The 142,970-nt window shown below is 46.1% G+C and overlaps 2 protein-coding genes across 3 annotated transcripts; one reads left to right on the top strand and one right to left on the bottom strand.

Moving 5' to 3' along the window:
- Positions 1-24,171: 24,171 nt before the first annotated feature.
- LOC146195479 (uncharacterized) lies at positions 24,172-128,811 on the bottom strand. 2 transcript variants are annotated; one of them, XM_084596244.1, is made up of 13 exons: positions 128,577-128,811; positions 111,583-111,650; positions 109,083-109,160; positions 99,011-99,095; positions 96,111-96,181; positions 71,736-71,810; positions 65,769-65,856; positions 57,334-57,380; positions 50,059-50,136; positions 37,867-37,951; positions 32,792-32,853; positions 28,587-28,664; positions 24,172-24,313 (listed from the first exon to the last, which is right to left on the bottom strand). In XM_084596244.1, the coding sequence occupies exons 1-13, from the start codon at positions 128,635-128,637 to the stop codon at positions 24,173-24,175; spliced, it is 1,017 nt and encodes a 338-aa protein (XP_084452370.1). In that variant the 5' UTR covers positions 128,638-128,811; the 3' UTR covers position 24,172. The 2 variants fall into 2 exon arrangements, with proteins under 2 accessions (XP_084452370.1, XP_084452371.1); XM_084596245.1 differs by lacking the exon at positions 109,083-109,160.
- LOC146195480 (uncharacterized) lies at positions 85,010-86,305 on the top strand. The gene has a single exon (XM_084595964.1). It carries the CDS (start codon positions 85,010-85,012, stop codon positions 86,195-86,197), a length of 1,188 nt encoding a protein of 395 aa, XP_084452090.1. The 3' UTR covers positions 86,198-86,305.
- Positions 128,812-142,970: the final 14,159 nt, after the last annotated feature.

The following is a 142,970-nucleotide window of genomic DNA, read 5'->3' as shown; positions in this document are numbered from 1 at the left end:
AGTTGATAAAGAGAGAGATTTAGCTTGATGCAGACATACTGACTTAGACGTATACCAGTTTGCAGGATCCCTCCTGCGCAAACACATTTATAGGGGCGAGTGCAATCGCGGCTACTGCGCCTGCGTCGGAGAGATACCGGAAAATGGTATACGACTACGTCAGTACGTCTCCGACAAGCTGAATCGCTCTAAAATTTGAGAACATGTACATACAAACCGCACAGAAACGTAATGGGCCGATGATTTGCACAGGATGCAGCCCTTCTTTATTAGTGCTTCTGGGAAATAAAATTGTCTGAGTTTGTATAAAAGGCCACGTACCGGCCTCTACACGAAAAAAGATCTTGAAGAGACGCAGCTATAGTGGAATGAAGAGAAGCAGCTGTAGGGAAGTGAGGATAAAATAAATGCAGTGTAAAGGTTGAGGGTCGCCGGAGAAGGGGTAGGCAGCGAACGCGTTGGTTAGATGGCATCCTCGAGGCACTGCAGATGAAGTTATGTGATGTTAGGAAGATAGTGAGAGACCGGAAAGCGTGGCGTGACATGGTCCATAGGGTCACGAAGAGTCGGACACCACTGAAAGAACTAAACTGAACTGAAACTAAAAGTTTTTATTAGAACCTCCATCAGTACCACGTGCTTTTGAAAGAGCTAACTTGTCATTCTGTAATTCCATCTCCAGCAGAGGAAAAGCGCCGCCTGTATATTTATTTTTTTAAAGCAATAACATTCTGAGGAAGATGTCGAGAGATGTGAAACGTTCGATAATATCGATATTGTTTGTATCGAGAGTACAAATAAACCAAGTCGTTACTAACGAACAAACAAATACAATTTTTTATTAGCACTTGTCATTAAGATCATATTATTAGCATCATCATCAGAAGCAGCAGCTGGCTTATTGCAGCAACTACACCCAAGGTCTTTCTCATATCCCTCCAATTAACCCGGTCTTCTTTCAGCTGCCAACACCTAATCTCTGTAAACTTCATAATCTCATGTACCCCACTGGCATTCTGCTGCCCCGGCTGCTCCATTAACCTGCTCTTCAAAATTCAATCTGCTGCTCTAAGCAACGATCGATTACCTACCGTTTCTACTGTAAGTCTAGTTTTATGTGCATTACTTCTGGATATTTTCCAGAATATCAGTAACTTGCACGTCTTCCCTAAGATATTCGCGCTATTCTTCTGCCCTAAATTAAGAGCTATCATTTTGTGTCGCCTAGCCCTCCGCGTTCTCGGAAGTCTATGTTGAAACCTTTAAGTCAGCCTCCACCTTTCTGACCCGCAGGTAACACTAAAATACAGCGCTTACATACTCTGCTCTTGAGAGACACTGGTAAACTGCAATTCAAGACCTGATCCTACCTACTGAAGGTGCTGCAGCCCAATCTGATTCTTCGAGTTAGTTGTGTATACTTGTGTAAGACTGGGTGTGACAGCATGTCGTAAATAAACACGTTCGCTTATCCTTTCAAGCACTGAACCACTAAAGCACTAATTTTAAATTGCTGCCCCTTTCTGAGGCTGCTGAAATTCTCTCGTTTTCAACACAATAATGATAATAAGAGGAACGTTTCATATGTTGTCAAGAGCTGGTTGGCTGTTGCTGAAAGATTATGCCACGACGGGAGAAGAAAGTTCTCTGGTTGCGTCGATAAGTTGCGTGGTGGCATAATGTGGTCCTGTAATGCTTAGTCAGGTAGACGCGATGCCGCAGCTTGTTAGAATAATGATACGTATAAGTTACCACAGATTTCTCGGCTGTACAGCCGGTGCGCCGCCATTCCTCACAATGTGTTTTCCAACACTATGGACGAACTTGCCGAATACGGTTGCAGGAAAGACACAGAGAGAGAAGCTTACAGGGAGAAGAACAACGCTCTGCACGCGGCACGCGGTGAGTTGGTATATTGTAGCGTTTAAAGTCCTAAACCGACTCAGACTATGAAAGAAGCAGCAGTGGAGGGCTCCAAAAATTTTAGCTAACTGAGTTTTTTTAAAAATGCACTGACAACTCACCCCTTCTCTTGCCCTTATGCACTATACTCGGACCAGTCTTCGTAGCCTCAGTCAGCATCGCATGCAGGTGGCCACACCAGACCCACCTTTTACGAGAAGAACCCACCTCACCCGAAGTCAAGAAGTCTTTTTGAATAAGCTCATCGCCCATGCGGCTTACACGCCACGTATTATGGCCCGCTGGCGTCAGTATAAGGAGAAAATGATTACGTGCCCCAACTGTACGACTCTAACCTGCGGCGGCATATCTCATTTACTTTGGGAATGCCCTGCTTTTTCTACTGGACGCCCCGAGATCGAACCCTACCGCCTGAACTACCGTTCCCTTCTAGAAACTGATGCAAACACACAGATGATATTTGCCAAGTATGGCTCGCTTAGTGGCCTGGTTAGAGCAATGTGATTCGTGTGACGACCTAAACAATGAAGATTCTGTCTACTCCCCTTTATCCCCATCCATGGCCATGAGCCTTCCAATTCAATAAAGGACATTCAATCAATCAATCGCACAGCACACGAGCGTCTACCTTTCCACCTCCATCGAAAGGCGGGTGCGGCGGCCGGTATTCGAGCTAGCATTCTTAGACACAGTAGTAGTGCACCCTACTCGCTGCTCCTCCGCAGTTGGGGACACGCAGCGAGTTGTAGAAGACTACTCCTACGATTAGTGTGAAGATATTATACTAGATTATACGTTGATTATACGTGTATAAAAGGAGGAATGCGCAAGTGTACTCCTGTCGCGAGTTTTGCAATATTTGCGTTTATTCATGGAAACTTCATAAGCGCCTGGAGACGTTCTTCATAATCTTTTCTACATGGGCGATGCACAATTGCAGTGGTATTTTGTGCAGCAAAATGTTCTCGAACCTTCTGGGCATTTCCACACGGTGCTTCTCAGCCGGCATTTTCATCATCGGGGCAGTTTGTTTTCAACGTCGATCATCCCCGGCAGCGTATCTGCTCTGTTCTCATGCGTCACCTTTACGGGTATATGATGTGTTTCTAGGGCAAAAGAGAATACGAGACCATCCTTCGGGCTCAGTCAGTGGTGCCGCAGTTACGCTCAGCCATCTGCAGCTTAAGATCACCTGTTTTTCAAAGAGTAGAAAACGATATCAGATATTTACGATTTCAAAGTGAGATTTTAGGAGGACACCTCGCCCACTCATGTGGCGTGTCGCGGAGAAAGAGTAAAAAAAATGAAATTATAAAATGGTGAAATAAGCATGAAGTACATAAGCACGAAGCATAAGCATGAAGTGAAATAAGTACCTCAAACCTGAAAGAGCAGCGGTAAGAGAGCTGTAAAAGAGGGAAAGATGTCGCCTACCGTAATTAAGGAATACAATACTTGATGCACTCAAGTGAAATAGAATATCTTTCACGTACAGCACGCCGCAAACCTCCATGTGGAGTTCGAACACCATTGCAAATATACCGTCGCATTTGAAATATAAAATCGCTTTGATTGCAAGTGGATCTTCTACGAAACAACAGCCCTCATCTTCACACGACCAGCGACGGCGATCGCGTACACGAACAACCTTATCAAGTTATTCTGATCATTTTATTTTGCTGGTTTATTGGGTTTAACAACGCAAAAGGACTCAAGCAATGAGGAAGTTGTAGTGAAAGGCTGCGCAGTAATTTCAACCACCTGGGATTTTTTAAAGTGTTCGCACAGCGAACAGTTACACGCGCAAAGTGGCAGAGCACAATTACACGCGCGTCTTCCTTTGCCCCTCCGCCGAAACGCTGCCGCCGAGGCCAGTATTTTATCCAGAGTCCTTGTGTTCGGCTGTCGCTCTCCATAACCACTTAACCATTGCGGAGAGCTATGTTATTTTGTTTTGTGCTTATTGCGCACTCTAATTTCAAACTGCCGACCTTCATAAAAAGCAATCACTTTTCAAAGCTGGTAATAGAATGTTAACGACCAAAAGAAAGTGGTGCATCGCTACCGGTCTAATCATCTAACCCTTGAAATGTGCACATGGGCTAACTAGTTCAGAAGTTAGCAATTTGTCCTCGACATTATTCGTCTTCGGAGCCTAAATGTCGCTGTTGATCTCAAACGTCTAAACGACCCTTAGACAGCGACCTTGAAACAGCTGGATCATCAAGTGCAGAAGTTCATTTTTGACGACCGCGACCGATTTGAGATTACGGTCTTCATTAATATCAGTAAGACCGAGCTTCACGGTCGGCCTCACTAACCCTATCAATGCAGGCTCTAAGCGGAAAGTGGCGGCGCTGCAGTAGCGAACTATAAGTTCCTGCTTTCGTAAAAAAAACGTTTTAATATAGTTATTGGCGTGGGTCGCAAAATGGCGAGCACAAGAAAATATGATTCTTTTAGCCACTGAGATGCTGTTTCTTAGATGTGTAATTTGTTTCTCGTGGGCGGAAGAGCAGAGATTCAAAGGAAATTCAGGAGTCGAGTTTGGCGTGATCGTAACCTCGCGGAAAGTAGAGCCTGAACCAAACTGTTGTCAAGTAACAACTTGTGTCAATTCAATTGGCTGAAAACAAAAAATAAAAGCGAAAAGGTGCGGTGAAGAGCTCAAAGCACTGAAACCAAGACGTAGCTTCTCGTGTTTTTTGTGTGGTTTATTGAAAACTAATTTAAAAAAAAACAGGCCAAATTCATAAATAATAATGTCTATATGACTATCCTATTTTTAATCCTATAAAAATAATGCGGTCTCACTTAGCAGGCGCGAAAAAGTTCAGCACAGTTAACACAAATGCTGGTCCCCTATTGCTAGATATAGCACAGATTAAAAAACCGGACTGCGCGAAAATGGACATACAAGTAAAGAAGAAAACATGATTTGCCCAGATTAACAAGTTGTTAGCGTGCGCTCATCCTGTGTTCTTTTCTTGTCTCGTCAGTTTTTGCGCAGTTCGGTTTTTAAATAACACCTTGCCAACTAGACCTCATCGCAGTTTATTAAATAGTGCAGATAATCGTTAATACTGCTGCGTATACATATTTTAAATCGATTCTTGATAGAATTCGATGATATGGCGAAACGTAGGCGGCCTTATATGTGAACCACATTTGAGACGGCAAAACACATGTCCGGACGCTCCGCAAGTCCCTACCATTTCAACCTTCGCCACCAGAGAAGAGACGCAGTGCCGCTGTCATGCTGAAAGTTGAACTTGGGTTCCCGACTGTCAACTGCGGGAAATGTTTGCAGTCACTTTGTTACACAGGGATGCTATGGGCATAACGTACTTTCACTTTAATGAATATGAAGCGAAAGTACGTTATTCCCATAGCATCCTTGTATAATGAACTGACACTGCAAACACCACCCATGGCGGACCTTCCCCCCCCCCCCCCCGTGGAAATTACGACTATTACGACAAACAAGACTACTCGGCTTCGTCGTAAAGAAAAGCTACCATCTCGACCTCTGGTTGATGTACTTCCAGTTACCTGCATTGCTTATACGGATGCATCAATTATAGAAAATGGCGGTATAACAGCAGCTACAAGCCCAACACACATTGAACTAAAGGTACATAATGAATATGCTTCAGAACACCCGGACCCGGTTGTGATAGAATTCTGTACAATCCGCAATGCTATGGAGGCCCCAAATAAAATAGATTCCACAACAGAAGCCACCATCTATACAGACTCCTTAGCCGCCATAACACAACTGAAGAAAGTTGTGTAACCGAGGAAATCCATGCACTCAATAAAAAAAAACAAAGAAACGCATCCAGACACATTGGCCACAAGACGATGCGGAGAACGCTGAGCAGAGAAACGACAACTACCTCACACACGAAGTTCGAAACACTAATGCGCCCCCCACCAGGCTCCCTTTTGATGCCCGCTCCGCTGTTCCCATCTTAGCATCCTCTTAAAGGAAAAGTACACGTGTCCTCATTTTCCCGTGTACTTCCCTCTCCGTGATATCTTAACAAGATTGAAGGAGGTTTCCCTTAGAAGGATAAGAGCTGGGGCGGTGCTTACCCGTATGTAACATGCCGATGGGAATCTCAAGAAGACATCGGACCCACCTCATGCGCGAAGTGTTCTACACCAGCTGCAGAAGTGAATGTTCGCCACCTGCTGTAGACTTGTGTAGGGACAAGGGCATCAAGAACAGAGCGGGAGCCTTCTCCACTTCCTTACGGAAAATAATTTACATGAGTTTTTATATTATGCCCTACGGCAAACTTGCGTAATAGAAAAAAAAAAACGTTCGTGCTCCTGGCATCCATACGGACACTTCTACCACTGGACACCCTTCAGATGGAAATGCAATTACGCACCCTGAATAATGCGCTGAGTCCCTAAACTTAAACTTTGAAGTTTATCTCTTCCTTACCTCTAGTACACGCTGAATACAGAAAAATAAGTTCAAAGCTCTTAGCTTCAGAGCATCAAATAATTTCACGCACAAATAGTTATGCGCACATAATCGCACGCACGAATCTCTTTGTAGAACATACGCCTAGTGCGTAGGAGTGAAGATCAACAAGCGTCGGTAAGACAGGAATCTTTTGCAAGTCATTCTTCTAGGCTCCGACAAGGGTGTATTTTAATAGAAATAAGCTATAGGCAGTATGATTGGGAATTTATATAACACTTCAAATATGTTGCGTCAAGTCTGATATAGTAATGTACGGGTTCTCTTATCTATTCAGCTTATCATCCACTTGTCCTCCATTTTTTCAACCCATTTTACCGTTCGTCATTGATTTCACTTGTGGTAGTGCCGAACGATTGATCGAAATATTTAAACCTCTTAACTGAGAGAGAACGTGAACGGTCAGTGGTCGGCCCTCTGCAGAACTACGATGGATGCCGTAATCATCTTGATCAAGTCGATGAGCTTGCTCTGATCTGCGGGTCATTGCTGGACAGTGCTCCCCCTCCCCCCTGCTGAAACGATAATTGTAGTGTTTTTATGCTGGGTTTTTACCAATATGTTGCGGCCACAAGTGAGAGTGTTAGGTGGTAACCGCACCAGGGACATGTAGTAGGGTAATGATTAAGGAAAAGCGTTGTGAGGTTTCCTATGTTGGGGAGTGTCTTTGCGAAACTCTCAGCAACTTGGGTGCATTGAAATGTTGGCTTCCTGTCTTACTCGTCGGTAGAAAAATGATTTACATTTACGCAAGACCAGCCGCGGATGCAATTGAAAGAATAAATACAAGCTCAGTTTTGAATAACGGCGAACCTACAAGGCCAAACCACGACTACAACACGATTATAGAAAAAAAACTTCCGAGTTTATTTTTCTAGCTTACACACTTCAGTCGTCTCTCTGTGCTCCTCCGCTTGTGTCCTAGGGCAAATGATATGACAACAGCGTCTTTGTGGCAGATAATTACTGCGTGTTGACCGAAGCCATACACTGCGCTCTAGCGGCGTACACTATGTCGACCAACTAAATCGCAGTATAGCGCGCCGCTGAGGCATTTTATCAGCAGGAATTTCGTGTTTAATGTTTCCATTTTGGATATCTTGCTTTAAGTGGGCAGGCCAAGCTTCCATGACTAGAGTGCGACAAGGAAGTCGTACCTGAACGCAATGTATGGTGAAAAAATTGAGAGCTCTCGAGCGACTGTCGCTTACTCAGACGTTTCCTTTGAAATTGACGAAAGAATTGTTTTCCGCACCATTTTGTTGTTGAGAAACATTTATTCTTCCTTTAAAGGAACCTTTGACAATCTTACAGTGTTTTACCTTACGTTGAAATTTGAATTTGTTTTTTACTGCGCGCAGCATGGAATCGGTTACAAAACATGAATACAGAAGAGGTTTTTAACGTCAAGGACTGTGGACAGGACCTACCTCCTTAAGCTTTTTGGCAGCTTTCAGTGTAAGCTTTGTTGTGAATCCTTCAGAGGGGCAATTTAGCGTTAATATTTAGATGCATGCAACTGCTTGCGTTCCAGCAAAGCTATACATAAGAGCGTGATTTTAATTTACTAAATTTAACGTATAAAAATGTTATTGTGAGTTTCGGGTTTACGTTTTTGACATAAATAATGTCAAATGAATTACACACGCTCAACAAATATTGACGCCATATTCTGTGAGCAATACTGGCATCCGTGGCAACAATTGTTGCAGCTGCCTGCGTGAGGCGAATTGGTGACAAAGAAAGAGGAAGGTCGCGCTGAGTGCGCATGGGATCGGCCGCCGCCGCTTTTCCTTGCTCCAGCTCCTGCTTCTGCCGCTTGCGCCTGCACTGTCCTTGGACCATGTCATTCTAGACTGCCGTCTCTTGTCACAGAAAAAATGTGGAACATTCTGGTGGAGACGCGAGGTGAAGGGTGAATTGTTCGTACTTCGGGACAGCCTCCGTGAGGGCGCACTGTACCGTACCACCGGCAGGCGGAAGCAGCTGCTGTAGCTTGTCTCGGACAACTTCGCGGATGGTCTCGCACAGGTTCACGGCATCGAGGGATTCGACGGGAAAGCGGGCAGTTGAGAGATTCGAAACGCTATGAGCTCCAGCAAGGCGAAGATAATGGTCTGCCCGCGTAACCAAAACTTGCTAGATGTTCGTCACCCCTGTTACAAATTCTGCCCGTTTTATTCGGGTCCTTAATTTGTCCATCAAAAATGTCACGCTGGACACCAGCATGCGTGCGCGCACCTTCTTTTCTTCGGTGAGTCAGGGGTCGGCCCCGGCGCTAGGTCGCAAGATGTCTGGAATAAAATTTGTAACTGTATCATCAAGCTGCTGGACTCTAGTCTGTAGGAGATGTTCTGCTGACTGTCGCCAATACTGATTTAAAAAGCCTTCCGTAGCTCGTCTTTACAGAAGTCCCAGGCTTCAAGGGAGGCCTCATCGCTGCCATGCCAGTGACGAGCAGTACCGTCCTAGCAAAAATACACATTTTTTGGAAAGTGTCAGGCAATCCAGCCGTTGTAGAGGACCACACGTTCGTACAGCTCCAGCCAGTCATCTGTATCTTCGGAGACCTCCCATGTAACGTATCGCAGCCAATCGAAGAGTAATCGGTAGATAAAAGTATCAGCCTGCTAAAACTGCGTCTTGGTACTCTGGGTCATTTTAAATCATGGCGAAACGCTGTTGCTGAGGTTCGGCAATAGGCACAACTCAGGAGCGAACTTTTGTAGCCGCCGGCTGGCAAGTATCTTGGCCTCCTCGTCGAAACGGCGGCGGCTGAGACTTGGGAGCGGACTCAGAGCAGCGGGCTTTGAGGATTTGCGCAGCATTTAACCCCCCCCCCCCCCCCCCCCCCCCCCCCCCCCCCCCCGCCTCTTCAGCACAGAATGTCACGGGTTCTTTCAGGGACGCGATACAGCACTCCGGGATAGGGCAAAATGACAGGACTAGGGCGTTCAGACGCAAGCAGCAGAAACAGGAAATGGAGCCAGACAAAGCGGCGGTGGCCGATCGTCGTCTTCTTCTGCCTGAAATATATGGCAAACACCCACGAAGGGGGATTGGCCAGTATTCAGAGCAAACTGCCAAATGTCCTACACAAACTGAATTAGTGCTTTAAAGTAATTGCCAACTAAACAAAAACATAATATTTAGGATCACAAAATTGATTGAAAGGAAAAATGCGAAGCAAACATTTGGAAGCTTGTAAATTTGGAATACAATTAACAAGGGAATCTGTACGTAGCTGTAATGTAGTTATGTAAGTACTGACAAATTTGAGCCAATGCAAATCATTTCGCACTTGCACTGAAGGAGACTAGAAGAGGGACCGACAACGTAAATCCCAAGCGTGCAATTGGAGTTTCTAAATGCACCCTACTCTGATGTGAAAGCCTTTGACAAGCAAGGAAGTGATCAATATTTTCAATCTCACCGCAAGCCTCACAAAGGTTTGTGGGGCTATAATCCCGCATCTGCATAAATCAAGATTTAGGCGAAGAATCCTTCATCTCATGGGAGTCATTGTTACCTCACACTGCCGTGATTTACTTGGACGAACTTTCTATCAGTATATGAGATGCTGGTTATCGGCTGTAGATAGCAAGGGATCATTGCATGAAGCCGCTAGGTATTGATAACGCTGAAACCTGGACATTCCAAAAATTGTGATCTTAAGGATGGTACATGAAACAGATGTATCAAGAACTGATTTAGCCAGGAAATCTGCCGCTTCGTTCTGGGAGATACCGTTGTGACCGGGGACCAAGATGAAGCGTGTTTCTTTCACCCACCCCGGTATGAAATACTTTAGTGAGCAGCTCAAAAGAGCACTCCGTGCTGACTCCAGTGACAACAAAACAGAAAGAGAGTCTGATAGAAAAAGTATTTTTGATGGACTGCAGGGAAGTCTTAGTAGTGCTAGCCTAATTGCCATAACCTCTGCTAAATATATCGGTGTGTATTCCGGGACACGTACCGAAACCTCCAGGAAAGACTCTGAAAAAATTCCAATCGCTGCTGTATGTGCAGTCACAGACGCATCAGTGGCAATTACAGTGTGATCAGGGAACTTTTCAAGGTGATCACATAGGAGACTGGATATTGTACTTCAAGGTAAGTTCTTCACATTAGATGGAAATATAGAATAATAAATTATATCCACAAAAGATGTTGAGCAACCTATAGTACATATAAAACCGAGGTCCACATCAATGTTTGCTAAAATGCTCTGCGTGAAAACAACCTGGGGCAAGCAGACCCTTGGCCACTGGTGAGTGAGAAAGAGGGCAGGGTTTTACACAAAAATAGGTATAGCCACACCGAGAGTAGCCTCAAATGATCGCAAGAATGATATAACAGTTAGAAGGCGGAAACGGGAGTTAAGGTCCGGAATGCGGGCCTCCAAGTACAGAACATTGGTAGAGACTGACTGTGGAAGCCCTAGGCAGAGGCGCAGCGCCTGTCTCTCTAAAAGCAGCAAAGGATACAGCTTATATTTTGGACACCCAGGAAAAAGAATGCAGCAAAATTCCAAACTCGGTCTAACATAGGCTTTGTACATAAGTAGACGAGTATCTCGACGCATACCAAATTTCCTATTACTTATTCGTATGAGCCTACCAAGGGCACGCTCACCTTTCCGAAAATTAGACCTGATGAGAGGCCTCCAATCCATACTAGCATCATACGTAATGCCTAAATACCGCACAGATTCCAATTGAGGTATGACATCTGAGCGGTAGTTTAACGAAACATATGAGGGGGTTTTGTTTTTAAGAACTAGCACACTACTTTTGAGCACATTTTAAAACCAATTTAATTTTGTCCAACCAGACCTCAAGCGCATTTAGGTAAGCCTGTAGTGAACGATAGAGGTCATGAATATCGTTTGCAGAGGCGAAGAATGCTATGTCGTGTGCATATGCACATAAAGTGACTTCAGGATGAACCGGAATATCGAACATTAATATATTAAAAAGAAGTGGTGAGAGCCCAGAGCCCTGGCGCACCCCTCTTGTCTGTGCATAGGTATCTGAGATTATTGAGCCATCAGTGCAAAAGAATTATCGTCCTTTCAAAAATTCCCTGATCCATGCATAAATGTAGAACGGAGGGCGTAATAATGGCAGTTTGTTTAGTAGAATGAAATGTTCAATGTTGTCATAGGCCTTAGTAATATCGAGCGTCACTAACGCCGATACCTCCTTGTTGCACATTGAAAGGCGAATCCTGCTTTCTAAATCTACATGTGCAGACCATATTGAGCATCCGTTGCGGAAACCAATCTGGACAGAACTCAAAGCAATTACCTCTAAAATATGTTTTGAGAGGCGGTCATGCACAATTCTTTCTATTAATTTTACTTGATTCGAAGTCAAAGCTATCGGCAGAATGTTTTCAACATAAAACCCTTTATCAGGGTCTTTCAAGAGCAATATAATTTTCGCTACTTTCCAGACGTGCGGCAGCCATTCAGATTCTAATGATTCGTTGACAAGATCCAGGAGATCCTGAGTGAATTCATGTGCTAAAATTTTGAGCATATACCTGCCTTAACCCCGTCCCAACCTGGAGCCGAGTTTTTCATGGAAGAAATCCCAGATAGGAGTTCTGACCTATCAACCTCAACATAGTCTGAGCAGGAAATGGGAGCGTGCAAGAGAACTCTGCACTGCTCCTGGAAACTTAATGCTAGTCCTTGCGCAATTTGTTCCAACTTATCCTTTGCCTCCTGTGGGGACAACACTACTGAACGTAATGACTGAGAAAGGTGCGAGTTTCTATTTCGTTCCATGAAACGATACAAAGCCTTCCTGTGCTTAGGGTTCGACAAATAAGTATTTAAATTTTCGTTGTACTCGTCCTTTGCCTGCGCTATGGCTCTTTTGAATGACGCCGAACAAAATTTGTAGTTTATCCAGTTTACTGGGCTCCGGTTATAAGAAAGGCTTTTTCATGCTGCTTTCCTACGGCGGAAGGCTTTCTCACACGCATCATTCCACCATGGGGATGGCGACTTATTGTTTACTGCAGATCGCACAGTGAACTGGGAATCTACAGTAGCATTCGCAATTGAGGAAAATACCTTTTGCGCTTTGTCGGTCCTACATGAACAAAGGTTTGATGTGAGGGAGGTGCGTAGCGAAGCTGCATATTTGGCGTTGTTTACTGGTTTACGGTCAAAAGTACTATCTCTTGTTGGGATCATCAAGATGGTAAATGTTATTGGAAAGTGGTTACTAGATGTACCACTGTCTACTGTTGACCATCCTGCTATACCTATCCCACCTGCGGCTAGGGATAAATCGATGACAGATCGCGAATTTCCGCGTATGAAGATTATAGCCCGAGAATCGCAGCAGCGCACAGCATTATCCGACATCTACGTCCATAACAGCTGTCCACATGAGTCAGAGTAGTTACCCTAAAGAGTTCGGTGCGAGTTAAAATCGCCTGCAATAACGACCCTGTTAGAATTTGTATGTAATCTGTCAAAATAGTCTGTGATACGTACACCTATGGGGCAGTCGACGTTAGCGACTGTGAAAGGGCCACATTGCGGCAATGTGATATCTACTGCCAAAATCTCACACTCCGGATTCATTATTGTTTTGCTTATTTTTGCCCGGCGACATAATTTTGACGATATCAAAGTCAATAAGCCACTGCCCCTAACCGTTTAGACGATCGGCGCGGAAAACACGAAATTTCTTTAAGGTAAATGACTTTGCGGGGGAGAGCGAAGTTTCTTGCAAGAGCACTATGTCTGGCTTATGTCGGTCCGCCCCATGCAGGCATAAGAAAAAATTGTTGCCGCGGATGACAATATTGCTACGGGTCGTCTCATCGAAGATAAGGTAGACGAATTGTGCGTGCGAATGGCGCTTGCTGGGGGCCAGAATTATTGGCAGTGATCTGTGTTTTGACGATCAGGGCGCCCTGTGCTTGTGTCGTGTTAGGTGGAAGTGTACCAGGGTTCTACGTGGTGTCTACGCCTCCTACCACGTAACATCCTGGTGGAGATGCGAATTTTCCCATCTTCCGCGTCCTGGTTTATTGCACCATGGAGCTTCGCAGCGGTCTTTATACCGGTACTGCCACCATGACTCAACCCGGCGACTCCCGAAGCCCCATTGCCCCTATACTCATGACCGTGGCTCATCCCCGTGACCCCGACATCTTTTCCGGTGCCTCAGGTGATAACGTGGACAAAGAGACATCGGTCTACGATCGTGTCAGCACCCATATTAAGTGGGACCCTACTGTCTTTCCTGTCCCAATGTTTTTAACAGCTTGAAAGATGGCCTGTTCAAATTTATGAAGTGAAGCTGTTTTCATCAACCAAGCAATGCTTTCCTTACCAGCTGAACCAGTACAGACCCACTGAGTGTATTCTTAAAACGATTTCAGCAATTTGTGGAAACCTTTAACATCGTAATAAAAATAATGCGAAAGCATTTGTTGGCACATTAATATGTGAACACGATTTGTGTACGGAGCGCGTACTAGCGGACTGTCAAAAAAATAAAAAATCATATTGCTGCTACAGGGTTTCGAATCCACGCCAGAACGAACCGAGCAGCTGTCCTGGCCCTTTACTATAGCAGTGTTTATAAACATGGCGTTATTTGCACTGAAAATATCTATACTTAGGTGAACTATTAACGCAACTTCCTCATGTAACACTGCAACATACTGTCGCGCTGTGCAGTAAACGTCGTATTCATCAAGCTCCTACTACAACCTACTGTGGGGCTTTGTAGTGAACATCGTCGTCTTCACAAAGTTCCAATTATTCCATAAAATTATGTACATTGATTTAACCTAGGTAAATACGCTATACACATAAGCCACCGGATAGAGGTGCGGCCGATTGCCGCTAGCGTAGTGCAGGGCGAATCCGCTAGGTGACATGAGAGAATTCACAATGCGCTCGCAATAAAGCACCTAAGCGGACTTAGTGCACCTCGGAATTTTACAAAGGTAACATCTGTAGCCGAGAAGTTTCCGCAAGCAGCTCGTACGAGCCACGCTATTCTTGGTAAACTGGACAGCAACAGCAAATCTGTAATTATGTCGTTCGTCATTTCGAAACTACAAAAGGTCTCATTCTTTCCAGAGCTCCATTTCGAAATTTAGCATCGCTCTGCAGAGAAGCTAGAATGCTTCGCAAAAGAAGCTTCACGAGCAGGTTTACAACAATCGTGATAGAGTACGGGTGCAGTCAACAAAACAATAAGCTGCATCCTATGATTTGGCTGCCAAACCAGCACTTACATTTAAAAGCATTGTTTACATTTACGGCCAGTAATCGTTCTTTGATTCTATATGAACAATTTTTGAGCAATCAACATTTGCTGGATGAACAGTTGCTGATTGTTTTAACTCAGGAAGCAGAAATGTATTTCCGCAAAACGCCGTTATTTCGACGTCATGTTCTTTGCGCCAACGATAATAACCGACATCCAAAGCGTTTATGTTGCCCCGTTTTGGATAAACATTTTCGCCGGGTAATCGTATCTCTACTTTTCTCAGAAAAAGTCACTGGAAAAATTTTCGCGAATTAATTTCAACATTTAAACCTGTTCGGCAAAACCTAATGGCAGTAGCATTTGTAATGCTCACCTTGTGCAAGAGCTGCTGAATAAGTGAATGGAAGTAGCCACAATAATATCAACTCCAACATTACCGCTACTTTAGACGTGGCACCGCGAATGGTCACTATGATGGACTGGTAGTTTATAACTTCCTGTTGGCTTCTGATGTTTCACTCCTAGTCCGGCCTGCTTTTCTTCAGAACGTATTACACCACAACAGCTGCCGCTGAGAAGAAACTTGCGCTTTCGCACTGCTTTTATTGATCAGATTGCGACGTGATGAAACAATTTTTGCGAATCGAGTGTGATAGGAGAAACAGAAAACGAAATATGACAGGTTGATTTCTTGAAGTACGCTACCTTTCAAAACCCTCACAAGCGACGTCTCCTTTCAGCGCTATGACGAGGGGAAACGACATTTACTTTGAGCCTGAATTTCAGTGAAAAGCGCATCTTTCCGAGCGGACAAGCCTAAATGTTAGTAGAGCACAGGTGCAGCGCATGGGATGTTATCGCTCAGAATAGCGCATAAAGGAAGGGTAAAGCTGAAGTGCTGGAGAAAAACCGGTAAACAAGACATTGTTTATTCTTCGCTAGCGTCTTCTCTTCTTTAACCATTGCGGAGCTTCTGCGTAGTTTCATTACAGCAAATTCTGCAAAAAAATCTTACATCATATTGTCCCTGACTTCCAGCTTCTGGGTACTTCGTTTGTTACTCTTTTTAGCAGTAGAAAACTCATTATGTCGGAAAACGACTACTAAAAAATCGCGTTTAGTCCCGTCATATTTTCCTTATGGTCTTTCAACGTGATGTGCACTTCAGCAATGAATCAGTAAAATTAGTTTGAGTCAGTTGAAGCACAGGTGGTTGAGTACAAATCCCGGAGTTAAAAATCACTATTGCTGACGTCCACTGCCTAGTTCGTTGAAACAAAATGAATATAGGGGATACGTTGATAAATCATTTTTCTTATAATTAATACAGCTACAATAAAAAAAAAACTTTAAATAAAGATGTTTAAAATGTTGATTACACTAACATTAAATATTTATGAAAGAATAGTGACTGCTAGGAGGAAAATCAAAGTGTCAATTTTCAGCTACACAACGCTATATAAATGATGCCCCCTCTCGTCACATTCCTCCACTACATTTTCTGGCTAAGCCAGACTGGACACTCTTATGCGATATATTTTAGCAATGTGTAGAAGAAGTTTAACGTTTACAGCAATTTCTAGTGTCCAGAGAGGCAAGATGGGGCTAGTCATCACCTTGCGGTTCACAGCACAGCCATAAATACGTTTTCCTTCTAGACGCTGTGCCTACAATGATGCCATGCCATGTTACCTTCTTTGAGAGTGTATTATCGCTAGGTGTGTATGTTTCCGTTAAGGGCAATCAGGCATCCTTCATGTCGCAATGATTGCACGCGTTTTAGCGAACGCAGTAAATCATAATCCTGAGGCCATTGAGGTGGGTAGCACATGTAGCACTAGTCATGCATAAAAACTTTGTCACCTTTGACAGTAAACAAAACTGGAGAAGTTGCGTTCCACCACATCTGAGGCATTGCCCTTGGTGGGGATGACCAATAAACATTTTGGTGGAACGCTGCCTGCTCTCCTGCTGCGTCATGAATTTCAGCGTTCACGTGCTCACGCTGTGCGTTCGTATCGTGTCTTCGCAAGCCTATGACGGTGTCGCTTTTAAAGTAAAAGTACAAAACACACATGATTAAGCTATAGCTCTATAGCAAAACGTTAAGCAAATCTAGAAGCCTTTCTCGTGGTTCAAGCTTAAAGAAAGTAAAAGAAAATTGAGCGCTTGTGCTGTGTGTCGTCACCCTGTCTGTGGGTGGCTCTCTTTTCGCGTAAGACTTTTTTATATGTAATATGTGCGAACATGCCCAGAAATACGTTTTATGAAAAAAAAAAGTGATTTTCTACTTTACCACCATCATTGTGGTATCAGTTTGGGCCAGTGGTAGAAGGCAATAACGTACTTGTCAAGAGCGACTCCATGCCGCAATTTAGTCACATCGACTACAACGTATTCAGGCAACAGTCATGACTTTAGCAACCGTGAAGCATGTGTGCTTTTGTCTTCTTTCATGACTTCTTAGGTTTGCTTCTGGCTCAAATCTATAGTCCTGTTATTTCAAACTAATTAATTTGCATGGTAAAACAGAAATTACAGATATGTCACATGGACTTTTTTATAGAGTGTAAATAAATCAGCTTATTGGCTCAGAGTAATTTATTGCTTTTTTTTGCCGACCTACTATCCACCCACCTTACAAATGAGCAAGGTATTCCTTATGCCATTTCTTATACAAGGGACACAATCTATCGAACTTCAATCTATGCAATTAAAACCTCAATGATCCATTTACATTTAATGAGGAAACATCGAAAAAGACAATTTCAGGAATTACCACATACATTTACATAGAACATTTTCGTATCGTTTAGCCCAGGTTGGTCGCCGACCAGTGAAGTTATTTCGTATCCTTCATGTGCAAAACAAATTTTCAGACAAGTTCCTTCTGCTGCTGCAATAGTTCACTGAGTTAGAATGTGATTCGTGATCCAGGATAATATTGTCTTTATCCACTGTCCTTATTTGGACAATTGAAATAATCTATATAGTGCAGAATTCTTACTACGATCATCTATATGTGTATATTCACCGTCTGCCCTACGTAATAGTCTTCTCGAAGTAGGTTTGTACGCTTGCTGACATTTCTTTTAAAGCACAATAGCGAGTTTGTATTCAGAGCAGATGAGATTAAATAGTTAGCCCTTCTACTGTTACAGGCGACAAAGTCGTGCTTGCCGACCCGCCAGCTTACCGATCGCCGAGCGAAGGGCAGCTTCCAAGGAAAAGGGAAACCACACTTTAAGCATACTGCGGCTTCGGTTTGTGCGTCAAACAACTCGACGTGAGCGCTGCTTAAATGACCTGCAGAGGTGGGGCAATCCGTGCGCCAAGCGCTATGAGCGCGCTTAATACGAGGCAGTGGTGTCCTTCAAGACATTTCCAAGGAAAATGGCGAAGAAGTCTGGTGGCGGGAAAAAATGATTTATTGGTCGCGCGTTGAAATGGGCCCTAACTGCGCCTGGTATTTCGTTTATGAGTCAGTGACGCTGAACTGTGTCTAAAACTTAGTACTATAGATTTTCATGCTGTATATGCCTTCTATCAGTCATGGCAGAAGGAACAAGTGCGTAAAAAGAGCAACCACCTTTGGAAGGAGGGTTCGCGCCTCACGATAGTCATATAGCGATATGTGTATTTTAGCAATTATGTTCGGCGCTGGTTTTCTAGACCCTGATGCAGCATCGACCGGTTACATACTGTTAAAGAGACTGTATTTCTCGTATCCTCGAAAGAGAGAGAAAAAAAAAGCAATATTTCCAACTAAATTCTTACAATCCTGGAACCTAAGAATGCAAAATTCAGACACACCACCCATTTGGCCAAAAGTGCCCAGTTACTCTACTCCTCTTAGTCGCGTGCCTATGCGCTGCGCAAGACCATCACCAGTCGTCACGCACAGGTAAAGCCAAATATCTAGGTTAGGTTAAAAAAATTGGTGGTAGTGGCACGACGCAAATTGTAGCTTTGCCGCAGTATTATCCCTTCCTTTTTCCGCAGTTTTCTGCAGCTTCAGGTGTTATGAGAAAAGAAAAATAGAATATGCCGCTTCTGGAGACTTTCAAGCACTAGCCTATCGTAACCTGGTTTTTCATTACAATTTTCACTCATTGCGACACATTATATAATTTTGAGTAAACTAAATATTCTAGAAACAAATCGATAAAATCGCTGAACGGAAATTTACCCAAATAAGTGCCGTTAATTGCGGTTGCAAACCTAACTGGCTGTGGGGACTTCTGATTTCAAGCACCTTCTCTTACACCTCAGGGATTAAGGAAAGATTCTGAAGAAAATTGCACTAACTTCAATTGCAATGGGCCCTAACGCAGGGATCATTGAGGTTTTAATTGCATAGATTGAAGTTCACAAGATTGTCCGATATAAAAACTGTAGACATGAGAGACGGATTTCAATATGTGTGATCATAAACGCAGGTGTGTAACAATAATGAGCTATGGTTTATTATAGAAGCGCGCAGGAATGAGGCCCTTGAAAGCATATACTAAAATGGTGTCTCCTCAGTGCTCAGTGCTAAGGGGTTCCACTGCTGAGCTAAATTACACACAATCAAATCCTTGCAGGGCGCCAGGTTTTCCATGGATGCGAAGAGCAAGGTGCCGGCGTACTGTGCGACTTCAATGAGCGTCAGAAAACTTCACTTGGTTGAAATTTCCGGACCCCTTCAAGACGTGTTCCGTCATTACCCGAGTCGCATAGGAGGTTATAAACCCCGGAAAACAACCAACCAAACATAACAAATAGATTAGTGCACATACGCTTCCCTTTCGATCTTTGTCCGCCTGGTTTTGCATTACAACGAGTTTTCTAGCATCGCTCAGCTTTAATCCAGTCCACCACAGCAGAAAGAAAAGTGTATCAAAACATCACTCCAGCAGGGTGTCATTTGTCAGCTGCTCTTGGCATAACAAAGGGACGTTTAAGCCTGACCAAGATCTTATTTACTATTCAAGACATTCTTTACAAATCTGCTTTCAACTTGTTCCAAATGTCAACAAAATACTAGAAATGTGCAAAACCTGCCTTGAAATCATTTTTCAAAAACTTTCACTCCGGTAAACTACGATATTCGTCCAACAGCGTTCCTGTATAACTTTGTTTCCCGCAGATACTTTGTTGGGCGAGTTGGTAAACATTCACTGTTAACTTAAACTGCGCGAACAGGAAGACAAAGCACAAGATAAACGGAATCTATGGAGCAAGCGCTCGTCCCGTGGTTTCCTTTTATCTTGTCCTGTGTATTGCTGTTCGCGCTGTTTAAATTAACAATGTTTGTTTCCTGCGTTCCCATCTGATCTGCTAGTGGCCGTAGATGACTATTGGTCGTCTTTGTAACTCTGCCAGACAAGTAGCGGTAGTTCCAACAACGTAAACGAATAAACTTATCAACAAGGAAGTTTTTGCAAAACTAAATAGCAGTCCTTTGTAGCCGTATTGCTGCGCTTGAGTGGACGCTATAGCGTAATTGCTCCCTTGTTACAAAAGTAAGCATGCTATTTCGAGCCTGACCCTAAATATTAAACAGAAATCTAAGGAGGAAGTTTTTGCTATATCAATTAGATCCCTCTACAACTCTGGAAGGTTTGCTAATTTCTAACTTTAATCGCTTCGGTGGGTTCCATGCCAAAGGGAGGACTAAGCAACTAGTGTTTCACCTAAAAAGGGAGCGAAAAGTTAGGGTACCTAAATACAGTACACTTTGAGAAGGCGACATAATTAGTGAGGTCTGAGGTCCACTTGGCGTGCATCTCCTCTTCCGTCACTGCTTTCCGTCGCATCCGCTGAGCCTATAAACCCACCGATACATTGCGTTTAAAGACAAACTGCTCTGATTACCTTTTCACTTTTTAGGGATTGGCCAATAAAGTAGAAAAACTCGAGAGTGATTATGGCTTCATTGCAGCCTCATGGAACATTCGGAGCTTTGTGCTTGATGGTGCGCAGGTTTTTTCATTTGTTGTTCACCCGCCTGTGCACTTCAGAGCAGATTGCAACAAATTTTCGAGAGGCAGTGATGGCCACCGGTATGTTGTAGCTCCCTGCAACGTTTTTAAGCCCGTGGACATTTGGTGCAGATACGAAATTACAGCGACGCTGCGTTTTTCTGCGACTCAGGGTTTTGCTCTGTACCCACTTTAGCAACTTTCAACGTGCCTTCATGATTGCATACTTCGGATAATCTCTTGCTTCCAGCCTGCTCACCTGTGCACAGACGCTTTCATTCATTGAATGATGGCAGGATTTTGAGATGGCTGCTTTAATGCACAAAGCTACAATCGCGAGCTTTTTTTTTAACTTTCGAACGACCGGACGAGTAATGAAGTAATGCTTTTTTGGTCTTAGAGTAGTAGAACCAAAAAAATGACTGGGTGGCGAGTACAACAATATGTCTACAAACTGAAGCTTGCTGATCTTTGGAATCTCAACTGTAAAACTGAGACCTTGGCTAATTTCTTTAAACATCTTTAGAATATCTACGACGGTACGTTGCAAACTAGATTGAAAAGACAGCATGAGATAGTCGTCTGTATACCTACCGATTTAAAGATCTAACCCAGCTGACTTGTACTGTATAGCTTTGTCTATGTTAGAAAGAAAGATATTGGTGATGATAGGGGCAACAGAGGAACCAATGCACACGCCTCAAATATTTTCCCATTCCATCCTATGACAGTTGATGCAAAATAAAATGAAAGCATTTCCAGAAACGACTCAACTGGAATGCCACATCTAGACACAAAGAGAACCTCGTCATTGTCCATTGTAATACATTCCTGGACACTTTTCACTAGTTCAGCATGTGGCATCGAATAATATAGGTCCTCAAATGCCGCATTAAAATCGTGCACTGTCAAGGAATGCTCGTCCTCAGAAAACTCACCACAGACTCTAATTTGGAGATGAGGAATGCATCTTCAACTGTCCAAATTGTCAGGTGTTTCTGCAGGTAGACGGTGATGGCATGCCGCCAAGTGCCCCGCTCGGAAACGATGGTGCTGAAAGGAATGCCATCTTTGTGGGTCATCGTCGTGAAGAACACCGCCAACTGCAGACCCTCGGTCTTCTTCACACTACTCAACAGCGATTCAAGTTGTGGCGCTGCAACAAGTCAGCGGCTTCTTCTTTTGTCTTTTTACGTTTCAAGCTAACCTCCCTGAAGTCATTTTTGTTTTGCAATAGCAACTTTAACGTTTTTCGCGCATAGTTCCTCAGGCATTAGTACGAACCCTCCTTAGTTATCCGGGCACAGGATTCTCATCTCAGCATCAACCAAAAAGTGAACCAGCCTACTACTGCTCGCAAACCTTTTCTGTTTGTCATGAGTCCTTCCCTAGACTTCGACGCCCTCTTCAGTACATCTTGCCTTAATGTTCTTGCGTGAGAGGCGTAAAGTGGTCCTGCCAGATGTGTATCCGCAGAACAAGCCGCCGCTCGCGATGTGTCTGCGAAGCCCAGCGACGACTTAAGATTGCCCGAACAAAAGCGCTGGCCGCGGCAACAACTTTCCTCGGGGAGAACATATCGTCTTCTCCTTGTCCTTGCTGTAAAGCTTTAGCATGACCAGCACGACGAAATACTGCCAGTTTGACGAAGAAAATCCACGTTACACGCTGACGCTTGCAAAAAGTGGAACGCAGCGCTGAACCGGCATCGCTGTCGCACCCATTCAGTATGAAAATAGATTTGCTTTAAACAACGACCACCTACGCAGGGAATACTAAATGACCGAGAGGGGTCGATAAAAAGAAATTCAAATATGATGAAAATGTTAAAAACGTATACTGCAATCATTTATAGACGTAGGTATATGTTCTAGCTCTTTAGTATTATGTTGTTTTTATTTTTTAGCATTTTGATATCATACTCGCAGAGCCCTTTGCATCGTTCTTCAGCATCATCGATTTGATGCCGCTGGAAAAATGTTTTTGCACGCGTTTGTTCCTATAAAGCGACCTTATACATGCACATTGATTTTGCCAGGTATGTCACTGTACAGCGTTTCCGAAAGCATCCCATGCAGAAGTCAACGTCACCTGCAAAACAGCTTGCATTTTTGAAGAGAAACTTACGTGTGCAAAAGTCGATTTGATTTTGTCCCGCGATCATTGCGAAATAGCGCGTTAATCTGCTTTGTACGGCTTAAGCCATGAGGTAAAACAAAAATTTCCTACCGGGGTGGGGTAGTGATTAGGGCACTGGACTACTGTGCTCAAGGGTGCGGGATCGAATCCCGACCTCGGCGGCCGCTTTTCCATGGGGACGAAGCACTAGGCGCCCGTGTGCTGTGCGATGTCAATGCACGTTAAAGAACCCCAGGTGGTCGAATTTTCCGGAGTCTTCCAATATGGTGTGTCTTATATGGCTTGGGTCGCTTTGGGACGTTAAACTCCGCAAACCAAAGCATACATTTAGAAATGTGTTCAGCGTGCCGCATCCATGTGAGCTGCCTTTAGCCCACTTCCTCTTAGCACAAACGTCTGAAAGTACAGTCTTACCAGGCGCCGACATATCGACTCGACTACTAAGCCGAGGGGCGCCAAGTTTGATGAAGGCAGCGGTGGCCCCTTTTCGTAACAGGCGAAACGCAGGGCGCCCGTCTGCAGTTGGATCATTGCGCGTCAGTGAATCCCCAGTGCTCGAAATTATCCGGGTCATCCACTATAGCGTTCCTTATAGCCTAAGTAACTTTGTAATGCTAAACTCCATTGTTTTTGTTCCTTGCCATATAAACCTAAAACCAGCCGATGACACCTGCTCTCTTCTCATTCATTGAGGAATGATGTAATGAATTGCAAAGCAACACAAAAAGCTAAAATTAAAGCAAACATTCATAAAACTTCAGAAACCTACGTCGGATTTTCCGCCTGTCATAAAAAACAAATAAGGCTTTTACAAATTTTCGTGTTTTGTTTTCGGCTATCGCATCTCTAGTTCAAACTCAGTGGCGTCATAGGGGCTTTGAATTGAAAAACGATGTTACTTCAAGTAGAAGAGAAAAGTAGGAGAATAAATAGACAACACGAACTGCAGATATACGACAGACAACCAATACCAACTCCCCGAACGTTGTACTCAGGCGAAACAAAAGATTTTTCAACCACTCAAAGCTGTGAGCGCTAATAATGGTATACGGCATTTATCCTACGTATAACAGCGATCGAAAGGGTAGAGAATTTTCACGCCACAGTAGCAGCATGTGTCTAACCTTCGTGGGCGAACATTCGGCCGCCCTATTAATGCACGTTGAGAAATAGAGCTGGAGAAGGCGATCAGAAAGTATTTCCTTATTCTTCAACGGTGCCTGCAGATTTACTTACAGTTCTCGGTGGGAATTCGGTAATTAAAAAGGAATTGATAATTTTTAAAACGCCGTCTGTGGAGATAGTTCCACGGTGCTTGATTATATATCATTTCTGAGAGATTAACGGTTGCCTGAGGAAAAGAAATACGCCCAGAGTTACAATATAACACAGGTTTATTTGTGCTTGTATTTCGGTCTCGCTTTCACTGTGATAACATACGGATGATCAGAAACACACACGCCTTTCAGGCAGTGCCCTAGTCCGTAAGATTCAAGCGAGCTGAACCATCCGTGTTGTAGTAGTCTGTACTCGAACTGGAGGAAGAAAAGCAGGTTAGTGTCACAGGATATGTACTGCGTGAATGAAGTAGGAACATTCAACTATAAATATTAGATGCGGATTCAGGAATTGAAGGTATAATGAGAAATTATATATACCAAGAAAAGGGTGAGGCATGACAATATAAAAAATGTGCGCACTACTAGTAACATATACGAGCAGCTCTGCAACATAGATGGAAACGAAAGCTGAAGCTGCATGCAATGAGAGATCATTCCGGGTGCTTTCACGTGTTTTAAATCTGTTGATTTCGCTTCTCACGCAGACACCCCGCCGCGGCTGTGAAGAGGTTAAGGCGCTCGAATGCTGCGCCCGAGGATGAGGAATCGAATCCCGGCCGCGGCGGCGGCTCTTGGATGGAAGCGAGACGCAAGACACCCGTGTGCGCGCGATGCCAGTACGCAATATAAAAAAAAAACAGGTGGTCGAAATTTCCGCAGCCCTCTACTACAGCGTCCCTCATAGTGTGAGATGCTTTGAGAGGTTAAACTCCATGAACTAACCAAACTAACCAACTTATTCCAAACTTGACGCGTTTAACCGCGTACACACTCTACGCCCCTGCGTCCCAGCAAGCACACGTTTAGTGCGCAACCTGTTTACATTCGCATAAACGTATGCTACATGTATCCTTTACGGGCTGCACGCCTCGACCATAATCCTGTGAGTCATTTCATTCGCTCCTCAAATCACAGCGAGGCATCACTATGATCAGGGGCCAATAATGAATCATGAGTCATCAATAAAAGAAAGCAAAACAACTGCAAAAACGCAAGGCCAATCGAAACGCGCATTTCCGCCCAGGTCATATGATAGATTACTTCCGATGGGCATCAATAGTTCCACTAAGAATGACATCTTCTGTTACACTCGCAAGGCCTCAAAAGTGGACACAGCGCGGTACAAGGAACTTAGGACAAAATAGCTATTTTCTTTTCATTTCTGGCAAAGACGTTTTGTTAGATCTCAGTGATCCTGCGGTTATCTCTCCCACGCAACTCGCGGCATAATTATGTATAGTGCATAAAGGCATCCGACAGTCCTTTGTAAAGCGCTACGGCGATAAAGCATAAGCAATTTTTCACCGCCAGTGACCCATCTTTCTTCTTGCATGTCACGGCTATGCAGTTGTGTGCTTCGAATGCAATGTGTTTTCCTGACAGAATGTCGATTCATATTCTTCGTATTATCAGCACCATGTCAGGCGAAAGCGGAACTAAGTAAAGATAATTGGCAATGCGGAATGCGTATTGTGACTCTCTTACTGTATAATATGGCTGTTCAATTAAAATCTCTAAGTACTGCTCAGCGAGTTTGAAGTTACACTTTTTTGAATAGCATTGTCCTTCGCATAATATGCAAACATTAAATGAAATGCTAGGTAGGTATATTCCGTATGCTAAGACAAAAACGCAAAACTCGTCTCACGTTCTGATGTGAATTCCAGTGCTAAGTTCTCACATCACAAAATTCTCCAGAGAGTGGACAAGGCTCAGTTAGCTACGATCCACTAATCTACCTTGAGCTGTGGTTGATAGATTAATTGTAGTTCTGAATCAGTTAAATAGTATAGTGTTCTCTTCGACAGACGCCTCGCTCTGGTGGTGCAGGGGTTAGGACACTTGACTGATGTGCCGATGCGGGATCGAATCCCAGCCGCGGCGGCCGATTTTCGATGGAGGCGAGCACTAAGGCACCCACGTGCTGTGAGATATCAGTGTACGTTAAAAAAGGCCAGGTGGTGGAAACTTCTGGAGCCCTCTGATACGGCGTCGCTGAGAGCCCGAGTTGCTTTGGGCCATTAAACCCCACAAACGAAGCCAAATCGTCGACAGACGTGGCGAGTTTGTGCCCAGGCGCATTTTTGTTTTATAGCATGGTCAGCTGCAAGCCCCTAATGAGCGGAATAAAATAGAGATCATTTTATAGTACGCAGCTTGATCTGCCTACGACGTTTACCTATAATTGAACAGAATCGTTTTAAATTACAAGACTGCATTTTATTTTCATACCACTGCCAGTGATGGTATGTATTAGGACGTTACTAACGCATGTAAATAGCGCGCTGAATAATAAACGCTTTAATTGTTACTGTTAGGGGCTACATTTTTTCCAAGGATCATAACCCTGCGTATTAATTACACATATGAGGTTTTAGGTTTTTTAAAATAACATTCTCACCACTGGGTCACGCAAGCTAGAAGCCGAACCCGGACTACTTACGAGGCTGCCATCACACCAACGACGGCTCTGAACAACTGTGGGCGTCTAAAATGCTCAGTTCCCACTCGCCTTTCTCATCAGGGTGCTACAAAACAGGAAATACACCCGTACGATCATCGTTTGATCACCGTTGCGAGGTCTCCGGGTACTACCACAACTTACATCTAACCCACGTGCTGAATAAATTGTAAGAGATCTTTTGAAGGGGCTTGAAAGTAACCTGCCGGGAGTAAATGTCTAAGCGCTTTATTGGCCACCATGTCTTATCAGTTATTGTCACTCAATTCTGATTAGTAATACTGTGAGTAAAAGCCCAGCTGTTTCCAGCTTTATATTGGCGCCTGTGGGCTCGGACATCTCCAAAGAAATTGTGTTGCCTTGTTTAGGCAGTCATTTTGTTTACCAAGTTATGACCCTGTATAACGTGCTGTTTAAATTAAATTATTTTCGAAAAACGCTTGAACCCTCTTCTCTCCCGTGGCTTCATTGTTGTAATGCTGTTTATTTTTTATTGCTGCAAAATCACCTGTGGAAATCATATATTTATCTGGTATTTCGTGGCAAAATGGGCTGTGGGTGGCTTGGTAAGCAATAATTAATAAGCATAGCAAATCAAAAAAATGCTAGCGACATTTTTTGCTTGCTGATAAATTGCATATGAATATGGCACAAGCAAAACCTTGCTTCTATCACCAACGTTCGCTAATGGCTGGATATAGCACTTCACTACACTGCACAAAAATTATAACGGGTTTTTTTTTTTCTGTTTACTCATTTGTATCTTGAAAATTATGAGATACATCGATAGGGTTGGCTCAAGCAAACTTTAGATCAAAGCGGATGTAAGTGCACTTCAAGTTTTAACATTCGAGCGCAAGACTTGAGGATAACACCTTTAATCATGAGCCACTTAGCAAATATTAGAAAGTATCTTATACATGAGATAGCACATACCGCAGATGCGCATATATTCCATACAGAACTCGCGCAAAGATTTTAGAACACCGGAAGCGTACTCCATTATATTTTAGCAAACTTGGTAGGTCGTACAGCCTAAAGAATAACGATAAATGATCAAGTCATTTATTTTTATGCTAAATTGTTTATTACAACATATTCATGTTTATATTATTATGGGGCAATTTTGTATTGAAAATTGTAGTCATTCAACTTGAAAGGTAAAAACTTTCTTAGCTTCTATCATTCGTAATTGCGGTTCAAATTCTGGAAATTTAAAATCCACGAATTAAAGTACATTTTAATGGCATACTTTTGGTCTTTATGCATATCAAATATAGGCGGCGATTTTCTATTCTATGGTCTAGAAAAATAAAATAAGTCTAATAAGAGAACCGCCTTCAGCGATAAAATGTTTTTTAGAGTGCAATGCGAGAGAGCCAACTTGACGTGCTTCCAGAAATGTATCGTCAACGCTCGATATTTCTTGCAGCAATGCTGATTAAAGAAGTATTTAAGTACCGCACACTCAATGTCGAATACCTTCAACTTCGCATATACCTCTATCTCTTAAATAAAAGAAAGCAGGGGTTGACTACTTTTATGAATAATTATTTAAAGCTCTACAACATAGATAATACTCGCCTTGCCGAACAACCCAACTGGTATGACTCAGGTAATAGAATTCAAATTTGTAAACAACAAGGAAAACCACAAGGCGCAAAGCGGCGTGTTTGGATGCTATGTAAAGTTCTTCAGATGCCCTCACACTAACGTCGAGGTCTTTCTCCCTTACCCGACGGGGCACTTCAGAATAATTCGTTTCCGGCTGTGGATCCGAATGTGACAGGATGAAACATCGTGCTCGCGGCTGTCGCATTTCGATGGCATCGAAATACAATAACGTCCGAGCAATCTACGATTTCTGTAGCCTGCTGAGAACGTGGAGGGTGGGCGTTAAAAGCTATTTGCGAGCTTTACTGTTGCATGTGTTAAATTTGGTACATCTGCCTACTGGGAAGCCGGTTTCATTATTTTGTCATATGTAAAAATGATACCATTTCTTACCAAACACGCGGTTCCGTCCGGCCTGTTAACCATGGTCCCATTTTTGCACCTAACTTGGCAGCCAACTGCGACCGTTACCTGCGAGGTAAGAGCTGAGAGTTTCCGTGAAAAGCTTCCTTCAGCGGAAGGCTAACAAGCAGTTTTGCTGCGAAACATTATCGTGCTTGAGACATAGAGTGACTTAGTAGGATGGACAGTTGGGCGAGTGGCTACATTTGCATAGTGGGTCGTACAGCGCGAAGAAGCGCACAAGCGCTCGTCTGTTATGCTTCTCTTCTTGTGTGCTTTGTGTCTTCGCGCTGTACTACTCACATAGAGTGGCTGCTAACTATTGCCGCCTTTATATGGCGCATGTGGCCTTCATCACGTCTAGAAGTCGTCCACAATTCGTCAAGCTGTCCGTAATTGTGCAACACTGCGAAAAAAAATTATTAATAGGAGTTTTAAATTTACGTTCTTTGTAATTCAAGCTTAAGGTCTCAAGGTCATACTCAATGATCAGTCAAACTTGGCAGAAATGTTTAGAGCGAGCTTAATGATGAGTAAATTGGGCCTTCGTTTAGTGTAAATGTACAGGGAACCTAAGTAAGAAACAATACATTTAATCGTTAATATTAGACTTGCACGCATCTTTGTAAATTTGATTTGTATATGGAAGATTGTAAAAGTTGCGACCTTTCTTAAACTATACAAAAGCGATTGTATTCGCTCCTGTTGCGCAACGACAGTCTACATTGCTCGCCAGTGAAACGAACTCTTCAATGACTGTTTACTCTTGTTGCCACCAAGCTAACAACCGTTGCTCGGCTGCGTGCATTACCCGCCAGCCACTTGGAAAACGCGCTACCATTATATCCTAGAAAGCCGACCGAACCTTGTGCTTGATGTATCGCTAAAAAGGTAATAAGTGTATTTCAGCAAAATCAAGATCATTGACGTCTCCGGCAGCAGAATGAGCAGCGCACTATATGTAGGTAATCATAGATGGTCATCCCAGGTAGCACAAAGGGGGCTATGAAGGGGGGCCCCTGGTGGGTCCGATGAAGGCAATGCAGGACAGCCCCGGTGGGCTCAATGTGGGTGCTGCAAGAGGGGCCGACGTAGGCATGAAGGGGGCTGTCGACAAATCCCCGATGGGCCCCACTAGGGACCGATGCAAGCAGCCCTTGCGGGGCTGCCCACATTTTTCCCGCATTGCCAAAAGGGCACATCCCGATAACTCCCTACGATGGTCCTACTTTGGACAGATTCGAGCAGCCGCTCTGGATGAATATTTATTTTTTAATTTCGGTTAGCCCCTCAGATAATGACATAGGACCGATGCGGGCTCTATAGCGCAAGCCGTACTTGGGCTTGCCCACATTATTCTCATCGGGGTCCGACGCAGAAAATTGATGGGAAGCCCTTGTCCACGTTTCACAATCATTATTTTGCACATATATTGGTAATTATTTTATGCATGTCTGCCCTTTCTAAACAGCCACAATATTGAATTTTGCAATAATTCTTAACAATAATCTAGCCTGAACGACTTCGTGTACATCTTGTTCAGGCTATGGAGATGTGTGCTCTGAACAGTAATTTTGTGCTGAGTATTGCAGGCTATCCACAGCAACCACATTAGGAGCAACAGTTAGCAATCAGTATGTTTAGAATTTTTAGCGCAATTTGCATGAGCGCGAGCACTAAAGGCACGTAATATTTGTAACCGAATAAACATGGCAACAACTGTTATACAAATCATTTATAATAGTAATATAGGGCGACATCTAATACAAATAAAGGTTGGAAATAATCATTACACAATTGCACGCACGCCTTCTAGCCTCATTGCGGCCGATCTGGGACCTACAGCAGTTTTTTGTGGGCAGCCCCAATCGGGCTGGGTGTTGTTTTTAATAGTAATATAGGGCGGCATCTAATACAAATAAAGGTTGGAAATAATCATTACACAATTGCACGCACGCCTTCTAGCCCCATCGTGGCCGATCTGGAACCTACAGCAGTTTTTTGTGGGCAGCCCCAATCGGGCTGGGTGTTGTTTTTAAACTGAAAGCACACTTGCTGTTGCACGTGCCTTCCAATTCCCCACAAGGGACCGATGTCGGTATCATGCAGGCCTGGCTGCCTTCCAGCCCCATTACGGTCCATGTGGGATATAAAGCAGCTTTGTGCTGGCAGCCCCAACTGGGCTGGGTGTTGTTTTTAAACGTAGAGCCCACCTGCGGTTGCACATGCCTTCAAATTTCCCACAAAGGACCAATTTTCGTACCATGCGGGCACGCCCGCCTTCCAGCCCCATTACAGCCTATGTAGGACCTAAAGCGGTTTAGCTAAGGCTGCCTCATTTGGGCTTCACGAGGGCTTGTCCAAATTGAGCTCTTATTCATATTTCACTTGCCCTCAAGTAACCTACAAGGGACCGATTGGGGCAGCATGTGGGCACGTTCGTTTTTTTGCCCCACTACGGCCGATGTAAGTCCCACAAAGATTTTATGGGGGCGGCCTCATATCGAATCTATCAGGGCTTCCCCATAAAGAGCCCTCATTTAGGTTGGATTGCCCTCAAATATCCGACAAGGGACCCTTGTGGTCTGGATGCAGGAATGTGCTCTGCATTAGCCCGAGCAACGCCGCTGTGGGACCCATGCAGGAGGAACAGGGGCAAGCCCAAATGGGGCTTGCCCACTTTTGCCCCATCGGGGACCGATGCAGGTTTTATGATGGTTGCCCCAACCCCGCTTGCCTACATCGGACCTGCTGGGGCCCCACATCCTGTACTACCTGGAATGTTATAGAAGTGCTCGACTGCACATGTGTAACAAAATAACACCTGAAAACAGTGCTAGCTTTCACGCCTTCCAGTCACCTACATCCCTGCATGCCCTGCATTATACAAACCGTGCTGTAACTTATGCCACTAGAAGACCAACTAACACCACATAATATGGGCATGCCCACAAGACCCCCCTCCGCGGGATCTGCAGCTCTCCCCCTGTGAGCAGTGGGAGGCTGCTATGCTCAGCTCGGACCCGGTAATCCAAGTGCGGGCAATCGAGCGCGCCACCCAGGTCACCAGAACTCAAGGGCTCCTGGCCATCTAGCGCGGAAGCTCCTGCCTGCCTGACTGCCCCAAATAAATTTTTTTCTTCAAGCCTCAACCTTTACAGGGGACATAAAGTTCAGTTGGATCAACCAATCGCAGCAGCCATGACGAGACAAGTCTTCGTGATAATGTGCTTGCGGCTTTTTCAAGTAACTGGTACAGAAAAAAGGCATGTTTAGATATCGCGCATGTGCTATAAAGTATATAGCGATACATTTTTATTGCAAAGTGTAACTGATACTTATAACCATATGCGTGCATTTAAGTCAGGCGAAACATGTTTGTTCCTTTATATATCGTATTTTCAAGACTACAAATACTACAAACAATCACAAGCACGTTTTTGCTACAACTCTTCTCGGCGCCAGAGGTTGAAGAGTAGGATTAGCTTATAGATACTGCACGTAGTCATCATCTAATTCCTGTGATGAAGCGATGTCCATGGACGCCTTAATCCAGCTCATCGCATACGGCTGAAGGTAAAAAATAATTTCTTCATGAGCATGAAATAGTCTTCATGCTTATTCTCTTCTGTGTCAGATATCCGCCCACAGTTTCGCAAATAACCGCAAACTGAGACATTGCTTACAGAGAATGAAATATTTGCAGGCACATTACCTGTCTAGTGACGTATCAGACCATAATGGCGAGCTTTTAAACTCGGAAATAATCCTTTCCTAAGGCTTTGAGAAAATTGAATTGAATTTGTGAACAGAGACAGCGTTGGGATTTTAGTGGTTGTTATGACCGCGTTCATAACAAGTGGTTCTCACTTTCCTTAGCCCATCGCACGCTTTGTGTTTAGGATTTCAACAATACCTACTTCACACTACTGCTGCTGTATAAACTGGTTTTCTATATTGCTTGACAATTGCGCCAATGGTATCCCCAGACGCTAACCTCACCTTTTAAAATGCCACCGAGAGTAACAGCTCAGCACTTTTTAACCTCTTCAAGAGTAAGGAAGTATTCTGCAATGCCACGGGAACCAGGCAGATCAAATCATCCTAGCACGAAAGTTATAGATGGTGTCAGGCAATTGTATAGCCCGTGGTACAGGTTGTACCATGCAAGAGAGGTTTCGTAGTGGGCACGTTACCTCCTTGTTCAGAGAGACCTTTTCCCCACTGCATCCTTGAACGTCTAGTTCCGTTTTATTGGCTGAAACACAACGGAGGGTACATATAAGATTTACAGAAGGCGGGTGTGGTTTTATTACAAATCATTAGCTGTGGTTTAGCTCTGGTTAAACGTGGACGGAAGTGGAAGCCGCTTTTGCCTGGCTACGCCTGCGGCCGAACTTGTGATTAAACAGACGGTTAAGCAGTGGTTTAATTTGTGGTTTCTTAACTCTTACGCTTCAACTGGGCTTGTAGCGTAGGCTACAAACCCAGATATAAAGTTAGGCTGGAACCAAGCCGTATAAACCTAACTGCATGGCTTTGGGGGTAGTTTGACTGCAACGGTCCTGGTAGGGTGATTCTGATATCACTCTTTCATGTCAAAGGATATAGGCCCGAGTTGGCAGCTCTTGCCAGACCGACACTGACGCTGAAGGCTCGAGCTAACTGGCGTAGTGAAGCTTCCGTTTCAAAAAGCATGTGAACTGTTCATCTGGCGCATCTCTTTGAAATACGGCAGCTGCGTATACCTTCTACAAGAAGCTGCTTTTTGCTCACTCCGTTTCGTAACATGACTCTATACAGCCATTTTTTCTTACCTTTCTGCTCTGACAAGTAGGTTTGCTTTTTCTGCTGCCGCAAGAAGTGGGAACCAAACAATATTCCACCCACGTCTAGAAAATATTTGGTTGAGGTTTGTATGCGACAATACACTACGCGATAGTGTAAGAGTGCCATGTCGTAAATATCATCCCAGGTCCCCATCTATGTCGCCTAAGTTAGCCATGAGCGAGTAACACTGAGTGATAACCAGCTTCATGACGTCACTGCCACACGCACTTGCAAGGGAAATTCAAGCAACCCAAAAAGCTAGGCATGGGACGAAAGTTAATATATCATCACATGCAATGAAAACTCCAGGCCGACATATGTCTCAGATTATTCGGGTTCGAGCCTACCATCATTATATGCCTTAAATGACCATTTAGGGTAGATTTTAACTCACGCCCTTTCATGTCGCTGACCAGGTGACGGAAAGCATGCCTCTACTGCTTCGAAAGAAACCTGACATCTTATGTATTACAAGTAGTCTTTCACCGAGAAGTTACAGTCAGTTTTGCTGAGGAAGCGATTCTCATAAACAACGACGTACTGTTAAAAATTATCCTTCCGGTGAGTGAAGACAGCTCTAAGGTGGACGCAATTTCTGTCCATATGCCCTTTGTTAGGTGTCAGTGGGCGGTAATCTCAGTGTTATCTGCGAGCTCGGAGGACCGCGCAGAGCAGTGAACACGTCTTCGTAGTCGACGGCGCAACAAAGCATACACGCAGTTGTTGCCCCTGGAATTTCTTCAGGGACGCAACAATCGACAAAAATGCGAACGATGCGCCAGAAAGATGAGTACGAGCCTCTCAGAAAACTCATTTCCTTGAGTAAAGTCGTTTTTGGAAATTCCGAAATAGCATAGAGCATAGGAGAGTTTGCGAGAACGTTTTCAATAAGGTGAGCAAAGCCTAGGACGATCAAGTGCCTCGCACCTAAGTAGTATTTCTTCAGATTTAGCTGAAGACCACATCAGCCTAGTAATTCAGAATCTGTGAAAGAAACTCTGAATGGGTGGAAAAATCCGAAGAAAAAATAGCGATGTAGTTATTATGACAAAGGCTTGTGAGTAGCATAAAATTATACACATTTGCGTGCGGCAGGCGCGTCACGCAGGCCACGCGGTATACAGTGCAGTGTCTAAAACCGTCGCGTGCAGCGAATCCGATTTATTTTGGTCAGTGGTAGCCATAGACTCCTGACAGTTGCCGGAACACAAATCAAGGAAGGAAAGGTATTATACAGCTTATTGGCTATCAGGTTGATTGCGGAAATGAAGGAGTGAGTGTATAACGGGACAGCGGTAACTCATGCAAAATCTCATGTGGCTTCTTTTTTTCTAGTGCGAATGGGGAAGACGCCACGATGCAACATGCCCTCAACTTAATTCACCCCATAACGCTAGGCACCCAACACGCGATATGCCCTCTGCCGAAAATGTAGTTGGGACAGGCCAAAGTAGAAATAGTGATGCTGACATCTAAGCTATAGAAGCTTGGGCAGCGTCAGAAGCGGACTGGAACGTCTGGTGCAGGGCCGAGAGGTGTTTACGGAGAACGCAGGGATCACGGTCGTTGATGGCGGCTTAGGAAGCGTCGTTCTGAATAGCAGGTGCGGACTCTGAATCTAGGACGTCGACTGAAAGATTGCTAGCATGACTTGGATATTCAGCTTACAGAACACCCGGGCAGGTTTAATGGGGTCATGACACTGGCCACAAAACGCGGTAAGAACACAGGAACACGAATTCTGAAATGGTATCTTCAAGAGAGTCATTTGGACATTCAAGACGGTCGTCGGTAACGGAAGGTTCTTGGGTCAGACAACGGAGTGACGGCGTAAATAAAATGATAAAGGTTTCTGTAACACGGCTCGAAAAAAAAAACAATTATACAAGTTTCTGCAGCATTTTCGACATATTGAGTGACGGCAATCTGTAGCGCACTTCACTCTGCATTGAGGATTCTACCTCAATGATGCTGCAATAAAACTCGGCATTATGCTGCGAGAAAAGTCACCTGGTGATCGCTACATGGAAGCAGGACTCAAAGACGAAAACTTCTAACCGGTATAAAATATTCTCAACGCAGGACTGCGCTGTGCATAATACGAGTACTAAAATTCGCTCCTTCTTAGCAGTGTGCAATGACAGACCGAGAAAACAAAGTCATACGTATATTTTAGCGCGGCAGATGTTTAATTAATTGAGAATATCGCTAAAAACATGCCAACAAGAGAATATACTTGACCGCATTCTACAGTAACTTCAGAGACGTAGTCGAGTGAAACATGATGGCTTCGAACTTTTTCATTAAGTGCAAGCTACACCTCTGAAACTTGCTCAAATTCTCGTTGACAGTGGACGACGTCGCACGCCGAATCGGTGGCAGCTCGCCGCGACAAATATAATGAGAACGATGTGTGGAAATCAGAGGCTCCTGGCAGTTTCTCACAAATCCTGAAGAGAGGATAGTGGGACAAAACGAAGTAGCTGAAGCCGCTACGCAAAGGGAGAAAACTTTAGAGCACTGCCGAACCAGCACTGAGGGATGCCAAATCGTAAGTGTTGTTGGTGCTACTGTTGCGATAACAGAGGTGTCGTCTATTTATCTTTATTTATTTTTATTTTAATTATGTGAATTGTTTTGGGCATTTCTTAGCATTTCAATTTTCATTTTTCAATATTTAAAACAAATATTTCCTTATTATTATTAACCTACTCTTAGAGTCCTTATGCCAGGCAAGGAAAATTGCAGACGCATTCGTAGAAAGACGGCGTAGAGTAGTGATTAGCGCGTTCAGGGGAGTACTGAAGTATAATGGTATAGTATGAAGGCCCAGGGGAGGCGCATATTTTGGGGGTGGGTCACATACATTTGTGCGGCACCACACAGTTGGTCATACTCGAATTAGGTTAGACATTGATAATGGCCACATTCTGACGAGGTCACATTTTGGGAGCCCAGGGGGTCAAAGTTGGGGGACAGCTCATACCAATTAGGTTACCCCAAATAAATCGGCATATTCCAATTAAGTTAACATTAGGTTTGGTCCACTTCTGACGACGTCACGATTTGCAAATTCCCGAGATCCAATTATAGATGTTGCCCATCGCAATTTGGAGGTCACCGTCGAATTGGCCATACTATTGTTAGATGGTATATCCTAAATTGGTACGAATTAAATAATTACGCATGCAATTGATTATTAACAGTTCGTACGGCCACTCTCTAATGACAGGCTCTGTTCACACAGTCCTCCGACGCGCTCCTGTGATGCCATTCATGATAAAAGAAATGATTTCTCAATAAAAAAGAAATCTTACGCAAGCAGACCTCACAAATAGCTTAATGACCACAACGCGAAAGGACAGCCATTCGAATTACGGCAGCGATTCGTGCAGAACGCGTCGCTTCGTTGTTTTCATTTCCACCTTCCTGGACCACATCAGCAGCATCTGCCAGCTCTCTCTGCATAGGAAAGATTCTTATTTACATTTCTTTTTTAGTAAAACCTAGTTCCGATAAATTACCTGTTTTTTGAGTTAGTGCCCTATAACTGCGCCAAAACTGAACAAAATCACTATAAGATTGCCACCAGCATGCGTGTCTAGACTAACTGATCCTGCTCTGGTCAAGAGTGAACAAAATAAGCGGTATCGTATCATCTCCTTTTCTGGTGTTTCCAAGCGAACTTATGCTGTGCTAATAGCCCGCACCAAAGAGTATTTTTGGACTCTGATGCAGTAGGAGAAGAATCATATTATGTTTTCTAACCTTATTTATAGTAACCATTCTTACAAACCAAATCTACTCCCTGCTATTTTTGTCTCTTCAGGCCGCTCAGAGGTATTTGCAAGATCAAAGGTCTCTCACAACGGACGATATGCGGAACCAGTGAAAACACTTCTTCAAGACCAATTCAATCTGTTTTTCTTAGAAGCTGTGCTCAAACATGTGACCATTTAGTTATATATACTAAATGAAGGAGACCGTAGACAAATTATCTGCATGTTGTGCACTTGTATACCTTTCTGAAAAAGCAACAACTGAAGAACGAAGAGTGAAGTTGATTTTGTACTTACTGCATGCGTAAACATGTTACCCTCGCATTGTGGACTGGCGAATATTGTTGTGTTTATGCAGTCTGAAGTGCTGCCTCTCAGCATAGGAACTACGTCTCTCTTACACAAGTTATGACGATGCTGATCACCTGACAGTGCTGATCAGATATCACAGTGTCGTTGCAAAGAAGTGAAGGTAACCCATACAGCGCCAAATGTAAAAAACTGAATTATTAAAACATTTTAGAGATTTGATCAGAAAAGTCAGCGATAGAAAACAAAGAAAAAAGAACTAACGAATGAATATCATACGAATCTGTGTATTTTCTTCCAGCAATTACGAATGCAGCAGTGCAACTACCAAATTGAATGATTGATTCACTTACGGTAGGGCGCACATGTGCCATTTTTGCATATGCCAGTTGCAGTTGCGTAATTATAGAAAGGCCACCATCGTCTTGATGTCCTCAGCTGCATCAAGGAAGACGAAATTGAATTGCTCTTGGTCACAACAGAAATAAGCGCGCCTATTAACAAGAGCAATAAACATGACAACGAAGACTAACAACCCCCGCATGTTATTTAACACCCAAATCTTTCAATGCTTGGTGGCGAAGAAACTTATCTGTAAAACTATTGAAGGTCTCCAGATTCCGCTTGCTACTGCATTCATGCGGCGCCACAGTCGGCAGAAGTGCATCGTCCAAAAAGGTTGGCTCTCTCACAACCGAGAAGAAAACAACGAAGAGGCATTTTAACTACAATTTGACGCCAAATGTATATTTTGCATCAGGTTATGTATTTTCTCTACATGAGGAAGCTCGAGCACTTGTGCGAGGCCATGCATTTTTGGCTACAAAGGCGATCAAGTAGCTTGTCGCGGGTTTCCTTGCCCCAGAAAAAAGCGCGTGCCAATAAAAACAAAGCAGGCCGCTTTGTGGTGGCTTCACTTTCATTGTATATATGCGCCTGTTTTCAAAAGACCTTTAATATTGTCACGGTTGGAATTCACCCACTAGTATTGCACTCTAGTGCCTTGTGGTAGAGCATCCGCCTCGCACTCGGGAGGCACTGGGTTCGATCCCTGGTGCCGCCGGTTACCCAGCGGTTTTTAAATGGGTACAAGCTTTCTCCCGGCCTGGTGCTCGGCTCTTCTGGGGTGAAATGCTTGGGAAAAGGGGTCACGGCCCAAATAGTTGCGCCGATGTGGCAGTGATTCGTTCCGCCATCGGACGACAATAAGTCCGCCTTGCGCGGCAACAGCCCATTATGTGGCCCTTTTTTTTTTCAGCACGGCCTTTGCAGACCATGGTTGTTCGAAACTGAGCCCCCGAAGGAGCACAGCAGGGTTAGCAGAGCCTCTCCCAAACGCACACCCCTGAAAGAGCCGGGCGCCGGGCCGGGGGACGCTTGTACCCAATTTTACCGGTGGGTGTCCGGCGGCGGGTTTCGAACTGACCACCTCCCGCAGCCGAGACGGGCGCCCAAACCACTCGGAAAGCGTGGCGTGACATGGTCCATAGGGTCACGAAGAGTCGGACACGACTGAACGCCTGAACTGAACTAAAAGGTGATAGGGCTCCCAACCACAAATTTAGAGGCGGGACAGCAGCGCCACAGCAACGCGGGGCGGAATTGCCAGAGCGTAGGCCGGCAGTGTAGTCGCGGAGGGCAGGAGGCGTGGTCACACGTTGACCTTTGTACTGCATGTTTAGGAGCGCTCAAAACAAATGTAGGCAGAGCGCAAACAAGATGGTTTGTATCTCGTATGATACTTGTTGAGTGTACCCTTTAAATGGTACAATTTTATTCACAGGAAATTTAATTCAATCAATATTATTAGAATATAGTTTTACCTGTTTTGTCTGTTCAGAGAGGCATTAGCAGATTACTGTCATTGCCCTTGCCTTTCCTGTAATTTGCGCAATATAGGGCCCAAATTTCAACATCAGCTAAAGCGGCAGTCGCGGAAAACCAGAAATTCAGTTGGAAAGAATATCCACGAAAGAAGATGCGACCACTAGTTCTTCAATAGAACAAGATGTTGGGCTAGGTAGGACTGATACAGTGTGGTTGAGAGCACTAGCTTAGACACGCGTACCACGGACAGGGACGGCACAGGCTCTGAACGTCCACTGTATTCCAGAATCGTCCAAACGCTTTTCACTTTCGTGGCAACAACAAGCGACAATTACATGAGCAAAAAGTATAAAAAAAATACAGGACATGGAGAAATAAAACGTGAACAAGGTGAGAACAAACTGTTAATATAAACAGCGCGAACACGAAGACAAGGGACAAGAAACAAGAAAGCCACAATACATGCGTGTTCGAGCTGTTTATATTAATAATGAATAAGTACCAACTCTCCCAACACAGTATCTTGGTGAGAACAAACTGAGCAAGCAATTTTTAAACCACCAAACGTGAAAGAGTGGAAAACGTGGACATAAAGATATTTCAAGCGCTGGTCCGACGTCATGTTTACTAAAACATACATACATACAGATAAAGCGTGGTGAATAAAGGAAAGCGCAGTGGCAAGAAAAAAATATGCGGTGGAAACAAAGCCGTGATAGGGTGAGCTAAATTAAAATGTGCCCCAAAATGAGGCCAACGGTTAACAAAGATAAATGCAAAAGACGAAACAAGGGAGAGGGTGTGGCACGTATCACGCATAAAGCGTGCAAACCCGCAACTCATCAATCCCCGTAACAAAAGATGAAGATCACTAAAAACCTGAAAAGATAAAAAACAGGAAGGTGCGCATGAGCAACACCGATGAAACTAACTTTAAACACAGCTAAAGGTTGAATATGTGGTGCGCAAAATACGAAGGCAACAATAAAAGCTCAGCGAATGAAACCAACCAAAAGATAAAAAACAGGAAGGTGCGCATGAGCAACACCGATGAAACTAACTTTAAACACAACTAAAGGTTGAATATGTGGTGCGCAAAATCCGAAGGCAACAATAAAAGCTCAGCGAATGAAACCAACCAAAAGATAAAATAAAGCAAATAAGGCTGTAGAGTTGGCGGAAAAGTAAAAGCATGTCCCTCGACCTGGCGCTGGGTTTCCCGAGGGGTGTGCGCTTCGGAGACACTCCGTAAACCCCGTTGTGCCCCTGGAGGGGGGGGGGGGGGCAAACTAAGTTTCGAACAACTTTACAGCCTGTAAAAGTGGTTCATCTTCGACTTGGTTCAACACTTTGAGCCTCAGCGCCAGATCGCATGCAGCCTGCAGCAATTGTAAAAAATGGGCCACACTGCTGGGCTACTCTGCTGCCGTGCTAGGAGGGCCTATGGTTGTCCGATGGCGGAACGAATCACTGTCCCATCGGCGCACCTGTTTGGGCCATGACCTGTTTCCCAAGTATTTCACCCCAGAAGAATCGAGCACCTAGCCGGGGGAAAGCTGTGCCCATTGAAAACCAGTGGGTGTCTGGCGGCACCCGGGATCGAAACCGGTACCTCCCGAATGCGAGGCGAGAGGTACCGAAACCCAGAGAGAAAGGTAAAGTTTTTTTCGAGAGTGAAACCCAGGGCGTGCTAACACATTCACCCTCAAGAATCAATATCTTGGCGGCTTGGACTATGTCACGTGTCTGCTTTTTCTGGGGCGTTCTTAACCCAGTTTTTTTTTCGTGCCATTTTGCATCACGGTTTCGACAGCGATCTGGCAGATTCCGGAAGGTTTTACCTAACAAGTCATTCTTTTTCTCGATTAGACTTTCACTCACGAATCGCTTTGTTTGGCCAATGTATACTTTATGGCAACACGCTCACGTTTAAACCAAACGCAATAGATTTGCATAGGATCATACATTGTTCTCGTGCTACCGACCTTTTCCTAGGTATTGTTATGACCTTGCATCGTTCGCAATGGCGCGCTCTATTGTTCGCCTGTGGGCATGGATATGTGCTGCTGGTACAATGGCTCTAAGTGAGCCTGTTTCCATGAATCCTTTTTTGTAAGCCTGTTTTGCTATGTTGAGACCCTGCAAATGCCAAATTGGCCCTGTCAAGGGAACGTCTAGAAAAATACCAAGAAATGTCCCCCTGCGGGAAATAGCTGGAAGTGCTTTCGTTCAATTGTTCACCCTTCCCGTCGAGAAGCGCTATTGTCCAGTAAAGAATGCCTACTGTCCAAAGGAGGCGACAGAGTGACACGTCCGCTGACGTACAGGACAAGAAAGGAGCAAGGTGATTACGACCATTAGAGGATTTCCCGGGAATGCAGGAAAGATTTGCAATGTGGATGTGTTCTCTGCCGGAGTTCGTGATTGTTGGTATAGTGCCTGATATAATGCGCCTTGGATTTGTGTTGGGCATGGTGTTTTCACATTGTTTTCTGTTTCGTTGCAGCGATATTTTTGCGCATTTTTATTTGTTGCTTAGAAGTCAGTTCCATTTTTGATATGTTAAAACTTGGCACCGACTGGATGGTGCTGGTGTTTTGTTTGTCGTGTTCCGCCTTTGTAATATGTACCCTGTATCGCTCCTATCTTGGTCCTGACCGGACTGATAGTATCACTAATAAATAAATAAATAAATAAATTGCTGGAAAGGGACAATGCTGGGAGCAGTATGTGGCGCGCACGTGCACTTGGGTTTCTGAGAAGGAAATCCACTTACCGGAACCAGCCTACCGGATCTTTGCTGAAGAATAGAAATGTACCTCCTCGCCGTTCCCAAGCTCTTCCCGCCAACAAGTGACCACGCCCAACGAAACAATGCCGGACCATTCAGTGCATCAGACGATCAGTGTAGTGATGTGTTCGATTGGATGCCGATATATGAGGGGCGTGCCCTGGAACTGGTTGGTCAGCATCTTCAGAGAGGGGCTGGACATAGGGGGTTTTAAGGACGCTGCAGAGCACGAAATGAGGCTTTGAGCCCTGGGTAAACGGCTCATCCAGAAGCTTCTCGCTATGAACTCTTAACGCTTGCCATTTTGCTGATGTACCCTTCTTTTTCATGTGAATAATCATGTAAATAAGTTTTCTCAAAGTGCCATTAAACCTGCTTGTATATATTTTACCAACTTCGAAGATTCAATCCTTCATGAACCCGGAGTCTGTGCACGCTACCAAGTGAAGGCCGGGTCGACTTAGCCCCAGCGTCACGACAACTGGTGACCAGCGTTGGGATCTGAATCTACGAGCCACAGCATCTGGTGATTGGAGGTGGATCAGAATCTGCAAGCCACAACATCTGGTGATCAGACGTGGCATCTCAAGCAACAAGCAGGAGCAACAGTCGGCCAACAAGAGGGCAGCTCGGAACATCGATCGCATGTGTGGGTGAGTGCTTGGCTTTTCTTCTGATGTGGACCAGGTTCTAGAACAGGGTTAGATTTTAGAACTGGTAAAGAGTGTTGAAACGCCTTTAGGTTTGGTAGTTTGCGCAGTTGTTTTGGAAGTAGCCGACACTCGGAGCGATCATGGACCTACAAAAGCTGCAGAAACCGGACCTGTTGCTGTTGTGTGAGGAATTGGGAATTGATATAAGTGGTTTGGCACGAAAACCCTTAATTTTAAAGGCAATCACTGATTTGGGAACCGACGATGAGGAGCTCAGTGAAGCATGGAACCTCATCGGACAAAAAAAGGAGGAGCAGCTCAGACAGCAGAAAGAGCGGGAAAAAGAGGAAAAGAGGCGTGAGCGTGAAATTGAGAAAGAAGCAAAAAGGCTGGAGCAAGAACTTGAGCTCCGGAAATTAGAATTAGAGTTGAGCAAGAGGTCGGGAAATTGTCCCCAGCTAGCGGTACCTCTTCTCAACAAGGAGGCAGATTTCAAGATGTCAAAGTACATGCAGCCATATGTGATATCAGGGGATATCGGTCTGTATCTGGCCAACTTTGAGCGAACCTGCGAAAAACTGTCCTTCCAGCGAGACACTTGGTCTCAGAGATTATTGACGGTTCTGCCCTGCGAGGCAGCGGAGGTTGTCGCGCGGCTAAGCAAGGAGTACGCGGACAACTACGAGAAGGTCAAAGCTTGCCTTCTGAGAAAGTATAGGCTTAGCGCCGAGGCGTTCAGACAACGTTTTCGGAACGCTACTAAGTCCAGGGACGAGAGTTACCCTGAATTCCTGTACAATTTAAGAGTCAATTTGGGCGAGTGGCTAAAGAGCACAGATTCCTACAGTGATAGGGACGCTGTAGTCGAGTGAATTCTTTTGGAGCAGTTTTATAACTGCCTCCCAGAAAAAGAAAGAAATTGGTTACAGGACCGAGGCGACATTAAGTCGGCAACTGAAGCTGCCGAACTCATTGAGGAGCATGCTCCGCGCCGACAATTCAGCAAACCAGCAGTGGATAGGCCCCGCAATTCCAAGTGGAGTGTGAATAACCGTCAGAAAAGGCACTTTGCTAGATTTGCAAACGAAGAAAGGAAGGCTTCTTCAGGCAAACGCCCTAGAAAGGACGGCAGTGGGGAAATGACCAACGCGCAGAACACAAAGAATAAGCTTGAGGCTAGGAAGCCGCTCACATGCTTTAGGTGTAATGAGCAGGGTCACATTGCCGTCAACTGCCGGAAAGAAAAGATTGCTTTCTCGTATGTCAGTGACTGCGATGAAAATATGCATCTTTTGGAACCCTACCTGCATGACCTAGTAGTCAACGGGAAGCCTTGCAAGGTACTGCGCGATTCGGCCGCAACGATGGATGTTGTCCATCCGGCGTATGTGTCGCCTTCCGACTATACAGGACAGTGTGCATGGATCCGCCAGGTAGGAGAGGAACAGAGTGTGTGCTTGCCAATCGCGAACGTGGTCATCGAGGGCCCTTTCGGCGAGTTAACAACCTAGTCTGCCGTTTCAGGAAAGCTTCCTAAGTGCTATCCGTATTTGTTTTCCAACAAATCGGACATGCTACTGCGAAAGAGGGGCATCCTTTTCGGAGACAGAGTTGTGCAAGCCTTAACACGTTCAAAGGCGCGAGAACTAGCTACACTGCTCATTCCAGAAAAATCCACAGCGGAGGAAACGGCAGTTAAAAGAGTGGTCGATGCGGAAGATAGCAGGTCAGAAAACTTTGAGAGCGAGGCATCTCAGATAAGTCAACTTGAAAGTGAGCGTGGTGAGACGCGGAATGAGGAAGTTCTTGAGAGTAACCTCTTGCCGCCAGTGTCTAGTAATCTCACGAGACTTTTGAGTGGAACCTCAGAGGACTTAGCTATGGAGCAAGCCAATGATCCTAAGATACAGGAGCTTCTCAAAAGGACGGAGCAGATAGGAGAACTAAAGAAATCTCAGCTGTCCGATCTGGGGGAGCTAACAACAGAGTTTGAGGCCTGCTTCGTGGACAGGCCAGGCAGGACTGATTTGACTGAACACGATGTTGAGCTGACTTCAGACGTGCCAGTGCGATCAAGGTGCTACCGATTCTCTCCAAGGCAAAGAGAAATTCTGGATAGGGAAGTAACTCGCATGCTGGAATTGGGAGTAATAAAACCCTCGGAAAGCGATTATGCTTCGCCTATGATCTTAGTAGAAGCTCCAGGTAAAGACCCTAAGCCTGTGGTAGACTACCGAAAGCTAAATTCTCTCACCAGGGATCAAGTGTATCCTATTCCGAATATCTAGGAGAGAGTAGAAGAGGTCAGTAGAGCGGCATATGTGACTACGCTGGACCTTACTCGAGGATACTGGCAAGTACCGCTCACTGAACGCGCCAGCAGATACGCGGCTTTCGTCACTCCGACGGGCAGCTACCAGCCAACAATGATGAGTTTCGGGCTCAAAAATGCTCCATTTTGTTTTTCCCGACTCATGGATAGGGTTTTAAAGGGGTGTGAAACATTCGCGATGCCTTGTTTAGATGACATTGCGGTTTTTTCCGACTCATGGGCGGACCATATGGTACATCTAAGAGCTGTACTGAGCCTTTTGCGTCAAGCTGGACTAACCGTAAAGGCCGAGAAATGTTGCCTGGCAAGGGCGACCGTGGACTACATGGGTCACAATGTAGGTCCAGGTTTCAGGAAACCCAGCGAGATTAAGATTTCTGCGGTAGCAGACTACCCGCGGCCGAGCACGAAGACGGAAATTCGAGCATTCCTGGGTCTGACTGGATACTACAATCACTACATCCCTAACTATTCAGCTTTGGCCAGCCCTCTGACCGACGCTCTCCGCAAGACAGAACCGACAAATGTCGTCTGGGACGAACAAAAGGAAGCCTCCTTCGTAAACCTGAAGGCTGTGCTGATTACCCGTCCGGTAATGCGAGCTCCAGACTATGACCGAGAATTCACGGTCCAGTGTGATGCCAGTGATCGAGAGCTAGGTGCTGTTCTCTGCCAGAGAGATGACGACGGTAATGAGCACCCCGTGCTCTACCTGAGCAGAAAACTGAGTTCTAGAGAGAGGGCTTATTGCACGTCAGAGAAAGAGTGCGCTTGCATTATATGGGCCATTCAAAAACAGCAGTGATATCTTGGAGGGGCCAAATTCACCGTAGAGACGGACCATTGTCCCCTGGCTTGGCTGCAAACTGCGACATCGAAGAACAGTCGCCTTCTGAGGTGGAGCTTGATTTTACAGCAGTACAATTTTGAAATAAGATACAAAAAGGGGAAGTTAAATGGGAATGCGGACGCGCTTAGCCGCTGTTTCTAAGCGGTCCGAGGTGTTCCTCACCATGTATCCAAATTGATACTCGAGTTCTTTTTTTTTTCGTGCGCTTGTACATGTGTGACTATGTAAAACAGCACGTTTGGTTTTCTAGGCATACGTAAGTCCTGAACGTCTTGAGTGTGGGCTTTTCTCGGACAACGATGACAGTTTCTTTTCACCTGGTCTCTTCAGACGGGAGCCGAGAGCTTGCTTAGACATGTGGTTGAGTTTCAGAGACAGCTCAAGCAATTTGGCCTACGACAATCAAGACAACGCGACAAGCAACAGCGAGCTTCAAGCATTCATGTGCAGGCCATTAAGTCGTCTCTTCATGCAGCAGCTGCGACTGCTGCCCTCCGTGACTCTTCTGGCGGGGGAGGAGGCTGTTATGACCTTGCATCGTTCGCACTGGCGCGCTCTATTATTCGCCTGTGGGCATGGATATGTGCTGCTGGTACAATGGCTCTAAGTGAGCCTGATTCCATGAATCCTTTTTTGTAAGCCTGTTTTGCTATGTTGAGACCCTGCAAATGCCAAATTGGCCCTTTCAAGGGAACGTCTAGAAAAATACCAAGAAATGTCCCCCTGCGGGAAATAGCTGGAAGTGCTTTTCTTCAATTGTTCACCCTTCCCGTCGAGAAGCGCTATTGTCCAGTGAGGAATGCCTACTGTCCAAAGGAGGCGACAGAGTGACACGTCCGCTGACGTACAGGACAAGAAAGGAGCAAGGTGATTACGGCCATTAGAGGATTTCCCGGGAATGCAGGAGAGATTTGCAATTGCTGGAAAGGGACAATGCTGGGAGCAGTATGTGGCGCGCACGTGCACCTGGGTTTCTGAGAAGGAAATCCACTTACCGGAACCAGCCTACCGGATCTTTGCTGAAGAATAGAAATGTACCTCCTCGCCGTTCCCAAGCTCTTCCCGCCAACAAGTGACCACGCTCAACGAAACAATGCCGGACCAGTCAGTGCATCAGACCATCAGTGCAGTGATGTGTTCGATTGGATGCCGATATCTGAAGGGCGTGCCCTGGAACTGGTTGGTCAGCATCTTCAGAGAGGGGCTGGACATAGGGGGTTTTAAGGACGCTGCAGAGCACGAAATGAGGCTCTGAGCCCTGGGTAAACGGCTCATCCAGAAGCTTCTCGCCATGAACTCTTAACGCTTGCCATTTTGCTGATGTACCCTTCTTTTTCATGTAAATAATCATGTAAATAAGTTTTCTCAAAGTGCCAATAAACCTGCTTGTATATATTTTACCAACTTCGAAGATTCAATCCTTCATAAACCCGGAGTCTCTGCACGCTACCAAGTGAAGGCCGGGTCGACTTAGCCCCAGCGTCACGACAGTATGCATGGCAGAGATCGTGGGGACCGCTTCGAACACTGCGGCATAAAACCTTCCGCTTCGAGGACGATTTCTTAGTCCTTTAGGCTGCGACAACAAAGTCTTTCTCAGGAAGTGCCTCGAATTTCGAGCATTTTAAGAGTACCCTAGATCTACTCTAATGAATGCATGAAATTTCAGAGTATGATTCTATGTGCTTCCTGAAACTAATAATCTTCTTTACGCGCTATCAAGTGGGCTGGGAATTGCAGACTAGGGGCAACAAGCCCTTTCTATCACATGATGCCACTCACTCGAACCTGCTGAAAAAAAAAAACATCTCCCAGTCTTCTCTTATTAAACCTTGAATAAGTCTGCGAGCACAAGCTACGCAAAAGTCTCCAAACCAGGTATGCAGGCTCACGCAGTCAGGGTACTCGTCACAGCTAAAGTGCTGAATGTAACAAGCGTTTTTATGCCTCCCCCCCCACCCCCCACCCTTCCCCGTGTCTATAGCCGCTCTGTCGATTCTAAATAAAAAACGAAAAAGAAACAGAGGCTGCATCACGCGGCACAGAAAGCCCTTAGCGGCATGGGCGGAAAGATTTGTTAGCTCTATCACTTTGTCTTGCAGCAAGTTATAGATCGGCCAAACAGACCAATGCATCAATAGAGGGCAATCGAGAATAAGAATGACTTATCAGGTACATGATTCAGGAATTTGCTAGTTCACTGTTGAAACTGTGACACCGAAAAGGCATGCCACCCAAAATTTGAGAAAACCACACTGTTAAAAAAGCCCCGGAAGAAAATGATACCTACCGGCAAGGTATTGCTGCTCAAGGCCGAATGTGTACGTGCACCCTCGTTTCACAATAGGATAAAATAGTTGCCTTTCTTTCTTGATGTTTTAGAAACGCGCTAGATGCATTTACGTTTTCCCCAACTCTACCCCTTTTTCCGCTTTTTGATTTTAGATTTCTTTATTTTTATTTTATTTCTTGTGATTTTATTTTTTTCATTTTATGCGCCTCATCTTCAAATTTTTGCCGTGTTTATAGTAGGCTCATTTTTGTTGCTATCCGTGTACTAGTATGCGTTTTTATTTTCTGATTTTTTAGTGTTCTTTATCTTCTGCGTTTAGGTGTGTTAATTGTTGACTTCACCTTTGCGCTCATTTTTCGTTTAATTACCCGATCACTATTTCGTTTCCATCGCGTATTTTTTTCTTCTCATTACGGATTCCTTTATTCAGCATGTTTGATTGTCTGTATACATGATTGTAGAAAACATACTGCCGGACCAGATGTCGAAAATTCGATTTGTAAAATCGCTGCACTGTTTCACGTAGCTTAGAAATGACGTTCACTTTTTTCTCGCCTAAATAGGGTGTGTGTGTGTATGCCTCAATTTGTCCTTGTCTGCTTTGCGCTGCGTTGCAAATGCACCAACTCGCCCAATTCAGCATTCTTGTAGTTCCTTCGTGGTTTTATACCTCCCTGTTGGTCTTTTTTTGTTTTTAGTAGGTATTTTCCATTTCCCATGCCACTTGTTGCCACAAAATTTCAACATCGCCGCTTGTCGGCAAATCTTCTGGGTATATATGCATTGTTTGGGTGGTCCTAGAATAAAGTTGATGTTCAGCGCCTGTGTAGGCGTGTTTTCTGTTTCTGTCTTTTGTCCGTGTGTTCAAGCGCTATCAACCACATTCAGTTGATTCTGCAGCTGACAAATTCTCTCCTGCCGCGGTGAAGTCACTAGAGGGCCACAATCAGCCTGTATTAAAAGTATGTCGGAGTCTTCCAATCAGGAAATGCACTGAAAGAAAACTCGGATAGTCAGCACGTCAAAACGTTCAAGAACATCCTATTCATACACTGCGCATTCATATAACCAGCACGACGGAGCTTTATACTGAGCAGTGGAAATAGTGGTGCTTTATTGCATGCAAGATACGTGAGCAAATTGTAATCCAAATGTTAGCATATTATCGTGACATTTATTTCTAGGAATGTACTAATAGCAGTGTTTCATTATTGCACCGTTTACACATACAGGTATAAGCTACATCTAAAGGAGCTCAGTTTGCAGCCCGTTCTTAAACACGAATGTTTACTGCGTGTTCGTCTTGGCTGGCTAATTACCGTTGAAGTAGTCGGCTGAGAAGTCGAGTTCGGAGCAAGGAAGGAGCAATGTAGAGTTGGTAGCAAGAAACAGAAGACCCGCTTAGCTTACTTTTGAAGTAAACTACCTCTTTTACGTGGCAAAGAAAATGCATACATAATGCATTTGCATTGTTTAAATAAAGGATAACTTGACACGGCTCCCTACAACTCAAACTCTGATTAGTTTTGTTTTGTTTGCTTTGGTTTGAGGGCTTAATGTCCCAAAGTGAATCAGTCTTTCAGAGGCGCCGTAGTGAAAGGCTCTGGAAATTTCGACCACCTGGGGATCTTTAACGTGCGCTGACATCGCACAGCACACGGGCGACATTTCGTTTCTCCTCCATCGAAATGCAGCCGCCGGCGGTCAGGTTCGATCCCAGTGCTACAGTAAAGCAGTCAGCCTTCATAACCACCGCACCACCGCGGCTTGGCAAACGTGGTTGGTGGAAAGAAACTCACCGCACACTGTCTTCCGTCGGGTACATGCGCCAAAGTTCCATTGGGACACTTGATAGTGCAGTGTTTCACCACTTTTACCTGTAATGAAATGAAGGTTCCTTCCTGTTCATGCCACATAGGAAAAAGCTGTTTCGTCATTAGACTTGGAGAGGAGCTACAAATGAGTTAACAAAACAAGGCGTTAGAAAGACGGAAACACGAGATGTGAGACACCAAGCTACAGATGCCATTCAAAGTTTAGAAACGAAGACTGAAAATCAGGAATCAGCGTGTTTATTTCTCTTTCTCTCTAAAAGCAAACAAGCTAAACGTATTGAATTCAGGCCCCTAGAGCGCACTTCACTAGTTTTGCCCAGTTGCACTGAAAGGATAGGAGTGCGCCGAGTAATGACAGATCACTCATTTCGGAACAATCCGCCTTTTGCGCGATGATGTGGCGCCATCATGCGGGAGCGGGCGGGAAACACGTTGAGCGGCAGTGTAGCAGACGACGCGAAAGCGCACCATACAAAATGGCCACGCCAGCGCTGGTAGAAAGCGAAAGCTTCCCCCCTTTTTTGGCCTCGGAGCGGAAAGTAGTGACAGTGATTGCAGCATATCATGTTCACGCAGTATGGGGGAAGGTAGAGCGTTTTCATAATCCACTCATAACGCACGTACGCATATACTATATTCGTATTGTAAGAGCGTGTAGCGCGGGCCGTGTTCGACGTGACAGAATGAGACGCTCTCAGCGTGCAGGTTTTCGGCAGACAGGAGAGCGTGAGGGCAGAGAGAGAGAGAGAGGGGATCTCAAAGGGCAAAGCAGCCAGGGGTTTGTTAATGCTGGAGAGCTAGGTGGAATCGTCTCCTGTGACTTTGAGCGGCGCATATGCGCGGGGTGTCTTGAGCTACCGAGCACAATGCGGTCACCGCGGCGCCGGCATGGTGCAATGGGCGTCGCTTCCTCCTCGCGTCATCTACAACCGTGCAGCTATAGGATTTCATCCACGAAGATCGACAGAGAGGCACATATACACACCCCGTGAAAAGGGCATTGTCCCGGCCGGAATGCACACCTACAGGAAACACGCTGCATTTTTCTGGCAATGGATGATTCAGAGCTGTAGCCGGTTTCTGGCCTCAGGAGTCAGAACGGATGTGGTCGCAGTGGTGAAAAGGTTCTCGGTGCGCAGAGAATGGTCATTCTGTTGTGAAAGGATCTCCAACGTTCATTTCTGCCTCCGCCGCGATTTCTGCGGAATCAACAACTTGGTGACACATGTGAATCTCCTACATATCGGATGCGCATCTCGGTCAGGAGCCAACCCTGTTCTACGTCCAGAGCGATCCACTCTGCAAGTGAACGAGCATGAACCCTCCAGGAGACTCATTTATTGTGCCGGGCGGTTTCCTTGCCGTTGCAAACGGTTGGACGTAGACGACGATTATCAAGCTCCCTAACGAAGTGCATCTGATTGCGTACACCAAAGGAACAAAATCCGGATGCTTTGGCGTGCACGAAGGCGAGCCTTTAATTAAAAGAAAAAATACTGTGCGTTGTGCAAGAGTGTCAAGTGCGTCATATGCTCCGAGCGGCAAAAACACAGATACTACAGGTATATATGCATCTAAACGAAATATGCATGATGAAGAGTACCTACTGGAGTTTTCACCCAGGCTGTAGCGCACCAGGGATAGCTGCAATGAGGATTTTTTCGGTGCGTGATTGCTTTAGTTGCGCCTCGGCCTGAAGGCGATGTATTTTTTCCTTTCTTTTCTTTATGTGCGAAAGGGCTAGGTAGCTTAGATATCACAGGCGGCTCTGTGCGCTAGGCCGTAATATTTAGCATGTTTTATCGTGACTGCCTAACAAGAAAAAAAATGCGGCGTTTTAATGCACTGCCGCTCGCGAGCCTCATGACCAGCTCAACCACTCGGCTCGCGAACGGCGGTGCATCACAACAAACGCCCAATTTTTCTTTTCTTTTTAGCCAGGCGGCAGTCGCGATAAAACATGCTAAATATTACGGTCTAGCGCACACAGCCACCTGTGATATCTGCGCTACCCGGCCCCTTCGCACATAAAGAAAACAAACGACAAAATACATCGCCATCAGACACGTCGAACAAATGCTCATTGCGGCTACCACTGGTGGGTTACAGGCTTGGTGCAAACTCCGGTAGATACTTTTCATTATTCACATTTCCTTTAGATGCATACATACCTGTAACGAAGTGTTTTTCGCACAGTCGAGAGTACGCAGTAGGTAGCTAAGGTCGGCCATTCACATCTTGACGCTTGGTGGCCCTAATTGTAGCTTCACGTCGTTGTTGGCCGCGGCTCGGCGAAGGAAACCTGAAAAACCGCGTCTTGCATCTTGGCGCGCTTAGAGAGTGGCAACCGTACGCGGCAGATGTGGTTGGCATTGCTTTGCCAAGCCTGTGACGGCCACCGTGCCGCCCGGTGCCGAGAAACGCCGTCGACGCCGCTCATTGTGTTTCCATCGGTCGCCGCTACGACTTCGCGCATGCGCAGAAAACTCGCGCAAAAGGCGGATTGTCTCGAGGCAGGAGTACGAGCAAACATGCAAACTTTCAAGCGATAGCACGCCGACTTATTAGACTGAAAGGGAGTGTCGTCTGCAGCTGCCTTATCGCCATGTTTACAGGTGTTCTGTCTATATAGTATCTGCCAAGTATAATATTATCAGAATGATATGTATTTACAAGGAATTTATGGGACCCCAACTGACATATGAAGATGTGGCTTTGTACCGCCAAAGCATGCCATGGTTGTGTTTCCCGGATAAGGCCGCCGTTCTTCTCTGACTGGCAGCTGCACATGATCGTTTGAGCCATAATATCAGTAGAGACTAACTTCACACTCCTGATGCCAGCTGTATGGTATGTGCAGTAGTCCCTGCGGGGTGTTATTTGTTGTAAACCAGATAATATTAGCAATATATATACAGGGTGTTTCATCTAAGATTTTACCTATTTTTTAAAAATAGGAAAAGTAAGTTTTATTGTCGGTTCTTCTTTTAGCTGTTGTATTAAGAGTAGAGAAAAATCAGGAGCCTTAAAGGGTACTAATTAGTTTCATAATTAACTAAGATTAACTAATTATCTTTTTCTTTATACCAGCTAGAAGCTACTTTCAAATTGCAACAGTGAGATACCGGTGTGAGAATGCCAAATGGTATTTTAAACGACAAGAAACGTGCATTTCTTAAGAACTGCAGCACTGGCAATTCTGGTCACTTTCGACGCACGAAAACGAAGCCTAGAAGACGAAGCGCGGAATTGTACGCGCCCACGAGTGACGCAGTCGTGACATCGTCGGGCTAATCAAGCCGTCTGAAGGCGGCTGCGGCCGCTCGTGAAATACTCGTCTGGCGCTGCGTCATCACATCCAGTGGTGCGATATCTGTGCATGTACTGCTTTTCTTTTTATTTCACCCTCTGCGAGCCAAAGCTTGTAGTCAAGAGGGAGGGCTGATTTGCCCATACCATCAGCGCTATGCCCGCACCATGACAAGCTTCGCCCGCAATGCGTTGGTGATATCTCAAGATCCTACCAGACCATGACGCCGCTCCAGGCGCGTATTTCGCGGGTGGCAGCGACCGCCTCCAGACGGCTGGTTTCTCTCGGTGACGTCACGGCTGCGTCACTCATATGTGTGCATAAGTGCGCGCCTTGACTGCTAGGTTTCGTTTTCGTGCGTCGAAAGCGGCCAGAATTGTCAGCGCTGCAGTCCTTAAGAAATGCGCGTTTCTTGTCGTTTAAAATACTATTTGGCATTCTCAAACCGGTAGCTCACTGTTGCAATTTGGAAGCAGCTCCTAGCTGGTATAAATAAAAAGTTAATTAGGTAATTTTAGTTATTTAATAGGCTAATCAGTACCCTTTAAGGCTCCTGATTTTTCTCTACTCTTAATACAACAGCTAAAAGAAAAATCGACAATAAAACCTAATTTTCCTATTTTTAAAAAATAGGTAAAATCTTAGATGAAACACACTGTATATATATATATATATATATATATATATATATATATATATATATATATATATATATATATATATATATATATATACATCGACGTTATATATCATATTATAGTGAGGCCTTAACGACACAAATCACGTCATGGCACAAAGTACGACTTCGAGACAAAAGGTGATCGACCGATTCTCATTTGGGCATTGATGTAGATAGCATGATTATTGAAGCTGTTGTGCGGCACACGGTGATTGTTTTAAGTGTGTGACGTCATTCGTGGCATGATGCATAGCACTCGTGACGAAGTTTATACGCTATAACGTAGTAGGCATCTAATTTTAATCTTAAATTATCCTTGCTTTTCGTGCACATTTTCTTTATTTTCAGAAGAAGAAGGTAATGTAATGCCTACAGTAAAATAAAATTGATTAAATAAACGTGCTTGGCGGTGAGCTCCAATGTTACTTTATAACGTCATCTCCGAACACAGTCACCTAATGGTAGTCAATAAACAATGTTTCAGTGCTCATGTAAACAAAACGTAAAAGCTCCTTGATTTTTGATGCGTGCTGCTAAAACTCATGGTGTAAATTGCTCCCCTCTACTATGTTGCAAAGTTGACTAAATGTTTGCACAATTATCTGGGACAGCTGACACACACCGCAGCTCGCTACAGAGAATTCAGTTCCAAATTTTTAGCTGTTTTTTGTTTTATCATTCTTTTACAGACGACCCCCTTGTGCTTTGCCGTGTTAACATTCGCCTGTGCGAAACTATTGTTATGCATAAAACGCTGCGGCGAGAGGCTCTGAGCACAGCATAACGACATATTTCAAAGGCATCGCTCCAAGCATCATTCAAGGCTGAAAGCTAGGCTAGCTCTGAGCTCCGAGCATCATCCATGGAACATGAAAGACGCCTTTCAATATTAAGATGAATGCAGCTTGCTAGTCTCCTATTTAATACCTTCCCTTTGTGATGTCACTCAAGCATGAGACATTAGATACGCAGGTAGCAGTGGGATTACCAATATTGTTAAGAAAGCGTGTCTTCAACATACAGGTTGCCCTGTCAATTTATCTAACTGCACATACGGTGATGCATTGGAATTCGCAGTCGAACTGCTGACCATATCACGGAAAATTGAAGACCTCAAATCTAACTGGCTGGCACTAAACTTAAACAAAACACCCTGTCGCACCAGCTTGATTCCGATTTGTTAAGCGTCCGGCGGCTTCATCTTTGCAAATACATGTTGCCTGCTAATGGCACCCCTGCCTGATTTTCTTCGCTTCGCAAGGTGCCTATCAGCACATTTCGTCGTTCCAGCCTTTATTGGGAACAGCCAAAGCGAGACAGTCAAAGCGACAGCCAAAGCGACAGCCAAAGCGACAGCCAAGGCGAGACCTCGGGTGGCCGCAGCTATGCCGTGAAGAGGGGCCGTGAAGAGGCGTGAAGAGGCCTCAGCTACACCATGAGGAGGCGTAGCTATGGTCTCCGCATAAAAACATCAGCCTACCATGACATTTGAATTCACGTTGCCCCTATGCAACGGGCAAGAGTTGCCAACTCAGCTCGCTCCTTTCATACGGGAGGGTGATAGCATAATCAGCCTGCCAGAACCGTTTGTATTCTCGTTGCCCCTACAACACACAGGCACGTCCATACGGCTTTGTTGAAGCGTGACTTTATATGTGGGCTGGTAGTTGATGCTTCCGCGTCATACCTTTAAAGGATGAGCTTAAGTGTTCCGAATAATGTAGCACTTTACACTGGTAGGCCGTGATAGGGGAATAACGTAGCAGCCAAAATGCGCATCCACCCTTGCTTTCACAATTCAACTAGGGTTATCGAGAGCTAAACCCAAACTAATTTTGTCGTGTTTATTACCATATAACACCGGCTAATTATGTAGTATTAGCTTAAGCTACAGCAATCGCTACAGCTTTGCCAAAGATCATTGGAGCACCCTCTCAAGAATCTTATTTTCGCTTCCACGCAAGTTAGCCCGATATTGATGGTTATATATGAGACAAAAAGAAAAATGCGTAACGTAACGTTTTCTCAAAACCGTGCCGAAAAGGAAAGAAACTGAAAATACGACACAATGTTGCATAAAGGGCGCCTACAACTATCAAGCAATATAATGCCTTGTTTTTTTATGATAAACGCGAATTATTTCTCATAGTATTAGCGTTTAATTAAACCTAGATGCAAAACAACCACACCTCTCCAGTATTGTCAGAGCCCGCTACCTCTGAATATCGCTCATCCAAGCGTCCATGGATTCCGTCCAACCGGCGGCATGTGGTAGTTCTTTCTTGTAATTTGTAATAAATAATCTGCATTACTATGTCACTGTTTCACACCAGTCAATACCAAAAAAAAAAAACAAAAAAACAACCTTCCGCTTTCCTCAGCGCCAGTAGCTGCCATTTATTTTCATAAGTATCTCAGAGGTAGCCTCTCATTCCCATCCTATTTGTTTGACAAGATATAGTACAGCTTGGTAGTAACTTTACTTTTGTCTAGATGTGCCGGAAATTTCAAGGTATATTGTTTTTATGTGGTGCATTTCTCCAGCCTCTATTACAGTCAATTTCTTTACTAAATGCACAAACGTTCTTACTGTAGAACTTTCTATTGCCACTACAGAATCTTAGCCACAACAGCACAGGAATTGTGTAGTGAAATAAGAAAAGCTTCTGTAGTCTTACGAACAGGGAAGCGCTTACACCTTGTGCTTGCGGTACCTACAGGCACGCATTTCTGACGAAGTGAAACCACGAAGCTGCCTCAAGTGTAGCCTATTTGAAATTTCAGAAGCACAGGGCAATTAAATATTACGGGAATGCAGGTTTAATTGAAAGGGCGTTACCAAAGGGTTTAAACGAATAAATACTCATGTTTGGCAGTACTTATGTTACATGTCCTTTTGGGAAAATACAAAAGACAGGCTATATGCCTGCAAGAACTACTCTTTGAAAACAATAATATGACAGAAATTCACAGATTGTCTAAGGTTCCAAGTAAAGGCAATCAAGCTTTTTAAAGAAACTCACTCTCCTAGCTGCAGTGAAACTAAGGTAGTTCTGTTAACAACAGCAAGTTCAAGTCTGCAGTACATTAGTAATTCTCTTCATTCAAATAATGAAGCGAATAAACTGAAGTTTTTATGTACAGGCCTGAAGAGTTATTTGCCAAATAATTAATAAATGATTGCTCAATAAATTCTAGGGAGGTACACAGTGCTTTATAAAAAAGCAATTATCAAGCAGTAGGCACATACCGCTTTAGTAGCATCAATCAGGTCAGGCTTGCATTTTCCTGATTTATCTGTGTGATAAGATAGATCGGGAAAACAAATATGAGAAACATTATAAGATAATTGTGAGATCTGGCCGCTTCGCCTAATGCCTCTGGACTAGAAAATGTACCCCTTGCTGAGAATTACAGTCTTTGTTACTGAATGTATGTGCCCATGCAAGCAATATGGGTAGCACAAGGATATTTATGAAAATATGCGCTATCCAATAATAAAAAGGCTATGTATTTTGTGGGGCTCCAAAGGCACCTTTCAGCCTTGCCAACTATGCACGCTTTTTTTCCTTCGCATATTATGTGCGCATGCATCGCAACTGCACATGAGAGAACTGTTTATCGAGAGCCGCGATATATAAAGGACACTACAAAAAAATTGGATCCAGGCACGACGGATTCCGACGGCAGAATGGCGGGAGCTCGCGAGTTCGTTGACGCTCATAACTCAAACGATCGTGACGTATCCCCGCCAGAAACCTTAGCACGAACAATCGAGCCCAGTGTGGACACGCATTATCGTAGCTAAATGCTGGGTCATCCCAGACCATGCTTCGTGATGTGTTTCGGGCCCCTAATGACATTCTGTGCTCTGTCGCTTCATTAGCATGATGTTTGGACGCACCGGCTAGCGATAGCCGGCGCTAACATTAATTGAGGCCACGCGCTTGAGCGTTTGTATTAAGCTTGCTGGCGGCGATCGGACACAATAGCTGTCTTCAAAGCCCTAGGCACTTGACACGGCCGCATATTGAAGCGAATCACTACAGGCTCACAGGGACCCGGACGGGTTGCTGCGCGTTGCCTTCCACTTAGCTTATCTGCGTGGTGGCAGGGTCGGACGCAATGGCACTTCGAAAGGGGTCATCCACATCTAGTTATAGCATGGTCCCTGCTTTGGAATTAAGACACATTTCGTCCGACGCAGGCGCATATCGAAGCGAATCGATACAAGTACGGAGGAGCCTGTACGTGGTGCTTGGCACGGCCTGCAACTTAACCTCATTCCACAGTAAGGTCCGGCACGATAGTGCTTTGAAAGCGGTGAGCATGTTCAAACTAAGAGCTCCAGTTGGACGAGATGAAAGGGGGAGGGGGGGGGGGGGGGTGCTGGGAGTCACAGGTGCGTTACCAAGACTAAGACAGAAGACGGGGGTGCTCCTCGGAAGGTAGCTAAGGCAATCAGTATCACAAACCCTAAATGTAGACACTCAGGCCCTTTTGTCCAGCTCGTTGTTCCACCCCTCCACTAGGCGGCGCTACACAAGCAAAAACATTAAGGAGCCGCTGCTGACATGGCATTTAAACCGTCGCTCATATTATTTTAGCCTCTCAAATTTAGCAGCCCGCAACAGCTATTTTTGAGGGCGGTGCGCTTCTTTGGGTTCGCTAATAAGGTGAAACCAAACTCTCGGAGCAGGAACGTACTAGAGTGCCCTTTGTTATTGATTTCCCTGTAAATTGCTTTATGATCAGCTTGCTTCGCGTTACTGCTTGCCACGCGCGAAATCTGCTTCTTTAGCGCTTCGGTGAGCTTTTCCCGCACTGAAATTAAAACCTCCAATACTTGGAATTGTAGCACTACGCTCTCAGCTACGTCTACCGCATGCTCTGCCCTCTTGCTGCATTTTCTGTTGTTGAGGTCAGAGCTCCTGCTATTCTGTAATATACAGGCACTTTTTACACGAATACGGGTGACACAACTGAGTGTGTCACCCGTCGGGTACAACCTTGCCGCGCAGATATATTGTCCAGAAGGCGTGATACTCATTCGGCCCTCAGCGCCCTACGCAGGAGTGTATCACGTGATGTTGTTCGGTGTCGTTCAGCGCGAGTGGGAATGTGCGTCTTGTGCTGGCTGCCATTTCATCATTGTGTGCACCCGAACATAGTTGTACCGGAACTTGCTTTAGGTTGTCGCCGAAAGCTTGTTGCGGCATGATGTATATGCTGCACGTGCACTTCACATTTTTTTTGTTGATCAAAGCTCAAAGGATTCTGATCTATTCGCTACCTGGTGACTCTTTCCTGTGACGGTTTATATATCCACTGCGGAAATTATGACATAAGTACTGCTATATCAACAGAACTAGTATGCAGCACACAAGTCTAGCTCATGTTTTTATGAGCGCGACAAAAGGCTGATTGCCGACAAACTGAACGTTGAGTCTTGTGGACAGTGCTTGAGGAATACTGGCTCTGATGTTGTAGCCATGTGTACAGAAGGGCACTCTCATTTAGCTGCCGCTGATGTGCTTGAAGTGACCTCAGGATGATGATTCCCGCCAGCTAGCTTATGCTGGTTACGAAACGCCAGCGGCGTTACAAGCACCGTAGCTGAGAGCTTATTTCAAGACGGTAATCTCAAAGGTTTATTTTCTGCTGTTGAAGCGAAGTAACAATAATTGTTTTAGTAACTGGCCAATGGGTTACTCTCAGAATACTACATTGCAAACTGCACAGCTAAACGCGCTGTTCATTGGTGCAGAGGATGTATTTATTTCGATGCATTTCAGCTGAGATTTCATATTGATGCTCTCAAGAGAGGGCGGTCTCCTTGCACACTCTGTAAAAAGGTATATAAAAGCGCGGCATTAGAAAACACGTTTCTCGAAATCTAATAAGTCGTATAATTCAATCTGTGGTTTCTACGTGGACATAGGCCACCAACCACCGCGGGTTCGAGCGTCGCGCGAGCCGAAGCCCCGATCAGCCGTCACCACGCGCACACTGAAACACCGCAGCGCGCACTCAACCTCCACCGGGAGGAGAGCACCTCGCTGCAAGGACACAAGCCTCCAAGTTCACAAAGGAGACGTTTATTGAAACGCCATCCTCCAGCGGCACACACACACACACACACACACACACACACACACACACACACACACACACACACACACACACACACACACACACACACACACACACACACACACACACACACACACACACACACACACACACACACACACACACACATACATACATACATACACATATATACGAACGCACATACACACACATACTCCGTCACCGTGTTCCGAGAGCGCGCGAGGAGCAAGGCTCCCCTGCGCGCACGAAGTGACACGGAGTGCGCGCCGCAAGCACGCAAGGGCGTGCTGTGATCTCTCTCTCGCAGTGACCAGAGGGTTTCTTTGAGAGAGAGTGGGCAACTACCTCAAGGTACGCGTGTCGCGGATCGTTGGATCACGATCGACAGGCTCGAGCTTCGCTCTTAGGTACAACCCGGAGCAGACGAACTCGAGTACACACTGGTCTGCGCGGACAAAGGCCGGCAGACAAGAACAGTAGCGTACGCACCTTGCGATGTCTCGGAGGGGTCCCTCTTTTGGCCCCGCTCAGAGGGTCGCGCGAGCGCGGCGGCGCGGCCGTCGAAGCGGTCCCTATGTTCCCGCCAAAGGGCGGCAATGAGAACAGCCACTGAGACGCCAGGGCGGAGCTGTGGCCCGAACGACAGTGACAAGTCGTCCGAGCCTCTCTCCGCCGCCTCAGGCGGGAGAAAGGGAACGAGGAGAACAACTGGGAAGCGGGCGGCGGCCGCGCGAAGGGCAGCCGCAGCAAGCCCGAATCCCACATCCTCCTCTCATTAATTGCCCTCCTACCCATCAGCGAAAGCAAGCGGCAGGTCCCCAGCATGAAGAAAAGAATGCTAACCTCACGCAACAAGTTAACTACGCTTCAGCTCCAGCCAAAAAAAGATCTCGAAAAGACAGACACTCAAAAAAGACAAACATTAGCAAGGCGCACAAAAAAAATGAACAAGATGACATGAAGAATAATGTACAAAGTTCCGGAGGCTAAGTAACAACGACTATGTACAGAACACAATCATGTACAGAACACAACTATGTACAGAACAACTATGTACAGGACACATCTATGTACAGAAGTTCCAAAGTTCGTCGGTGCAGCTCAGGGAGCCTGCGGTGACCCACCGCTCGTTGACTTCTGAGTGGTAAACGTTCATCCTTTGCTGCAAACGATCTCGGTCGGTGGTGGTATAGGTTAGGTGCAGGGACAGCGAACGCGCCTAAGGGGCCCCGGGTGTGGAAAGTCCGTGACTCCGTGGCGATCCAAGGCGCACATGGGAAGACCGCGCGGGGCTTCCTTTCCACCGCGCTCCGAACACGCCGGCAAGCACACATGGCGCGACGTCGTCGCCTTAACGCCCAGGCACGCACACGCCCAGGCACGCACACGCACAGCCACTCACACACCAAAGGGTGATGCCGACCTTCCGCGGCGAACCTGTCCCGAGCACCTTCGCAACCGCGGCGGCCTTGGGTGAAAGGGGCATCGTCCATACTCCCCGTCCCCAAACGGCCCCAACTTCCTTTCCACACATACCGGAAAGACCGCGCATCGGGGCTGCTTAATGAGCAACCCTCGCAGTTTCAAGAAGAAAGATTAGAGAAGACGCGCTGTACAAAAGAAGGCACTCACTGTACAATATTTACAAGATAGGAAGCAATAACAAAACAGAAGAAAGCCGAAATTGTGAAGAGACACAAAAAAAAAATAAAATACAAAGGCTGGAACTGAGCGAGCTAGAAAAGGGGGAGACCAACCTTGCTTCCGGGCAGGGTTCGACGAGCAAGCTCGCTCGGTGAGGCGGTATGCCTTCGGTTGCGGAAAAGGCCCGTCGTCCGGCATCAATCACACAGGTGAACGTCGCCTCACCTTGTATCGGTGCGGGGCACGGCTGCGTTCCACCGCATCGGTTGGGCCTTGGCACTTGCCTGTGGTGACAATGGGCACCAGCGCAAGCTCTTCAGACCGTTACGCATGGGCCTTCAGGTCGGCGATGCAGGCACGGCTGGCTTTCCCCATAGGGGGATTTTCCAGCAATGAGCCCCTGCTTGTTACTGGGGAAATGCCCTATGAAATCGCAGGTGGCCATCTGCCACGGACGCACACTGTCAGTTGGTTTCGTCATGCCCGGTGGCTTGCCACCCCTCGACTTCTCCATTTGACTGACATGGCAGGAACAGCAACAGCGGAATATGTCGCGCTTCATGCCGGGCTGCAGTCACCGATTGACTCAGTTTCTGGAAACCTTGGAGCCGCTCAGATGACCAGCCAATGGTTTGTCGTGAGAGAAACGCAACAGAGCGCCGCTCAGACATTGGGGAATAGCCACTTCAAATGGTTCATGGACTCATCATCCGTGGCTATGTATTTCAGAGCGAGCCCGTCGTGGCCCAGCAAATATGAATCCCCGGGGCACACCGCGACACACCCTGGCTCGTGCCCCCCCTGCGCCCGCTCAATACAAGTAGCGTAACGGCGCTGCGCCCGCTGCAATACAAGCAACGTAACGGCGCTTCCTCCCCCAGAGACCGTCGCTGACATCGCGACAACACGGGTCATTTTGCTGGACCGTCGTAGCTCTTCATGGCCGAAAATGATCCCAGTCATCCCAAAGGAGAGCCTGGTTTCGTCCCCCCGCAGGTTCGCAGCAAAACTTCCGCTGGCATCGGCATCTCAGATGTGCTCACAAAGAGCTTTCACCCTCGCCTGCTTTGCGAAGCGCTGCTTACCCGGATAGCGGAATGGGGAAACCGTCGGCGGGCGTCCCCTCCATGCCGATCTGCGGTAGCTACTGCACCGAAAAGTCGAAATGCTGTACCAAGAGAGAATGGCGCACCAGCCGGCTCGCAAGTTCACGGAGCCGCATCAGCCAACTGAGCGCCCTGTCGGCGCGGTATCCAGAGGGAGCCCCGGCCGACGCCTCGCAGTTCCCCGAACAGAAATGACTGCTATTGGGGTACGGGTGCTGTTGTGCGGAGATGCCGTCAGCGGCGGCGTCGCGCACATTGCTTCCGCAACGGCGTAAAGCTGAAACAGCGGAGGCATATGGTCAATGGTCGCATCGCAGGGTGGTCCGAATAACCATGTAGCGTTTTCAGTGCCTTTGCCGAGTGCCGCGCAGAGTGCGGCAGGCATGGCGCATGAGCTTGATCGTCAAGGCTACCGGCTCGGCCGATGTGATGTCCAACGACTCATGGAGCCAGGGACAATTCACGTTGGGCGCCAGTTGTGGTTTCTACGTGGACATAGGCCACCAACCACCGCGGGTTCGAGCGTCGCGCGAGCCGAAGCCCCGATCAGCCGTCACCACGCGCACACTGAAACACCGCAGCGCGCACTCAACCTCCACCGGGAGGAGAGCACCTCGCTGCAAGGACACAAGCCTCCAAGTTCACAAAGGAGACGTTTATTGAAACGCCATCCTCCAGCGGCACACACACACACACACACAAACACACACATACATACATACACATATATACAAACGCACATACACGCACATACTCCGTCACCGTGTTCCGAGAGCGCGCGAGGGGCAAGGCTCCCCTGCGCGCACGAAGTGACACGGAGTGCGCGCCGCAAGCGCTCAAGGGCGTGCTGTGATCTCTCTCTCGGGAACCAGAGGGTTCCATTGAAAGAGAGTGGGCAACCACCGCATGGTACGCCTGTCGCGGATCGTTGGATCACGATCGACAGGCTCGAGCTTCGCTCTCAGGTACGACCCGGAGCAGACGAACTCGAGTACACACTGGTCTGCGCGGACAAAGGCCGGCAGACAAGAACAGTAGCGTACGCACCTTGCGAGGTCTCGGAGGGGTCCCTCTTTTGGCCCCGCTCAGAGGGTCCCGTCGAAGCGGTCCCTGTGTTCCCGCCAAAAGGCGCCAATGAAAACAGCCACTGAAACGCCAGGGCGGAGCTGTGGCCCGAACGACAGTGACAAGTCGTCCGAGCCTCTCTCCGCCGCCTCAGGTGGGAGAAAGGGAACGAGGAGAACAACTGGGAAGCGGGCGGCGGCCGCGCAAAGGGCAGCCTCAGCAAGCCCGAATCCCACAAATCTAGCACCTAAAACAGAACGTATTGCAGAAAACTCTCGTTAATGCAAGGAGGCAGTCGCCGAACAACTAAATGCAGCTGCTTTCATCCCAAGCTTCAAGACGGTTCACTAATTCGTCTCCTACTGTAAAGCAAGAAAGAAAGGTGTTCAAATAGAAACTGTGGCTGGTGCGTGCTGGAGTTTGATTAAGCGTGCACTGTCAACAATGTGCAGACGTGACCACGGCTTCGGCGACAGGGGCCGCTATAGACCCGCGCTTAGACGCGGTCGCCTCACCACGAGCGTTAGATGCGTCGTTGCTTTAATGAGAAAATTTGGTATGATACTCGCGCAGGTTCTCATCACACCTTATAGGTACCTAATGCGGCGTTCGGCAGCTTTGCTAAGATTCGCAACGAAGTGAAGAGCGCCTAAAAAGTCTCCGGGATATTGTATTTTGTCACTTTTCTCACAGCATCGAATAAAATAGTTGGTAGCTCTGTATGAGCCTATTATGCTCCTGATAAAAAATTCAAATTTCATTTTAGCTGCTCCAATTTTTTGCACCTCTCTACATGGACAAAAAGGTGGCGTTTTTCAGCCTAGAAGTCAAAACCTATCTGAACAAATATTTTGCCGTTTAATGCACTTAATGGCACATACCCATCGGTAATGGGAAACAAGTGTCATTTACTGGGAAATCCATCTCATGCGGCTTTCGTACAAGCAATTCACGTCTAATGGAAATATCTGAGATTGGCACGACACTGAGATTAGGGAGGTGAACTGCATATAAAGGCATACGCCGTGAGATGGCGTCGACTAGGAGTCTTCTCAAAGTTCCAGTCCTCTACCCGCATTTCATGCCTGCAACCAGAAGTAACTTGGTCAGCAAAAGGAAGCACCCAAAATACGTCACGTCGTCCATGTTCTTATTTAGAACGCAGAATATGAATCCAGATGGCCATTGACATCTGTTTGCAGGTTCATAAAGCAATAAAACTTGTTTTAGATCGCCGATTCAAATATATTATTACATACATTTTGACGGTAAAAACATCTCACTGACGAGCTCTCAAATCAAGACATACGAAACCTATTTTATTCACTTTGGAGAAAATAATGAAATGTAGTGCGACTGGGATTTAGCTCGCTTTTATCGCTTGCAAATACAGTTTATTTACGCCACACTTCTGCCATCTTACTTCACTGCTGTCAGACAGCATCATGTCCTGGACACTGCGATTTGTACTCTGCGCTCGTGGCTACCGTCCGCAGCATTGTTGTCAAACGATGCACTTGTAATAAAGTGACACAAGCTTTCTAATGAAAGCGAGGGAGAAGACTGTCGTTACAGACGAGGCCAACTCGGAGCAAGAGTGCGATGTTTGATGGCAACGCCATAGTGCGCCTCGTAGTTGCGCCTGTGGTCGTAGACCCTTCACTCTTGCTCAAAACTGTACTTGCACGTCAGCTAACGCGACCCAGAGCACCTCCAGTATCCTTGCAAATTTTGAAGTTATGCTTTGTTTACTTACCATCAACGCATGAGCCATTTTTACATACGCCAGCTTCAGTTGGCGGTTTATATCCCGTAAGGAAGTCTTCGCGCGACTTGCGCGTGAGCTGTGGAACAATTTGCAGTAAAGATATGAGCAAAAAACTTAAGGAAAGAGTAAATGATAAAAGCTTTCTTTCATGCAGGGTACGACTAGCAGTGGATGTCTCTAATGTCAATAAAAATTGAGAATATTGATTGCACTATCAAGGGAGGAAGCTTGTAAGTTGTGCTAACTAAAATAAAGTTCTATATAGCAGATTGGAACGTATGTAGAGAATTTATTTAATCTGATTTTTTTTAAACATGCTTCATCTGTGAATTTACTGATGTTCTCCAGCTGCTGAGACCCGCTAATTTAAAATGATAATAATGCACGGTCGATTTCGAAATATAATATTCAGCTTCTGATATGTGTGGCACTAAAATCGAAGATTTCTTTTCAACATGTTATCTTGAGCCATTACGAAGATTGCTTGAGGTTGGTTCTGAGTGGGCAATAAACAATACTCGCCATCACTGCTATAAAGGATTAATTGACAATACGAGGAACTAGATTAGAGAGGATTAGAGGAACTAGAGGTTATGAAATGGGATGTCATAGGGCTTAGCGAGGTTAGGAGGCCAAATGAGGCATATACTGTACTGAAGGATGGGCATGTACTCTGTTATCGAGGTTTACCAGAGAGGCGACCACTAAGAGTAGGTTTCCTTGTCAATAAGTATATAGCGGGTAATATAGATGAATTCTATAGTATTAATGAGAGGGTGGCAGGCATCGTAATTAGGCCTAATAAGCGGTATAAACTGAAGGTTGTACAGGCCTATGCACCTACATGTAGTTATGATGACCAGGCAGTTGAAAGCTTCTACAAAGATGTAGAATCGGCAATGCGAAATGTAAAGACGCAGTATACTGTACTAATGGGCGACTTCAATACCAAGGTAGGGAAAAAGCAGGCAGGAGACAAGGCAGTAGGTGACCATGGCATTGGTTCTAAGAATAGCAGGGGGGGAGTTACTAGTTGAGTTTGCAGAGCACAATAACTTACGAATCATGAATACCTTCTTCAGCAAACGGAAGAATCGGAAATGTACATGGAAAAGTCCTAACGGGGAGGCTAAAGATGAAATCGACTTCATAATGTGTTCAACCTCCGCCATTATGCAAGATGTAGAGGTAATCGGGAAAGTGCGATGCAGTGACCACAGGATGGTGAGGTCCCGAATTAGCCTAAATCTGAAGAGGGAACGCAACAGATTAGTAAGAAAGAAATCCATCAACGAATTAGCGGCGAGGGTGAGGGCAGAAGAGTTCAGGATCTCGTTACAGAATAGGTATTCAGCTCTAACCGAGTATGGCGACATTACCCTAGAAGCAAGGAACAATAATTTCAGAGATATCATTACTGAGTGTGCGGTAGAAGTAGGCGGTAGGATAGTTAGGATACCGGTAAGCTGTCTAAGGAGACGAAAGATTTTATTACGAAACGCCAGAGTATAAAAGCTTCCAATCCAACAGACCAGATCGAATTGGCCGACATATCAAAGCTAATCAATAAGCGCTAGGTGGCCGATATAAGGAAGTATAACATGAAGAAAATTGAGCATGCTGTAAAAACGGGGAAGCATTAAAGCGGTAAAGAAGAAATTGGGCATAGGCAAAAACCAGATGTATGCGATAAGGGATAAGGCGGGCAACGTCATCACGAATATGGACAAGATAGTCAAATTAGCCGAGGAGTTCTATACAGATCTTCAGCCGAGGAGTTCTATACCAGATATTAGAACATCCAGTGCGTGCTGGAGTGCCGACAGTTGTACGGACGCATCTAGATGACAGGACCACAAGGTCACGTCGTCGGCATACGCAATAAGGCGTACAGAAGGCATGTTTCCTAGGGCTCGGACAAGAGGAATAAAAGCCACGTTACATAATGCGAGGACGAGGGCGGAACCCTGGGGCACCCCACGCTTGGAGGTAAAGTGACCAAAATGCTTCCCATGCACACGAATACTAAAGGTTCTGTTTGTTAAAAACGAGTGAATTGAGATTTGGGAGACCGAGATCCTGAAGGGTGACAAGAATTGCAGAGGGAAGGATGTTGTCATATGCCTTTGCGATGCCGGTAGAGGGCTGAGCACGAACCAAATGACTCTGGGGAGAACGGTTAAGTACGTCAGCAGCGAAAACTGCACTGCCGTCTTCTGTTCCAATTTGAGGACGGAACCCGATTTGAGATTCTGGATAACAAGCATTTGATTCCAACCACCATGAAAAGCAAGCTGCTAGAATGTGTTCGTAAAGCTTACAGATAGCAGGTGTAAGAAAAATAGGGCGGAGGGCCGTTAGAGAAACTAGCGATTGACCTCATTTTGATTAGCATAACAATAGAATATTTCCTCTCTTTTGGAATTACTCCAGAATCCCACACTTCATTGAATGTCAAGTAGAGACTGTAAAGCTGACCCTTCTAAATTGTGAAACAATGAATAAGGTGTGCCATTGTGTCCGGGGGCAGTGTTTGTCTTGAGGCGGTCTATGAAGGCCAGCAATTCTGCCATAGTGAAGTCTATAGTAATGTCATCAGGGGCTCAGCCTTTGATAATACCGCAGGAGGAGTAAGAATACAACCATGGTTTGAGAGAAACTGGTGGACTGCTTGTTGCGCAAATGAAGCTTCATCCACATTCAGGGCCAGGCGAATGCTTTCGGTGTACTCAGCTTCTTGAAAAGGGTTTTTTGTGGCGTGAAATACCCGCTAGCAGAGGCGTTCACACCATGCAGTCCAGCGTTCCCTGCTAAGTCGCTTTGAGTAGCGTCGAGCGCGTGCATTAGCCCGATGAAGAGCGGGAATACCTGAAAGGTCATCGGCGTTACGAAAAGCGTAACGATCTGCCTGGTGACGAAGAGGCCAAAGATTTAAAAGTTGCATAACCGTGTTCGGATCATCCTCATTTACAGTAGCGGAGAATGTGTGAGCTGTCAAAACAGTCGAAAGTGTAGAGATAACGGTAGATGGACCCAGTGTAGAAAACCGAGTATCAGAGCGAAAAGTGTCCCAAGATGTAAAGCGAACGCTACAGCATATTTACCGCCGACACGAAATTGTAATGGAGATTAAAATAGGGATGTGGTCGCTCCTCCAAGTATGTGGTTCAACATCCCAACGAGGGTTGCCGGGGCCTAACCACCATGACAGTCAGGGGAATATGGACCGCCTCGTGGACACTTTGCAGTTTGCGGTTTCTTTAGAAGATGGAATGAATAATCTAGAATGGTGTCATGAATGTGAGCACCTTAGGAGGAATCCATAGGGTAACCTCGCGAAGTGCGAGCGCCAATAATGTCTCCGCCAATTAAAATGGGCGTAGCCTAGTAGTTATTGCGGAGGAAACGAATCCAACCAAGGTTGGGAGATGCTGTTCCTGGACGACCATAAAACGATACTAGAATCAGTGGTGTATGTGCAGGTTTAACGAGAAGGCCAAGGATCTTTTTCCGAGTGTTTCACTAGTGTGAAAGATCGATCGGTGTATGGGGACACAATGATTAGTATTAGTTACAGCTTTACCTGGATGAAGAAAGGAAGCGGTAAACCGGCGGTCAGTGATGGAAGGAGACTGGTTTGCGCAAAAACCAGAGAAACGAGAAAGTGAATTGTGCTCTTGAAGAAGGAAAGCCCAGGCTTTGAGTGGTTGAGAAATACACTGTGCCAAACAGATATCACACAGACCTACATGAAGTTATACTGAAGAAGCTGGTGAGGCTGTCCCTTGTGAAACATTTTCGAAGTGATGCATAACCCAATAATAAAATAATGATCAGCAGCAAGTCGACATCTCATTTTTCTAGCAATTTAGACATCTTAAGCGTAGTTTATTATGGTGGTGATGATGATGAAAATACTTATTTGATTTATTGAGCACCTCTTTGTGGTGACGCAAACTCTAGGAAACGCCAGTGAGCGTTAGTGTTTCCTACCAATCATGCAGTAAAGGATGCTTGAAGAAGTACTTGATGAATTGAGGTGCTCCTCAGGGAATATGGAGTTTCGAGAAGGGTATTCTATGATTTGAGCAATTTTACACAGCACGACTTAATAATTAGCCACATAAAGCAAACTGCCACAATAAATATTAGTGTATACCATCAAAGGATATAAGATTAACTTACTTGGCAGTGGGACACACAAGTTATGAGTACAGGTGTTCTTAACATTTATCGGAAGGTCCTATTACCGATAAAATCCTAATTGCTAATCAGCGTTAGCCTGCATCAAAGAACTGAAGGATGCAATTTATAGACCCCGCATGACCTGCGCAATTCATTTCTGAATGCCTGACTCAGCTTCTCTTTCGTCTTAGAGGAAACTAACCTTTCTTGTAATAATAGTATTCCGAAAACTTCTATAGCACCTACAAGTATATAGGGTCCACGATACAGCAGTTAAACATATAAGAAAAAAAATTCTTCTGCAAAATCGACCAAAGCTTCATTGTGTACGCAGTTCTCTCCCATTATATCAATAAACCATTCCCTCGGGTATTTTGCAACATTCGGAAGGGAACTGATGTCAGCGTCTGATTCCCGAACTGTATTTTTGCAATGCTAATGGTTCGCTACCCTAGCTCGAGTCAGTACGCATACTAAAAAAGCATTTTTTTACAAACTGTAAAGGTGGGTCGAGGTGTATAGATAATACCAAAAGGAGACTGTCGTCAAGTCATTTAATTTTGTACCAAAGTATGATGAACACTTCGTAAGAATATAAGAAGCAACATTTATACGTCTAGCCTTCTCTGATACATCTGCTCTAGATGCACTCTGCACTGTTGAGCTATTTTTATGCTAGAAAAAAATATGAATGCATTGTGGGAATGCCACCGTCAATATTGACACATCAGCCGTGAGCGGGATGATTATCCTTTGCCTAATTTGAGGTAAGGAGGTCATCGTACAGAAGCGCACTGCAATTTCCGCCTTGCTCAATAAATCCTCGCTCAAATAATTCATTCCCAGTTAGAAATGAGGTTGCTACCTTTATTTTCGAATGCAAGAGTGTTTCTTGTCTTATGTGTGGCATTGACAAGAATTAATGAGACACTGTACGCACCAACTACCAATAAAAACAACACTACCGTTACTGGGTCTCAAATCCCTGCCAGGATGAAGAGATCAGCTTTCATGTGCCAATCGCAAAGGCCCTGTACTACTGCCGCAGACGTTTATTTATTACATGAAAAAAGGAGGCATAAGTTGTTTATGTTTATTTTATACTAACACTCGTGTATAGAGAGAATGATAAATAAAGTGAGAAACCTAATGTAAGAAACGCAGAGAGGTTGGCCTGTGACACCAAGTGTAGTAGCTTTGCGCAACACTACGCTAGCGAACCCCACCGCACTCGGCCAGTTGGCGTGTGTGTAGGGTGTATTCACAGAGGTTACATTAAGTAGCGGCGCAGACGGTACTTCATAAAGACGAAGATGTTCACTACACAGCGTGAGAGTGTGTTGCAGTAGGAGCTTGTCTAGGACGACAATGCTTGCTGCAAAGCGAGATAGTATCTGTTTTTCATCTCATGTAAAACTGACACACTGTGAGGGCTGGGAGGCGACCCTGTTGATGTTGGACCTCAAGCAACAAACTGGCTTTCGTCGAAGGAGCAAGGACAGCGGTTGTCAACAACTTTGTCCCGGACTAAGGACCCGATCAGCCTTCCTATTGTCTAAACGGTTGTCTCTAAGGAAACGTTTTCTTCAACATCAATTGTACTAATTATTGTTATGTCACTTTTTCTGACTGTTCCTACCATATTTTCTCCTGTGCCAGTGCATTCCTATAGTGTGTTCTGAATTAGTGTTTTCAAGTATTCAGCATTTATTGAGGTTGTTTCCTTTCGGCATATTTTTTCTATGCAGATATAAAGCATAAAAGACTTACAACGCATGGGGATCCGTCTGGTGCATTTTCTGTTCCTCCAAAGTAGCATGAATATTTGCATTCAGAAGTTAAAAGCTGTAAATAAATGCGCAAAAGTTTAGCTTGGCTAAGCCCGCACACATATCCAGAAGTATTACTTATCCCTTGTTTAGCAGTTTTTTTTTTTGCCTTGGCTTGTTTAAAATACCATGCACGGACGCTTTAGATTTTATTAGGACGAAGTAGGCCCAAATAAGCTCCTTAGTTCAACTTTGTCACTGAAAATGAGGACGGCGAAGGCGCCGCATCCGAACCTAAAGACTCAAGCCTTAGTATGTCAATAAAGGTGTTAAAAAAAAAACCTCGACGCCGCACTAGTTTCGCGCAGTGGGTCCAGAAATGAAGATACTTTCGCCTCTCTCTGACTTCGGAACCCACTAGCGGCGGGTCTATTTTTCGTTACTCTTTAGCTGTGAAGCAGCATGCCTTAAGGTTTAACGGGAACTCCTGAGATAGAGTGAGGTAGGAAATGGAGTTGTAGAAAAAAACATCCTGACTGAGTAATACTGTGTCACAGGTGAAAAGGTTATTGCATGAGCTTTGCCAGAACTCTGCCTCTCGAAAGTTCTCCCGCGACGCTGTTACCGTTCCCTCTCCCCCTTTGCGAGAGCGGAAATGCAGCACAGAAAAGAGAATGGGTTGACGCCCACACCCACTAGATGAGCGAGGCGCTTGTCCCGAAACAACCGTCACAAAGTAGGGGAAGGGGTGGAGGCGGAGGGCTTTCATATAGGCGTCCACGCTATGCGCTCTCCGCCATACCTATGCCATGCCCTTTGACCGCGCGCCAGAGGCTGCATGGACGCGTAGCTACAACACTTTGTTACTACCTACTTATACTGTGGCTAGCGTACGAACGCAGTGGTTGGGGGCCCACACGGCAGTCGGCTTTCATTCTAAAGAGCCAAAAAAGCTTCGCGCATTCGTTTGTGTTGGCCACAAAGCCCTGGGTTGAAGCAGGCGCCAGGCCGCTGTTTAGGTCTTCAAGGCACTCATACCGCAGCGGCGGATTGTTGTTGAAAACATTTATTCTCGCGACCTCGTTGCTGTGGAAAGTAGCAAGATAGAGACTGCAAAGAAGCCGTCTTCGGTCCCCGCCAGATATGTGCAACAACTTCGCGGCTGAGGCGCAGCGTTCTCACGCTCCAAGCCTTTCAATGGACAATACTAGTCGCTCAAGATACCTGACGCGATATGCCGCGAAGCTTAGCTCCACCAACTTTTTTCGAACGGTTGCTTGATAGCCAACTCTGCGAAATGCAGAAAATGAGGAAGCAATGTTTCTGCATTAAAAAAATATTCTCGTTCTGCTCTAGCTACGGCGAAAGCTAACACACAACTCTTGCGGCAGATATGTTTTTGCATTGAAGGTACACATTAAATGGCAAACAATCCGGCATGGTCAAGACTTATTCACCAATCAGCGTTTTTATTTCGCGTATGAATTTACGTTTTTCGGCATTTTTTGCCAGACATGATTGAGAAAATGCTCTGCGTTAAAAAGATGACGACTACACGCATGAAAACCGCGCAACAGGAAGAACAGAACAAGCGTCTTTCTTAGCCCGGTGCATTTTTCAGTCACGTCTATTTACCACCTAGCTCAAATTTCTATCTTTCTGTCAGACATTTGCGGATCATTATTACGTGACTGACAGTATGCATATATGTCCGTCTACTGGCACTGTGTTATGCAAACTATAATGCACGATAGTGTGCAGTGTATGCAAATTACTGCTACTCTCATGTCGTATTGTCACGTGGTGGGGACAATGCCGTCGGCAACAAATGAGGAGACTTGTGTTTCTCAGGAATCGACTCTTTTTTGGGCTGACTTGAGCTCGGAAAAGAACTGAACAACTCGACGGTGGCGATGGCAACAATCGTGCCCAGTGGTCGTCGCCATACCGACAAACGCTCAGTTTATATGCGGCGAGGAAATATATAGATAAAGCCGCAAACTATGACAAGCACACCCTAGAGCATTGCAGAAACATGCGCGAGTGGCTGAAATCTTCTAGACACATCTCGGTGCATCTTACGCGACAAAAAAAAAACGGATAAAGCTGCGTCTGGCGACAACGAGCTCGACAAAACAAAGAATATAGTATTGATACACAAGCCAGAATCAGAGTGATAAGGCCTTTTCCGACGGCTATGAAAAAAAGAACAAAGACAGACTTGAATGGTTTGCGACATTACTCCCGTTTTAAATAGCATCAACCCAATGCTTACAAAAAAGCACAGAAAGGTAAGCAAAACAACATATAGTAAAATAACTTCAGCGCGAGTAATAAGGTTTGAGGCGCACAGCAATGACGACTTCCGGGCGGGCCCGGCACATTCGGGATGTGGTGGGGTCATCGGGAATGACCTCGTCGTCGAGCTGTCCAATGCGTCGAAAGACTCTGTATGGTCCGAAGTACCGCCGCAAGAGCTTTTCACTCGGTCCCCGACGGCGTATCGGCATCCAAACCCACACTTCGTCTCCCGGCTTGTACTCTGCGTCGCGCCGCCGCAAGGTGTATATTCGGACGTCAGTGCATTGGTGGTCTTTTATACGGAGCCGGGCAAGTGACCGGGTTTCCTCTGCACGGTGAAGAAGGCAGCGTCATCCAGGATCTCCTCCTCAATTACGTGCTACAGCATTGCGTCGAGCGTCGTCGTTGGCACGCTGCCGTACACAAGCTTCAACAGGGTCGCTCTGACTGTCTCCTGAACGGCCGTGTTATACGCGAAGGGCAGGATAGCGTCCCAGGTCTTGTGTTCGGCGTTGACGTACATTGAGATCAGGTCTACAATCGCTTCACTTAGACCCTCCGTACGTCCATTGATCGGGGGATGGTAGGCAGTGTTTCTCCGTTGGCTCGTTTGGCTGTAGTCCAAGATGGCCGGCGTGAGCTCCGCCGTAAATGCAGTTCTTCTGTCCGTGATGACAACTTCAGGGCGCCGTGTCGCAGGAGAATTCTCTCGATGAAAAAGTTAGGAAGTTCTGCTGCGGTACCGTTGGGAAGCGCTTTCGCTTCGGCTTAACGGGTCATGTAAATAATCTGTTCCCACGATGATCAATTTGTTCCTCGCTGATATGGTTGAGAAGGTGCCGAGGAGGTCCATCCCAAATTTTTGAAAAAGCTTAATCAGGGGCGGTATTGGATTCAGCAGACCAGCGGTCTTATTGGCGACGTTTTGAGTCGCTGACACTCACGGCACGTTTTCACGTAATAAGCAGCATCAGTAGGTAACCGCGGCCAGTAAAATTTCTCTTCAATCCGCGCGCCAAACACGAGATGCCCCGCAGTTCGTTCATCGTACAGCGCCTCTGGAATCTGCTGCCTGAGCAGGAGGGAGGAGAAAAAGAGGGCCGAAGGCAAGGATGTTAACCAGAAATATTTCCGGTTGGCTACCCTGCACTGGGGAAGGGGAATGAGGGGCTTAGACGGGGAGGGTAGAAAAAGAGAGGAGGTGAGAGAGTCACAGTCTGTCAATCAGGCTAGTCTCTCTTAAAAAGCGAAGTGCCTTGTAGGCTTTGAGCGCAGATGACTTTTGTGGTCATGGTCCCAAGATCTCGCCTTCCGTTAAGGGGTCAGCGTCCTCATGTCTGAGGTTTTAGCGCACAGCAATGAGGTGCTCGTTTCTGTTGTCTGCGAAGTTCTTTACTATGACGTCATTGTTTAATACGAACGACGATAACTGACGCCTCAACACTGCAGGAGGAGAAGATAGCTTTCCTTCGAGGTAATCTATTAGGGCTTTCAACGCAGGGTCCGAGCGCTGCTGCTGTGCAAAACGTCTGGCGCTTACCGGTCCCAAGAAGAGGCATTCGTCCTCTTCTTTCGGCAGCGAGTCAACAGGGGCTTGTGACAAGCAGTCTGCATCGGAATGCTGGCGGCCAGACTTGTAGACCCCTGTGATGGTAAATTCTTGAAGACGCAGGCTCCATCCCGTTGTTTTGTATGGACCGTTTTCCTGCCAGCTGCCACATATGTGAGTCGAATTTTGCTACATTGCGCATTGGCACCTAACGCTCTACCTTAGTGTCTCACCGCGCCATTTTACTGTGTCCTTCAGAGCACACTTCTGCTTGAGAATGACCGCATGGTGTTCATGACCACCAAAGAAAAATACATAAGTTCAGCAAAACGCAGATTCACAAAATCAGTCATTGGTGGTGCTCTAGTTAGGTCGCTCGACTCATGTACCCAAGGATGCAGGATCGAATCGCAGCCGCTAATACCGCTTTTCAATGGAAACGAAAAATAAGGCACCCGTGAATTGTGCTATGTGAAGAACCACTTGCGCTTGCTTGTGTACGAACCATCGCCGCCCAAGAACATGGAAAGGTGCGTTATGATGCAGTGCATGCCACATTCACTTACGAAACCGAAGATTTTGTTTTGCTTTGGACGCCATAGCGACGTCGCGAAATGTATGAAAAGATGCTGTGGCAGTACGCTTGACGCTTTTTTGTTCTAAGTCAGCTGAGTGACGTAATCTCATCATCATCATCATCATCATCAGCCTGACTATACCCACTGCAGAGTGAAGGCCTCTCCCATATTTCTCCACTTAACCCGGTTCTGTGCTAGCTGCATCCACTTGACCCCTGCGAACTTTTTAACCTCATCCGCCCAACTAACTTTCTGCCGCCCCCTGCTACGCTTTCCTTCCCTTGGAATCCAGTTTGTTACCCTAAGCGACCATCGGTTATCTTCTCTTCGCACTAAATGTCCTGCCCATGCCCATTTCTTCTTAATTTTCACTAGAATGTCAGTACCTTGAGTTATTTCTCTGACCTACTCTGCACGCTTCCTATCTCTTAATGTTACCTCTACCATTTTTCGTTCCATAGCCCTCTGAGTTGTCCTCAACTTAAGCAGAATCCTTTTGGTTAGCCTCCACGTTTCAGCCTCATAGGTGAGTACAGGTAAGATACAACTGTTGTATACTTTCCTCTTGAGCGATACTGGTAAGCCGCTAGTCATAATCGGCGAGTGCTTGCCAAATGCGCGCCATCCCAATTTATTCTTCTTGTTCTTTCGTTTTCATGGTCCGGATCTGCGGTTACTACCTGTCGTAAGTAGACATATTCGCCTACTACTTCCAGTACTTCGCTACCTAATGTAAACTGCCATTCCTTCCCGAGGCTGTTGAACATTACCTTAGTCTTCTGCATATTGATTTTCAAGCCTACCTTTCTACTTTTCCTGTCTAGGTCATCAATCATTATTTGCAGTTCATCCCCCGAGTTGCTCAGCAAGGCAATGTCATCAGCAAATCGCTGATTACTGAGGTACTCTCCATCTACCTTTATCCCTAACTGCTTCCATTCCAAGTCTCTGAATATTTCCTCTAAGCAAGTTATGAATAGTACTGGGGAGATTGTGCCTTCTTGCCTAACACCTTTTTTTATGGGAATTTTGTTACTTTCTTTATGCAGAACTATGATTGCTGTGCAGCCACTATATATATCTTCTAGCACTTTCCCGTACGGCTCGTCTACCCCCTGATTTCGCAATTCCTGCATCACAGCTAGGGTTTCAATTGAGTTAAATGCTTTTTCGTAATCAATGAATGCTATGTACAAGGGCTCGTTATATTCCGAGAATTTTTCTATCACCTGATTGATGGTATGGATATGATCTATAGTACAGTACCGTTTCCGATAACCTGCTTGATCCTTTGCTCGATTGCAGTCTAAGGTTGCCCTGACTTAACCTATGTTACCTCTGAAGTTACTTTCATAAATCGCTGCTCACGGGAAACGAAGCTCATAAATGTGGCAGGATTTAAGCTTTGCTACCCTTAATCATGTTGACTCTCTCGAGGACGACATTCATCTGCCCGGAGAGAACAATTACTGTCGCGCGCCGCACGTTGTTGCCGACGATGAAGAGGACGAGGTGGGAGCGCGAGGACTAGGACTCGGAGAAGCTTGGCTCTGACTGTCCCTGGTATACATGCATTCCTCACCTATCTGTAAATAATAAATCCACCCTCGTAAGAATATCAAATTAAAAACTTTTTCTATGCAACGCACCAAGATCACCGCGAGCCCTCAACTTATATATGTTGGTTTCATTGCGCGACCATGAAGCCAAACAAACGGGTAGGTCAATGTACGATGGCGTGCAAATCATGCCTCGCGATATACGCGCTCCCACCGGTGAGCAAAATTATGGCAGAAAACGCGAGGTTTCGGGAGAGTTCCGCTACTTTTAAAATGAAGGGGTTTAACTGGTACCTAAACTTTACCGAAGTTTGCTCGGATATCGTCTCCGCCAAAATTCGGTGCATTCCGTGGTTTCCTGTCATTATTTGGCCAAGAAATGTGAAAGCTGCTTTTCTGAATAGCACTGCATTTCAAATGCTGCCTATTTTGAACTGGATGCTCAAATGCTGGAAAGTGGCCATAATAATTAGACTTCCAGAAATCAAAATGTATCGTCGTTGCTCTTAGGTCAGCGTGGAAAAGATGTTGGTGTTTCAAAAAAACGGCGCGTATAATCTGCTATACGTTTCCATGCGAAGGAATTCTCCTTAGAGCTACAAGACATGCCTTCGTATTACATCCGCAGCTTTCCAAATCTTATGAAGGTAACATGTTCTGTGTTTCCCCGTTGAATCAGATGGATATCGACGAATCCAGCACGAACCTCGGCTACACAAATTAGATAAAAAAGCTCTAGGCTGCAGACGTTTCACAATTTAAGCTATCAGGAGCTCATACGTGCATGCTGGCCTCTCTTACAGGCCTTATCACGAGCGCCAAAAGTGGTCAAGCGGTACTGGAGCAGACATAAGGAAAAAAGCAAGAACGTAATCACTCTCGCATGATATTTCTTTTGTAGCCAATGAAGTGTTCTTTCAGCCGACACGTGTCCCTCCAAGTGCTTCTGACAGCGGCGCTGCAGTATCAGCAGCTATTATCGCAAAACAGGAGATATCAATGTAAATTTCGCGTTGATGAAACCGTTTTTTCTCAACTTGTGGTGAGTGAACCCCAGAGGGACCGTGAAATTTATGACCGCAAAACAATTGTAGGGACATTTAAACTTCGCGCATAGGACGCGGTACCGTATACTACCACTACCCCACATCAAAGCCTCACATTTACCAAGCTGCATGAACCTACCAGTGAGGCCTATTGTGTAAGGGGAATGCAAGGGTCCCGGTAGACTGATTCTGGTATCACCCTCCAATAATAAAGAGAGGCAAGAGTTGGCAGCTGCTGCCAAATGCCAATTCAGGCAAACCTACACCGATCAATGCGTAGCTATGAATGCTGCCAGCTACCGTGTGCCAGCGCCATACTATTGAACTTTCTCTCGAAACGCCACCGCGGGGAAGAGATTTCTGCACGCTACCGATTAAAAAAAAAAGGATAGTTCGCGCAATATCTCTGGCCAGGCTTGACATTGTTTTGTATGTTTAAAATCTTGGAGGCTTGAAACCGACTTTACTTTCACAAAGCGAAATATACGCAACAAAAACAAGGAAACGGTGAGCGCGCGAGAAAGGCAGGAAAAAAGAGATTGCGTCTACGGCGTTTGTTGATGCCGGAATTTGCCGAGCTCTAGCTGCAGTGCTGGATGAGGCAGAAATGCATGCATCTCGAGCGAGCGCCGCAATGCTGGTAGTAGTCGATTTCCTTCTAACGGCATTGATACTAGCGCCGACGTGTTTCTTTCCCACGTTTTTGCGGGCGGTACCACAATTTTTTAATTATCAAGTGCGCTTCTTCAGAGGCCAGCTTAGGCTTACTCAAATCCAGCTCCTCTATCTGCTTTCGGAATGGCGGTAGCAGTCCGAACAAGATCGCCCCCCCCCCCCCATCCCTCTTTTCAATCTCAAGGGGTACCCCACCACTTCCACTGGGGTACAAAAGGGCTCGCCAACCCGCCGTGACTGAGAACCACTGGATCACGTCATTAATGCATAAGCATTGTATGGCTATGTAGGCGGGTTTCGCGTGGGCATGACCTTCCCGAAGCTGTAAAAGAGTACTTAGTTGCTATATCTTAAAAAGAATGGTGCCATCAACACAGCGTCAAAAAAGTGTGAGAGTTACAGTACGTTTGATATGTGTTCATTAGTTTAACAATTAGAGCCAATTAACTCACTAAGACGTCGAAATAGCCGGGAGAGGTATTGTCGATGTGCAAATTGGGTCACGTAGTACCCGACTTCCGGTCACGTAAGCCTAACTATTGGTCGCGGGGAATTTGAAATATTTGAGCGTGGGTGGGCGGGAAACGGCGTGATTTGCGTTAACAGACGGCTGGTAATTGTTACAAAGTGTGTAAAGTGAGGTAATCATCCAACTATAGCGTGAAAAATTCCGAGAGCACTGCAGAAACAGCAGTGCAGAAATGCGAAAGCCTGAGCGTTGCTATTGCACACGGTACATCGCGCGCCCTTTGTCGAATATCAATAACGTTCCGTTGAACCTATCGATGTTCACCTGTGTTTTACAAGTTGTTTACAGAAAAGGAAATATGCAGTATCTGCCACTCACGGAATCCTGCTTTCACATGTCGCAAAAAAAATCAGCCAGCGGTCATGCTAATGCATTCCGGCAGCGCAGATTCTGCAGTGAGATAGGAAATTTTTAGGCGAAAGCCTTGAATGCCTCATCGTTGTCGACAGAAGGTTGTCAGCAGAGGTGTCACGCTTCCAAGAGCGAGAGTTCAAAATAAATTTACAAACATTGTCTAAGGCGGCAATCGAGCCTCCATCTCCTGGATCCCCAGCTCAGCGTTTTACCAAGTGCGCCACGCCCGGTATCATGAAATCATGATCATGATCATGATCATGAATAATTCCCCTTGTCTCCAGTGAGGATGATGGCGGGATTCCGCGACTGGCAGATACAGCAACTTTTCGTTCCTGTAAACGAATTATAGAACACCGGTGAACTTTGATGCGTTCAATGAAATGCTGGTTGTGCGCGACAAGGGGCGCACGATGTACCGTCACGACAGATCATGACGTCACCAAGCGATTCATGCAGTCCTTAGTCGCGGAGGTTCCAGCCCCCGTTCCTCAGGCCTGCGTGCCAGGAGCGGGGAGTATAGGAGGCCTCCTAAATCGGTGGAAATTAAAGTTTTAATCAATCAATCATACATATACGAAATATGCATCCAGAATTGAATGTCGAAAGAAGGGCCAAACGAGCCAAAGCTCTAGACCGACGGTTCAAGAACATGGGAGCAAAGGAAGTAGCCTACGTTGATGCGGCAAGTGGCAGAACAGGTGCGACGGTAGCTTCGGTAGTTGATGGCCGAGGGGCGCCGGTATCCGCGGCAGCCATCAGAGGCCGAAACATAGAGACTGCGGAGGAAGTAGCGAGAGCGCTAGCTTCCGTAGGAACGGAAGCCAAGTTCATAATTAGCGACAGCAAAACTGGCATTCAACATTTTGGAAAGTGGAGGATATCGCCGGAGGTGGCCAAAATCCTCACCCAAAAAACGCTGAGTAGGAAAATTCAGTTAATTTGTACACCCGGTCACGCTGCCGTCCCTGGTAACGAGGCGGCTCACGACCTAGCCCGAGCTCTCTACTTCCGGGTAGCCGTCGAGCGCCCCGAACACTGAGCACACGACGAGCGACTGCAAGAATGCGGGGAAATCATCAACCATTATAAATTGGGACGTAGACTGGTACCACCGCCAGATGTTAGCCTACATAATAGAGAAGCTGTCGTGTGCAGGAGGCTACAAACTAATACGTTCATGAACCCGGTCTGGGGCGTTTCACGCGATCCAAAACCTTAGGAATAATGTGCTGGCGAAGACTCTTGAGAGATCCTTGGACTGCCAAAAGATCTAATCAGTCCATATTGTCGACCATAAACCCTGACTGCTCATTGGAGGGTCAAATTCTAAAGTTAAAGCTCAGCTACTTTGGTCATCTGATAAGAAGAGAGGAGTCGCTGGAGAAAGATTTGATGTTGGGAAAGGCTGAGGGTCGCCGGAGATTGGGTAGGCAGCGAACGCGATGGTTAGATGGCACCCTCGAGGCACTGCAGATGAAGTTATGTGATGTTAGGAAGATAGTGAGAGACCGGAAAGCGTGGCGTGACATGGTCCATAGGGTCGCGAAGAGTCGGACACGACTGAACGACTGAACTGAACTGAATGATCTGTGCAAACACTGTGGGGCGAAAGGAACCCTCGACCACATAATTTGGGAGTGCCCACAATATCCAGGGATAGGACAAAATATTACAAGTAGAGTAGCCTGAGATACCCTGCTGCGAAGCGCGGACCCTGCGATCCAGCACCACACCGTACATCTAGCGGAAGAGGCCGAAGCAAGCCAAGGGCTACCTGCAAGCCTCTAATCCGCAGGCGCACGACTCCCCGTCTTCCCCGGTACGCGTATTAGCAAACCATATCCCGTAGGAGCACTCGAGCAGACGACGCTCTGGCGCGTGATTCCTCTGAGCAGCGCCACCAGGCGACAAATAGTGGATATATAGTCTAAACGAATAAGAACACGTTTAAAGCCCGCCGTTCCCGTCGTTTCGGTGGCGGTCAAGCTGTATACGACAAGAAGAGAAGCGTGAGGAGGACAATTTAAGATCCTTGCTGGCTAGACTACTTGAAAAAGAAAGCGAAGAGCCTTGTAAATGGATGGACGATATTAGGAAAATAAACAGGATTGAACTTTCCGAAGAAGAGCGCTATCGTGGTGCGCTTGTGCGGGCGAAGGCGCAAGATATAGCTGCTGGGGAGACACCGTAGCAACGAGCACTAGGAATCGAGAAGACGCGTGCTCAGAGAAACCACATTGAACTGATCGAATGGGGCGGGACGTTATCTGGAGAAAGTGGTCATATCCAGCCGGCGTTTCTTGAATATTATCGAAAGCTGTTTACAAAGCAAGACGTGGAAGTAAACGCATTCAAATGAACGTTTCTGGGCGCTTTACCGCGATTAGATGATGCGCAGAAAGATAGGCTGGAGCTGTCAATAACCGCGTCGGAGGTCGAGCTTGCCATATAAAAATTGAACCCGGGAAAATCTCCCGGCCCCGACGGGTTAAGCGCGGCGTTCTACAAAGCATACAAACATGAAATAGTGCCGGTACTGACAGCCGTGTACAACGAGTCATACAAATTAAATGTATTGCCTCCGTCTTATGGCAAATCCCACACAGTGTTGATTCCTAAATACAATGAAGCAGATAAGTTACAACAGGTTACAGCATATCGCCCTATCGCACTCACGAATGTAGACTACAAAGTGTTTATGAAAATTCTAGCCCATAGACTACAGTCAGTAATTCAACAGTTAGTTGGACCACACCAGACGTGTGGGATCAAGGGTCGATCCATTGTTTCCAATGTGCATAAAATGAGGTGTGTGCTTGAGTGCTGTGATCACACAAACAGTTGTGTAGCCATCCTTCAGCTGGATCTGGAGAAAGCATTTGATTGTGTCTCACATCAAATCCTGTTCTGCATACTCGACCATGTGAATGTAGGGTCCGTCATTCGTGAGGGAGTGGCCATGGCGCACCGAAGCTGCACAACAAGATTGATTGTAAATAAGAGTTTGGGGACCCCCATAAACGTGCAGCGATCGGTGCGCCAGGGTTGTCCCCTCAGCCCTCTGCTATTCTGCATTTACATCGAGACAGTGTGTTTAAATATCATAGAAAACGACAAAATTCGTGGCTTGCAATTGAAGCTGCAGAGGTTAAGCTGCTGGCATATGCGGACGATGTGGCTGTATTCGCAGTGAATCGCGAAGGGGCAATCGAGGCAGTGTCGTCTGTAAAAGAATTCACAAAGGTTTCCGGCAGTAAAGTTAATTGGTCAAAGTCCCTGGGGCTTTGGCACGGAGAATGGCCAACGACGCCCGAGAAGTTCGCAAACATGTCCTGGGTGACAACACCAGTAAAGTACTTAGGAGTCCCACTGCATAGTTATCGCGATAGCGAATCGTACTGGAGGGCACAGACTCAAGCTATGCGGAAAAAAGTGGAAGGGTGGAAAGGGCAACAATTGTCAGTTTTCGCCAGGGCCACAGTGTGCAATATGTTTTTTTATGTCGAAGCTGTGATACGTGATGCAAGTGGTGCATTGTGCAAGGATGAACGTACAGAGACTGCACCGGATATTTGCCATTTTTGTGTGGGCAGCAGAATGGGAACGATGTAGCCGGACCAGTTTGTTTAGGCGGGTGAAGGACGGTGGACTGGGTTTGGGGCATTTATTTCTACGACAGATTGTCAGCAGATTTCTTTTTTTTCGCGATGTAAAAGATCCATTTTTGCGTACTGTGTGCCAATTAAGGCTCGGAAATGCACTGCCGGACTTTGTTGTCTCGACCGAAAGTGTATCGGGACGCATTTTTGGTTATTTTAGAGAAGTTGTCGCTAGTGTGCGATTCCTGTCTGTTCGATTTTCTTATGAATATTTATCTTGTGTTAGCAGGAAGAGGCTGTACAAGGATTTGTGTGACGTAGTTCTTCCCATACCAATGTACAGGGCCTTATACAGTGGAGGACCAGGACGCGACGTACTTAAGCGGGTGAAGGCGATGCAGGTCCCGTCAAATGCAAAAACTTTTTTCTTTAAGTTACACACGGAAACACTGCCAGTAAAGAAGTTCTTGGAAAGGAAGAATTTATTTTTATCTTGGGGTTCGCAATGCTTAATTTGTAAATAGCCAGAAACTATAGACCACGTTTTCCTACATTGTTGGGAAGGGGTATAATTTTTGGATATTTTACAAAGGACTTTAAAAAAGGAATTTCCATTAGACTCGCATGGTATTAGGTACTTGCCAGTAGAGAATGAGGATGGGGTGCCATTTGACCTTATTATGCTAATGGCCCTCCACTGTATTTGGCGCTCGAGAATGGCAGGATACCATTGCGATCCTGACGCACGGCCAGCACGGATCTATTTTCGGGAAGGCATGAATATATATATTGAAATTCAGAAACTTGCTCCTGAAGCTCCCGAGTGGCTCGGAAGATTGGAGCCATTAGTGACCCTAAGAGAATTTTAGCATGACGACGCCACAACCCACCTGGCTGATTGTTGTAATAATGAATGCTCATTGTGCCCTGTAAGTGGTTTTGTGTACTGTGCCGAAGTCAGGCAATAAACAAAAAAAAAGTTTCGGTGGCGCAACTTTTTTTTGTTTATTGCCTGACTAAACAAAAAAAAAGTTTCGGTGGCGCAGATTCTGCTTCCGGCCACGCCAGTGAACGGACGCAGGATGCAGGGCTCCGCAGGATTGGCTTCAGCGGCCATGTCGGGCCGCGGTAACAGGGCTATGGAACAGGATAATGGCTACCAGGTTGTTCTGCCAAGTCTACCAACAGGGCGTTTTGTGTTAAACAAAGTTTTTTTGCACGCGGATATCAGGGCCCGCCCGTACCGGGTGGAAGATTTCCGAGACGCATTGGCTCAGCGTTCGCTGCTCCCTGACGTTATCGCCATGGGGGCGTATCGCATGAGCCACGTCTGGGCCATCACTATGAAAGACGCGGATGCTGTGAAGATTGCTGGAGTGGGTGAGTTGTGTGTGAAGCAACGTCGCTGCCTCGTTATTGATCCCGCTAACCAGGATGTGAGGCTGAAGCTCCACTGGTTGCTTCACAACGTTCCGGATGAAGATGTGCGTGTGGCCTTCGCGCCGTATGGAAAGGTTTCCGAAGTGGCCAGGGAGCGCTGGCGCCTGCATGGCATATCGGATAAGGGTTCAACTAGCAGGATTGTCACCTTGAAGATGAAAGTGGGGGTCAAACTGGACGACTTGCCGCACCAGCTGAACGTTGGCGGTGAGTTGGCGCTCGTCGTAGTACCTGGAAGGCCTCCGTTATGTCTCCGGTGTCGAAGTACCGGCCACATTCGCCGAGAGTGTAAGTTTCCGCGTTGTGGTGCATGCCGTCGTTTTGGCCACGAAGAAGGGCAGTGTTCTCGCAGCTACGCGAGCATCGCTGGACCTGGGAACAGCGAAGATTTTTCCGAGCATCTGATGGATGAGGCGGACGCGGAAGAGGCAGCCAAAACAACCGGGCAACCGGCAAGGAATGATGGGCCGGTGTTGACCCCTTTGACAATGAGGAGGACGTCCACGGCCGTTGCGACAGCGGATTCTGCACCAGTGGAGAATGGTTCCCAACTGGACGCAAGTAACAACGTGGCGGACGCCAGAGAACCTGTGCTCGAAAGCCAAGGCAGCGCGGAGTCTCCCAACTCCGAAGTTATGGACTTCAACGCAGGAGTAAGCGGCCTACCCGTTGGGAAGCGGCCCCATGATGAGAGCGCCGGTGAGGATCTGCAGCCTGGTGGTGGCAGTGACGAGCCGCCATCGAAAGCACCGGGGGTTCGACGTTCGACGTTGAGGCCTCGGCTGAACGTTTCGTCCGAGACGCGGCAGGCGGGGAAACCGCCTCCGTAGTTTGGACGTGACCTAATGCATGTGAGTGCAGGGGGTGCGTCAGCCGTCATAGCCTGTTTTCGGCTGTGGCTCTTTGACTGTGTTTATGGAAGGTGGCAAGTGCGGTGGTCAGGCACTCCTCAGTACGCATTAAGACATCCCTTTGGGAGGCCGGATACGAGCACGTACGCTTTGGAACCTCGGACAAGCAGAGCAACATGGACGATTGAGGTAGGCATCATATGGATCGGGCGCCTTTTTCTCTAGATGCATAGCAATTAAGCTAGATGTCCCATTACGTGTAGCAACCTTGAATGTTAGAGGGCTTGGAGCCCGAAGGCGGCAATTCCAGTTGAATCGCCTGCTGCTAGATAATGAAATCGACTTATTAGCCTGTTCAAGAGTCGAAGATAGAATCTCAGGACCATGCAGACCGCATGGTGTCTGTTTTCTATGCAAACTTTGATGTGTGTGTTTGTCACTCTGTGGGGGCATCAGGCGGATGCCTTCTTTTCATTCGCAATACTTTGGGTATAAGCGTACACTGCGTATTTGCATGCGAAAGTGGCCGACTCTTGGTTGTTGACTTTTTGTTCTCAAATTTATTTTGGCGTGCTGTCTGTATGTACGCCCCCAATGTTGAAAGTGATCGTCAAAACTTCTTTTATTTAGTCGAGCCGTACTTGAAATGTGACAAAATTTTGCTTGTATTGGGCGATTTTAACTGTGCGTGTGCTGCTACTGATCGAGTGAAGATTAGACCAGTGAAAGACAAGAGCGCTGAACTGTTGAATGTATTGGTGCATGACTATTGCTTGGAAGACATTGGAAATGTGTTTACGGGTTTACGGGACGGGTTTCTGCTGGAACCCGTCCGGAATACACGCACTTTCAACGCGATAGTCATGCGAGACTAGACAGGCTGTATGTATCTATTGATCTCGTTCCAATCTGTACCGACTATAATGTAAAACCTATTTCGTTTAGTGATCATTGCCTTGTTAGTCCGACTTTTGGAATGAAGGTTAAGAAATCTGTTTTCAACTGGCATCTATGGAAACTGAACGAGAAAAGTTTGGAGGACGAAGAGTTTGTTAAGGCAATCACGAACGATTTGGAATGTTTGCTTAAGGTGCATGAAGAAAGCCATGCAGATAAATGGGAAAGATTTAAAGAGCAGGTGAAGATAAAAGCAATAGAAAAGAGCAGTGTTATTCGGTACAAACAGAAAGAAACGGAAAAGGAACTTCATGGACAACTTGAGTGCCTGTTGTGCATGGAAAGCTGTGCGCCAGGAAAGTTCACGAAGCAAATAAGAGATGCGAAATCTCATTTAGAAAGAATCGACGCTGAGAAGTACAGAGCCGCGGTTATACGTGCAGGAAGCGATAAACTGTGGGCTGGCGAGGCGCCGACAAAGCGAGCGCTATCAGATGAAAAAAGGTATGCTTGCCAGAAGGAAATCAGGCAAATAAGACATGAAGGGCAGATTACAAACGATGCTAAAGTTATAAAGTGTGCGATTCTGAAACATTTTGCTGAGCTTCTGAGTAATACGCGCGAACATAGTGAAGGGTTTCCAAAAGAATATTTACGGCTAGTGCCAACGCTCGAAGATCATGTGAAAGAGAGCCTTGAAATGCCTATTACATTGCAAGAGATAGAAAAGGCCATAGATGACCTCCCATGTGGGAAAGCCCCTGGACCAGATGGGCTGAGCGCCTCCTTTTACAAAGCATTTAAAAACCATGTTTCCAGCCTTATGTTGGAAGTGATAAGAGAAGCCTACGAACGCAAACAAGTGCCATTATCATTTACTACGTCACACATCGTACTTATTCCAAAAACTGATGATCCGGAGAAACGCCTGTTGGTGTTGGTGTTGATTACAAAATGTTTATGAAGGTTTTAGCGAAGAGATTGCAGAGTGTAATAGCCAAATTAGCCGGACCGCACCAAACGTGCGGCACAAGAGGTCGCAGCATCGCCACAAATATACATCTGGCACGAACCGTACTGGAATGTGTAGACACGCTTGGAAGTCAGGTTGCCATGATTCAGCTGGATTTGGAAAAAGCGTTCGATCGCGTATCACACGACATCCTTTTCTCCATTCTAGAGCATTGTAACCTGGGCTCGGTAATCGCGGAGGGAGTGAGAATGGCGTACGCAAACTGCTCGACGCGTATTATAGTGAGTGAGTGAGTGAGTGAAAAAACTTTATTGAGGTCTTTTGGTTAGTCTCGGAGAGTCTTCCTGCAGCCGCTTCTTCGCCACCGTTGGAGACTCCTTAGCACGGGTGGTTCCCTCATTCCAGGGCTCCACTGGTCCTGGCTACCTCGCATGCGTGCTGCACCAATGCCCTTTGGGCGGTGAGCTCGCAGCTGGTTAGCAATGGCGATCTCACTGACAGTCTCGAAGTGCGTTCTTCGGTGAGGCAAGGATGCCCACTCTCTCCTCTGCTTTTTGCAGCCTATCTCGAGCCATTATGCTTGGCCATTCTCAATAATGAATGCATCTCGGGTTTCAAGCTTCAATCGGCGCATGTGAAGCTACTTGCAAACGCGGACGACATTGCAGTATTTTGTGAAAACAAAGAGAGCATTTGTGAATTGGTTAACGTTGTTGAAAAGTTTTGTGACCAGACTGGATGTCGGGTTAACTGGGAAAAAAGCTCCGGATTTTGGCACGGCTTATGGGATGCTGAACCGGCTTCTTTCTCCCGATTGCAATGGTCTTCCGTGCCAACGCAGTGTCTGGGTGTGCCCCTAGAATGTTATCGCGATCCTAGCTTACATTGGAAGGAAGAAACAAATAGAGTGCGAGAGAAAGCGGAAGCATGGCAGGGAAGGCAACTGTCAATCTTTTCACGCGCGTTCATCTGCAATGTTTTTTTTTATTATTTCAAAGATATGGTATGTAATGAATGTTCTATGTGCGTCACGAACTGCCATTCAAAAAATTCATCGTGTGTTTGCGGTTTTTCTTTGGACTTCGACCTGGGAAAAGACGAGGCGAACGAATTTATTTTTTTCTTTAAAAAGTGGAGGAGTCGGTTTGATTCATTTGTTTCTGCGCTAAGTGGTATCGCGCTTTTTTTTTCTTCGCGACCAAAATGACACCTTTTTAAGAACAGTCATGCAAGTGCGGCTGCAAAGGCTGTTACCCGGTTTTGTTGTCTCCTCAAGTGAAAACATGCGTGGTGCTGTCACTGGATATTTGCGCGAGGTAGTTCTCTCTTACAAGTTGTTAGAAGTGCGTTTTTCCCGTGAATATTTGTACAGTGTTGGCAAGAAAAAGCTGTATAAGGACCTAGTGGAAATAATGCTGCCGGCACCTTTGTATCGAGAGCGCTACCGTGGAGGCCCAGGGCAGGATATTTTAAAACGAGTGAAGAGGATGCCAGTTTGACCGGCTGCCAAAACGTTCTTTTTTAAGTTGCACTCGAACACTCTACCCGTCGTAAACCTGGCTTCACGAAAAAGGAATATATGTCCCTTGGACGACAAAGTGCCTGCTTTGCAAGAAGCCAGAGACAATTGAACACATATCCTTAGACTGCTGGGATGCAGTATTTCATTGGGACGTGCTACAAAGAACAATTAAAAAAGAGCTACCACTAAACCCTTATGGCATCCGGTTTTTACCGGTTGAGAACGAAGACGTACCCTATGATTTAATAATGCTTCTGGGCCTCCACAGCTTGTGGAAAACACGGATGCAAGTAAGGCATGAAGATATTAACATTCGCAGTGTACGTGAAAATTTTGTTGAAAGTGCTGTTTATCTACGGGAATGTATCTGCGCGCTGCCCGACCCACCACAGTGGGCAGAAGTTCTGGATGACCTAGTAAAATTGAAGAAATTTTAACCTCACACGCGTCAGCTCAAGGGCAGATGAAGTGTTTTATTAAGTGTGACAATTTGTTCATGTATACCTCGGAAATAAAGAAAAAAAAAAGTTTCGGTGGCGCAGTGGATTTACACTGCGCATCTCTTCTCTGATGCTACTTAAACATGAGTTCAACTCCTGTGTCCTATTTATTTTTAAGATTTTTTTTTTGCAATTGCCTTCACTGTAATTATATCCAGCCTTCAGTGAGTGTATGTTACCTTTAGGTTGCGTTTACAGACACCTTTAAGTAAGAATCGGTATGACAACAGTTACACTAAGCAATTATCTTCCCCACAATCATTTCCTGCCTCAGTGAGTGTATGTTACCTTTAGGTTCGGTTCAGAGACACCTTTCAGCAACAATCACCGTTTACTGTGAGTGTATGTTACATTTAGGTTGCGTTCAGAGAGATCTTTCAGCAACAATCGCCGTTTAACTCGCTGAAAGCATCGTCTGCTCCAGTGCGCCTACGGGATATGGTATGGCAATACGCCCCCGGTACGCGTGCCGGGGGCGGGGAAAAGGACGCCCATTTCCGATGGAATTAAAAGTTGTACAACCAACAAACCATGCATATACGAAGCTGACCCCGCCGGGCGTCCGATCCAGGCGTCCATGCGGCGCCTTTCGTTGGCTGCATCCTAGAAGGTCGCACCACACAGCAAACAGAAGCAGACTTAAATGTCTAGAAGACGTTATTACACCAGGCATCAGCGGCGTTTGAAGTTGATTTACAGGATACAAAAAGGCGCAGTATCTGTCACAATTCTCAGCGGACACAGGTCCCACGCCGTAAAGGAAGGGAGGAAGATGGGAGTGAAAGAAGAGAAGGAGATAGACGTGCTGTAGGGGAGGGCTACGATCCCCCCCCCCCCCCCCCCCCGCTATAATAGCTTTCGCTTCATCGCAGTTTAGGGGCCCAAAGTGCCCTCTAGAATGTTTTTAGTGTTGAGAATATGGCGTGGAAGAAGAAAATATATTGAATGCAGAACTGCACGTTAATGCCTTAAAATTGAAAAAAATAATAAAAAAAGAAATAAAATATTAGTTGCAATGGGATACGCTTGCCCCTACTGCAAATTAGTAATGAAATGTGTGAAGAACGCTGAAACTACTCGCCCAGCAGCGCTTATAAACAGACCACGAAAATATTTTGGCACTAAGAAGACAATCAGTTTTCTATGGCCCTTTATTGTCTAGCTGAAAACTTCAATTGCTATGAAAACGCAAGCCAGACCGGCTGTTTTTTTATACTTTTGCATAAATGAGTCACGATTATTCATGACCGTGATGTGCAAAATGGCCTTTCTTCCCCCAAAGCCATAGCACTTAAAAGTGGTTTCAACTGAGAATTTATAGGAAATCGCAATCCATACAGCATATCAGTGATGCACCTAACCTCTTCTCACCTGTGGCGTTGAAACGACGAATTTAAAGGAAAGGGTTCTACTTAATTTCCGGAGAACTCAGAGGGCATGGAAAAGGAAAAAGGGGATGTAATAATGGATGGTTGGTTTGTGGGCTTTAAAGTCCCAAAGCGACTAAGGCTATGAGAGACGCTGCAGTGGAAGGCTCCAGAAATTTCGACCACCTGGGGTTCTTTAACGTGCACTGACATCGCATAGTACACGGGCGCCTTGCGATGTCAATGCACGTTAAAATGTTTAGACTCACGTAGCATTCAGATTTGATTTAGACACAACAGAGAGTTCTCGGCATTCTAGTCAAAATCAAGGAGAAATGGGCACAGGCAGGAATGTAGTGCGAAGAGAGGATAACCGGGTAAATGCGAAGGATAACAGAATAGATTTGAGGGCTAATTCACCCGAAGGAGAGAATTGAATCGCTGGAGTCCGCTAACTGGCAAATACAACGTAGCTCGACGTTCCTCGCTTCACCTCGTCCGCTGAATCAGCAGACGGCCTGCATTTGAGAACGCTGCACCGTGTTCGCAACTGCAGGGCATCTGCTGCTTTTCTAGCAGACTGCATCTCCTAAATGGGGCAACAGAGGTATTTTCGTCCATCACCCGTGAATCGGCCTTAAAGAGAAGTAGTAAGCAATTATTCCTTGAAGTATAACAAGGTAAACATTGTTATGGCTTAGATAGTCTAATCCCGGTTATTAAAGCGAGAGCTTATGCTTGGTTACACTGTGCTAAGTCAGGTTAGACTCATATAGATAACCTAGTTTACAAAGTAGAAGCTCAATTAAGCATGTTCTGACACTACTGTGATTTAAATCCTCCATGGAAACGCAGCCGAAGTACTGGTTCCAAAGCGTGACACTCCAAGGCTGTCTAAGAACCTGAAGGACGCCACAACAGGGACAAGACAACAGGAAGGTGTCGAGCGAATTTTGAAGGATGTTGTCTCAGGGGGCGAGCAAGATGGAGACGAGGTGGTGGTGGAGGGGAAAGGATTGGCATACGACTGCAAGGCGGCGTGATATTGCGTCACAGAACGTATATTTGTCTAAGATATCTACAGGTACGACACAGTTTGCCAGGTGTGTGAAGAAGAAGAAGAAGCAGAAGAAAAAATAGAAGTCTTCCTACCATAGCCAGGCCCATATCTGGCGCGGGCCCGTAAGTCCAGGGCACAGGGCGGCAGGAGCGGGACTACAACACGGTGAACTTGCACCCGAGAGCCCTCCACGGAAGAGGAGAGGACTCAGCTGTGGCCTGTTGAAGAGGGCCAGGTCAGCCTGGTGGCTTTAATTTGTCATTGAGCAAACTGTATTTCAATGATAGGTGGATTTACTTCTGGTTGGTCACTGGGAGGGGCAGCGGCCTCCTGTAACCGAGCGGGGCGCTACCTCTGGCGATGAAGCCTAGAAAAATAAGGCTGGGAGCAGTTGCGCACTTTTGTAATCCAGTCAATAGGAGGCCACGTTGGCAGACTCTCAGACGGCAGACTTAAACATCGGAGATTGGTGCACTCTGAAAAAGCCTAGCTCACTAAAGGGGGATAAATTCTCTGGTATATGGAGCACTACGGGGGGGGGGGGGGAGGGGGGGTTGACTGAGAACTACAGTTTTTACAGACAATGTCCCTATCGAGAAACGGGACTAGGGATAAGGCTGGGGAGTTCCCGGCTCCCTGTAATACAAGGAAGAAGGCAGTACAGTTGGAGATGCCCACTCCGAAGTAGCGAAAAATAAGAGTGGGTTCACCCGCCGGTGCAATCCAGGGATGGGCTGTGCGGCTAAGCCTCATCTAAGGACGCCAAAGGGGAAACCCCACTGGGTAAAGTCATCAGGGGTAGGAGCAACCATGTGTAACTCAGCCCGCGAGGATGCATGGAGGTGCTGTTAGAGACGGGCTGCACTCCTCCTCCGGGAAACCAGGGTCGTCTTGGGAAACGCTGAGGTCTTCAGGCATTTCCGTAGGCTAACAGAGTGAAGAAGCGAAAGCAGAACTGGTGCAAGCACCCTTTGGGAGTCTGTAAGTAGTACCGCTGTGGGGTGGAGGGTGAAACCTCCCCTCGCGCTTCCGGTAGGTCCTGCGGAGTTCTATCAACGGGGCCGACATCAAAACCAAGACTTACCAAAACTTGGTAGAATTGGGCTGTCGCTTGCAGTGCGGCACGAAGAGAGCTACCGAAGTCGGGGACGCAAAGGCGTCTGGTAGGGGTGCACGTCATGGAAGTTCACCACGGGTTTTGTGACCCCGCTGCCAGAGTACGTGGGTACGCCCCACAACCCGACTAACGTGATGGCAGTAGCGTACAGGTCAGCGACGCGCTGAGGGATAGCTGACAGGATTTGTTTTGACAGTTCGATGATGACCAGACGTAAACTGGTACAGGAGTGGTCCCCGGCGTGGGTGTCCGCCATTTATGGGACTTAGCTCCTGGGAAGGGACTCGGCCTGGGAAATTTCGAGTAAGCCCAGGGGATACGGTTTGGCGAGCTGTAACCCTTCTTAACCGAAGCGGGGGCCTTGTGGTAGAGACTCCGCCTCGCATACGAGAGGCACCAGGTTTGATTCCAGGCGCCGCCGGATACCCACCAGTTTTTAATGGGTACAAGATCTCCCCAGGCCTGGGGCTCGGCTCTTTCGAGTGAAATGCTTGGCAAAGGGGCCATAGGTCCCAAATAGCTGCGCCAATGGGACAGTGATCCGTTCCGCCATTAAACAACGATAAGTGCGCCTCGTGCTGCGAAAGGCCATTGTGTGGCCTTTTCTTTTCTTTTTTTTTCTCTTTTTGAACCAATATTCTTGGTCCATTGTCCCTTTTCTCAAGCATTTCACCCCAGAAGAGCCCTGCACCAAGGCGTGGGAGATCTTGTACACATTGGAAACCGGTGGGTACCCGGTGGCACTGGGGATTGAATCTGGTACCTCCCGAATGCGAGGCGGATGTTCTCCACCGCTTCGGTGAAGAAGAAGAAGTATTTGTGCGAAGTAGAAGGTAGGCAGCAGAAAGTGGAAGAAGAAAGCGCTTTCGGCTCTTGCGAAGAAGCAGTAGCAGCAGAAGCACTGAGCGCCGCCGAATCCGCGCACCGCACGTGCGAAGAAGCGCGACGCCGGCTCCTTGTGCCGTACCTCCGACCAAATTGCAGCGCCGATGACCTTAGCTCGACGAGGCCAGTAAATATTTCGATTTACCATATTTTGTAGCAAAAGCTACGTTAGGCTATTAGAAGCGAGTGTAACCGTACCGTTCTTCGACCACAATTGCGCATGCGCCGTAACTATGGAAACAAGCTGCGTCATTCCAGAGTTGTTCCGCCGCTGCGCAGACTCGTGACGATAGGTTCTTTGCAAGGTAGCTTAACTGCGCATGCGCAAATCGTTCTCTGGTGCCCTCCACTGAGCCGTCTCCTCCATCGTGTACGACTCCGTATGATTACGTGACTAACAGGGCAACTAAAGTTACAATCCTCAGCGTTTACGCTTGCTAGTCAGATGCGCCTTGGATGAAGCCGACGGTGAGCTCTCGCAAAGTAGAGGGTATCTTCGGAGACTGCGAGAAGCTGCGTCGGATGACCCGGAAATCATTGCTTGGCGTAAGGATGCCCGACAGCGTACAAATAAAAAAGTAAACGCTTAGCGTGCGTCCAAGACGCCGACAGAGCGGGGAGAACGTCTCGCCAAGAGGCGGCGTCAAAACGCGGAGCGAGAGACACGCCAAGCCGTTGCCCAAATACAAGAAGAACGTTCGATGCAGCAGGAAGAACTAGATGCGATGACGACGCACCGGGTGACTGACTACAATATGTGGCTGGCAGCCAGTACTTCGTCAACGAGAACGTTCTAATCTGTCTTTATGAAAAGCCAGTTTGGTTTGGTGTCCAGCGTTCGTGATAGGCTGTGGCATCGGAGAGACTTGACACCGGTGAGTGCATCCATGTATCATACTCTCTTTCACTACCAATATCCTGACCTATCTGAGCTGAGCCACTGCAGACTTGTTTTGCCTTGCCGTTATCAACTATCGCGATTCCAAATATCGAGGTGGCAAAAATCTTTTCAGCTTTATATTGTTATTATAATAAATAACCAAGCGAAGCGTTGCAAGGGTAGTAAAAAGTATGTGGGCAAAGCACGTTAAGAACGTTCTGGCGGGCTAATTGGTTCATGGTTCAAGAAAACGAAATCTGCGCTATGGTCCTTGTTCTTACCCCTTCGTCGTCTTGTAGAAGAATTTTTCCTTTATTCGAATTTGATAACAAAATCTGGGGATCAAGCGGTTGCTGCCAGCACAGGACAAGGCTAATTGGAGGAATATGGGAAATCCCTTTGCCCTGGAGTGATTATACTGCGGATGATGATGGCAATATTGATGATTATGCTAGCTATACCGGCTATTTTATTACTTTTTGTAGCGTAAAAGTATCGCAATACTAATGACCACACAGAACAAATGTTTTTTTATTCCCTCAAATACCCTAAGAAAAAAGCATTTTAAACAGTAATTCCATTTTCAAATAAATAAACCAACAGCACGTACAAAAGCTCTTGGCTAGTAGTCATTTGCATATGTTTTTCCTCGACAGCAGGTTGATGGCAAAGAATAGAAGTTGTGCCTTACCTCGCCCCCGAAAGTTTCATGAGGCGGTGGCAGGCAGGAGATGTTCACGGCACTCTGTCGAGATTCTTCGCCTGAATAAAAGTGCGAAAGATGTGTAAGCGTATATATTTCGTGCAAAGACAGACGTGCTGAAATTTGATAACAACTGGCACGTTTGGAATAAAGGTTGTGGACAAAGAACATAATCAATTTTTTTGGCTAGTCAGGGTTGCTCTTTAAGTTTACTGAGAGTTTTAGGTTGATGAAAAATTCGGCAGAAGCACTCAACACAGCTTGTTTGAGAGAATATGAAACCATTACGTTAGCTTATATTGCACTGCTCTGCGAAGAGGTGCGTTACGGTTGGTCGCATGACAATGATTTAAGACTATAGCTGAGTCATGATTGTGTTGAATGTTTCTACGGGCTGCACATCACATTATGTTCGTTCGTGAAGTAGTGCGTGGTGATTAAACTAGCAAGTCAACCCCCGGCGGTATTACCGTCCAGCTTCCAATCACCAGAACGTTGACCGGGATTTTCTGTCATGCAAGCTGTCTGAGGCTTTGCAAAGGGGACATAAAGAGCTTACGCTTTAATAGGTAATTATGAATCAAGAGTACCACAAAAGTGTTATTTCTGTAAGTATATTACTTAGATGAAGGCGGAGCTTACAATACGTTTCGTACTCAAGAAAGGGCTTTAGGATCAAGGATGCCGACGAACATAAAAACAAAAACGCCTCATTGATGTTATTTCGCAAATCCTTACTGAGAACCTAATTGATAGAGGTGACGTCGGTAGATTGTATCTGAATGCGTGGCACCTTTATTGAGTTGTTTTACAGATGAAGTCTCATCGATGTAGCGTGAGGTCATTCGCGTAGTCTCATATTCATGTAGAAAATATTTCACATATCCTCATTTTTCATTACACTTTTCATTTTTCTGAAGAAGGCTCAACCAGTCGAGATGAGTATAGGATCATTTTGAGTGCAGCATGGTTGAGCGTTGTCCTTGAGTGTTTTCATTTCTTTCCTCCATGAAAACACCATGGGTGAGCGTGCTTAAAATAATGCTTCAAATAAAAATGCTTAAAATAAAATTTATTCAATTCAATTCTTTATTTGACGAGTCCTATTCCCTTACAAATTGGCATACGTATAGATAAGGCAGTGACAGAAGAGTTTCACAGGTCAGGAAAAAAAGACAAAGAAACATTGCAAAAAAGGAAATACCGAAACATGTACCCAAAATGGGCTTGAATAAACAGTAGTCAACAGGCAATTTTTGAGGCAAGAACTATAAATATACTACACACTTCACAGAGCTAGACAATAAAAATAATTTATTCTTAAAAATCGAATTACAAAAAAATCTAACGACTCTCGCTCCAACCGATTCAGCAGAGGCGAGTGCGTATGATAAAGGTTCCTGGCTGTAGTTCATTCCTGGCGGGGGTAATTGCACATTTCACGATGACGAGTATGGCCACACGATTTGTTCTTTTCGAGCTTCGCGATTTCCGCTAAAGTGTTATCGCTGGATTAAAAAGACTTCCAGAAATCAATCAACCCCTCATGAATCCAAGGGTGTAAAAGGCCAGCTGCCCTAAACGCCTTTCAGATCTACCTATTATGGACATAGTGGCCTCCAAGATGCTTAGGCGTCAAATAAACATGAAACAATTGTTCTTAGGTTTCCTTGAAGATGCGATGTGCTTAGGACAGCTAAAGGCACAACAGGACAGCACGCACGGCTAATCGAGCTAAGAAGGCATTGTGTAAAGAACGCTCGAGTTTCAAAGCTATTAAGGAAGAGAACGTAAGGAATACGTGTCTCCGAATGGAATGATGGTATACGCTGTTAGGACCCGGCTCCTAGCAGCGGTTTGCGCGGCTCCTGCAGCGACCGACGACTGGAGTCGAGCTGGTGCAGGTGAGCGACGGACGCCCCTTTTGTAGCCCAGGTGCTGCTCCGCTTTGACACCCGCGAATTGAGGAGAAGATTCGGCATCGGGTGTGGCCGGACACGCTAACCGAACGCACTGGCACCTGAGCGAGCGCCGGTGTCATAGAGGCGCGCCCTCCATCCCCCCTTGCACCTGGACAGATCCGCGACGGGAGACCAGCGCGCTGGCGAGAGGCACGCCGCTAACTACGGCGTCCAGTTGGACAGTTCAAGTGCAAATGGCTTTCTAGCCCATTAAAGAAGGCGCTCGGTCGGTGGGCGAGAGAGACGACCATGAGCGTCCATCGCATGTTGTGCTCCTCTACCGGAGGGGACGCAGAGGATTCTCCCTGGCCGGCGCTATTCGAAGACAGTCGCGTGTAGCCTGTAGCTGTCGGCCCCCATGCCGATGTTGTTCTATCCTGTACCATGCCTTTAAATACTGTTTAAAGTCACATTTTTTTCAGCTCGTCTCATGGACTCGGGGCCTTCAAACAGAGGTCAGTGTCATTACTTTCATGTTCTCGCTCCGGTTTGGTCGAATATCGTCTTGGCAGAAGATAGTCTAGGCTGCACTGGCTCCCGACATCTAACATGGAGTCGCGGTGGGATCGTGAAGCGGCTCGACCCCTCTCACATCTAACAACGCATGGCAAAAAGACGTGCACTAATTGACGCTGACGCAGCTCCGGTGTGACACTTATTAACGTTTTACTACCAGGAAGTCATCCGCAGTTCTTTCAGCTACATTCATTCCACCTCAATTGATTTTATCTAGGAATGTTCACGTTTGCGCTAGGAAATGCTTTTTCTATCCAATAAACAACACGCACTAAAATTCTGCACCACAACCTTTCTTGAACCAACCTGTTCTTGAAGTCTAAAAGGAATTTTTCTAGCAGTATCATCCTAGCAGCACATAGGTGAATCACATCATTTGCAAAACAAGGGTGATATGGTACGCTAGCTCACCTGGTTGTAAGCACGTCCCATTGACACAGTGTCCTGTAAGTAAAACCCATTCATCGGACAACCTCCCAGGGTAGGTCGCCTCATACTTGCAAAAATAGAAAGAAAGCGGAGTTAGAAATATGCAGTAAACTTTAAAGAGACCTTGCCTTATTTTCTCTCTAGATTGTTAATTAAAAGATTTCAAAACAAACAGTTGTAGCTTAAGGGCACGCGGGACGTATTATGCACATATGTGGCTCCAAATCTCGAAATAGACCCCTTCAGAGATACGAATGGCTGTGTAATAGACTGTTATCAAAGCAGCACGACCAGGATTCTATTGAGCAAATTCCAAAATTAATCATCGGTGTCATCAGCGTACATTCCACAAAATTTGGGAAACTTTTTGGCTTGATCGTAGTAGTATGGGATGACAGTGTTGTCTAGGGCTGTTTAATTACAAACGTACATACATGCGTATACAGTCGTATGATACCGCTTCACGTGAGAAACAATGTGGCATGCTTAAAAATACCCGCCTGGCCTCCCGTGGCCAAGGGGCGCGGGGTGGGGGCGAAAGGTGAATGTCAGTAATGTTTTGTATAAAGAATTCTAACTGCCGTCGGAAGCTAAAACATTTCGTTTTCAGACTACACTGGAACATTGCCTGTAAAGTCTTTTGAAGAAATGAAATGTTGTTTTTTTTCTACCATGGGGATCCAACTGCCACCGGTAAGTATCCAAAACAATAGATCACATACTTTGCCATTTATCAGAAGCTTACTTTTTGGACGTGTTCCAAAATACCAGTAAGAAATAGTTACCGTTTCCCTCGCTTGGAGTTAGATTCCTAGCTACCTATAGATACCGAAGATTGTGGTCCTTTTAATTTGTTGGCCTCCGTTGTAAATGGCACACCTGAATGGCCAGGTATTAATCTTATATGGATGCGTGCCCTGCACTTCAGGTATTGTCGTGGAAGTAATGATAATTTAATGAGTTTTTGGAACCCCAAACTTGCGCTTTGTCGGGCTACCAAGGTTGGAGCTTCGATTGCGCCGTCATAATTTTAGCCTTCAAGGCTACACACGACTGCGTTTTCAACTTTTGCAGCAATTGTCTGTAATTTTGCATGACTGGTTTCAAAGTGTGGCGAATAAAAAAGGCTTGCAAGGCCTAGTCTACAATCTATCTGGCATGCAAAAATGCCAATTCATGGATTAATCTCCCTCCTGAAGACCACAACTTTGATATTTTTAAACGCAATAAATTTTCTAATTCATTTGAGCGTTGTGGCAACTTTCAAACCTCTAACCGTTAAACTGTTGAAGCAACTTTTTAATTGAGATGTATAGTGTGTTCGAAATTTTCGATCGAGGCCATGGGGCTGTGAGCTGATGACACTGTCCACCAATAAAAGTTTCCGCGAAACCTCTACAGCAGCTGTAGAGTTAACTCGGAGTGTTTGTAGAAACAAGAACCTTACAATTAAAGCTATAATATTTCACAGGTCACTCACACAGAGCGGAGTCCTTTTAATAAATGCCACATTTTGGAGTTAGCCCCTACGCCAACCTTAGTAATGTGCGTTCCCGTTAGAGGCAACGCCAGAATGTGATTCAATGACCGCTAGTACCATCTACCGGAAGAGGACAAAGCGATGATCTGTCCCGCCGTTGAACCACGAGATGGAGAAAGAAAACAACTTAGTAGAGGCCCTTGCCATTCCCAATGCATTGGAGAAAGGGTGGTGGAAGTTACGTCAAAATTTAAGGTTAGCCTAGCTAGGCCATTAGCAACGGCATCGCTGTTGCTATGAAAATTCGGGCCGCTAGCAACAGCGTTGCTAAGGGGCCGAGCTACGTGAGCGTCGCGGAGATAGGAAATGCGGAGGGTAAAGGAGAAGAGACATTGCAGCGTCCGGTCGCGGAACCGCCACGCCGGCTTCAAAAGAGTGAAGTCAGGGCCTCTGGTATACATGCTCGTTTCCAGCCGAGCATCAAGCAGCCGCACGCTGTCCCTTCGGAGCCCCGTATACGAAGTGGGCAACGCCTATCTTTACTTTTACTTCCTTCCTTACCCTCCTTATGGTTCAAGCAAGCCTTTCTCATATAATTTTGTCTCTTTCTCTATAACCGTGCCAAATAATGAAGGGATCGCTTTCGAGGAGCTCGTCAAAGAAACGCCCGATCATCCTGGAGCCACTGAAGTGGCATACATGCGTCTCTGTCACTAGGACATGCGAGTGAATTGAGGCTCGCTCTTATCATAAAAGGATCTCGCTTTCCACTGAGTGCTGCATGCACGCCCCGTGCCACATCGGGTCGGGCACAATAGGCTTCGTCGATAATGTATCTTGCCCCATTCCTCTCTCTTTATGAAAACTTGTGATGGTGTACAAAGCGGTTTTTTTTTTTTTTTTAACGCAAAGAAACGGCGGCTGAGTTCGGCCCTCGTGCTGCTTTTGTGTGCCAGAGTGCGCCTTAAGTGCATCACCATTCCATGCTGCTTTCAGCCGCCGCATCCATATGAAGTACAGAATTTACCCCAGCAGCATAGTGTCGCAGCTGTTTCACCTCAAATCTCGTATAATTTGAGAACATTGGGTAGTATAAATTTTTATACTTGTGCGCTGTACCATAACGGCTGCAAACGTGTCTGTTTCTGCGAGACATAAATGAGAAAAAAATTAGCAGGGGTCATCTCTGTTACAGCCATCATAGTGCAAAAACACTAGATTTTTACTCTTACTTGTTTAGGCGTTTGCAATTGCGGATACCTAATACAAAAGACACCTGGTGCAAAATATTCCACCATGTAAAATGGCAGAGGTTTACTTGTGACCTCTTAAATTTAGCTCCTGTGAAACGGTGTGCTTGATCTCGCAGGCCACAAGTTTAATTCTACTTGCGACGCCATTATATAGCAACCCCATCGAATGATGCATATTTACCTAAACTTGGTTATAACCACCGAAAACACCTGCCATTGTGGCTGAATCGTTAAGAAGCTGTGCTAGTGAACCCGGCTACATGGCTTAGAAACTGACCGGGTCAAATCCACTACAATGATTTTGGTCTTGTTTTTGTTTTTTGTTTTTTACTGTGGAAGCATCACAAGAGGTCTTCGTCAGTCATTATTCCTTCATAGGCTCTGTCACTGTCTCTGTTGGCTGGCGAACTTGTAAGGATCGCCGACGAGACTCGCGCGTTGAAGCCGCTACACCGGACTGTGTTTAAATTACCCGCGCAAAGCCACGTGGTTGTGACCTCTCGAAACGTAACTCTAAGCAAAGCGTATCATAACGAGTACAGAGCCCAGAAGAATGGGTGATGCTACATTCACACCAAATCGGTCTAGGGGCGGAGCTTCCGCTTTTCACGTGACCGTTGACGTCATGGCATCGGCAAAAAACACAAAAAATAAGCTTTGCTCCGGCGCGGCGGCTGCGCGGAAAGCGTCGCCGAGGTAAGTCGCCTGCTTCAACTTTAGAGCCATAACGGCCGCTTGTGTACCCTGCACTCGTTGTAGCTAGCCAGCAGCGGGAACTTAAAATTCCTTATGCTAGCATAAGCAGACTTTCACTTTTTATTCACTTTTTTTTGCAAATCTTCACCGAAAGATCGCGCGAACCTCGTTCAGTTTCACAGTATAATATAGCTGCTGCAATAGAAATGTGAGTGATGATTATACAAACTTACTATGTGCACTCGATGTCAGCTTAGAGATATTGTTCTTGAACGATACCTTTAATTGTGATCATTCGAACCGCGCATTTGCGGAGCTACGCCGATCATCAAAATTATAGGCTTACCGATCTATAGCTGCATATTGCGCAACTTAATTCTATGCAGCTAATAAAATGGCACATTTTTAGCTGGCATGGCGTTTCGTCGGCACTTACCTCGATCATGCACAGAACCTTCATGATGAGGTCGTCATTGAATTCACCAGCTGGCACATATATATATATATATATATATATATATCCAATTTACTCTCGGGATCTTAATTTATTTCATTTTATACATATGTATATGGTCCTATACCTAATACCCCTTGTCCGTTCTTATGCTGTGCTCATATTTTCTTCTAGCTGCAGCTCAGGTGTTTCATGCAGTCTTCAATACCATATCCTGGAGCAAAAAAAATGGTTTGCTTCCACTCATTAACAATATTAATTAAACCGTTAAGAAAAAGAAATAAAGAAAATAAGCTAATTATAACAGTACTGTTTACCATGTCTCTCACAGCAGCATTTTTATTATGCCTGCTCTCATTCGATCATAGCGTTCTAATTTAAACAATTCAATTTTTTTTTAACAGGACAAAAATCTTGACCAGCTAGTTAAGCTCGTGGGGCTATTCTGGACCTAACTGGCTCAAGCTGGAACCAACTGAGGATTTTCCCATAAACTATACCCTAAATGGTGAAGATTTCTGCTTGATATAATTAAAAACAAAATCTCAGAACTGAAAGCATAACCTCATGCCCTTCATAAATTTAGCGGAACGTACAGTACCTGTAGCTTTCACACCATGCATCAACTTTTCTATGCAAGTAAAAGCAATCGATGCATTGATTTTCTCGAAGAAGGCATGATATGCAGGGAAGACTTCGAAGTCATTAAAAAAACGAGTTTATTTATTATGTACATTATTTACATTGAAATGAACACAATTTCATTACAGAGAACAAAAAAAATGAAGCCATATGCAGGAATTAAAGACAGAGATGAACTATGCATGCAATAAAAAATGCGCCAGAAACATACTCTAATTTCCAGATATATAGTCTGCACTGTCTATAAAAACCAGCTAAAGAAAGGATAATTCGCATATGGCATACATTGCGTGTGACTCAGGTGTATGCATAGCAATAATGGCATAACATGGTAAACACTTTTTTTTTTTGGAAGTATTATGAGTGCTTTTCAATGCACACCATTGCCATCACGTGTGCAGGGCAAAGACCTCTGCCATATACATCAGCTAATTAACGGTTTCTTGTGACCCGCCTAGTCCTCACAAACTTCCTGATCCCATCCGCCCACCTTTCTGCCTCCCTCTGTGACGTTTGCCTTCTCTTGAAATGCAGTCAGTTACCCTATAGCAACCATCGGCTAGCTTGCCCGAATATTAAATGCCCTGCCATGTCCATTTCTTCTTGGTTTCAACTAGAATATTAATAACTCACGGTTATTCCTGACCACTCTCTGTGCTCACTTACTGTCTCTTAGTGTTAAACCTATCGTTTTCTATATCAAAACTGTCTGCATTGTCTAAAAGTTCTGTTGAAACCTTCTTTTTAGCTTTCTCATTGCTGCCCAATAGGCAGTACCGAAAAGATACAGCTGTCACATATACTATTTACTTCTTGAGGTATACTACTGGGCAGCTGTCATTCATGATCTGAGAGCTAGTACCTGCCAAATGTACTCCAAGTCAATTTTATTTTTCTAATTATTTGACTGCCATCGAAGAGACAGGCGATTGTTATACCTGTACTTATAAGACATATTTCCTAACCACTTCCAGGTCCTTGCTACCTATTGTAAACTCCTATTTGCTATCCTAGCCTATTAAGTGTTACTTTCATTTTCTCCATATAAAATTTTAGCCCTATTGCTCTACCTTGCCTGTTTAAATTCGTCCCCTGAGTTACTTTGCAAGGCACCAGTATCAATGAATCACAGGTTACTGAGGCGTCATCCTATACCCTTCAGTTAAAAAAAAAAAAAACGGCTGAATTATTTGGTGAAATGAGAGATAGGGCAAAACTGTGCCTTTCTAAGTCAATGATTGTAATGGGGTCATTTGTCGAGCAGTTGCCTTCGTTTAGGGAGAGGCTTCAGAGATGAACATTCCTTTACTGGTGAACTTTATACATGCAAGCCAGAACTCTCTGGCACAGAACTGGCCAGCCTTCTGAAAGCACAGTAAAATAATAATTCGTTTCAGAGAGAACTTCCTCGTCATGACAATGACAAAAAATTGAAGTGCACTTTTCCTAACCTTCCACAATTTTTCTATGCATTTCTGAAGGCCCTGGAGGAACTGCTGGCTCAGACACTGCAGCCCCAGAGGTTTCTGTTGAGTCTTTATGGTCATGGAATGTTGACGCGGTCGATGCCTTCGCATCAAGCTCTGTTCGTTGAAACTTTTCAGGACGCGTCATGGAATCAAAGACCAATGTAGCTGGTGTCAAACAGATAAAAGTTGGACCCACATATATGCTGCGACATATAAGCGGCACTTTACAGAAAAAAAAAAAACATTTTCTCATGTCCTGCAAATTTTTGCCGCTGATGAATATATGCCTAATACTGCTTTTACAACATATATATTGTAACAGCAAATTCAATTAACATCATTAAGCTGCCGTCAACACCATTTTTAATATTTTCTTCCCGCGCGCTTCAACAAAGAAATACTGAGTACTTCCGAAATACCGCGAAATACCGAGTGCATATGCATACGCGCACACGCACGCACGCGCACGCACACACACACACACACACACACACACACACACACACACACACACACACACACACACACACACACACACACACACACACACACACACACACACACACACACACACACACACACACACACACACACACACACACACACACACACACACACACACACACACACACACACACACACACACACACACACACACACACACACACACACACACACACACACACACACACACACACACACACACACACACACACACACACACACACACAGGGCTCCTGATATCATTCTTGAATCTATATGCATGTGCATGCAGATTTGTATATGTAGTTACAGGCGGTTACAGAAATGCTAAATTACTAACGCTAGTTGAATGAAAAAAAAAAAGAAAATCAGCTAGGTATAACCATCATCAATTTCAAATCTTGCTCATACCGAGTTGTCATTCTTCCAGTATTCTTCGCCGAGGATGCAGATTTTTACAACTTCTTCCTCTACCCGGAAAGGCACGCGTCCATAAGAATTTTTCCGTCATATGATGAATCATGGAGAACATGTAAAGAGGTACGCATTTATTAGATTCGTATAAATGACTCACATACACACACATACACACTCTCTCTCTCTCTTTCGCGCGCACGCAAATAAATTTTGCGCAATCCTTGCTACAATCGAAAAGCGAAATTATTGCTCTTATGTACAGTATAAAGTTCACATTATAGCATTGCACAGTTCGCCTTAATGCTGTCGTGCTGCAGCGAAATGGCGCAAGAAAAATCGAGTAATGCTTGCATGCGTATACACATACATATATTACTGGCTAGAAGCGCCGTCACTGTGAAAGGAACTTACCTTTGGGTGACGAATCGAACTCTCGTGAAGTCCGCACAGCTATACTTTACGTTGTCAGCCGAGATCTCTCCGACTTTTTGCAATCTTCTTCGCATTTCAGGTATCAATGTCAGTAGCCTCCCTCCTCATGTATGTCGCTGAGGTAGCGTCGCAAAATGAGTTCCTGACGTTCAGGAGCGTCACTCGTGGTCGCGAGGAAACAGTGGAATGGATAGAGAAGATCGAGAAGCGCGCGCGCGGATCCACGGCCGGAAGGAAGGCGCGGAGCGCGCTTTTTTATGGTATGTATTTCTTGCCGACGCCATGACGTCACTGATCACGTGAAAAGCGGAGGCCCCGCCCCTAGACCGATTTGGTGTGAATGTAGCATCACCCCCAGAGGAATACACAGGACAAACAAGCGCTGTGTTCCTCCGTGCTCTGTCCTAGTCCTGACACGCGCTGCTTCATCATCATCATCAGCAGCAGCAGCAGCCTGAAAATGCCCACTGCAGGGCGAGGGCCTCTCCCATATTTATCCAATTAACCCGGTTCTGTTCTAGCTGCATCCATTTGCCCCTGCGAACTTCTTAACCTCATCCGCCCACCTAACGTTCTGCCGCCCCCAGCTGCGCTTTCCTTCCCTTGGAATCCAGTTTGTTACCCTAAGCGACCATCGGTTATCCTCTCCTCGCACTACCTGTCCGGCTCATGCCCATTTATTCTTCTTAATTTCCACTAAAATGTCGGTAACTTGAGTTATTTCTCTGACCCACTCTGCATGCTTCCAATCTCCTAATGTTACCTCTACCATTTTTCGTTCCATAGCCCTCTGGGTTGTCCTCAACTTAAGTAGAACTCTCTTGGCTAGCCTCCACGTTTCAGCCCCATAGGTGAGTACAGGTAAGATGCAACTGTTGTATACTTTCCTCTTGAGCGATACCGGTAAGCTACTAGTCATAATCTGTGAGTGCTTGCCAAATGCGCTCCATCCCAACCTTATTCTTCTTGTTATTTCCTTTTCATGGTCCGGATCTGAGGTTACTACTCGCTGCTTAAACTGATGGAAAACCCCTGGCCCGACAGCTCGCCCTCACGAAAATGCTTAGTCAAACTGCCTAGCCCCAGCACAAGCAAGAGCAGACAATATCCTTGATCGGTGGTAGTGAGCGTATGAGTGCTCTTACACTGAAAAGAAGCGCAAGAGTGCAGATCCTAGTGTAATAGTGTTTCCAATAGTTCCATCACTGAATATCTTTGTGGGTCTTTTTCCATGCGATGGCATTGTGGCCTATTTTTGATGTTTCGCTCACGACAATAAAATACAGCAGGGAAGAATGAGCAATCAAGTGCTGCTGTGGCCCTGACACTAGCGTTTTACACCGTTGTCCCAAACTACTAGATTTTCAAAATTTTTGTTTTGTTTCTTGTCCAGTCAATAATAAACGATGCGCATATACACTGAAAACTCATACATAGCTCTGCTTGGCCAGTGCATGCAAGTCAGAATATTGTAAAACACTGGGCTTTAGCGATGGTGATCCACTGAGCGAGTTCACTTTGCAACTCAAAACATTTAATATTTTATATATTTTTTCTCAGCCTGTCCTTACGCCGCTACTCTACGTGGTTGGAGCTCAAGTTTCTCTTTTCGCTACCTCTAGTGACTCGGTAGGTGCTTCAGAGAAGGCCGCCTCTAAATAATCAATGCAAGAAAAAAAAGTTCAGCAACGAAACAAAATGCCAAAACATCTAATATAAGTGCGTCAATTAAATAAATGGAAATTCAGACAGAAATATTTGGAGGACGCTTAAGCTTCGCCTTCAAGAGTGGAACGCGATAGCGTTATTGCACCTCGTTCGCACCGAGCATACCGAGCGAATGAGTGGGCGGTGCGAACGAGGTGCAATAACGCTATCGCGTTCCACTCTTGAAGGCGAAGCTTAAGCGTCAGGGGCGAGTGGTGCGCCACGTGTCAGGGCAGCGCCGCACATTGCGAGGAGGGGTTCTTCTGTGTTTGCCGCAAGATGGCTCTGCATGTGCGCAGAGCGCAGAATAAATGTAGCGGAAACGTACTTCGCTACTCGTGTAACTGCGACTTCTGTAAGTAACATGCTCATAATTACCAATATACACCGCAGTATAACGTTCTACGGCACATTTCTAAGGCAACACCGCATTCACTAGAAGCGCTTTTGTACCGCTTTCAAGCATCGAACTTGTGGCTCAGTGGTAGCGTCTCCGTTTCACACTCCGGAGACCCTGGTTCGATTCCCACCCAGCCCATCTTGGAAGTTGCTTTTTATTTATGAAGTGCGTGCCGGGATTTATCGCTCACGACCAACGCCGTCGACGCCGACGACACCGGCTTTTCTGCGACACGAGCTCCTTAACACTACCGCGTTAAGAGGCATCTGAAACACATCGAACGCGTGCTATAACGCGCCGGAGGACGGTATAGACCTACCCCACTAAGATCGTGATGCTTGTTAGCATAATGTGATTGGTGGTCTGAGCCGGCCGTACCATAAGAAACCCCGCAATACTTAGAGGAGGCTCTTCTTGAATTTTGTCAAATTTATATTCTTTAAACTTTAAAAGCAAGAATGTGTTACTTTACCAGCAGTGTATTGAGTCACTGCGCGTTCAATATAATATATCTTGCACAACTTACCTCACCGGATTATAGAATGCGAAATTTATTACACAAAGCCTTTTCCGTACTGGGAGCAATAATTTAGAGGAAAATGTTTCTAATGTACCACTTACCTGACACACGCTCTCGTCATTAATATCCGAGGTGTTACCGTCTGAACAGAATTCCACACAGGCTTCAGTTATATTGAACTGGATAAAAAGAGGTTAAGAAGTGTTTAAAAAAATGCGTTTCGTTGAAACTGTTGCTATACCCAGGGTTGGAAAAAAGCGCACCGATACGGCTGTGCATGGATGCACGCAGTGACTAACTTTCTGCGCTTCAATATTCTACTCAACATCAAGGTATTCCTATCAACAACGGACTAGTCTCTTCCACTGTTTGCTAAATTTCGAAATGAAACCATGGTAGCCTTCATCCCTGACCTGCATTGACAAAAATAAAATGCATTGCACGAAGAGTGTCGCACTCTACAGGGTGCCTCTTGGTCCAAATCGCTTAACCTTGCTCGTCTGGAGGTTAGCAGCGCAGACTGCAGCGACAGACATCGGAGACCAGTGCGGAGGTTACACCATTTATTCAAAAAACATGAAGGTTCTTTTACCCTCTGTCAGAAGGCAAGACCTCCGACACTGTCATGTCTCGCCAACCATCTGGTTTGGCGCAAAATAGTTTTATCCAATCAAGAGAGCCTGTCAAGGTGACAGGTCAAACTGTTTATTTTGTAATGACACCGACAAAGTGCAACAAGATGCTCACGTAGTCTAGTTGTCTCGGTAACCTCAAAACTTTACCGCATGAACTGCGGCGTCTGTTATGGACATTCCGCTATGCGAATTCAGGCGCCGAAACATTTTTAGTGGGTGACCCGATTTTCCAAGATTGAGTTCCCTTGATTTGTGCTATCTTGCTTATAGCAATTTTTGTATAATGTCTGTCTTTTGTTAGTGTTTTCGACAGCTTTACCTGTATATGTTTTGTTGGATAACAATGCTTAAATATATGCCGCGGTTCAGTAACGTAGCCACAAACATTAGTCGGGCGGTGTTGCACGCCGTCGATTGAGAAAAAAAAATGGTCGAAAAAAGACCGAAAGGAAGAGGGGATGCAGCACTCAGAAATTTTCGGGTAATGTTTTGACACCAACTCCCCTCTCTCTCTCGCTCCTTGGCGACGCCTCTAATACGTACTGCTGCTGGCTTCCCCGAATGAAGCGCAGCACTTCCGATCTTCACGGTCCGCTCCCTTTTATTTTTCGATGCAACTGACACGCTATAAAGCGCGTTTCAACTTATTTAGGGCTGTAACCGGCATAGTGGCGGCCGCTGTTCTGACATTATTGCTTACCCGAGGAAAACGTCCTGCATATATGGCCATACCACTTCAGTTATTTTTTTTTTTTTGCCTTTCCAAAGATCACCGAGTTTCTAACGACTCGAAGGAAAGATTACCTCCCCATTCTTTTGTATCGAGCCACGGTGGAAAGCAATGATTGCCTTTCAAAGGAAATGTTGCATCACGGGGCTTGATCATTTAACGTGGACTATCTACCCCGAGCCTAGATTTTGAATTCGCGGCTGCACGAATAGATCCAATTCGTTAGTCCCCTGCACGAGATCACTATACATGTACTACCGGCGCAACAGATCCCCTTGTGTGGTTAACTGGCGCACTCTCGCACGAGGAAATGCGTTTGGTCGTCTTTATAGAATTTCACCCATGTGTAATGGATTCAGAATGATTTGACATCGCGTTGCCCACTTTAGATGCATTAAGCGGCCAAAACGTTTTAAACAGATCGAACACTGGGGTCCGCAGTCATCGATTGTGCCCATCTTTGCTAGTACCCTAACCTCCAGACCCCAGCCTCGAGCCGAAAGCAAAATAAAAACCGCGTTTTTACGCACTTACCATTTGACCAATAAAGCCAAGCTGGCTCCATTTTTAAAGGGCTCATTGTAGACAGCACGAAATATCCGACAACATGAATACCGGTCATGGAATAGAAAGCGAAGGTGTGTAAGAAGATGTTGGTATTTTGAAGAGGTCTTACAATTTTTCCTACAGTGGTAATGACAGGGCTTCACAAGTAGGAACTGCAGTTGGTGTGTGCGATTTTCGATGCGATATAAAATTCCCGAATTCCGATGTCTTCAATAATTAAGTCTTAATTTATATGTTATGATGCAAGGTGTCGTTTTTTCCATGATTGATTGACGTGTTTTAGACTCTTTTCGATCATTTTATGACATGATTACAGCGACGCAGTCGCGAGAGAGACCATGCTTAGTGCGATATATTTTGATGTGACGCTGCAGCGATGCATATTAAGTATTGTTGAGGCAAGGATCTGTTTCTACGGCTTCGGTACAGTGCGATACAGCACTAGGAATGGAGAGGAAAATAGACTTGCGCAAATACGGTTCACTTGTGCATGTCTTTTCGAGTCTCCTTCGTTCTGTTGTAGCTCGCAATAACTAAGACATCGATGCAATCTTGATTAAGAAATAACCCATGTTGTAAGCCGAAGGCGCGAAAGGCCGAGAAGAAAGCTAGGCACGATAAAAATTAACATTCCGTTAAATAATAGTTGTTTAGTAAAGCGATACTCACATTCTTGTTCACTCTAGCCGTTTTTCTTGAGCATGAATATGCTACCGAGGAACTTGAATCATGAGATCCTGCAAAGGGGGTGAGAGCAAAAATGAAGGCGATCTCTACTCAGATTGAGCAGAATTTTTTGCGTGCGGCAAATCAAGACACATTTGTTAACGTTCTCCTGCACCTTAGCTCCACAAAAAACAGATCCCACAATTTTCATTTTCATCATCAGTCAGGCTGCATCCACAGCAGGGCAGGAGATCATTTTAAAGCCAGCCAGTTACCCCTGTACTGTGCCAATCTTCACGTAATTCCCGGTATAGTCCACTGACCTGATTTCTTTATCGCATCAGCCACACCTTTTTTTTTCAGAAATTTTAGTGCGGGAGCACATGGACAAACAGCCCTCTAGAGAACAGTGTGAGGGTAACAGCAGACAAAAAACTACTCATGAATACAACACAGTCAAACAGCACAGGGGTCTTTTTTATTTGTGTTTACTTTGTTTTATTACAAGATTTATTTCACGTTATTTTATAATATTTTATTTTCTATTATGTTTCAATATAACCACTGGATTAATCATTGGCTTGATATGTGGCTGCTAGGTAGAATTCTAGACTTCTGGATTATCTACGACATTTTTGTATTCGATTATATCTTTCGCAATAGATTGGCCAAAGTTAAGATAATTTAGTCAATTTAGACAAATATCGCTTTTGATGTCGTTACTAGAATGAATTCTGGACATCTAGATTGACTTACGACCTTTCTGGATTAGCTTATGTCTTTTGGCTATAAGTTGCCCAATATTTAAATACTATAGCCCATGTTCACGTGTTAAGTGGCTACTGTAGAATTGGCTATGCTTCTGTCTCATTGACACATTCTTCCCAACCCCACTCGTGAGCCAAGTAAGGTTTTTGCCTTAAAAACAGTATGACAAACAAACGGCATCGCGCACTACGGTGCAGGTTAGGGGCGAAATTTATAGTCGTGAACCCAAATGCAACGCACACATCAGCGGTGTTGTTATCACAGTCGGGAATAATTCAAGTTAAGTTAGGTTGTAGGGCAAAGCCCTTTGCAGCTGTGAGAAAGCATTTTCTGTCACGCATTTGTTTTTCTCCCTTCTTTGGTTTCCTAAAATACGACAGCGCTGCGCAGTTTCTCTTTTATGTCACATCTAATGACTCTTGTCTGGGTTAACGCTTCAGTGTTATACCTCTCAACGGTTCGGCGCTCTAGAAAATAAAAAAAAAAAAGAAATATGCACTGGCGTCCTAAACTAAATAATTGCCCAAAATAATCTACGCGTGGTGGCTTATACATTGGAACAAAAATGTTAAATATAGGCATATGAATGAAGATTGAAGGCAAAGTTCACTATTCAATTGCCCAGATTCTACTGGCTTAATGTAGGAAAATCTCCATATATAAAAAACAAGCGCTGATCTTAATCACTTTTTCTGCAATATGCACGTTTCAGTATTCATCGCACTGCGGTGCGCGCTGCGCTGTGTTGTTTTTGAGCCCGGCACTTTGTCACTGTGCAGTACTTTCTCCGAGCTGATGCGTCGCCCTACCGTTTTTGTGCGCTGATTTGACGCGCGCTTTTTGACGGGTGCTCTTTGCGTCATACAAAAGACGACAATCAGTCTTGTTCGCCGTATTTGCCTGCTTATTACGATTCCTCTTGATTCTTCTAATTCCATAAATGCACGTGTAGTATACCTTCATATAGGTCTATGCGCTGCCACAGTGTATATTAAAACCTTGTTGCTATCGTCGATGCTTGTGTCCTGTGGTTGGGTACCGCTAAGAATAACCGGTTGCATGATTTGCTCTTGAAACGTATTGATAAACAGCTATTCATTAATTGTTAACGACTGCCAAATCTAACCGCACTATTCCTAGTTATCAGATTCAGACGGATCTCGTTGTCTGGATTTGTGGCCACTGATAGAACCCTAGTGAATGTATTTCTTCGCCAATTTAACTGCTTCGCTGCACATCGTAAATTTGTTTTCTTGCTTCCCAGATTGTCAAGATTATTCTCAAAGTCTTTGTCAGTTACTGGGTCATTTGGTCCGCGTTTCTCCTGTAGGTCCTTGATCATTGTTTGCTGGCTGTACGGCTTCAGAATTCAATCTGTAGGCAACGTCACCAACGAACAGGATATTACTTTGTTTTCCTGAATTACAGTTTACTTCCTGTTTGCTCCCCGCCAGCTGTCCATGAACTAGCTTTAAATACAGAGTGTGAACAGATCTTCGATCATGTCGCCTTGCCGAACACACTTTCGGATTTGTATGTAATCTTTGTCTTTGTTTTTTCAAACTATGTTTCAATGCGTCATCGCTGTTCATATTTTATAGTACGTTCGCACATATGCTTCTTCTGTGCACTGTTTAAGTGAAGCGAGAAAGCTTCCCATGTTACAGACATTAAAACGTTTTCTCTTATTCTGTGACGGCTATGTTGTCTTGACAAATTTCTAGCTGTGGTGGTGAAGAGGTTGGGGCGCTCGACTGCTGTACCCAAAGACAAGGAATCGAATCCCGTCCGCAGCGGCCGCATTTCGATGGAGGTGAAATGCAAGGCGCCAGTGTGTCGTGCGGAGTACCCGTTAAACAACCCCAGGCGGTCGAAATTTCTGGAGCTCTCAACTACGGCGTCTCTCATATCCTCAGTTGCTTTGGACGTTAAACCCCGGCAACAACAACCTTTAAACGTTTATCGTCCGACTCTTTCAAAAACCTCATTGGGGACGTAGATAGCAAACTTAGAACCGTCGACCCAGCATAATGAACACCCAAAAATAATATCTGCTTACCTTAGAAGCACACAGTTTTACAATAGAGAGTGAAGGATCCAAACAGATCGAGGAGTACCTTGGCAGTGTTAACAGCCACTTATTTCGACATGGAAATACTGTACAAGCAAATAATGAGGTTAACAACATTTGTCATGTGCTTTAAGGTCATGATAAAAAATACAGATGCGTCTTTCAAGGGCTTTACTTTTGTGGTGGAACCGTAAAGGCTGTAGAAGCTCAGTAACAAAAGGCGGCGGGCCAATTGTGTTAGTGCGCCTTCAGTCGCTTTAACAAATGCAGAGTTGCATTTTCTGACAAGGTGACAAGCTAAGAAATTTTCTTAGCTTAAGAAATCAATATATAAGTAGCATTTCACGAAATAAATGTCAGTTGGAAGGTCAGCTCGTGTCTTTTCTCGTCTCTTAGCCGTGTCTTTTGCTGTTCACTGGGAGCACCGTAGCGGAGAATGAAGTTCTTTAATAAGAAACCGGCCACATCTCGGGCTGTAGCAGCTGGGAGCGCGGCGGCTTCGGAATATCGGGTGAGGTGGTCGACGGCGACCATGGCCCAGCGATCGCCACCAGCTGTGTGTGGAAGAGGGTTATGGAGGTCAATGCCCGCGTGGTCGAAGGGTCTAAGCGGGCATATGAGAGGCTGTAACTCGCCAACCGAGTGGTAAGAGGCGGGTTTGCAGCGTTGTCAAGCTAGGCACGATCGAGCGTACTTGAGAACCGAGTTGTAAACACTGCGCCAATAGTAGCGACGACAAACTTGAGTGTACGTTTTGAAACCTCTAGCGTGCTCGCACTGCGGATCGGCGTGAAAGCTGCACATATTTGAGTTCGTATAAGGCGCGGAATGAAAGGAGCCAATTCCTTCCACTTGAATTGTAGATGAGCCAATAAAGGAGGTTTTTGCAATTTAGGTAGTCGACGCAGAAGCGAATATAACCGTCTTTCTTCCTTTCCAGGACAACAGGGGAGGACCACGAGCTCTTTGAAGGCTCAATCACGCCATTCTGAAGCATAGTGTGAACATGGTCTTCAATAACTCGGCGCTCGGTGGCAGAGACACGATAGGGACGCTGACGCAGAGGTGCATGGGAACCGGTGTCAATGTTGTGGGCGACAGTTCATGTGCGGGTAAAAGCGGTTTGGTGAGAGTCGAATGAAGAACAGAACTGATGAAGCAGTGTCAGAAATTCAGACCGTTGAGGCCCACGAAGACTGGTATCGATGGAGCGGACGAAAACGTCTGGCGACTGCTCCAGCGCAAGAACAGGCGGTGTGAGAGCAGCCAAGTCAGCGTGCTGCGAAACGGTTGTTACATCACCGGTGAAAATGGAATCAATGAGCTGGACGATGCCAAGGCATTCCCCGCAACAGAGGGGCAAGGGAAATGAAAATGAATTAGGAATCCAGAGCGCGGTGAGGCCAGCTGACATAGAAAGTACGGCGTAAGGCAGGGGAAGGCTTGCGGTTTAGAAAGACGGGCGATGGTGTGAAATGTACTACATCAGTACTGAAGTAAAAAATACAAGCGATGAACACAAGAACGAAATAGCACGCAGGAAGGTCAGTATCATCGGCAATGAAGACTTTTAGAAAAGGAACGTCAGGGAACGGTTCGTCGAGCTTATAAAACTCCAGTTCGGCACGAGCACAGTTGACCACCGCATTATGACGCGACAGACAGTCCCAACTCTAGATAAGAGCATGACAACAGAAAGGCGAAACGATTACCTCTATTGCGTAACCAATGTTCTGAATGATGCCTCGATAGATAGATGGATTTATTGAAAGGAAAAGGCAGAGAGGCTGGCCCGAATAATTCAAATCTGGCCTGCTACTCTGCACTGGGGAAAGGGAAGGAGAGAAGAAAGAAGGTCATGATGGGTGACGATGTGGGAGAAGGCATATGAAATATGTATACAGACACAGCAGCTTGCTTTACAAGCGCGAATCAAGTCCGCTGGCGCTCAAATAACGGCAAAGAGCACGCACTGCCTGGACGCCCTTCCCCTTGTCCTGACAAGCGCCCAGCAGCAGTTCCTCCGACAGAGGCCTCTTGTCTAAACGCTTCATGGAAGCAGCTACAACATTTCTTTCGTTCGCATACTCTGGGCACACCAATAATACATGGTCCACAGTCTCTGGGATGCCACAAGTTGAACATTCCGGTCAGTCCATCTGTCCAATTAAATGCAAGTACTTGCGCGTGAACGCCACGTTTAAACGAAGTCTGTGTATCAAGCATGCCTGATGACGCGGAATATCACGCGGAACATTAAATTTAAATGTTCGATCGAGCCTTCTTAGACGGATGTGTCGGGCGTCTAGTTGAGCCCAGTAAGCTGCTGTAGCAATATTCATACAACTCTTTAGAAGACACGTCGTATCCGCACTTGAAAAAGGCACAGCTGTTTGGAAGCCATTGATGCGTGCGCTTTTCGCCTCAACATCGGCTTGATCATTCCCATGGAGGCCGCAGTGGGCAGGAATCCATTGAAACATTGTCATGTGGCCTTGCAGCTGGGCAGATGTGATGAGCTCCATAATGTTTAGTGCCAGGGACTGATAGGCAGTGTGGCGCAAGAAGTTTTTCAAAATTTGTAATGCAGTCTTCGAGTTCGTGAATATACACCATTTTTTAGGTGGTTCCCCACATATGTAGCGAATGGATTCTCGAATGGTCACAAGTTCGGCAGCGGTTGATGTAGAGGTATGTCCCAAAAGGAAATGCAGAGTCGTTTTCTGAGCTGGTATGACCACAGCTGCAGCGGATGCCTGTGCTGACACAGATCCATCGGTGTATATGTGAATATAATTGGGATATTCTGACCAGATGTGTGCCAGAGTAAGTTGTTTGAGTCCACTAATTGGTACCATTGATTTCTTTAGTATTCCGGGAACACGAGGTGCACCAAAGGTTTATCCATCGTCCATGGTGGTTGGGTGGGACGATATGGGAGGGCATATCCTGTCGGTACTTGCGACTGATGGCAGCGGAGTGCACTTGTAAAACTGCAGTCCGGCCTCTCATCCAGAATCTTGCTGAGTGGGTGAAAACGGTGTCTTGTAAGTGCTCGTAAATATACACGAAGTGGTTCGTGTGACAAATATATGGACATTAGGCGAGCGTGTGCCTCTTCAATTGTGCCTTTGTTAGAGGTGCATCTGGGCAGTCCAAGGCATATTTTCAGTGCCTGCGCTTGCACGCTCTCTAAAGTCCGCAAGCAGGAAATGCTCATACTAGAGAGTACTGGGAGACTGTACCGGATGTCGCCAACAAACAGAGTCTCGTAAATGCCTCGAGCAGTGCATGCCACTATAAGCTCAACAGGCTGGGTACTCTGCCATGCATAGCGAGAATAATGATAGGTGTCATCACATTAGACATTGAACAGCAATGACTTGCTGCCATGGAAGAAACAGCAGCGCCGGTGTCGACCAGGGGCAGTACTTCAACGGCCTCAACCGAACCTTCAAGCAAATTTGCGGGCGAAAAGTGACGCTTGTACAGTTAGCTCGTTGCGCAGGTCTCGGCTGGAACTGCGGTATTCATTTTTCCTCTTGAGCAAGACTGGGACGCCTTCGCAGAGGAGACACAAAGCGTTAACGTGGCGAAGTTGAGCGGCGAGGAGAAAAGGCAGCACGGTCATCGCAGCGGAGCTTGAAGTTGCATCGGCGGCTGCGTACTGATTTCGGAGCTGTCAGCAAGGTGAAATTCAGGACAGAATAGGATCGTCAGGAGAGCGGTTTCCGCAGTACCGGGCAGTATGGCTAGGAAATGCACAGGAATAGCATATCGGCCGGTTATCGCGTGTTCGCCAAAAATTACGAAGTTGCGGACGAGATAGAACAAAAGGCCAGGAGCCTGAAGTAGCTCCTGTGCAGGCCCTGAGGCGTCATCATCATCATTAGCCTGACTATACCCACTGCAGGGCGAAGGCATCTCCCATATTTCTCCACTTAACCCGCTTCTGTGCTAGCTGCATCCACTTGACCTCTGCGAACTTCTTAATCTCATCCGCCCACCTAACTTTCTGCCGCCGCCTGCTACGCTTTTCTTCCCTTGGAATCAAGTTTGTGGCCCTAAGCGACCATCGGTTATCCTCTCTTCGCACTACATGTCCTGCCCATGTCCATTTCTTCTTCTTAATTTCCACTAGAACGTCGGTAACTTGAGTTATTTTTCTGACCCACTCTGCACGCTTCCTATCTCCTAATGTTACCCCTACCATTTTTCGTTCCATAGCCCTCTGGGTTGTCCTATACTTAAGTAGAACCCTCTTGGTTAGCCTCCACGTTTCAGCGCCATAGGTGAGTACAGGTAAGATGCAACTGTTGTATACTTTCTTCTTTAGCGATACCGGTAAACTGCTAGTCATAACCTGCGACTGCTTGCCAAATGCGCTCCATCCCAATCTTATTCTTGTTATTTCTTTTTCATGGTCCGGATCTGTGGTTACTATCTGTGCTAAGTAGACATATTCGCCTACTACTTAAAATGCTTCGCTACCTAGTGTAAACTGCTCTTGCTTCCCGAGGCTGTTGAGCATTACCTTAGTCTTCTGCATATTGATATTGATACCATCTATATACATTACCTCCTATGATAAGCTCCCTGAGGCGTAGCATTCACCAAAGGTTAGCTACGTGTTCTCGATCGGGCAGCGACGGCGTCAGTGGTGCGACAGGAGCAGTGGCGCATGTCATTGGTGGAGCGACACGGCCGTCGGCATATGGCAGAGTCAACGGGTGGTATGGGCTGAGAAATGTGCGCTGGCGGAGGGACAGAGGTTAAGGGCCTCCGTCATGCAGCTGGCTATGACCTGTCGAAGAAGCGCCACATTTCGTGGCAGCTCGCCGTTTGTTGGGGGGAGTGATATATAGCGAGAAACTTCCTCCCGGCTGAAATCTGAGTTGCTGCAGCAGCGAGGCTTAGATGTAACGGAGAGGCCAAAAAGTAATTCGACAGATGACAGCGGCGGTCGCGTGAGGAGGCGCTGCTTGCACGACTTATTGTAGCTCTAGCAAAGGCTGATACTTAAGCAACAGTAGTCAGATCCCGCGACAGTAACATGTGAAACAGTAACATTCGATGCACTTCATCATGTGCTTAATCTTCTCCACCTCCGACATCTGGGCGTCGACGCGACTCCTCAGATGGACCACATCTTCAATGTAGCTTGTGATTGTCTAGCCGAGCCGCTGTGATCGGTCGCGCAGGCGTTGTTCGGCGAGGATCTTGCGAACAGCAGGGCGACCAAACACGGTTGCAAGATTCGCCTTGAACGAGTCCCAACTTATGAGATCGGCTTCGTGGTTACACTACCACAGTTCGCAACCCCAGTCAAATAAAAGTTAACGTTCGTTAACTTCGTGGCGTCGACCCACTTATAAGAAATCATTCGCTCGATTGAAGCCGGCCAGTCGTCACAGTCAGTGTTGTCGTCAGTCCTACTGAAGAGGGCGAGGTCTCGCTGATGTAGGAGGCCGGAGCAGAAGACTGGCGAGGTCACCGGGGCTGCCGCTTGGTGTCCGCCGCCAGGCATAGGAGTTGCGCGTAGCCTGCGGGTGCGAAGCAACAATGTGACGCGAGGATATCAAGCCTCACCTCCACCAAATGTAGAAGGTTTAATTTACAACGTCTGGGTCGGGCAAGAGGTCAAGCAGCGACCATGTAGATCAGAGAGGCCCCGCGCGATAGCAACGCGACAGACTGAGTCTTCTTCGTATGAGTCTAGCGAGGGGTTCATCTTCTTCACATGTTTTTTGCAATGTTTATTGCCTCGGGGCATACAAAAAATTGCATACAAAAAATAAATGAAAAATATTGGTTGAATGAAGTCGAGGAGTGAACAATGATGCGGTCCAAGCAGCATATGAGGGTGAATAAGGGGGTAGAGGCGAGCTGCCACCAGGTGCCGGATGCGCGTCAGCTTCAGCGCTGGACATTCCCACTGCAAGGTTTCAGTACCTCTGGACGTGCAGATGGGGCATCAAGGGGGGGGATACAAATCCCGACATTGAGGCCACTTTCGAGTCGCTGCACGTGTTAGCACTACCCCAACTCGAATTCTCCCAAGCGCCACCTCCTCTGCACGGGTTAGACCGCGGGGGAGGCTTACCGTACACGGAGGTATGAGAGCAAGTGTACAACGTCGTAGGTGCTCCTTTCGTGTGAAAAGTGTCGTCGCAGTATCTACTTCTATGAAGTTTGTCGATGATGACATCGAGGTGCAAAGGCGGGTCACTGCAGCCGCATGGCTTTGAGCATTTAAAAGATGACGCAGAGTTCATTCAATACGAATTATCTGCGGTATGCGTGCCGCTAGACTGTGTATGTATTGGCAAATTTCTGTGTTGCTACTGACGCGTCTAAGTAGCTTTGTCACCTAGAGGGCATCAGTGCATACGACAATACGAGCCGTGGGCAGCATGCTTTGTTTTTCCTCCCACATTAGGAAAACAGCCTTGACATTTGGTTGTTCAAATTCTAAGCCTTGATTCTTTTAGCAACGGCTGATTAAACTGGCAGTAAGAAACCAACAGTAAGCTGCACGATTTGTTTGGTTTTGTAGCGAAAGCTACTGCGGTAGGTATTCAAGACGTCAGGTGGCCGCAGCTAAATCGTGAAGAGGCGTAGCTACGGTCTCCTCATAAAACATTTAGCCTAGCATACAATTTGAATACACGTTACCCCTATGTCACGGGCAGAAGCTGACAACTAGGGTCACTCCTTTCATACGGCAGGGTGATATCAGAATAAGCGTGCCAGAACCCTTTGTCTTCTCGTTACCCCTACAATACGCAGGCACGTCCACATGGCTCGGTTGAAGCCTGACTTTATATGTGGGCTCGTAGCTTACGCTCTCGCGTCATACCTTAAATGATGAGCTTAAGTGTCCCCAGTAATTTAGCGCTTTACACTGATACGGCGTGTACGGCGTGGTAGGGGAATATTGTAGCAGGCAAAAGAAGCTTCCGCCATTGATTTCGCAATTCAACTAGGGTTGCCCAGAACTAAAGCACAACTATTTTTTTCTGATTTCGCCATCCCCTATCATAGTAGAATAAGATTAAGCTTAAATGGATTTAAGACACCGGTACGCTCGCGACCTTGAGGCAAACGAGGTACAGAATGTCAAAGTTTTTCTAGGACTATTTCCCCACCATCCATCACAATCGCGGTAGTCACCTAATCACCACTTAGCGGTTTTTTCTTTCACTTGTATGAAAGGTTTTCATTGCCTCCTTTTCTGTTCAGTCAGTCCCGTTTCATTCTTATCACTTTACATTACAAAGCACAGAAGACAGTATGCAAGCTACGATCTTGGCGTTCCTGGCACCATTTATCGAATGAACAAATAAAAGAAACAAACGAATGATGCACTACATTCAACTTTCCCTCTTTGATCTATGTAAAGCATACACCACAATAAACATCCCAAGAATTTCAAGTACAGAAATTGTATATCATTATTTTTTGCTTAGAACCGTCCTCTCTTTCTCGCTAAACCTAGCAAAACAAAAGTGCACTTCATTGATGATCTCAACGCTACAAAGTAAAGCAAAGGACGACACCATAAAATGAGCACAAATGAACCCATTAGGGTTATAAATAAGATTTCACAGCAGGTTAAAAAAAACTATAGCTTTTTCAAGGGCGCCACGTCAATCCGAAACCACTTGCATTGTGTTAGCTGCCATGACAAGGAAAAATTGGATGTCCTTAGTTTTGCGTGTTGCCTGCCAGAATGGCTCTGTTATGACTGTTGCTTGCCGTACAGTATTGGTTACAAGGCATGTATATACAAATTTGATTTTGTGCTATTTTATTTATTTCATTTATGGTTTCCTTGAGGCCCTGAAGGCATTTTATAGGAAGGGGGCGTATTGTGCTCCATACAGCGAACTTCGTTGTGAGCAAAGCACTACAGAGAAAGCAAAAACAGGAACTGACAAACTACAGAAAACAGTATACATTTCATAACAAGCTAACTTGGCAGAAGCTACATACGCAACGGGTGAATGGTGCAAAAAAGATGAGTTTTAGTTCCTCGCAGAAGGATTTGTGATTGGTGCACGAAGCGATATCATTAGTCAAATAATTCCAGAGTTCTGTTTCATTGGGGAAGAATGAGTGGTTGCAAACAGACATGGTGGCCGCTTATCCGGGCTATCGGACTCAAACAAAGTCCGGAGCTTCAAGCAATGGGCGTATAAGCGCAGTCAACTGATAACGTCGCTTTGATTCAGCAGTTCTAAGAATATTGTTACGGACGACAAGGAAGAAGAAGCGGGCAGTGGCGCGGGCAGGAGCGCTTGCGCTAGGCCCGCGAACATTCATTAAACGTCATCTACCATCGTCATCGGTCATGTTCTGTCTCCTGTCTTTATAGGCTTGCCACTTCGTAACATTTGGTTGGAGGTGCGGCGCACAGCATCCCCATCCTCGCCTTGGAGCATAGACGCTATCTTCAAGCCGGGACCATCACCGAGGGCCCAGGGACATCGCCGAGCAGCTTCGCCCCAGCCCTTCAAGCCCAGACTTGAACAACTACCACCGCCCAGCCCCCAGCCCGGACCTGAAGACAAGGAGAACAGACATACCGATCAGAACCGAGATGAAGGACCCGAAAGACCCGAATGACCCGAAGGAACCGATGGACACGAACACGCAACTCCCGCCCAAGCTGACCGACGTGACCTCGAGCCATCGGTCCCATGGACTCTGGTGACGGATGATTGACAGCTCCAAGGGAGGCGGATCACCCACGCATCAGACATCGTACCGGCAAGCCGTTCTATTCTTCCTTCTTCCTCTTCTTCTTCAAACATCCAGACACGCCCATCATCATGCCATAAAATCATTAACATCGATAAAATTCCTCGTCCACGATCGGGGCGATCGCTCGGTGGCCCCGGGTCATGTTACGGATGACAAGGCAGAAGACGCGGGCAGTGGCGCGGGCAGGAGCGCTCGCGCTAGGCCGCGAACATTCATTAAACGTCATCTACCATCGTCATCGGTCATGTTCTGTCTCCTGTCTTCATCGGCTTGCCACTTCGTAACAATATTTTGACAGCAAAACTCTAATGGAGGTTTTGAAGCGATCCGCTCGGCACGTAAACTGAGTCTTCAATTTCTGCAAATTATGATCATCAAATATTTGTTTCATAAGACTGTGAAAACAGCTGCACTGTAGTTCTTACGTGTACTTAAAAAACGCTCCCTGTGCTTTACTTTCATTTTTGGATGCAACGAGGTGCTTAGAGAGATTTTGTTGCGCCCGACAACGACAGTTCAGTGGTTATGGCGCTAAACTGCTGATCTGAAAACCGCGGAACTGGATCCCTGCTGCGGCAGCCGCTTTCCGATGGATGCGAAAAGCGAGGCCTATATGTATTTGCGATATCGGAGCAGTGTAAAGAACCCGGATTTGTCAAAATTTTCAGGGTCTTTCAAGGTCTTTCAATGTGGATTCCCTCATAGGCGTAGTCACCTTGGAACGTGTCAATGACGATGAAGAGCATGTGTCATGCTTCGTTGATTGGTGTTCTATCTGCACTTGCCGGATCAAACTGGGGTACACATACTTCTGTGTAATCCTCCGCCAATAAAACACTAGTGACGAGGAACATTACCCTGCAAGTGCTCCAGCAGCTTGGCCATGGTGCGGATCTAGAAGCTCGAGTATGGCTCCAACTGGTCATCTTAGCTTGAGCGTCTTGAGCTTCACTCCGAGGTTAACTACTTAACGGCAGCTAGGAAGATGCTGTGCCGCTAAGCAAATGTAGTGGTGCACCTATGGCAATATCTAAGCGTCGCTTCTGCAGAAACGCCCGGCGGAGAAAGGCTGGGAAGATCTTTTCCAGGTTATTATGAATCACTCGTACGGCAAGCCATAAGAGCTTGATAGATGCCACAGATATTTAAAACTTATCAGCTGCCGTCCCAGACCATTTCGAAATACGTAACAGACTTTAAGAGCCTTATCACAGAGTACAACTTCTGTTCAAGTCCTGAATCAGCACCTGTGTTGCATGCCCTGTCGGCATATACTTCAACCGATGAAGTTCACCCTGGTGTCACTTCACAATACCACCGGTCGAAGTAGTTATTCGCAACATATATGATTTGTCCGGACATGAATTCCACATAAGCGTTTCCTCAGTGAAAAAGATACACATGCCAAACGGCTTTAAATTTGGGATTTGAAGCCGAGCCGGCCCTTCAGCAAGAGGCTGAACTGCGATGGTCATCGGTTAGTTTGGCACAATTCCAGGCATCGCACAACGCCACCGTTAGGGGACCACAAAGTAACGCTTGGTAACCTGCATTGTAGCTCGTTTGTGTTCCAGTGTACCTGAAAACCCGCCACGTCTACTTCTTTTTGAGCAACGTGACATATGGTTGTCACAGTAAAGGGTATATTAGGAAGCATGCACTACAAAACGGAGCATGCTCAAGCAATGCGCATATCAGAGTGTCATACCGGTTCATCTTGCTGTGCTGACATTCATGCATGCACATTTCTTTGGACAGCTTGGTACATGCGATGGAGGTCAACATCTGTAATGCATTCTAGCACATCAGCGAAGATCCACAGCACAGGCTATGGCTTATCAAGCCACCGCTCCGCGCCAAGGACAATGTCCCTCTTGAATGTTTTCTGGACAGAGGTTGCTGCTGTTGAGGAGGTTACTGGTGTGAGTCGCAAAAGCAATCTAGACACCTAAGCTTCCGTTACGTAATCTCAAAGCAGGTGTTTCGAGTTTTCCTGTAAGAGCTTGGTTCGTACCATTAGGTATCCAGTTGAGCGGCATTCGTGGGTGCCTTCAACAGATATGGTGATAGGGCTCTCGATATATGTCGATATTATCAATGACATGTTCTGCGGTAACATTCGCAATGAAGTGTACGTTACCCTCGGGACGGACGAGCGTCCGTTATTACTGGCGTGCCGACCAGTGCCATTGAGCGAAATTGTTCGAACAGAGCCGCAAAAGCTTGAAAACCAGAATTACCTGGATCCAGTGTAGGCTTCCATTTGGAGACATCGGTCAAATACTAGTAAAAAAAAACGGTGCTCTCCGGATTTAGGGTGACTACCAACACGCCATGAAAACGAACGCTCCCAGTATCGTTTACCCTCTTCCTACGGCAAATGGACTACAGAAAACGCCTCGTGGAGGCTAGTTTCAGCATTTACCTCATACCTGCTTACCCCTGGCAGCGAGTAGACGACACCAATACAGCAGTGCAGACTCACACTATGATCAATAGTCTGTTCAGGATGAAACATGTTTCTTTCATTGTATCAAGTTAGGTTCGGTTTGTGGGGTTTAATGTCCCAAAGCAACTCAGGCTATAAGAGACACCATAGTGGAGGACTCCGGACATTTCGACCACCAGCGGTTCTTTCGAGTGCACTGACATCGCCAGCACATGGGCGCCTTGCTTTTCGCCTCCATCGAAAAGCGGTCACTGAGGCCGGGATTCGATCTCGCATCCTTGGGAACAGTAGTATAGCGCCGTAACTACTGCCCACCCGGCAAAAATCGTTGTATCAGGGGCAGCCTTCATTTTACAACTATCTTAGTGAGTCATTTTGCTCGTTTCAATGGTTTTGTGAGGTGCCTGGACGATCTTCTTGCAGCTAAGAAAGTGTAAATGAAACAGCTCCGAGTGTATCTATCCTCTGAGGATGTCTGCGGCAGGATGGTTTGGAAGCACATAAAGCCTATTGTCTCTTCGCTGCATCAAGGCTTGAGTATTGAGGCTTCTCAATCAATGTTATGAATGTGCACTCCGCAAAAGAAGAGGTTTGAATTATCGTTGAATCTCCTGCACCAGAGAACTAAATCGAATTGAAATCATTCTTGACCGAGATTGATCGAGGACTCTGCAATAACTGGCGAAGATCTGTGTCACTTACTTCATAAAGTTATCTGGATGCAGGCGTACGAATAACAGTTGACTTTGGAGAGACCAAACGACTAAAGTGCTTATCACCGCGCCTTTTCTAAATCATAATCCTGGGACCGCACTCACTCATCCAGATGGTTCCGTTAACAAGGACCGCTTAGCCTACGCTTCTAGAACACTGAGGCAGTAAGAAAGAATCCATTCTGAATTTGACAAGGAAGCTCTTGTTTTAACATTCGCTATGCCTTATCTCCGCCAGTGTTTCGATGGACAGAAGCTATGAAGGAGCAGACGAAGGCGAGTCCCCTTGTCGAAATGTTAGCTCAGCTTGCCAACTCGGGCTCCCTTCAGTCCTTGTTCAGTGCTCTTTGATACTGTAGAGCCATCTTTCTTTCGTTATACCCTTGACTGGAAACAGTAATTTGAACGGATTATATGCCTTTTCTAGGCATAATGGTACCGGGTCGTCTGATCCCGAGCACTTAGTCTCCACAATGCTTGCGGATGTACCTCGCATCTGACGCTTATAACTAAAATTCTTTCTATAACTAAAGAACGAAACGCCAAATAACGCGGATGCCTCGAGTAAACTGGAGTTGAGTGGCGCCAACTGGAAGCCGACAGTACCGGGCTAAATATTTGTGACTGAGGCCTGGAAAGTAGCACGATTGACGGCCGTATCCATAGCACACCGTAGCAGTCTTCAGGCTCCGAAACTACACATATTGGCGTGGTGCGGATTGCCCTTCGTATAAGTCGGGCTAATCAAAGCTTTCAAAGCAAAACGAATTCGTTCGCTGGCTTTTCCGTGTTGTTATTCTAGATGAACTACAGGAAGCCGCTCGCATTCCTCTACAAACGTTGAGAATGACGACCGTTAAGCAAGCCGCTAGCACTAATTTGTGGTGACCACACCTTCATCACACCATCAGATTCCAAAGCGCGGTGAGCAGCTCCTACACTTTTATGGAGCAGACCACAATCTCTCTGCTCAGTGTGTCTATTTGGCTTTTCCTGTCGATGGAAAATGCTATTTGATTGCTTTTGATGGCCCCACGAGAAACCCTGAAGTTCGCCTTGTGTGGGCATTTCCCTCAGCTGTAAGTTTTCGAATTCCTTCAAGGCCTTCAATGTCAATGGCAATCCAGATACCGCGGACTAGGCGAATAGATATTAAACATTCGACATACTTCAAGCACAGCATACCATTACCACCTCCCAGGCAGAGAGAATGGTCATGATCATCAGTTGGACTATACCCACGGAAGCGCAAGTCTCTCCCTTATTCCTACAATTAAAGCGGCCCTGGTTTGGCTGCATCCACTTGACCCCTGCACACTTCTTAACCGCCCATCTGGTTTTCCGCCGCCCCCTGCTAAGCGTTCGTTCCCTTTAAGTCCAATTTGTTTCTCTAAGCGACCGTCGGTTATCATCCCTGCGACGAAATGGTCAATTAGACTAAAATGCCATCACGCACAGTGAGATAAGGAAGCACTGCATACCTTACGTCAATGTTCCTTCTCTTCCGACACACCGCAGTTCACGCGCAAATGAGAGGATTCCAGCCAAGATTATGTTTAGACGACAGCTTGGACGGCTTTAGATTCGCTGCGAGTGATGCATGCGCCAGTTCGTGATCACCAGAACATTTCCACTTGCATAGCAACTTAGGTGGAAGGGAAGCCACTGTTCGTTCGCAGTTTTGCCGGCCTTAGAAAGCGGTTGGCTGTCAACATCCCCACGATATTGGCCAGCGCTCCTCTTAGGTCTCTGGTCAACAGCAGTCTACTGGAATGGATACGTGTTGTGCATATGTGACGGCACCAGAGCTGCAATGTTAACTCAAGTCTCAACGGGACCCGTCATTACATTGCCCTCAGTTACCAGTCTCGGAGCCTCATAATTCTGAAAATAGGGCAGTTTCACTACCTGATTAAATTGTTAGTTTGATTCCTTCTGTCCGGCAACGAGCGGCGTCTTGTTCCCATCGATTGGTTCTATGGGTTTCTCGCGCGAAATACGCGTGAAAAAACAGAACATTAAGCATACTCCAACTGTGCACTCCAACCCTGCACCAAAAGCAGCAGCTCATTTTCTGTCCAGACCAAATGATTTTAATAAAATATTTACCGAGTAATCCTACCTCTAATGACTTCACAAGAAATTCGATTTTACCGGTATGCAGTGAGCTGAACTGAAGATTGAAGCAAATCCGGCTTATGATAACAAACTTTCACGCTGCAAGGCTCACCTTGTACATGAAGTAGTGAAAATACTATTGTCAGCGTCCACAGAAATATTCGTTCCGGCATTATCGCTTCTTTTGACGATTCAAAGCGCACGGCCACTAAAAATGACTCGTAGGTTTTAACTTACGGGCGACCTTTTGTTTTAAGCAGCCGCGGATAGCCTTGCTTACTAAAGCATGTATTATACCACCAAACAGCTGCCGCTCAAAAGCAAACAGCATTGTTGCATTGCGTTGATGAACGAGGTGCACAGAAATGAAATAGTTTCTGCATATACAGCTGTGCTAGGCGAGCTAGAGAAAAATAAATGTGACACTTAGATTTTATAAAATGAATGACCTTTGAAGGTCCTACAACATGACGTTTCGTTTGGGTGCAACTACGTGAACAAACGTCTCACTTGACGTGCGAGTTTAAGATACGCACACATTGTTTTAATGCGAACAGACAGGCCAGGGTTCAAGCAGATACAAGCACTGCACACGAGAAGTGATAACGCGGCGTTCGGAATGTTTAATAGAAGAAAGGATATAGTTAAGACGCTATAGGGTAAAAAATCAGTGTATCAAGGTGCCGGTAAGGTATCTAGATACACATGTGTAGGAAAGTACCTTTAGGTCGGGTCGGGGCATCGCTGTCTTCAGATGCTAACAAAGCTGTCGCATGAATCCTAAGCAGTAAGACCAGCTAAAATATAGTACTACCGAGCACTTTCACTTTCTTAAAACATTCTTCTTTATTCGGTTAGAAATAAAGAACGCAGAATAATGGGAAGAGCTTTTGCAAACTTGCTTTAGGTGCACGGGTTTTTAAAAAAGACGAGGTGAAAAGAGGTTTGAATGCGGCACATCAATCAGTCGAGCTCATTTTGAGTGATAGGTTCATACAATTGAGCAGGAATTGGAGTAAAGAGAGAGACCCGTTTTCAATCAAGGCAACAACCGTTTATGGCAAATATTGAAATCATAAGGTGAAAACGCAATCGCGATATTTCCGATATTGCATATTGACACAAGGTCAAAATAATTAACGCTCTATTAAACGCTCTTCAAACGGTCTACTAAATAACGGTGTCGGAGTGAAATAGAAAAACCTTTATGTAAAGAGTGTGGAGAACTACCAACTTTCAGGCTCTGTATAAAGTAGGGAAAGAATAATTTCCGCTCTTTCATAGCGAACGGATGCCTTTCCACGCCAGCGTGCTTTTGGGAGAGTATGCACTGGTTGCAATTAGCCTCATTTTTTGTTCCTTATAGGAAGCCATGCTAATAAATAATCTATAACTTCTTAAAAGGAGTTTAGTGCTTATTCACAGAGTAAAATCAAACCTTTTGCTTTATGATAGGCACAGTTGCTTATGTAGCAAAAAACCCAACAAACAAACGATTACGGTTGCACTGAAAAAAAGTTCCATAATATCCGATGGCGTAATAATATTTATATCTTATGCTCCTCGTTCCCTCTTCTATATTTCCTGCTACGGTATGCCGACCTTTCAGATATAATATGATCGAGTAATACACCTAAGTGTTTTAGGGGAAGATTTTATGTTTTCGAAACAGGCGTCTTAGAAGGCGGAGGGGTGCAGTTATTATGTTGCTGACAGCGCGAAAATCAATTTTCCCATGATGTACGACGATAACAGTGGGAATTCTATGAGTATGAAGCTTTTTTAGGGAAAAGAAAGGGGTGTGCTGGAGCTATCTGGACATTCCTTGCTCCACAATATTTCATGTTCTTGATGTCGAAACCTGGATTTTTTAGAGGCTTTTTTTTTAGTTAGCCAGCGCATTAATCATTACATGTGAGGCCAGTGGACACAGTAGTGCTTGCTTCTACCTTGCTGTACAAAACGATTGTTTCGCCCCTAATAGAAGAGACACATTCGGTCACGGCGCGCTGCGCCTCTTTTGCGCAGCGGAGAGGGTTTGAACAATTAGCACTAGCTGCGAACGACAACACAAAAACGAGGTGGTACAGGGCTATATGGGCTGAACATCTTCAGAAGCTTGGGTAGTTCGGAGTAAATTAATGTATCTAGAACGCCTGAGAAAATACGCAGCTCAGGCTATTTAATAGCTACACAGAAAAACTGTTGACGCCGAACAGAGGAAAACTACTAGGGAACTAACCAGTAATTACGTGGGTCACAAGGACCGAGAAATAAGGTACTTTAAACAACAGGTAAAAAACACACTAGGTAAAACCTGGAACAATTTGTAGAAAAGAAGCAGCGTGTAAATGTATATCAAAATTGGGAAAGGCCGATCATGAAGGAATCTTTTTATGATACCTCAAGGGGCAGAGCCCGCACACTTTGAAGCTAGTCAAGGGTGCCTTAGAAGACGGAGTTACAAAAGAAATTCAAGCAAGATGAATATTGCTCAAGTGCGGCTAAATCCGTAGAAATTATTGAGCATCTTATACTCGGAATGTCGTGATATCCATCCTGACGTCGATGCAGGTTCTGTCACTCTCCCTGAGGCCCTAGGATTCAGAAATTACAATGGCCAGGTGATCGAATCTGGGGTGAAGGTTAGTAAAAAGTGACTAGAAGATTGCCGGCTGAAAATGAGGATTGTAGCATAAGGCAGGAAGAGTAGCAATAATAGTGTTGTAAAGAAATTGAAATAATCGACCCATTTATAACAATGTTCAACAAATATAAGAAACATTTAGTTATGGTATAGCTCTGATTAACCCTACGTGAATTGCTAAAGCAACGGCGGAAGTTTTTTTTTTTGTTTTTTGCCTGCTAGATTAATCCCCTATCACGCCCTATCAGTGCAAGGTGCTACATTATCGTGAACACTTAAGCTTATTCTTTAAGGGTATGACGCGATAGCGCAAGCTACAGCCCACATGTAAAGTCACGCTTCAACCAAGCCGTATGGACGTGCCTGCGTATCGTAGGGGTAACGAAAATGCAAACCGTTCTGGCAGGCTGATTCTGATATCACCCTCCCATATGACAGAAGCGACCCGAGTTGGCAGCTCCTGCTCGTGGCATAATGGTAACGTGATTTCAAATGCCATGGCAGGCTGCTTTTTTTATGAGGAACCCGTAGCAACGCCTCTTCACGACGTAGCTGCGGCCACCTGAGGTCTTGATAACCTACCGCAGTGTAGCTTTCGCAACAAAATGTCAAGCTTGTAGGCAACTGTCACCACTTTGTTTGAACAAGACTCTCCTTCCTTCATCCTCCCTTCCTCTTCTGTCAACGCCCGCTATGGAGATGTCCCTGAAAACATCATCGTAGCGAACAACCACCTCCCCTTCTCCGTCAGGTACTTTAGTGCTTGTTCACGAGGTTGCCTCACGGATTCATTTTCATTATCATTCAGACTCTACGACGCTTATGCACAATACATATTGTCACGACTGAAGTCAGAGGGAGCCGTGAAAGTACACGTAGCCGAGGACCCGAGAATAAGGTCGGCTTGTAGTTCCGAGCACAGAGTCACAGAGCACCAGCGCGCCGCTCGTGCCAACCACCGCTTCGTCGTCGTCGGCATCAAACACGGCTGTCGCGCGGCGCTAGGCACGTGGCATTATTCCCCCCCGTGAAAGAAAACATCGTCCCGATGACAAGGTGAGAGGAGAAAAAAAATTAGGCGTGAGGTGAACTGTGCAATAACGCAAGGTTTCACTTGCAGGGAACGCTCAGTCACGCGAAAAGTACGGCTTTAAGCGCACCACATGCACAACTTCAGGCCGCTGACGTCGAACACTGACGGTCACAGTTCCATCTGGAACGACTTCGTAATTAACGTTGTTTAAGCGGCGCAGGACTTTATAGGGTCCGAAATAGCGGTGGAGTAGTTTCTCGCTCAAGCCTTTGTGACTCACGGGGGTCCACACCCACACTTGGTCCCCTGGTTCGTAGTGGGCCTCCCTGTGCCGAAGGTTATAGTGTCGCGCGTCGGTGGCATGCTGCTCCTTGATGTGTAAGCGGGCCAGCTGACGGGCTTGCTCGGCCTGTTCCGCGAAATGGGCGGCGTCGGGTTCGACCGCTTCTTCCCCGCACGGGAGCATCGCGTCCAACATCGTGCGGGCCTCTCTGCCATATACGAGACGGAACGGCGTAAACTTCGTGGTTTCCTGCGGCGCCGTATTGTAGGCGAAGGTGACATACGGCAGGATCTCGTCCCACATTTTATGCTCAACGTCGATGTACATTGAGATCATGTCCGCCAAGGTTTTGTTTAGTCGTTCCGTTAATCCATTTGTCTGAGGGTGATACGCTGTTGTTGTGCGATGCTCGGTATGGCAGAGAGTTAAGGTGTCCCGCAGTAGCCGAGCTGTAAACGCCTTTCCTCGGTCAGTAATGATGGTCGACGGTGCACCGTGTCTGAGCACAATGTCGTTCATAAAGAATCGAGCAACTTCGCCGGCAGTACCTCGGGCAAGGGCCTTCGTTTCAGCGTAGCGTGTTAAGTAGTCTGTGGCGACTACAATCCACTTGTGTCCGTTCGAGGATAAAGGAAATGGGCCTAAAAGGTCCATGCCCACTTGCTCGAAGGGTGTGAGGGGCGGTTCAATAGATTGTAACATACCGGATGACTTGAGCGTGGGTTTTTTTCGCCTCTGGCATTGTCGACAGGTCTGTACGTAACGTCTAACGCTCGGAGAAAGATGTGGCCAGTAGTAGTTCTGCCGGGCTCGATTTAGGGTGCGTGTAAAGCCAAGATGCCCTGAAGTTGGTTCGTCGTGGCAGGCCAGGAGGATTTCGTGCCTTAGGTCAGCTGGTATGACTAGCAGGTATGTTTTCGCACTCGACGTAGAATTCTTCTTATAAAGCACCCCATTGCGGAGGCAATACGACGACAACCCCCGAGCAAGGTACCGGGGTATTGTAGGATGCCCACCGTCAAGATGGTCAATAATCAGTCGCAGCTCGCCGTCGGCACGCTGTTTGGAGGCGAGATCGGACGTAGTGACTGCTCCAAGGAAGCTATCGTCGTCGGTGGCATCTGACGAAGGAGGGCCGACGGGTGCGCGGGACAGGCTATCAGCATCGGTGTGCTTCCGGCCAGACTTATAATTAACTTCAAAATCGAACTCCTGTAGGCGCAATGCCCAACGTGCTAAGCGGCCACAAGGATCCTTTAGGTTTTTCAGCCAACACAACGAGTGATGACGCGAAACAGTCGGCCATAAAGGTACGGGCGGAACTTGGCAGCGGCCCATACTACCGCCAAACATTCTTTTTCAGTGGTGGAATAGTTACACTCAGCACGGGAAAGTGCACGGCTAGCGTAGGCAATTACTTTCTCGACCCCGTCTTGGTGCTGAACTAGAACGGCACCAAGGCCGACGTTGCTCGCATCCGTGTGTAATTCTGTGTCGGCATCATCGTCGAAATGTGCCAGGATCGGGGGTGACTGGAACCGGCGTCGTAACTCGTCGAAAGCCATCTGCTGCTCGGCGCCCCAGGAAAATGATGCGTCATCTCGAGTCAGGAGAGTCAGAGGGCTGGCCATCTGTGCAAAATTTTTGATAAAGCGACGATAATAGGAGCACAGCCCCAAAAACCGTCGGACTGCTTTTTTATGGGCGGGGACGGGAAAGGCAGCAACGGCAGCAAGTTTCTCAGGGTCAGCTCGGATGCCATCAGCACTAACGATGTGCCCAAGAAACTTCAATTCGGTGAACCCGAAGTGGCACTTTTGAGGCTTGAGAGAAAGGTTGGCAGACCGGACAGCTTCGAGAACAGTTCTCAGGCGGCGCAGGTGTTCCGTGAACGTCGGTGAAAAAACTATTACGTCGTCGAGATAAACAAGGCATGTCTGCCACTTAAGACCTGTGAGCACAGTGTCCATCATCCGCTGGAAGGTGGCAGGGGCACAGCAGAGCCCGAATGGGAGGACGCGGAATTCATAGAGCCCATCTGGTGTTACGAAGGCAGTTTTTTCACGGTCCCTCTCATCAACTTCAATTTGCCAATAACCACTCCTGAGGTCAATGGAGGAGAAGTACTTGGCTCGGCGAAGTCGGTCGAGAGAGTCATCAATCCGTGGCAGCGGATAGACGTCCTTCTTTGCCATACTGTTAAGTTTCCGATAGTCAACACAGAAACGAAGTGTTCCGTCTTTCTTTTTAACGAGGACTACAGGCGAGGACCATGGGCTGCTTGAAGGTTGAATGACGCCATCGGCGAGCATCTCCTTGACTTGCTGTTGGATAGCGTCTCTCTCCCGAGGAGACACACGATAGGGCTGCTGATGGAGGGGTCGAGTGCCTTCATGCGTGATAATCCGGTGTTTAATGACCGACGTTTGCTGCACTTTAGATGAAGACGTGAAGCACACACGAAACTCCAGCAATAGATCTTGGAGTTGCCTCTTTTCAACGGAGGAAAGGCTAGAATTGATGTCGACAGCGTGTACGGCATCATCCGGTTCAGTGCTAGGCGCAGCTTCCTATGAAGCAAAACATTCGGCGACTTCGTGCAGATGGTCGACGTAAGCAATGACAGTGCCACGGAACAGGTGTCGATGTTCATTGGAGAAATTGGTGACAAGTACCTCCGTCTCTCTTCCACGAAGGAAACAAAGACCTCTTGCCACAGAAACTCCCAAGGCGAGTGAGAGGGAGACATTAGGCTCAACAACCCGGAGGCCGTGATGTGGCTCGTCACAAGTAACTCTGGCGAGGATGCTGGCGCGTGGTGGCACTGTGAGGCTATCATCGGCGACTCGTAGCGTGGAGTGGGACCCGCGGTACTCATACTTTTCAGTGGCCAGTTTGGCGGAAAACGTCACCAAGCGGTTCGGTAGATCTATAGTGGCACCGTGCTCACGAAGGAAGACGGTGCCAAGAATAACATCACGAGAGCATTCGCGTAGAACGAGAAAAGTCGCAACAAATGTGCAGCCTCCCACCGTAACCCGGGCTGTACACATACCCAGTGGTGCAACCACATGTCCGCCTGCCGTACGTATGTCTGGTCCGTTCCATGGCGTCATCACCTTTTTCAGTGTCCTTGTAATCCGCCCGCTAAGGATAGAATAATCGGCTCCCGTATCAACTAAAGCGCTGACCTCCTTCGTGTCGACGATAATAGGGATGTCCAGGGAGACCCGGCCAAGACCAGGGCCTGTCGACGTCGGTTCGGAGTGAAGTGAACTGTGTGGTGGCGGAAGCTGGACGGCGGTTGGGTGGTCGGCGTCGGGACAATTCAATGTCGACGGCAGGTCGGAGTGAAGGAAGCGGTGCGGCGACGGAAGCTGGGCGGCAGTTGTGTGGTCTGTGTCGGGGCGATTTAAGCGACACGGCGGTGATAACTGGTCGGCGATGCGGACGACGTCGGGGCGATCTGGTCTGTGCGGTGAAAACTGGACAGGAATTCGGCGTTCGACGTCGGGGCGAATCGAGCGGTGCGGCGGTGGAAGCTTTACGGCGAATCAGCGTGCGGCGGCCTCGCCCCCAAAGGTCGCCGGAGCTAGTTTTCCCGATGCGGGCTCGAGGAACCATGGCGTCCAGCGGTATAACCGTGGCCCAGAGGATGAATAGCGACGAGGCGAAGGCGAGCGCGACTCGCGACGAGGAGAATGTGGCAGACTGGCGGGTGACGTACTCGGCGATGTCCTGAGGCCGCTGACCAGGCCGTGGACGACGGCTGTCGGGGGAAAATCCCCGAAGGCCCATCTGACGATAAGGGCACTGCTGGTAGAGGTGACCTGCCTCGCCACAGTGGTAGCAGAGAGGGCGGTTACTGGAGCGCGCCAGAGATCAGTCTTCCGCGGCGCCTGGCGCCGATCTGCCCAAAGGGGCAGCGGTGCCGCAGCGTGCACAGCGACCTGAGGTTGCGTGTAAGGCGAAGGGGTAGGTAGCAGGGCTGGGCGGCGTGTGACATCAGCATAAGTCATCCGCTCGGTGGGGCCCGGGGGTGGTGTTGGAACGACTGTACTTGGTGGCGTGAGTGCGTTCTGGACCTCCTCACGGATGATGCTAGCCAGGGAAGCTGCACCAGGAGTAAACGATCCATGAAGTTGCTGGAGCTCCTCACGAACCACGGTGCGAATGAGGTCGCGAAGGGAGCTCATATCTGCCCCGGGATTGTAGTCGGTTCGGTCAGACGGCGGTAGTGTGGAGATGGAATTCAGCGGCCGACCGTACTGGCTGCATCGCTGCTGTAGCAGTTTCTCCATGGTCACAGCTTCAGCCAGAAACGCCGCGACGGTGGTGGGCGGGTTCCGCACGAGGCCGGAAAAAAGCTGTTCTTTGACGCCGTGAATCAGGTGCCGAACCTTCTTCTCCTCACTCATGGACGGGTCGGCGCGATGACAAAGGCGCATGACGTCTTCAACGTACATTGCGACCTCCTCGTTCTGACGCTGAACTCGAGAGGTCAGGGCACGCTCGGCATTCTCTCGGCGGTCACTGTTGGCGTACGTACCGAGGAGCTGACTTCGGAAGGCCGGCCACGTAGAGAATGTGGCCTCGCGGTTCTCGAACCATGTCCGAGCAGCGTCTTCAAGGCTGAAGTAGACGTTCCGCATTTTCGCAGCGTCGTCCCAGCCGTTAAACGTCGCGACCCTTTCATAGTGAGCTAGCCAGTCCTCGGCGTCTTCAAACTGCTCACCGTGAAATGGTTTAGGGGTACGTGGGGTCTGAAGGATGAGACAGGACGAAGGGGTGGAAGGGACAGTCATGGTACGGGCGGGTGGTGTCGTTGCCACAGCCAGAGTCTCTTCGTCAAGAGGGGAGGCCTCGGGGGACAAGCCTCGGAGCCGTCGGCTGGTACGATGAACAGGAGTGGTCACGAGAGGCGGCCGCGTAGGGTCGTCCGCAGGAGAAGGGATCATCGATGGCACCTCCACCAGTGTCACGACTGAAGTCAGAGGGAGCCGTGAAAGTACACGTAGCCGAGGACCCGAGAATAAGGTCGGCTTGTAGTTCCGAACACAGAGTCACAGAGTCCAGCACCAGCGCGCCGCTCGTGCCAACCACCGCTTCGTCGTCGTCGGCATCAAACACGGCTGTCGTGCGGCGCTAGGCACGTGGAAATATTAAAGGCAGAAAACAACAATCATTAAACTTCGGCGCTTTATAGAAAATTTCGTCTTCATTCGCAGCCGATAGGTTGAGCGGTACACTTTCTGAGGACAGACGCACGCACAGACGCACATAGATGAGCCTGCAAAGGCTTTCGACTTATTATTTCAAGGGTCCCTTTGTACTACAGTTTCGATGGAAATGAGTAGGCAGCTGCTGAAGCAAATCATGCCCGCTACAGTGGCCTCCTAACAGTTGTGCCTTTTTTAAGAGCGGATACAGGCTGCCTTCTTTCAAACTCTATAATACGTGTGACGGCGGCTTACAGGCCCAGCCAGACACCCGAAACATCTGCCTCAGAAGACTAGATCGGACATTGTCGTTTTCTGTTACGCGTGGATTTCCGCGCCGTCATACATGTTTGGTCCATAGACTGCGTGTAAATGTGGCTTGCACGCTCAAATACTGCATTTAACTAGACAGCCGGACTCCTCTGAATGTTCAGCTTGTGGCATTGCGGAGACAGTGGAGCATACATTAAGCACAGTTTATGTGGACGAAAAGATAATGCCAGCAACTTCCTTGAAGCGTTTGGAAAGCAAGCCAAACGCTTCAATTTCGCTGGGCGCTTCGCCGAACAAGCGGAAAGCTTTGCTAACAACGGCGGATTTCTCCCGCTTCTTGAGTGACACGGGCCTGCACTCGCGCTTGTGAGACAAATTACTGTGCCTGTTTATTTGTTTCGTACTTATTCTCATCACATCGTCATCCATTGCGACCCCCTTTTATTCTTCCCCTTACCTGTGCAGAGTAGCAGGCCAGATGCTCAATTTCCCTACCGACATCTCTGCCTTTTCATTCAATAAATGCATTCATCCATAGCGTCATATATGACGTGGAGCTTGAAGTCAGTGTGCTTCGTGTTCAGCAAGAGAACTGTATGTGCTTTCTGCTGATTGCGAGCCTTTAATCATGTACCCGTGTGAAGTGTAAGAAATGTTTCATAAAATATTGATTTCAATGTTAAGAAAAGGGTTTTAAATTAGTCACATAATTTTTATATTTAGGTACAGTCAAGCTGTCACAGAATTTTCAGTAATTTTTGTACTCTCGCGCAGTGGTGACGGCAGCGCACTGAAAGGCTCTGAAATGAAACTCGTAATTGAATTCACTTTTGCCTATAACTGCATAATCTGGTGGCGGAGACGGCAAACAAACATGTTCGACCGTCCTCGCAGTACAAAGTAGCGTCACTCTCTGCGGTGTTCAGTTCAGAGCTGGCACACTAATATCGAAATAAAGGCTCTAACGACTGCAAGAACAATACGAAACAATGTGGAAGCAGCCCCGCCTAGCGGAGAGTGTCACAGACTAATCTCGGTGTATACTGAGTTTAATGGAAAGGAATAAAACCACGTCTAGGCAAGATTTATCTCGAGAAGACAAACAGTACAAGCATTCGTAGTACTCTATCTGTCGATGCGCAGAACTTTAAAAAGCGTAGTGGATAGCTTGCTAGAGATATTCGTTGCGCACATCCGACCCACTCTTGCTAAATTCAACACGTTGAATCGGACGTCGGTAACCTACTTCTAATAGCAGGGATAGGTCGAACATTCACAGTTTGTGGATACTTTGTACTGCCTCACATACTCTTGATTAGTTCGCATGCACGACGTCATTTAAACGACGTATCTTTGCTTTGCTTTTTCGATATACACTGCGATTATGTGAACGTCACTAGCTCCTGAATACCGTGTGTTTTTCTTGTAAAAATTTTGTTCTGATAACAGAACCACGCATTCTGCATTTGTTCTGTTTTAGAGCCTAAATAAAATGATATTGGTGTATTGCGGAGAATAGTAAAGCCTCAAGTTCGTATTTAAAAACTTTTGATAGTCGTCTTGGAAATTGAGCGCGTCGCAACTTTATCCGCAATACTGAATATAATTTCGCGTCAAGTAAAACTGAAATGAAACATTAAGCTTTTCTGATTTTGCGGTCGGCATAGTAGTGAGGCTCAACACGCAATCTTTTCATTGTGCACTAAAGTGCAGTTGCAAAATAAGAGTACGAGCACGTTGTCTTGAGAAATATATGCGCTGTTTGGGTTTACATAGACAGGGTCAAAAGCCGACACAAACTTTTAAGCGTAATAGGTTTGTTGTGATTAATCCCTTGTGTTTTCTTCCCTCTGAAAACCCTAGAAGCTCATGTATTTCTCAAGATACGTTCAAGCTATCCCAACCAAAAGCGCTTCTTAAGCTGTTTACAAGCATGTTGTTGCCGTCTGTATGCCAAGCGGTATGCAAATGTCGTCTTCAAGCAATACACAGTTGTGGGGAAATCTAAGGTTGCAAGCGAGCGACACACGCAGAGCACGACGAGCAACCTATCAATAAACTTGTATGCAGGATGGCGAAAGCATGGGGCATGTCGAGCTCAATACTTGGCTGGTCGCGTTGTAGTTTGCGCTAACGCAACCTCTGGGTTCGTTTTTCTAGCCCGTGACACTACGCTATATGTGAAACACCGTGTTTGCTTAGTTTAAGGCTGGCTTGCTTTTATTTGTACTGCTTATTATTTTTATTTCTTCGTTTTTGTGACATGAGAAAAATACGTAACTGCATTTTTGTAAGCCGAGTAATCTCAATATACAAAGGTAAGAAACCTCACTTCTTTGACGAAAAGCGCAACGCTTGTAGGTGGCCATTAACATAGGGGCAGACTACGACACCAACACTGAGAGCATGTGGTCAAGTATGGTTGCGCAGCTTCACTCCGTTAGGAAACATGCGCTAGCGTCTGTAGAACTGATTCCAGTTTTGAGTCCCTGTAGTATCATTTTTGTCTGCCTTGTGGATCTTTATGCACGTCCGCAGCTTTGCAGAGAGTTTTTCACATAGGTCCGAACAAAAGCCGACACCTGAGAATTTCTGTGAACGCAAAACTATAAGTTCATGGAAACCAGTAGCGCTCAGGAGGCAATAGATAGTGACAAGTAAACTCGTTTGAGACATTTTAGTCAATAAACAAACAAAATACGAAGAAATTTTGGAATTACATAAAAAAATAAAAAGAGCATATACATACCATCCCTGGAAGAAGGTTATTTGTTATATGGCATGGTGCAGCAAAGGTTGTATGTTTTATTGCTGCTTTCAAATTTGTTTTCATTGGTCCCTTGGCCCAGGGCGATAGTGTCAAAAGGACTTTTATTGCTGATTTACTTCCTATGCAAAATGTTGTTCCCGACAACCGCTAACTTGAGGTGTTGGTTCAAACCAATCGACGTTTAAAAAGCTGCTAAAGTCTGCTGCATATTCTGTATCCTCATAACTGAATGTAGACTTTGGGAACTCAGAATTCTAAGTTCTATTCCTGTCTTCCTGATGACAGGAAGATTGCGGCCGTTGTACATATCTGCAAATCTACGTCGCGCAGCAGTCTCCCAAAGCACCGTCCAATATTGCTGATATATTCCTGCTGAAAATGGCAGCACATATATTATTCACATGCATAGTAAAACGCCTGGACACTTGTAGCTATTCAATTCTTATCAGCCTGGCTTCCGCAAGGGACTTTCCTGCGTGGCACAACTACTAAAAATTACCTTCGACCTATTCGAAGCACATGACAGTCAACCAACTGCAGGCTGCACTTTCCAAGACTTTGCAAAGGCGAATGATGTCGCCCTTTGCGAATTAATATTAGAAAACCTGCGGCGATATATTATTAATGTCAAAATTATATCCTGGAATTGCGCACATCTTCACGCTAGACGTCAGTTTGTCGTAGTAGAATGAAGGCCTGCAGATGTTCTTCGTGTTACATCAGGCATGCCTCAAGGATCAGTCTTAGAACCTTTGCTTTCTTTCACGCACATAAATAACATTTCAAAGTGCGTCACGACGTGTATGAGATCGTCCGTGAAGAACTGCATAATATACAGAAAACACTATCCGCGGTAACGACAGCTAGGCAATCCAAAATGATCTAAGTTCAGTATTGGCGTTGTGAAGAATTGTAGGATGAACTTAAAAAAGCACGTATAACATTACGGGGGAGAAGGTAAGTTTCCGCAATAACATAAATGATAAAACCCTAAAAGGTTGCTAGTGAGTATAAATCATTAGGAGTATATCAGACGCCTTCCTCAAGTTAGAACCGGCACATAGATTACAGCCTTGCTAAAGCTTCTACATCATTTGCTTCTTTCCCGGGAATGCGTGATATTTTCCCCAATCAACCAGAACGTTTTATACAAGCGAAATGCGCGCTCTATTTTAAAATATACCAGCGCGGTGAGGATCTTTGCAGTGCACTCGACAAAGTTCACACCAAAGTACACTCTGCCCTTAACGTCTTCTGTAAGTCAACCAAGGATATATTATTTAGTGCTACACTTTCAAAACAAGCGTCAAGTTGGGAAGGAGTGGAATTTCGCAGAGCCCTCTTTCATTTAAAGCTATTTCGTGACATATAATTTCCGAAATTGTATTATTAGTGAAGTCGCTACGAAAAGATACATATAAGATAATTATTGTTCTCGGTGTTTGCAATCGTAATGCACTTTGTTCAGTTTTCTCAATATATTTTACTTTGCCCTAATTGACAGTTTCAGCTCTGAATGCTAAATGCAGCGGTCTGCTTTCCTCCTTGGCTATTTCGATGCATTGGCATATTACGAAAATAATATAATCTAGGTGTCTACCGCTTCTGAATTCGTTCTGCAGTTCGCTCAGTACATTGATACTTTTTATCCATTCCTGTATTTTTAGTTTCACTGCCTGTATTGCCAGCTCATTCCTAACTGACATTATCATCATCTTTTTGAATGATGTAATGTTCTTATTAACCCTATATTTTTATAAATGAAATTCACCCTACTCTTTCGCAGCTGCACGGAATTTATAAGTTATGATTATTAACAATGCTTTTAAATATATTTTTTGCCTCTTGGACGAAGTTCATTAACTAGCCTGATTGGAAATTCTTCCAAATTTTTTAACGTTGAATTGAAGCGGTCTGCCGGGACTCCGGCCTAACGTTAAACATAAGGCAGGTGGTCTGATTCTGGTAGCCTCTGACCTCCGGCTGTTGACTCACATTTTACAGTCACTCCTTTACCTGACAATACTGTTATCAACGATTATACTATAAATAAAGTCCGCGGTCTCAAAGGGAAGGCCTAATCTCCGCACCGCAACGTGTCGCAGAGTCAGTGACAGAGGGATGTCTTTACTAACCTCACCCATCGCAATGACGGAGAGAGAAAATTCAACTGCCAGTTCACGTCTAAAATGCCAGTTTTCACGACGGGAACCCCTGTGCGGGATTAATGCTGATATGCTGCAATAATATTATGCTGGTATGCGCGGTAGAAAGCCCATGG

Source organism: Amblyomma maculatum, chromosome 3, assembly GCF_055883805.1.
Source record: "Amblyomma maculatum isolate TAMU_Amacu chromosome 3, ASM5588380v1, whole genome shotgun sequence".
Lineage (NCBI taxonomy): Eukaryota > Metazoa > Arthropoda > Arachnida > Ixodida > Ixodidae > Amblyomma > Amblyomma maculatum.
Note: the sequence above shows the minus strand (reverse complement) of the source record. Positions and strands in the feature narration are given on the sequence as shown.

Excerpts from the sequence above, each read along its gene's own strand:
- LOC146195480 (XM_084595964.1), top strand. The coding sequence starts at position 85,010 with ATGCAGGGCTCCGCAGGATTGGCTTCAGCGGCCATGTCGGGCCGCGGT.
- LOC146195479 (XM_084596244.1), bottom strand. The coding sequence starts at position 128,637 with ATGCCGGAACGAATATTTCTGTGGACGCTGACAATAGTATTTTCACTA. Across the intron at positions 99,096-109,082 it reads ATGACGAGAGCGTGTGTCAG|TATGAGGCGACCTACCCTGG; the intron begins GTAAGTGGTACA and ends TATTTTTGCAAG. Across the intron at positions 24,314-28,586 it reads CGGACGGAACCGCGTGTTTG|TTCGAGTACAGACTACTACA; the intron begins GTAAGAAATGGT and ends TTCTTCCTCCAG.